General features: G+C 38.1%; 6 protein-coding genes across 16 annotated transcripts; 2 read left to right on the top strand and 4 right to left on the bottom strand.

Moving 5' to 3' along the window:
* Positions 1-1,779: 1,779 nt before the first annotated feature.
* On the bottom strand, positions 1,780-10,770 carry LOC143884736 (SNARE-associated protein-like protein). The gene is made up of 4 exons (XM_077388487.1): positions 10,349-10,770; positions 6,486-6,650; positions 3,127-3,181; positions 1,780-2,085 (listed from the first exon to the last, which is right to left on the bottom strand). Exons 1-3 carry the CDS (start codon positions 10,590-10,592, stop codon positions 3,141-3,143), a joined length of 450 nt encoding a protein of 149 aa, XP_077244602.1. The 5' UTR covers positions 10,593-10,770; the 3' UTR covers positions 1,780-2,085; positions 3,127-3,140.
* Positions 10,771-10,860: 90 nt separating this feature from the next.
* Positions 10,861-41,747, top strand: LOC143884734 (transcription factor IIIB). Of its 7 annotated transcripts, XM_077388484.1 has the most exons (6): positions 10,861-11,061; positions 24,319-24,375; positions 24,726-24,875; positions 28,272-28,382; positions 41,206-41,472; positions 41,627-41,747. In XM_077388484.1, exons 3-5 carry the CDS (start codon positions 24,759-24,761, stop codon positions 41,428-41,430), a joined length of 453 nt encoding a protein of 150 aa, XP_077244599.1. In that variant the 5' UTR covers positions 10,861-11,061; positions 24,319-24,375; positions 24,726-24,758; the 3' UTR covers positions 41,431-41,472; positions 41,627-41,747. The 7 variants fall into 7 exon arrangements, with proteins under 7 accessions (XP_077244599.1, XP_077244595.1, XP_077244597.1 ...); XM_077388480.1 differs by having other exon boundaries at positions 41,206-41,747; XM_077388482.1 differs by having other exon boundaries at positions 10,861-11,063; positions 24,315-24,375; positions 41,206-41,747.
* A 3,334-nt stretch (positions 41,748-45,081) lies between these two features.
* LOC143884732 (protein FAR1-RELATED SEQUENCE 5-like) lies at positions 45,082-53,277 on the top strand. Of its 2 annotated transcripts, XM_077388478.1 has the most exons (8): positions 45,082-45,552; positions 48,245-48,371; positions 49,230-52,308; positions 52,403-52,437; positions 52,512-52,575; positions 52,663-52,741; positions 52,861-52,902; positions 53,011-53,277. In XM_077388478.1, exons 3-8 carry the CDS (start codon positions 49,250-49,252, stop codon positions 53,050-53,052), a joined length of 3,321 nt encoding a protein of 1,106 aa, XP_077244593.1. In that variant the 5' UTR covers positions 45,082-45,552; positions 48,245-48,371; positions 49,230-49,249; the 3' UTR covers positions 53,053-53,277. The 2 variants fall into 2 exon arrangements, with proteins under 2 accessions (XP_077244593.1, XP_077244592.1); XM_077388477.1 differs by lacking the exon at positions 48,245-48,371 and having other exon boundaries at positions 45,083-45,552.
* Positions 53,278-55,266: 1,989 nt separating this feature from the next.
* On the bottom strand, positions 55,267-70,523 carry LOC143884731 (subtilisin-like protease SBT2.2). The gene is made up of 10 exons (XM_077388476.1): positions 69,957-70,523; positions 68,507-68,660; positions 67,429-67,826; positions 66,489-66,584; positions 66,321-66,393; positions 64,319-64,601; positions 62,429-62,760; positions 61,261-61,531; positions 59,843-60,124; positions 55,267-55,840 (listed from the first exon to the last, which is right to left on the bottom strand). The coding sequence occupies exons 1-10, from the start codon at positions 70,157-70,159 to the stop codon at positions 55,419-55,421; spliced, it is 2,514 nt and encodes an 837-aa protein (XP_077244591.1). The 5' UTR covers positions 70,160-70,523; the 3' UTR covers positions 55,267-55,418.
* Positions 70,524-72,320: 1,797 nt separating this feature from the next.
* Positions 72,321-81,622, bottom strand: LOC143884729 (Pentatricopeptide repeat (PPR) superfamily protein). 2 transcript variants are annotated; one of them, XM_077388474.1, is made up of 2 exons: positions 79,274-81,622; positions 72,321-72,468 (listed from the first exon to the last, which is right to left on the bottom strand). In XM_077388474.1, the coding sequence occupies exon 1, from the start codon at positions 81,220-81,222 to the stop codon at positions 79,528-79,530; it is 1,695 nt and encodes a 564-aa protein (XP_077244589.1). In that variant the 5' UTR covers positions 81,223-81,622; the 3' UTR covers positions 72,321-72,468; positions 79,274-79,527. The 2 variants fall into 2 exon arrangements, with proteins under 2 accessions (XP_077244589.1, XP_077244590.1); XM_077388475.1 differs by lacking the exon at positions 72,321-72,468 and adding an exon at positions 75,920-76,491.
* Positions 81,623-83,915: 2,293 nt separating this feature from the next.
* On the bottom strand, positions 83,916-106,541 carry LOC143884728 (Transducin/WD40 repeat-like superfamily protein). Of its 3 annotated transcripts, none has more exons than XM_077388471.1 (17): positions 106,400-106,541; positions 105,298-105,427; positions 105,018-105,203; positions 103,445-103,606; positions 102,480-102,888; positions 101,881-101,999; positions 96,839-96,916; positions 96,510-96,650; positions 96,278-96,322; positions 95,925-96,091; positions 88,830-88,908; positions 88,664-88,749; positions 86,676-86,805; positions 86,419-86,551; positions 85,637-85,785; positions 85,203-85,401; positions 83,916-84,523 (listed from the first exon to the last, which is right to left on the bottom strand). In XM_077388471.1, the coding sequence occupies exons 2-17, from the start codon at positions 105,415-105,417 to the stop codon at positions 84,321-84,323; spliced, it is 2,406 nt and encodes an 801-aa protein (XP_077244586.1). In that variant the 5' UTR covers positions 105,418-105,427; positions 106,400-106,541; the 3' UTR covers positions 83,916-84,320. The 3 variants fall into 3 exon arrangements, with proteins under 3 accessions (XP_077244586.1, XP_077244587.1, XP_077244588.1); XM_077388472.1 differs by having other exon boundaries at positions 105,298-105,421; positions 106,400-106,539; XM_077388473.1 differs by lacking the exon at positions 96,510-96,650.
* Between the last annotated feature and the right edge of the window lie 4,461 nt (positions 106,542-111,002).

Raw genomic sequence — 111,002 nt, 5'->3', positions numbered from 1 at the left:
TTAGCCAATTCGTCTGCCATCAAATTCGCCGTTCTCCTCCTATAAATGATGGTCCCATACTTCAGCGATATAGTTCTGTAGTCTCCATGGTCCCTTAGATTTGCCGGTGACCCACGCAATTACTAGTTCCTAATCTGGTTTCTTTCAGTTGGCCAGCATCAATAGCAGTGAAGAAAACAAGGTTGCCAAGCAAAAGTAAGGGTTAACAAGAAACAGGGTATGATAGAAAAATGAGAGCCATGGGTGAAATTCTCAAGAGGGAGAACTTGCATGCAGAAATTGTAAAACTCTGTTAATGAAGGCTTCCAAGCTTGGTTTGAATATGTCTTCTCCCAGTATTTTATGGTGCAGAAATTGTACAGAATTTGGAAGGTTGTGCCATGAACTAGGGAGCCTAAAACAATGAGGGATTTAACGAGCGTCAACTCAAAGCTCTTCTATTACTGGCTAATAAATGTGGGAGTGTGGTTAATCAAAACTAATGTCATTTCGAATAGAGAGGTCTTGGGCACAGCAGTTGGATCAGACCTTTTCCATTGTACCCATAAGTCCATAACCCAAGATACGAAATTATTTTTTGGAATGGGACCCAGATGTAGCCACAGAATATGATGGAGCGTCCTTCCTAGATCTGAATAGAAGGCGTCAATGTACAAAAATACCCAATTATATTCTCGTTCATTGATGCCGATATTACAAAACATTAAAAAATGTTACTTAAAACTTCTAACAACATCTCATTATTTAGCTTTTTTTCATTTCTCTGATGATCCAACTCCATATCTCGAATTTCTTTCCTCTTCCTTTCCCTAACCCAAAGCCCTAACTGTGTACAATGTAAATAGGAACTAGGAAACTCCGAAACCCAACTAAAAATATATTGTCAAAACTTAAAATTAGACGAACAAGTCAATTCAACATCCATATAATATGGAGGCCACAGGTATTGCTCCTAGTCAAATTGCATAACCGAACCTGGGAAGTCGGTATCTTCGCGCTCGAGTATCCGTTTCGGGCGACGGTTCGATTCAAAATGGACCGTGACTCAGACTTGGAAAATAAGAATAAAAAGCACTCTAAAAAGTATCCAACCAATAAGAGATCTAAATGGATCATGACCAATACATTTGAATCTGATTTGAAGTGAATCCATTGACACCCCTACAATCCAAAAGAACTCGAAGTGACTCAGACTTAGTAAGTCACAATGTGGAAAAGATCCGTGTCAATAATTATGATCTTACATTTCGACAAATCCTCAATATATTGTTCATTTGCAAGTGGATTCTTGATTGGATGCAAATACTGAAGAAGTGAAGTGATCATGGTATATGAATCCATGCCTGAATCTTCTGATCCATGGAAAATGCTCTGGAATTCAAAAGAGAAGGAGAAGAAAAGAGCAAAACTAAAGAAGTGATCACGGCATAATTAGGGTTTGGAATGTACTTCCTGCGAGTCCTTTCCTTTGGGCTCAGTCAATAAGATCCAATGTATGTCACCGACAGATAAACTGAATCATTTGTTTCCAGTGACAAGAAATCTCAATTCAAGAAATTGGAAACTATTCGCATCAGAAGTGGGAAATAATGGAGATATTTTTTCCCTCTTATTCTGCATTTCTTATCCCAATCAGCTCTCCGTCCTCATTGCTCTTTCTCCCCTTGTTTTCCTCTCGGTACTCTGCTAAGGGGAGGTGTCCATGGTAAATTGAAGGGCACCAATTCTTCAGTTTTCTTCTGGTTACTATTTAGTTTGTCTGATATCATGCGCTTGGTATGAAGAACATGGTTGTTATAAGTAAGATCACTATTTCTGAATCACACTATTTAGTTACAACCATAAATTCCCTCTAAAACCTCAACAAATACATCCCACCCAAATTTTCAAAATTCACAATCAATTAAGAAAAACAACCATATAATCTTCCTTAAATAAAAGCTTGGAAGAATAGAACATAAAAGCAGAGCCACGGCAGCCACTCTACTTTCCCTACTGTTGTAACTTGTAACAACACAATTAACACTTCTCAGTCAAGTTGGATCAATCTAACGGAAGCAAACATGAGTATCTTCTTCTCTGCACCTGGGAAGTTCACATATCCCCGAGATTAGTAGATTAATTGAGATCAGATAAGAATCGATCACTTGTTCTCATCAGGAGAAAAGAAAATTTAATAAAAAATGAACAGATGGGATACAAAGAATAGAGCAACTCTAATGCATGGTGCCAAAAACAACCAAAAACAAAATCAACTCCGCAATTAGAAAGATTTACTTCCTAAGATTTCAAAATAGTGACTCTATCAAAGCTGAGTAAGGGGCCCATTCCGAGTCCTCAGCTAAGTTTTCGAGTTGAAAAGGCTTCTTTACAGTATGGTTCTTATTAAGTTTTTTCAAGTATTCCAATGAGTTTCTCGAATACAAGTTTGCAATTAGTAAATCAAATTTATTGAGTACTTAATCAAAGATTTTTCGGCATTTAAGAAAGCAATGATGCCTTTTTAGTTTTGATTTATTCAAATCAACTCATGGAGTTTTTAATACTTTTTTAGTTTACATCCACTTTCATCTGCAACAAAATTTGCTTCACATAATCTGCAATGCATTGGCCCACTAGCACAGATGAGAGGAAATGAATATTGTTTGTTGTTGAATCAATCACGGTGAAACCATTACTAACAATCTTTTCTAGGTCTTGTAAACAATAAAAAACCCACAAGGTTCTTTTCATGTTTAATTAGAAATCTACTACACTTAAAACTATACACAAAGGCTCTGGACTCGGAAGATTTGTTGCAAGCATCGATATACTAAAGACAAAGTACACCTCGAGATCAATTCCCTTGAATGAAAAGAATCTTGCCCAACATAACCAAATTGAACATCTGCTTAGGCTGATAAGGGAAATACATGATTTGAATGGACTCAACACTGGACTCCAGAAGTAAGGGTACAACTGTCCCAAAAGAAATGAATCCACACTAACACTCTGTATAGTCTAGAACTCTAGATTAACATGGACACTTTGATTCACTGTCATGCAAGTTTTGTGCACGTTATCATTGATTATTCCAAGAGCACAGAAAATAAAACCAAGTACGACAATAGGAACCAAAGGAAGTACCCGAGCCACCATGGTCAATGTTGATTTTGTCCAGCAATATCTGGCTTCACTTTCTCTGAAAATAAGGGTTTAAATGAAAGCTATTAAGCAATCGAATATAAGACAGAGCAATCGACAACAGAAAAGAGGAAAATAACATAAGCCTTCATACAGTAAATCAAAGTAATTCTCGGAGAGCAGTTGCTATTTTATCTGGAAGCTGTCTATTTTTGTTTTTTTCTTCTTGGGAACAATGCTATTTTCAAAGCGATTAAGAGCAGAGGGTATGTAAAACAGGATTTTTTTTTTTTTTGCTAGCAATGACATTCACCGAGTCTCCTTTCACCCACAAAACACCAACAATCTTTACAATGAAAATTTGAAGACCAGGAAGAAGCGAACAAGCTTCCACTTTGTTTGAATCGGTAGTGACACGTCCAAAGAAGACCAATACAACCTCCCATTATCATAACCGAAAACACTTCCTAACACAACCAGCCCTGGGTCCCAATGGAAGAACCGTCAAATCCAAGTTCAGTAACATGAAGAAGTGTCGGAGACCATCCCCAAGCTCTATTTCAGTATTTCTACAAATCACATCCTCATTCCTAGATATGCTCTCGACATAGTATTCACCCAATTGGCCGACTCAACATGACAGTTTTAACTTCCCAAATTAATCTTTTTTCTTGAAGCTACTGCTCTATTTCAGTATTTCTACAAATCACATCCTCATTCCTAGATATGCTCTCGATATAGTATTCACCCAATTGCCTGACTCAATATGACAATTTTAACTTCCCAAATTAATCTTTTTCCTTGTAGCTACTTTCTCTTAAAAAATAAGCAGATTCCTTTTATTCTATATAGTTCATGCGACCGCAAACATGGCTAAACTCCAAAGAATCTGCCCTTCACAGCCACGGCGATGGAAAAACCATTCCATCAAATGTTTAGATGGAGAGAACCAAACCAAACCAATCAACTCTAACCAAAAACCTGCCCCTTCCCATTCCTTAATCTAATCCTAATCTCAGACACAAACTCAATCTAATGTGACACAGTGACTACCATGCTCTGGGCCCCTTACCTCTACCTAAAGATTTGCATTCCCACCACCACCACCACCACCCCTCTTCTTGCTTAGAAAGTGGGTATGCAGGTTTAGGAAGGAGAAAGAGGCTCTTCGAAGAAATATAATTTCAGGGAAATATACTCTTCCCTCTCTTGCTAAAGGACCTTTTCAAAGTTGGAGTCCAATCAAATTTGAAACAGTTGCCATCATGTGGAATGCGGCTCCATGTGCGATCTTATGGGCTGTAAGGAAAGAGAAAAATTGGTGAGTTCAAAAGATGGTCATGGAAGCAGCTTCTACGGGATATCAAGTTCACTCTTGCAAGCTGGGTTGTTGGCAAAGAGGTCTTTAAAGGCATTTTTGTGACTGATCTATTTAGAAGGTGGAAAGAAATATTAGAAGACAGGAAACATAAGAGGATGAGAATATCATTGTAGAAACCTCTCCCTATAGGGACGATGAAGCTGAATTTTGATGGCTGTTGAGCTGTTCTTTGGGCAATCCAGGCCTGGTTAGAATCGGAGGGGAGTTTAGAGATGGTAATGTGGGAATTCTCGGGGCCCAGTGGTCATGGAAGTATGAATGAGGAGGAAGAAATGCTCTCCTCACCGTAGTCACAAATATTTGCCTCGGGAATTTCTCATGAAGTGTATATCTAGGGAGATTTTAAATTTTTTTGTTACTTTGGGTTTATATCGAGAAAGAAACTTGAAAAATAGAATATTTGAAAATCTATGTAAATATATAATTCAAGGAAAATAAAAAATATCATAAAATTATTGCAATATTATCCCAATATTTTTCCCAATAAATAATAAAAATGAAAATATTATGAAATTTTCAAAAATCTAGGAGAAATTTCTGGATTTATTGTTTTGTCAAACTGTCGCAATAAGATCGCAATATTTTGAAAAATTCGGAGATATTTGTGACTATGCTCCTCACTAGATTGCATATCTTCAACGCTTCGATGGTCAGTTGATTGTGGAAGAAGATCCTCACAACATGATTGAGTGGGGAGATGGAAAGAGTAGTGGTTCATGGAGATTGGGCAGTTATAAACGAAAATTTCAATTTATCTAGGGATAGGGATTTTTCTTTTCTACATATGCTTAGGGAAGCCACCAGCCTTGCCAACTCTTTGGCCAAAGCCAGAGTAAGCAAATATGTGCTAACCGAGGGGTACGCTCTGTCCCTGTTATATGTCTTTCTCTGTTCTATAAAATAAATTATTCCCCATTTTCAAATACCAAAAAAAAAAAGCACCTGCTGTGTGTCACTGTCATGCAAAACATAAATAAATAATGATTGCCATTCTCAATCATAATTTTCGGACTACCAGTTTGTTTCTGTCATTTCGCTTGTCACAGTTCTAAAGAGTGCTTAAAAACTCGTTGACTTAACTCGGAACTCGCCTGAGTCGACTCCCTTCTACCTTAGCCGCGTTCCGCGTTGCACCACACCCGCATTCCGTGTTTTGCCCTATAGAGTCAATAAAAACTCCTTTGACTCTCCCGAGTTATGACCACGTCAACCGCAGCCACACCAAGTCGACGAGACGACAAGGATTGTTCTTAGCCGCGTTCCGCGTCAAATCCACATTTTTAAACAATGGTTCTAAATTGTTGTGTTAGCGGAGAAATTAAGAGGGACAATACCTCAATTTGTATTAAAGGTTGGCAGTTCTGCTCTGATCAGTTTACTGTCCGTAGTAGTTGGTGCAAATTTCATAAATATGGTCAGAGATGATTCTCTCAATAAAAAAGAAAGAGTTCACTGTCCAAAATACCCTTGAAGTGATAAGATGAACGCACTAGTAGCATGACTACACCAGCAACCTTCTACGTGTACACAATATGAAATTGTAACCTGTGATACTAACTACAAGGATTTCATACTTTAGGGCACTTGTAAGGCCAGAAAATCATTATGGCTATCATATTTATGTATATAAAGCAAGAAGATACTCAACTTTACGTTAGGCATATGAATGAAGAGGGATAAAAAAGATGCAGAAATAGAGAAAACAATGTAAACAGCGACCTTCTTAGACAATATAGTTCCTGTTATCTCCTGCAAAAAATATACAACATGAAAGAGATATTTTTCATGCCAGTAGACATTTCTCAATTATCTTTCTGAATGGGACAAGAAATAAAACTTCTTAATTATGATCTGTCACATGCAGTTTAGAAATTAAAGTCTTGCGGGAACTCCTGGAATAGTAAAAAAAAAAAAAAAAAAAACAAAGAAATAAACATACACTGAAAGAAATGATGACAGTATTTAAAGATCAGAATGCTACCATGTGACAAGCCTGCAGAAAGCATCCGATCTATGTTATCAACACGCCGTTGTATCGATTTTAAAAGTGAGTTCAATGATGAAACTCTCTTACGAACTCCTGATATCTTGGCTGCATGTTGCATAATGAATGGCAAAGGTGCGTCTTCCAATAGTTGATCCAGTTCTACAAAAATGCACCCAAAAAGAAGTAAATAACACAAAGCTCCAATTTTATAATTTTACAACTAAGGTCAATCCAAGAAAAATGCAATGCAAGTGAACTCCACCATAAATGTAAAGTAACAAACCATAGGATGCCAGACTAATCTATAACATTGGTATCCATGTGCGTAGATCATATGGTCTAAGTAAGCCATGATACCCAGATACGTATACAGATTTGGACAGGAACATGGAAGGGAGAAATGACACAACATTTTTAAAAATGTAGGACACGGATACAATTATGGGGCTCCCATGCTACAAGAAATGACACAAGAAATCTATAAATAAAATAGCATAAAACTTAACGAGATTCAACTTAGACGATGGAATTAATAATCGATTTAAAAAGCATTTATGGGTCTCATATTCAAAGTTAAAATTGCAAATATAAGACACTAAGAAGCAAAAAAAAGACAGTTAAGTTAAATAGAGAGATATATGTTTGAATCAAGACAATTATATGAAGTACTGTAGAGTATCCGGAAACCATGTCGTGTCGGACACAGTACATTAGACCTCAAGAAAATATTTTAATATCATAGCCGTTAAGAATTACTGGAATTATTTCCCATTCTGTATTAACGTGTGGGGGTCTATCCTGAATATGGGTCACCACAATTTATGGGGAATAGTTACCAGGAAACCTGTTTCCTCTTACAAATACCTAGGTTTGTTGCTTCCAGCATTCATTTCAAGCATCAGGGTAACTATTATAATAATTTAATATAATAATTCAGGTTTCGGTTGAGACCGAAACCGAAATTGGGCAAACTAGAAACATTACAAAATTTCGTCCGAAATTTCGAAATTTTGTTTTCCCTGAAATTTCGGGCCGAAATTAAAAAAATATCACCAAAAAATCTGGGTTTTATTAATTATTTAATATTATCACGAAATTTCAGCCGCAATTACCGAAATTTCAGGGATTTCGCTGAAATTTTGTAGGGGATAAAATATTATGGTATTTGATTTCAAGAGATTTCATCCGAAATTTCCGAAATTTTGGTTTCAGTGAGGACCGAAACGCACTCCGATACCGAAATTTAAAACCTTGATCACTAGTACCCTTTACATAGTATTCTGAAGCATTTAAGAGATTAAACATGATACTGACAGGGTCACCCCTTGCATCCTTCAAATTATGACTAACAACATCAGTCATTAGATTACGCCCAACATACCCAAAAAATGTATGATAATATTAACCAAAACAAATACATCAGAGGTACTATGATAATAAATGGATCTAATCTGAATTGCATAGTTGGCTGTCACCTCAATGATGAAAAGTAAGTGTACAAATTCGAGTGTAAAAACTAAAATGATCAAGGCATGATGCCTAATTTCTAGATTTGTAGTCTGCTCCAGTTTGTAGATCATGGTTCTAGATGCAGCCGGTCAACCCAATCTATTGCTTATCGACTCGTAACTCAACCAGATTGACCAGGGGTCTGACCAGGCTCCAAATACGAAGTCCAGAGTCCAATTTACTAAAGTTGGTGGATCTCGTTTTCTAAAATCAACAAATTTTCATTTGCCCAAATGAGTTCCAACTCAGAAATTGGAAGAGCTAACTCTAGTGTCAGAGCTGATAATTATGACTTATGCATTAAATGGAGAGCTTGAACCTGACCGAAGATAACATAGACTCCTCTAGAAATTTAAGTAACAATACATGTGTTTGCCCAAATCACTAGCAGAGATGATTGGAGTGTGGGCTTTTGCTCCTTGGACCGCTTTTGGTAAGCTTCCTTGGTTTCTATGTTCCCAGCAACAGTTGAAACTTGCGAGTCCTCAATTTGTGGTTCAGCTTTATCATTCAGTGGGTTGTGGAGAAGAAACTGCGGGTTGGTATTTCCAGTGATGGGTTTAGGAGGTTGTGGTACAACTTCGTCTCAGTATTCTTCAAGAGGATTCCTCATCACCAAATTGAGCACCCTCACCCAAAACCACCCCATCACCCAACATGGTTGACTCCATTGAGCTTAACTTTGAAGGTTCTAGTTTTAGGAACCTGGGCCTGGTTGGAATACGCAGCATTATCAAAGACCACCTTGGAGTGTCTAGCCTGGCCTATTCGGGTCCTATTGAATGCAAGGACTAAAATGAGGGTGGGGTCTTTGTGCTTAGATGGGGCATTAGGCTTTGGCCCAAGTCAAAGATTGATCCTTTGATCGTGGAGGCCGATTCGAGAAATGTCGTTAGATGGATGCAATCCTAAGAGGTCTTTCTTTGGATAGCAAACACGAGTGAGGAGTCCTTGGATCACCCAAGTAGTTATGAGGTCTTGTTTCAGTATGTTAGGCAGTCGACCAATAAGTTTATACATGGAGTTGGAGCGAGATGGGGTTTTCTAGAGATACTACGTCTAATTCTAATTCATATCCTCTAGATACTACCTCAATATCCAGATAATCCGCAATGGTCGCTATGTAATTAACAACTTTGGTGAAAAAGGTTTAAGAATGTTGAAGCCAATGATTCCCCACACCATATATCCAGCCAAAATAGATATTCTCCCCCTTTCTAACACAAAAAGAAATATTCGAACTATACATTAAGAATTCAATTTTCCATCAATTCCAAATGGGGGGCCATCATTGATCCATTCTCCAAAACAAAGGCATCTCTCCTCCCATTGATATTTGGCTAAGAAAACCCTTTGTCCACAACTCGTCCTTATTGCTAAAGAGTCTCCACCACCACTTGGCCAACAAAGCCAAGTTTTGTATCTGAATGTTTTGTATTCAAAGAACACCATACACTTTCAGCTTACAGACATATTTCCAATTAATTAGATGGACCCTCTTAAACACCAAATCGCCATTCCATAAATAATTCCGATTTATTATCTCATTTTCTCAGCCATGGGGGAAGAGATTGGGCACATAGATAGGAAGGAGTGAGGATATTTGAGGGAGGCTTCTAACATGTTAATCCTTCATGGGGAAGACAAATATTAATTTTTTCCAAGTCTCAAACTAAGACTCAATTATTTCAAAAACAGGGTCCCAAGTCATGGGGACGAAGCCCTCCATCTTTCAAGGGAATACCACAGACGGTGTCCACCTTAAAACCAATAATGGATGAAAACCATTCCACCTCTGTCTGATCCATAGTGAGTCCACACACATGAGACTTCTCCATTAACTTTCTCCTTTGAGACCATCTCGGCCTTCCTCTTGTAGTTTTTCTTTCTCACTAAGGTCCCATTTGGATTGCATGAATTTTTTGGAAAAGAAAAACTTTTTTCGAAATTTCATGCTTTTCTGTCGTTTGATTACATTTGAAAAATAAATTAAAAAGTGAGTTGAACCACCACAGTTCAAGTTTTACTTACAGGGACCTTTAATTTATAATGATATTCTTAAAATTTATTACTTCCCTCTAAATTGTGAAAATAAAAAATTTCCTCAAGAAATATTTTCCTTGCAATCCAAACACTCGACAAGAAACTATTTAGTCACTTATGTGGAAACAGCAGTGAAAAAAACTAAAAATTTCATAAAAAACCATCATAAAATCTCCTCTTTAAACATATAAAATAGCAACTAAATATCATTTCCTAGTAGCTGATAATTCACATCAGACAAGACAAGAACAAAAGCGTAAAAAAAAATCAAAAACCCTATTAATTCAACAGAGATCAAAGAATACCACGAGTAAGGCGATCGATCGAAGAGGAGAGCTGGTCTTGACTCTTAACTGTATTTTCAGCTCTGAAGTCGAAATCCCTAATCAGAGAGCCGAGCATTGAAGAAATTGCTTTAGCGAGAGCATCTGAGCTCTCGATGGGATCATTTGAAGAAGAAGTCGAAGGCTCCGAAATCTCGCTTCCACGAATTTCTAGGGTTTCTAAAGGCCGAGATTCTTCGAGAGATGGGGGATCTCCACCTAACATAGCCAAAAAATTTCATTGGAGGAGGTTTTGGGAAGAGAAATCCATAGGCCGAGAGAGATTGAGGATTGAGGGAATGCAATTCTAGGGTTAGCCGAGATCTTTCTTATTATGCTCAGTCCTCTTATTTTCTTTTTCCCCAGTTTTCCGCGCAAACATGGTTTTTTTCCGCGGAAACTCTGCTTTTGGATGTTCTTTTACTTTCCCTGTAAACTTTTTAATCCGACGTGTAAAATAAATAAATAAAACGTGTAAAATGACTTTCCTTCACTTCACTCGGGGCTCTTTTCCGAGCCCTAATATCGGAAACTCCTCTTTTCTCCCGAGTTTCCCCTACATCGCGTGGGTTTGAGAAAAAAAAAATTCCTCGCATCTTCAACCTCTCTCCACCAGCCATCTGCAAGTCTGGATGTAGCATTTGGTACCCTCTCAACCTTCAGCTTCATCATCTTCAAGCTTCAAAAGCAAACCAGCTAATCTCTCTCTCTCTCTCTCTCTCTCTCTCTCTCTCTCTCTCTCTCTCTCTCTCTCTTTGCTTTTTCATTTTTCTTCTCTATACAAACAGCTTATGATTGAAACCCTATTTCGTTTTCTGTGAAATAGGGTTGGTGTTTTGTGGTACTGGTTTTTCTGATTGAAACCCTATTTTGTTTCTGTGAAATAGGGTTCTAGTGGTACAGATTTTTTTTTATTGAAACCCTATTTCGTTTCTGTGAAATAGGGTTTTTCTGATTGAAACCCGAAATGGAGTTCGACTCAGATTTTTGTGATTGAAACTAGAAATGGAAATGGAATTTCCAACAAGAGTTTGTTTGATTTTTCCAACAATGGTCTGTTTGTTTTTTTTAATTTGATTCTTGTTTATGTGAAATAGGATTTTCCAAGAAAGATATGTTTGTTTGCATTTGATTATGGAGATCTCTAAATACAATGTGTTTTGTTTTGATCTTGGGTTGTTTCCGTTATTTTTCTGCTCTCAATTTATCAGTTTAATTGTTATATTGTTATTCCTTTTATGTGTTACAAGCCACTTTCCATGTCGTGTGTGGGGCTTATAACAATTGTTATTGTTATTGTTAGTTTGATTGACTTCTGTAAGAACCGGTAAAATATATATATATATAAATATAAAAATGGCCTCATAGGTGGGTAATCATCGGCCATTACTCATTTTCCCCAAGTTAATCGGGCATGAGGACATCTGGCATAATGGGGCGTACACGATTCGAACCCAAGTCTAAGCTAAGATTGAACGGCTTCCTACCACTAAGCCACCGCCCCAGATGTCAACAAAAACGGAATAGATATATATATATGTTAAAAATTTCCAATAGTCACTATTCACAATTACTATTCACAATAGTCACTATGCGAGATTACTATGCAGAAATACTATGCAAGTTCACTATTGAGATACACTATTTAAAAGTATTATTCACAGTAGGACCCACCGAGTACTATTCATAAGCGGGTCCCACATCAGCGGGCCCCATACAAGCAGGCCCCACATAAGCGGATCCAACACCAGTGGGTCCCACATCAGCGGGTCCCACACGAGCGGGCCCCACGACCAGCGGGTCCTACCACCAGCGGGACCCATCCCTAGTGGAAACGAAAATATCATCGCACCGACGAAAATAATAATAAAAAAATGCAAAAATACTATTGACCGACAAAATTAATAATAAAAAAATATTATTAACTATGCAAAATACTGTTAACCGACGAAAATAATAATTTAAAATAGTAAATAGTTTTTATTATGCAAAAGTACTATGCAAAAATACTATTGACCGACAGAAATAATAATTTAAAATAGTAAATAGTCTTTACTATGCAAAAAGTACTATGCAAAAAAAATGTCTATAAATAGAGGAGGAGGAGGAGAAGAAAAGGAGAAGAGAAGAGAAGAGAAGAGAAGAGAGAGAGAGAGAGAGAGGAAGAGAAGAGAAGAAAGAGAAAGAGGAAGAGAGAGAGAGAGAAGAAGGAAAAAGAAAATCCACTACCAAGTAAGTCTTTTATAATAGTCTCTCTTTCATGGTTGGTTCTACCACCTAAAATTATTTGAAAGCAATGATCTCTTTCAATGGTTGGTTCTACCACCTAAATTATTTAATGATCTCTTTCATGGTTGGTTCTACCACCTACCTATATTTTATTTGAAGTAATGGTTGGTTTTACCACCTATATGGATAAAGTAATGGTTGGTTCTACCACCTATATACTTAACGGTGAAATACTAGCATAGTAACCGTAAAGTAAACTTTATCAACTTATGGTGAAATGAATAGTAACATGCGGGGCCCACATGAATAGTAACATGCGAGGCCCACATGAATAGTAACATGCGGGGCCCACATGAATAGTAGCATGTGGGGTCCACATGAATGGTAACCTATGGGGTCCACATGCATATTAACATGTGGGGTCCATATGAATAGTGTCTGCTAGGCCCCATGATCTTGAAATATGAATTTGATAACAAATAATATGGGGTCCACAGGGAACATTATTTTGGACATAGATGGACATTACCTGGATAGAAAGGACACTACCTTAAAATATGAATTTGATGATAACTGTTAATTTTTGGGCCCACTTGGTAGGGAGGCATACACGTGCAAGGTGGAACCACCCTCAAATTGGGGTATATATATCTTTGGTGGAAGTTTGATATAAAAAAATGAGACAGCAGTATAGCGCCTCAAAATGAGTGTCTATGCCAAAACAGAACGTGAATATGATTTTATCTTCAGGATGATGCCCCTCACACCCTCACTTAGAGGCCGTCCCAATATATATACATCCGAAGTCTTTACAAGGCAGGTGATACCTAACTTTGCTCGTACGACTTTCAATGTATCCAACAAGAATGGTGAAGTATTTGATTTACATTGTTTCTAAGTTATTCTATATTATATGTTGAAATGGATTCAGTTTAAATTGTATTTATTTGAAATGATTCGGAAAATCTCGAGGAAAGGTAGGAAAGGTTGCTGGGCTGTATATGGAAAATTTCTCCTCACTATGTAGACGTGTTTTAAAACTGGGGAGGGCGTGGACCCAAAAGGGCAGTGACCCAAAAGGGCATGACCCAGAACCGGATAATAGCAGACAATATCTACATGGGTAGGATCGGGATTTCACATCATGGTATCAGGGCTGGACCTTCTATCATATTGGAAAAGTATTTGTTCAGTTTATTTGAATTGAATTCTGGTTTAGAAAATCTCTATGAATTATTGTGTTGGAAAAGTATTTGAATGTTATTTGAATAAATATGGATCTTGATCTGCTGTTTAGATTGAACTATCATACCTGCTAGGTTACTATCACTCTGCTTGACGTTGATTCCTCCACCACAGGGGTTGAGGCATTAGATGGCGGAGCATTTGCAAATGAAGGAACCATGGGATAAGGGACTGTGTGATCAGAGAGTTTGTTCCTGAGTTTTTACATTTTGACGCCTTGCGTCATTTACCATGTCTATCAATACTTTGTTATGATAAGACGACATCTTTCAGTTGTAATAAGATTCTATCGTGATCGTGGTTGTATAAAAAAAATAAAAAAAAATATTTCCATGATTTTTACTTTCTTTTGCTTGTAGCGACTTGACGGAAATCGGGTCGTTACAGTTATGGTATCAGAGCCATACCTCCTCTAGTACGATCTGCCAACAAGGACGTTGGGCCCTTTAAGGGGGGTGGATTGTAATAGTCCCACATCGGAAGCGGAGAGAGAAAGTTCCTGGATTATATGTTGTAGACCCCATTCCCGGGTTTACGGAAAATCTGGTGCTTGTGGGTTGTGTCGTTAAGTAGGGTTAGATAGCTAATAGGTGACATATGATGTGTCACATTTCAAGGGTAAACTGGAAAAAAAAAAAAAAAAAAAAAAAAAAAAAAATTGATAGTGGTCCACCATCAAAGAACTTGTGCCCCCACTGTGGAAGGATTCACGTTGGGCAATGCTGGAGAAGAAGGGCTTGCCCTAAGGCACCAGCCTTCATCCAAAACCGCCCACCTCCGCCACAATATCACCCGGTGCAAACAAATCAGCAGAACCAGGAAAGAAGAAATCAGTACCGCCCTCTGACCCAAGATAAGAACGCACAGCCAGGAACTGAAAAGCGTTTCTTCGCCCTAATCAACGAGGTACAGGATGGGGCCTAATCAACGATGACAACGAGGTACAGGATGGGGCAACAGAAGGTCAGAAAACTTATTTATAAATTATGGATTATGGGAAACAAGGGAATTCATAGGAGTAAAATGTCTGCCTAGAATAGAAGATTAGTAGTATTTAAGAGGCAGTGCAGATTATGATGGATTTCACAAGACGTTGATTTCTAATCAAAATTAAGATTTACAAAGTAAAGGAGATGATCTTAAATTATCATGTGTCGAGATTCTGATTATCAAGATATCTAGGTTATGGGCGTAGGAATTTCGGGGACGAAATTTTTTTTAAGGGGGGTAGAATGTAAGAACCGGTAAAATATATATATATATAAATATAAAAATGGCCTCATAGGTGGGTAATCATCGGCCATTACTCATTTTCCCCAAGTTAATCGGGCATGAGGACATCTGGCATAATGGGGCGTACACGATTCGAACCCAAGTCTAAGCTAAGATTGAACGGCTTCCTACCACTAAGCCACCGCCCCAGATGTCAACAAAAACGGAATATATATATATATATGTTAAAAATTTCCAATAGTCACTATTCACAATTACTATTCACAATAGTCACTATGCGAGATTACTATGCAGAAATACTATGCAAGTTCACTATTGAGATACACTATTTAAAAGTATTATTCACAGTAGGACCCACCGAGTACTATTCATAAGCGGGTCCCACATCAGCGGGCCCCATACAAGCAGGCCCCACATAAGCGGATCCAACACCAGTGGGTCCCACATCAGCGGGTCCCACACGAGCGGGCCCCACGACCAGCGGGTCCTACCACCAGCGGGACCCATCCCTAGTGGAAACGAAAATATCATCGCACCGACGAAAATAATAATAAAAAAATGCAAAAATACTATTGACCGACAAAATTAATAATAAAAAAATATTATTAACTATGCAAAATACTGTTAACCGACGAAAATAATAATTTAAAATAGTAAATAGTTTTTACTATGCAAAAGTACTATGCAAAAATACTATTGACCGACAGAAATAATAATTTAAAATAGTAAATAGTCTTTACTATGCAAAAAGTACTATGCAAAAAAATGTCTATAAATAGAGGAGGAGGAGGAGAAGAAAAGGAGAAGAGAAGAGAAGAGAAGAGAAGAGAGAGAGAGAGAGAGAGGAAGAGAAGAGAAGAAAGAGAAAGAGGAAGAGAGAGAGAGAAGAAGGAAAAAGAAAATCCACTACCAAGTAAGTCTTTTATAATAGTCTCTCTTTCATGGTTGGTTCTACCACCTAAAATTATTTGAAAGCAATGATCTCTTTCAATGGTTGGTTCTACCACCTAAATTATTTAATGATCTCTTTCATGGTTGGTTCTACCACCTACCTATATTTTATTTGAAGTAATGGTTGGTTTTACCACCTATATGGATAAAGTAATGGTTGGTTCTACCACCTATATACTTAACGGTGAAATACTAGCATAGTAACCGTAAAGTAAACTTTATCAACTTATGGTGAAATGAATAGTAACATGCGGGGCCCACATGAATAGTAACATGCGAGGCCCACATGAATAGTAACATGCGGGGCCCACATGAATAGTAGCATGTGGGGTCCACATGAATGGTAACCTATGGGGTCCACATGCATATTAACATGTGGGGTCCATATGAATAGTGTCTGCTAGGCCCCATGATCTTGAAATATGAATTTGATAACAAATAATATGGGGTCCACAGGGAACATTATTTTGGACATAGATGGACATTACCTGGATAGAAAGGACACTACCTTAAAATATGAATTTGATGATAACTGTTAATTTTTGGGCCCACTTGGTAGGGAGGCATACACGTGCAAGGTGGAACCACCCTCAAATTGGGGTATATATATCTTTGGTGGAAGTTTGATATAAAAAAATGAGACAGCAGTATAGCGCCTCAAAATGAGTGTCTATGCCAAAACAGAACGTGAATATGATTTTATCTTCAGGATGATGCCCCTCACACCCTCACTTAGAGGCCGTCCCAATATATATACATCCGAAGTCTTTACAAGGCAGGTGATACCTAACTTTGCTCGTACGACTTTCAATGTATCCAACAAGAATGGTGAAGTATTTGATTTACATTGTTTCTAAGTTATTCTATATTATATGTTGAAATGGATTCAGTTTAAATTGTATTTATTTGAAATGATTCGGAAAATCTCGAGGAAAGGTAGGAAAGGTTGCTGGGCTGTATATGGAAAATTTCTCCTCACTATGTAGACGTGTTTTAAAACTGGGGAGGGCGTGGACCCAAAAGGGCAGTGACCCAAAAGGGCATGACCCAGAACCGGATAATAGCAGACAATATCTACATGGGTAGGATCGGGATTTCACATCATGGTATCAGGGCTGGACCTTCTATCATATTGGAAAAGTATTTGTTCAGTTTATTTGAATTGAATTCTGGTTTAGAAAATCTCTATGAATTATTGTGTTGGAAAAGTATTTGAATGTTATTTGAATAAATATGGATCTTGATCTGCTGTTTAGATTGAACTATCATACCTGCTAGGTTACTATCACTCTGCTTGACGTTGATTCCTCCACCACAGGGGTTGAGGCATTAGATGGCGGAGCATTTGCAAATGAAGGAACCATGGGATAAGGGACTGTGTGATCAGAGAGTTTGTTCCTGAGTTTTTACATTTTGACGCCTTGCGTCATTTACCATGTCTATCAATACTTTGTTATGATAAGACGACATCTTTCAGTTGTAATAAGATTCTATCGTGATCGTGGTTGTATAAAAAAAATAAAAAAAAATATTTCCATGATTTTTACTTTCTTTTGCTTGTAGCGACTTGACGGAAATCGGGTCGTTACAGTTATGGTATCAGAGCCATACCTCCTCTAGTACGATCTGCCAACAAGGACGTTGGGCCCTTTAAGGGGGGTGGATTGTAATAGTCCCACATCGGAAGCGGAGAGAGAAAGTTCCTGGATTATATGTTGTAGACCCCATTCCCGGGTTTACGGAAAATCTGGTGCTTGTGGGTTGTGTCGTTAAGTAGGGTTAGATAGCTAATAGGTGACATATGATGTGTCACATTTCAAGGGTAAACTGGAAAAAAAAAAAAAAAAAAAAAAAAAAAAAAATTGATAGTGGTCCACCATCAAAGAACTTGTGCCCCCACTGTGGAAGGATTCACGTTGGGCAATGCTGGAGAAGAAGGGCTTGCCCTAAGGCACCAGCCTTCATCCAAAACCGCCCACCTCCGCCACAATATCACCCGGTGCAAACAAATCAGCAGAACCAGGAAAGAAGAAATCAGTACCGCCCTCTGACCCAAGATAAGAACGCACAGCCAGGAACTGAAAAGCGTTTCTTCGCCCTAATCAACGAGGTACAGGATGGGGCCTAATCAACGATGACAACGAGGTACAGGATGGGGCAACAGAAGGTCAGAAAACTTATTTATAAATTATGGATTATGGGAAACAAGGGAATTCATAGGAGTAAAATGTCTGCCTAGAATAGAAGATTAGTAGTATTTAAGAGGCAGTGCAGATTATGATGGATTTCACAAGACGTTGATTTCTAATCAAAATTAAGATTTACAAAGTAAAGGAGATGATCTTAAATTATCATGTGTCGAGATTCTGATTATCAAGATATCTAGGTTATGGGCGTAGGAATTTCGGGGACGAAATTTTTTTTAAGGGGGGTAGAATGTAAGAACCGGTAAAAAATATATATATATAAATATAAAAATGGCCTCATAGGTGGGTAATCATCGGCCATTACTCATTTTCCCCAAGTTAATCGGGCATGAGGACATCTGGCATAATGGGGCGTACACGATTCGAACCCAAGTCTAAGCTAAGATTGAACGGCTTCCTACCACTAAGCCACCGCCCCAGATGTCAACAAAAACGGAATAGATATATATATATGTTAAAAATTTCCAATAGTCACTATTCACAATTACTATTCACAATAGTCACTATGCGAGATTACTATGCAGAAATACTATGCAAGTTCACTATTGAGATACACTATTTAAAAGTATTATTCACAGTAGGACCCACCGAGTACTATTCATAAGCGGGTCCCACATCAGCGGGCCCCATACAAGCAGGCCCCACATAAGCGGATCCAACACCAGTGGGTCCCACATCAGCGGGTCCCACACGAGCGGGCCCCACGACCAGCGGGTCCTACCACCAGCGGGACCCATCCCTAGTGGAAACGAAAATATCATCGCACCGACGAAAATAATAATAAAAAAATGCAAAAATACTATTGACCGACAAAATTAATAATAAAAAAATATTATTAACTATGCAAAATACTGTTAACCGACGAAAATAATAATTTAAAATAGTAAATAGTTTTTACTATGCAAAAGTACTATGCAAAAATACTATTGACCGACAGAAATAATAATTTAAAATAGTAAATAGTCTTTACTATGCAAAAAGTACTATGCAAAAAAATGTCTATAAATAGAGGAGGAGGAGGAGAAGAAAAGGAGAAGAGAAGAGAAGAGAAGAGAAGAGAGAGAGAGAGAGAGAGGAAGAGAAGAGAAGAAAGAGAAAGAGGAAGAGAGAGAGAGAAGAAGGAAAAAGAAAATTCACTACCAAGTAAGTCTTTTATAATAGTCTCTCTTTCATGGTTGGTTCTACCACCTAAAATTATTTGAAAGCAATGATCTCTTTCAATGGTTGGTTCTACCACCTAAATTATTTAATGATCTCTTTCATGGTTGGTTCTACCACCTACCTATATTTTATTTGAAGTAATGGTTGGTTTTACCAACTATATGGATAAAGTAATGGTTGGTTCTACCACCTATATACTTAACGGTGAAATACTAGCATAGTAACCGTAAAGTAAACTTTATCAACTTATGGTGAAATGAATAGTAACATGCGGGGCCCACATGAATAGTAACATGCGAGGCCCACATGAATAGTAACATGCGGGGCCCACATGAATAGTAGCATGTGGGGTCCACATGAATGGTAACCTATGGGGTCCACATGCATATTAACATGTGGGGTCCATATGAATAGTGTCTGCTAGGCCCCATGATCTTGAAATATGAATTTGATAACAAATAATATGGGGTCCACAGGGAACATTATTTTGGACATAGATGGACATTACCTGGATAGAAAGGACACTACCTTAAAATATGAATTTGATGATAACTGTTAATTTTTGGGCCCACTTGGTAGGGAGGCATACACGTGCAAGGTGGAACCACCCTCAAATTGGGGTATATATATCTTTGGTGGAAGTTTGATATAAAAAAATGAGACAGCAGTATAGCGCCTCAAAATGAGTGTCTATGCCAAAACAGAACGTGAATATGATTTTATCTTCAGGATGATGCCCCTCACACCCTCACTTAGAGGCCGTCCCAATATATATACATCCGAAGTCTTTACAAGGCAGGTGATACCTAACTTTGCTCGTACGACTTTCAATGTATCCAACAAGAATGGTGAAGTATTTGATTTACATTGTTTCTAAGTTATTCTATATTATATGTTGAAATGGATTCAGTTTAAATTGTATTTATTTGAAATGATTCGGAAAATCTCGAGGAAAGGTAGGAAAGGTTGCTGGGCTGTATATGGAAAATTTCTCCTCACTATGTAGACGTGTTTTAAAACTGGGGAGGGCGTGGACCCAAAAGGGCAGTGACCCAAAAGGGCATGACCCAGAACCGGATAATAGCAGACAATATCTACATGGGTAGGATCGGGATTTCACATCATGGTATCAGGGCTGGACCTTCTATCATATTGGAAAAGTATTTGTTCAGTTTATTTGAATTGAATTCTGGTTTAGAAAATCTCTATGAATTATTGTGTTGGAAAAGTATTTGAATGTTATTTGAATAAATATGGATCTTGATCTGCTGTTTAGATTGAACTATCATACCTGCTAGGTTACTATCACTCTGCTTGACGTTGATTCCTCCACCACAGGGGTTGAGGCATTAGATGGCGGAGCATTTGCAAATGAAGGAACCATGGGATAAGGGACTGTGTGATCAGAGAGTTTGTTCCTGAGTTTTTACATTTTGACGCCTTGCGTCATTTACCATGTCTATCAATACTTTGTTATGATAAGACGACATCTTTCAGTTGTAATAAGATTCTATCGTGATCGTGGTTGTATAAAAAAAATAAAAAAAAATATTTCCATGATTTTTACTTTCTTTTGCTTGTAGCGACTTGACGGAAATCGGGTCGTTACAACTTCAGAGGGTTGGACCCACTTATTTTAGACTAGATTCTATGTTGGCATCATTCTGCATGTCAGTTTGTCACAGTTTTATGTTTAACATGTTTCTATTGAGTTTCCCTGCAACAAAACACATATTTCTGTAGTTTCTGTTAGTTTATGTCAGGTTTCTGTGCAACGAAATGCTCATCTGACGGGTTTTCTGTCAGGTTTATTTTCCTTCACTTTCCTTTCTGCCACATTAGTTTACTTCCCTTCACTTCCCTTTCCTTTCCTTTCCCGACGATAGAGAGGGCATAGTTCCACACTTCCTCTCTCCACTTGAGCCTTATTCTTCCACGCCCCCACGTATATGGCATAAGCCCGTATAGTCCAGCATTTTTTTAAAAAGTACTGTATGACCACAGCATGATGATCCAACCCATCCATTTGATGGGCCACAATGTAAATTAGGATTTATCTTTGCACAATTTATTTACATTGTGGCACATCAAATTGATGGTTTGGATCATCTCACGGTGCTTGTTACATCTTGCAAAAAGTAGACCTGGCAAAACCGACCCGTGCCCGTGGGTCGACCCGGCCCACCCGCAAATTTGCGGGCACAGGTTGGAATTTTCGTGACCCGTGGGTCACCCAACCCACCAAAACATGGGCCGTGTCAGGTTAACCCGCGGGTTTTGTGGATTTTGATTTTTGTTTTTTATTTTTATTTAAAAAGATGAAAAACCAAAGGTCAAGATCAAAAGATCAAAAGCCTAAACAAAGGGAGTTAGGGTTTTATCTTTTATACCTTTTTAGACTTGGGGAGTTAGGGTTTCTTATTTCTATAAAGAGAAGTGAAGGAGAAGAATTGAAGAAGACACCTTCGATCCTGCCACCATCCGAGAAATCTCATTTCTCTTATTCTTGGAGAGAGAGAGAGAGAGAGAGAGAGAGAGAGAGAGAGAGAGAGAGAGAGAGAGATCCCAAAACCCTTTTCCCCTTCTCCATTCATCTTCTCCGGTGAGGGTACCGGAGCTCTGGCAAACAATATTTTTGTATTTTCGTCTATTTTTTTTTACTTACACTACTATTTTCATTTCATTTAATTTCTTCATCTTTGTCACCTCTTTTCATTCAGATCTGATTTATCTCTAAACCCTAATCTATTTTTTTTCTTCTTCTCCGGCCAATCACCGGCGAGATTCCAACGAACACCTTTTCTTCTCCTCAACCATCTTCACTACTAGAAACCTCTACCTCCACCATTTTCACTACCATTTCCTAGATCTAAACCCTAAATCTGACCTTTCCTTGTTAGTTATGGCCATTTTCACTTCAGCTTCGGTTAATTTCCATCAGATCTAACCTTTTCTTATCTCATCTCCGATCGTCCTTTATACTTACCATCTCAAGCAAATTTCAGGGGTGAATTTATCACCGCCAAATAAAAAACACTATTTTGGAAAAAATTGCGGGTAACCCGCGGGTCGACCCAACCCACCCGCACTGGGTATGGGTCACCAGGTTGCTAACCCGTAGGAATGCGGGTCATTTTGGCCCGGAACCCGCATGACCCGCACCTGCATGACCCGCAGGTCGACCTGACCCGACCCACCCGTTTGCCAGGTCTAGCAAAAAGTGACCCGGGTCCACTTGGGCCACCTGTAATTTATGGGTTTGGTCACTAAATTAGTGACCCCTTGAAATTTAACCCAGCCCGTATGGGTCTCATAAAAAACTGGGCCTGGCCAGGTGGATCTGCGGGTGCATGTAGAAACCCAAATGATCCAGATTTTATATGGTGTAAGCCCTTGTAGTTATGTATTTTGCAAAAAGTACTATACGGACCACATCATAGGATGATCTAAACCGTCCATGTGATGGACCACAACGGAAATAGGTTGTGCCCAAAAATCATTTCCATATGATGATCCTAGCCCTCCGATCCATAGAGGTTTCCATAAATAATAATATGCAATTCCTCCGTAGATTAGAGGGCTAGGATCGTCCTATGGGAAATATTTGTTTGGGCACAACCTACTTACGTTGTGTTCCATCACATGGATCATCCTATTATAGCGTGGGAATAAAAACAGCCAGAAAAAGGGGGTCACCCGGCCCGTACGGATGGGGTCGTTTCACCGAATTGTGACCTGTAAAATTGCGATCATTTATGACCCGGACCTGTACGGATTGGGTGAAACTCGGCCTGCGAACCCCTTTGCCAAGTCTAGTGTATGTGCGCTAAAAATGCTAGACTTTACTGCTCTGTTTGGTTGCTGGGTTTTTTTTGTTCCCAGGATTTATGTGGGTAAAGGTTTAGTGGTCACATCAGCTTTTTCTTGCTGACATCAGCAAAATCTTGTCTTGAAAAGGGTGTTATCTCTTTCTCTCTCTACCCTCTCTCTCCACTCATCATAATATCTTTCTCTAATTAATGTTTGTCCCCTCTTTTGTCTCCTACCTTTACCCACATAAATCCCAGGAAAAAAAAAAACCCAGCATCCAAACAGAGCAGTACAAGTTTACTCTTGGATTTTATATGTTGTGTGGGCTGTGAGTCTGACATTTTTTCAAAAAGGTACAGTGAGGCCTACTTTATAGGATGATCCGAATCGTTCATTCGTTTGGCAACAACTATTAAATAAGTTGTGCCCGTGGGTCATTTCCATAGGATGATCTTAACCCTCCAATCTACAGAGGGATTGCACATTATAGAAAGCTCTATAGATCAGAAGGTTAGGATCATCCTATGGAGATGATCTACGGGGTACAACCTATCTAGGTTGTGGGACAACAAATGAACAGTTTGGATCGACTTATAAATTGGCCCCGGCTGTAGTCTTGGTAAAATACTGGTCAGCACATAAATGCTCATATTTTACCAGCCTGTGGATGTAGTGCACAGGAAGGATATTCTTTTTAGTTTTTAACTAGGGAGAAGATTTTTTTCACCCCCCTGTAAGATTATGCGCCCCCTTTTAACCGAATTGTGAGCAGACTTTAACGCTTTTTGACTTCAAATCACGTTAACAGTGGGCGCATAATCCTACTGGAGGATGAAAAAATCACCTCCCTTTTAACTATGGACTGTTCATCGTGCAAAAAGTAAAAACACACACGATGACAGATTAGGGTCTCTCTCTCTCTCTCTCTCTCTCTCTCTCTCTCTCTCATATCGATTTTACGGGAACCAAAATGGGTTTCTAGGGTTTCTTTTGCTGCAAGCGGGTTTGCTCGGGAACCAGGTTTTGTATTGAATTTTGAAAGCATTTCGTAGATTTCATGTCTTTGCTTCCTGAACAGTGTAGATTAATCACGTCTTTATTTCCTGAACAGCGCAGATTAATCGGCCTCTCTACTACTGATCGTACAACCCAAGTTTGCATCCTTCTTCAGAGGTTTGTGCTCACATTTTAAATCATGATTTTACTGATCCTTTTTCTCTTTTGCTCTTTGTTGTGGAACTCTCCGTAAATCTATGCGATCATGCACTTCTAGGAATGATTCTTCTTCTTTTTTTGTACCCTTTTTCTTGTTTGTTGCTACTTGTTTGCAATCTGTGCCAATAATTGATTTAATTACCATCACTTTTTCAATTTACATCAGAGAAACTAATGCTTATTCTGTTGCATTGTTCGCTTGTGTGCTCTTAGAAAAAGATAACTTTTGATATTTTTATTACCATCACTTGTTCAATTTACATCATAGAAACTAATGCTTATTCTTTTGTTCATTTGTGTGCTCTTAGAAAAAAAGATAACTTCTGATATTTTTCGGTGATATGGATAAACTACTGGAGTTTGGAAGAAAAGCTTTATTTGTAGTCAGAGTGCTCTCTGGATACGAAGAAAGGAGAATCCGATCATACAGATTGCAGCTCCAAAAGCGACTTGAACTGGTAAGCCATGCTTATCTTAATGTTAACTTCCGTCCATATTTATGTCTTAAGTCATCGAGAAGAGTTCTAAGTAAATTTGTTTATCCTGGACTACTCAGAAAGTAATATAGAATACACAATTCGATCCCTTCAAAGTGCTTGCCAATAAGTTTGATCTAATTTTTTTTTTTTTTTTGAAATGGTAATTTGATCTTAATATTTTCAAACAGATCTTTCTATGTAATGGTTCAGATAGAAATTACGATGGAAATTTTCATATTAAAACCATTTTCTGGTATTGGAAAGTTAGTAGTTCTTACTTCTTAGTCTTTCCAGTTTCGTATCTTTTTCTTTATTTACCCTTGTGAATGGGATTCCCTGTATTTCCGGCAACTATGCTCCTCAACTGCTCTGTTCAGAGCAGTACAATTACTGGTGCTGATCGCCAGTGTGGAAATCTGGGTACCAACTTTTGACTTGGATTACACAAGGCCAGTCCTTTAACTAACTTGACAGACTTCATTATAGCTTTCCAAATTATTCACGTAATAATTTATATTACCTGATATTTAGAGGCTATTGGACAATTTGTATAATCTCAACAATTATGAAAAACATTAGAAATGAATACAACATAAATGCACCTTCCAGCTGTCGTGATGAAAATAATTAAAAGAATAGTTTTTTTTTTTTGGATTTTAATCGAAAATCTTATATCATAATTCAGTAAATAAAGCTATATATATATGTGTGTGTGTGTGTGTGTGTGTGTGTGTGTGTGTGTCGGCACGAACATGTTTTGATAATGGGAGGAACTCATGTTGCCCAATATGTTTTTCGGAATTGTAATAGCCTTTTACAACTTATTAAAATATATGACAAGGTGAGTTCATCTCATTATCATAACATATATAGGGAGCTTTTGACCTTTTTACATGTTCAGCTTACATTAGTAAATGGACAATAATATATTAGACCTAATATACCCCTACTTACTGGCAATAACATAATTTTTAATTTGGGTTTTTTTTGTCATTTTGGAACAATTATGATTAAGGACATGTTTGGTTAACCCTAACATCGTGATTTTGGGGAAGTTTTCAAAATTGCGATAATAACACGTACAATGTTACAAATGAGGTGTTTGGATAACATACATTTGCCAGATTTCTTTTGAGAGAAGAAACTTAAAAATCACTATTTGCATGGAGGGGAAGCCGTGAGACATCAGAACCTGTCTCCCCTCTTTCCCGTGCACCCACCCCCTTTTTCCAATTCACACACTTCATATTGAATCTCTCTTTCACTCCATATGTTTATTCGATCAACCTCCTTCTGCCCTTCTTAGTTCTTGATCTTCGTCGAGGGCCATAACCTTGCTCACCAGCCATAGTTTTAAAACTCCCTCGCGTCATCGCGGACTCTCCCGATTCAACTTCCTTTTACCTTGGCCACGTTCCGCGTTTTGCCCTATAGAGTCAATAAAAACCCCTTTTGACTCCTGAACTATGACCGTGTCAACCGAGTGCTCAACCACGTCGTGCCGAGTCAACTAGGATTTTCTTCAGCCGCGTTCCGCGCCACTTCCGCTTTTTTAAACACCGTAACCAGCAGCAACATTTCTACATTTCCTTAGCTTCATGGTCCAGTCAGGTTTGAGCTGAGAACAAGCATGGTGAGAAGTTAATGGTTAGGATTGAAGGGTGCTTCTGGGTTTGGGTTTCCCGTAATCTATCTTGATAGGAGTAATTTCCTCTTTGGTTTTGACTGCTTCTACATGCGTTTGGTCGTTTGCTGCTTTGCTGCATCCTTTGATTGTCTTTTCCCTTCACTTCGCTCAGTCAAAGGTTGCTGAAAATGGATAGAGAGATGCTGGGGGTTTGGAGGTCGGAAGGGGGAGCTTCAGCATCTCGTTGCACACTGAGAGCATCTGCTTTTTTTTTTTAATGGCAAGAGCATCTCCTTCTATCTTACTCTCTTTAAAATGATAACTTGAGAAAACTAAGCCGAGCTCGCTAATATGACATTAGGGTCATTTCGCGGGCATTAACCAGAGAATGGCTCAAATCCTAGAGTTGTACTTTTTTTTGAATGGCATCCTAGAATCATACTTATTGGATTTTTTGCAGTTTTCCAATTTAGTTGCTTGCAGATGGATGATTGTGAGAAGAGCCAAACTAAAATCAATTGTGAGTATCAAGATTTGAGTTAACATCGTGAGATGTGTATGTAATTGGAATTGTTGATCTTGTAGATCATCATGAGGCCACCCACATGGTCTTGTTCTCATACAGAATGAACATCCTATCCATGAGACCAAGACCTAGACAGATCAACACTTATGTGTCTCTACACGGAACCCTAAGCAAAACCTAATAGATCGGGGGGCTAAGATCATCTGATGATCCAGGTGGATCGTTGTCTAAAAGTGGGCCCAATTGGAGGCGCCACACATAGCGGCAAAACCGTGAGGCTGGCAGGTGTCTTTTTGGCCATGGATGATGTGGCGTGTTTTGGCATCCTGTATGGTGACTAAGCAGCTGATTTGACAATGATATGGCGAGTGATAAGATTCACAACTAGTTTTGGATGATGGTTCTCTCGTTAGCTAGTAAGATTGAAAATGGCAACTAAGAGGAGTTTTTCCAAAACTTTGGAAACTACCTAGGCAGATGCCATGTAAAAAGGCCAGTTCTATCAGATTTCGGGTGAACTCACAATGAATGTACCTAGGTAACTCTTACCTATTAGATATTCTATCTAATTTGTTATTTGTGTTATGGAACTTTATCGTATGCTTTGGGGTGTTGGGGAGGGGGGGGGGATGTTATGGTTAAGCTCTACTTAGGCCTTAAGCGGGGATGTTATGGTTAAGCTCTACTTAGGCCTTAAGCGGCATTTTTTTTTTCATCTCTTTATTCAGTATAACAGGAAACTAGGTAGCTCTTGCTCATTTGAAACCCTACTCAATGTGTTATTTGAGTTTTATGAATTTTATCTTGTGCTAGAGTAGAGTTTTTATCTCTACTTGAGCCTTAAGCAACATTTGTTATATTTTTGTTCAATATAACAGGAAAATTATTTGTCTCTTCACACAAGGAGACTTTACTTATAGATTGTCTGTCATTATACTGCAAAAGTAAAGACTCTGCATCAAATGAATTGGATATGCCTTTACTGAATGTTTATGTAATGGGAGATTAAAATTTATAACGGTTGCATGCCATTTATGTATGAGTCACTTCAACTTCTGTTTTCATGCAATTTTATTTATTGTTCTGTTTGGTTATTCTCTTGAAACTTTCTCTCACCATTCATTTGGTAACTAAGATTAGTTCATTAACTGTGCTGCTGGTTTTCGGAGTGTAAATATTAATTCGTGGTGTAAATTTTTTTATTTATTTTTCGTTCGGTTAGGTACAACAAAGGAAGGCCGCTTTGAGAAAGTTACCGGAACAAGCTATTTTATCAGAGGTTCGCCGCATGGTTGAGGAGATGCAAATACTGAATAAGAAACTAGAAGAAACAGTAAGTCCTATTGCCCAAGCAAGCAATATTATTTGCTAAAACAAACAGAGCACCTAAATAATGTCACTTTGCAACTACTATGACGTTAATTTTGCAACCATATATACCAATCAGTAACCAGTGTGTTTCTTGGATTCGAATCCGCTTGTTGGGATCTGACATGGATTCAAGGTGTCAGATTTGGCAAATCCCAAAAAGTAAGACTTGAGGATTCTGGAATGTTTATTAAATAAAAAATAAAAATTTAATACACACACAGACACACACATAGGGCGAGCCTTGACGCAATGGTAAGGTTGCTCCATTGTGACCTAGTTGTCACGGGTTCGAGCCACGGAAACAGCCTATCTGCAAAGCAGGGGTAAGGTTGCGTACATCTAGCCCTCCCCAGACCTCGCCATGGCGGGACCCTCGTGCACCGGGCCGCCCTTATATATATATATATATATATATATATATATATATATATATATATATATATATATATATATTCTGTGTGTGTGTGTGTGTGTGTGAAAAATTTTGATCTAACATTTGTCCGTGAAATTTGAGCAACAATAATTGTCAACATACCTCACAAATCTCACAAATCGTAATTGTATACTTGCTTTGAGCAACATACTATTGAAATTAATACAAAAAATTCGACTTTAAGAAGTACCATCCATCAGTAAACCATGCAAACTAGAAAGAAAGTTGTAGAATCTATGTGAAATGCCAAAATGTGCACCGGATATGATATGGTTAATAATGATCTACAATACCGAGAGAGAGAGAGAGAGAGAGAGAGAGAGAGAGAGAGAGAGAGAGAGAGAGAATTACGTGGATCGTCTCCTCTTCTGTCACGGTAAAAAGGGCATGACTTCCCATCATGTCAACGATTTTCCGTCACAGCGATGAAGCTAGGGATTTCTCGATAGCGAGAGACAAGGTGTTCGGTGGTGATTGAAGTTCAAGGGTCGAGTGTTGAGCAACATGAGATTTCCCATCACAAGTGGCGGATTTCCAGTTACGAGGACGAAGCTAGGGATTTCTATTAGCGAGGTATATCAATAAAAGGTGCGTAGTTCTTGAGGATCAAGGGCCAGGCACGAAATTAACACGATTGAAATTCGACTTTAAGAAGTACGTGGGATTTTCTGTTAGCAAGGTATATCAAGAAAAGGTGCGTAGTTCTTGAGGATCAAGGGCCCGGCACGTAATTAATACGATTGAAATTCGACTTTTAGAAGTACGTGGATCGTCTCCTCCTCCTTTGTCACGGTAACAAGGGGCATGATTTCCCATCATGGCAACAAGGGCTGGGATTTTCCGTCACAACGATGAAGCTAGGGATTTCTCGATAGCAAGAGACAAGATGTTCGGTGGTGGTTGAAGGTCAAGGGTCGAGTGTCTAGCAACATGAGATTTCCCATCACAAGGGGCGGAGTTCCAGTTATGAGCAAGAAGCTAGGGATTTTCTGTTAGCGAGGTATATCAAGAAAAGGTGCGTAGTTCTTGAGGATCAAGGGCCAGGCATGAAATTGATTGAGGGGGGGGAGGGGGTTGGGTTGAGAGCCGAAGAAGAAGGGGGGAATGTGGGTGTCGATATTCTAGGGTTGAGGCGCTTAAGAGAGGACGAGCTGTGCCTTTATAAAATTTGTTAAGAAAAAGCACATTTAAAGGGTATCTAGGATTCACATTTTAAGAGGCAATGATGTGTCGGATTCACCCAAAAAATAAGATTCGTGATGGATACGGCTACAATACGAATCTGGTTGTGTCCCATGCGAATCTATGTCCAATTCATGTGTCGAAACTTGTTTGAATTGCGTTTCAATCAATGTGATCTAGTCTTAAGGGCTTCCTATATTAGGGTAGACCGACTATTTTCAAGTAGTTTCTATTTTGGATCACTTTCTATTTTGGGCCACTTTATATTTTGGGAACCTTCTATTTTGATGTTGCTTCCATTTTTGGTATCCTAGATGTGGGGGTCGATACTCTAGGAATGTGGGTGTCGATATTCTAGGGTTGAAGCGCTTAAGAGAGGACGAGCTGTGCCTTTATAAAAATTGTTAAGAAAAAGCACATTTAAAGGGTATCCAGGATTCACATTTTAAGAGACAATGATGTGTCGGATTCGCCCAAAAAATAGGATTCGTGAGGGATACGGCTACAATACGAATCTGGTTGTGTCCCATGAGAATCCATGTTCAATTCATGTGTCGAAACTTGTTTGAATTGCGTTTCAATCAATGTGATCTAGTCTTAAGGGCTTCCTATATTAGGGTAGACCGACTATTTTCAAGTAGTTTCTATTTTGAATCACTTTCTATTTTGGGCCACATTATATTTTGGGAACCTTCTATTTTGATGTTGCTTCCATTTTTGGTATCCTAGATGTGGGGGCTGTCCACATCAGTCACGGCCTACATCTCGCCATAATCTACACATGTGTCATACCATGACCCATTTAAATAGTAGTCACAAAGGGGACCCTCAACTTAATTAAATCTAACTTCCATATAAATAAGAGAGCTAACTCAATGATTTTAGAGGTGAGCTGCAAATCGAGTCCCACATACCTTTTCCAGTAGAGTGCTCGTGGCAAGTCGACCACTTCCCACTCTTCCACCTAAGAGTACAACCAAGAGACCACCTATTGGCAAGTCGAGTGCGGATCGTCGACTTTTAGGACCGAAACCACAAACTACCACGATCAAATGTTTTAGATATGACGAATCTAGTCACAGATAATCAGATTGTCCATGGCGGACGTTCAATCCTCATAATACCTTAGCAGAACAAGTAGAATGTGAGTGTGAGAGTGATCTGGCCCCCCTTGGTAGGAGTACTCAACCTGAGGATATAGATGACCTATATCACAAGGGGGAGCACGATGAAACCAACCTTGATGGGGACCATGACACTACTGCTTCCAAATTCATATTCCGATGATACTGAGAAAAATTTGAATCTATTATTATTGATCAAAATGATTATGTACTCCTTTTTTTGAATAATGGTACTTAACTTTATTAATCACTTCTGAGTGGCTGCTAATAGATTTCTGAGAGTTGTAATGGCCTCTTACACTTTTTTTTTAATTATCTAAAAGCTGTTAACACCACCCCCCCCCCGCCAAAAAAAAATAAAAATAAAATAGAAGTTATCAACAACCAATCAAAAAAGTGATTAATGAAGTGAAAGGTGCCATTATAAAAAAAATAGAGTGAAGATCTCATGGTAAATTAGAAGGAAAACTTTGCACCATTATCATAGGTAGTGCAAGTACGGAGATGGTTGGTCAGTTGAAATTGAAGACTGGGAAGTTAACTCGACCATACAACATCGCATAGTTTAAGGATGGAGTCGTCATGATACGGCTTGTGAACATTTCTTGAGTCGTCATGCTACGGATTGTGAACATGTCCATCGAAAATGCTTAAAAAGATGTAGTTTGGTGTGACGATTCTCCAGTAGAGATGTCATATATTGACAGGCCGCCCCTCACATTATGGTTGAAAGAACACTCATGACAGGGAGAAGATTACGTAAAAATTACGTACTCTTTCGTGAAGGATGGCAGACACATAAGGGTAAATCCCGTAAAGGATGCTCCTAGGCCGTCAGGGATAGTCAACACTCTGTGTGTTAACGAAAAATGTGCTACAATCAATGGAAAGGAATTGACAATATTCCTGAACCGATCTAAGTTCGAGGACGCGTGCAGAGAAATGAAGACCATTTTAATCCTCGTAAGCAAAGAAGAGACCGAACCTATCCCTTCCAAGATACAACAGCTTCTGAAGGAGTTTCACGACCTTATTCCTGACGATCTTCATGATGGACTCTCTCCTCTATGTGATATACAACATTGCATGGATCATATCCCATCCTTTAATCTAGCATACTTATCCTATTACCGTATGAGCGCTACCGAGCATGAGGAGTTGCAGAGTTGCATCGATTTGTCCTAGACTTATTGAAGAAGGTTTGCATCCACCATCATTAAAATTGATGTTAAAGTAAAGGTTTACCATACCTAGACACTTTTCTTTTTTTGAAATGGTTCCCATACCTGGACTTGTTGACATACTGAATATGTTGAATGACACATGCCTGTTCTCCAAGATAGTTCTGTAATGTGTGAATCATCAAATTAGAGTAAAATTGGGGGATGAATGGAAGATCGCCTTCAAGAGTCGCGAGAGCTTATACGAGTGGTTGTTCATGCTCTTTGTAAGCTAGTAGAACTCCTTAGTGTTTTCATTCAAACAAAGATCTCTTTGACATAAAATTGAAAGCTTGGAAAATAGTTTGATGATAATTAGGTGGTATAAATTTCTCTGGTACTTATGATTTCATGTTGAACTTCTTAGTGTTTTCATTCAAACAAAGATCTCTTTGACATAAAATTTAAAGCTTAGAAAATAGTTTGATGATAATTAGGTGGTATAAATTTTTCTGGTACTTATGATTTCATATTCTCCCAACTAATTATCCTTGGTTTTCTTCTTTGTTTTGGAATAATCTTAAGTTATTCCCACCAAGCTGAGGCATAACCTTTCAATTTGTTGGAAACTAACTTCACTTTATGGCCTTTGGGAATATCTTTATAATAAAAACCTGGTCTAAATTGTTCACCCAATCGATGAACTCTTGGAGATCTATTTTCCATAGAACTCTATACGACTTCGGTTCACACTAGAAAGTGCTTCGAAAGGTGTGAGCAGGTGCACGGAGCCAGAGCCCGGCATGTTCGCCAGCTGGACCGAGTGTTGTTCGCTCATTCCTTCGGTTGGGTAACCTCCCTCATCATGTGGCTCTTCGTGCTGAGCTTTTTTTTTACTGAAAGGAAAAGAAAGACTCTTCATTCTGAGTTTGATCATAAAAAGGGTTGAAGTCTCCTTTTGACTCATCACCATTGTGAAAGTTCTTGCCATGCATGCCATTGGGTGAGTTCTACCTGCCTACGCCGATTCTCAATTCCTCGCCGGGTTATCTAGTGGTGTGTTTTCCCTTGCAAAACCATGTCGACATCCTCTCTGATTGATCATGAGATTTCAGAATCACAATCTTCCCAAGAAGAAACGACTATGCCCTGATGCCAAATCATGCAAGCTATCCGAATATGAATAACTGAAACGTGGGTAAAAAAGGGAACGTACCAAAAAAAGGTGAAGGGGATAATGAGAATCGCAATGTTAATGACAGAATAGCATTTAATATAACCCAAAAATTGAAGGGAATATAATTGTCCACTCTATATTCCTTCATTGTACAAGCTTCAAAAATTTAAAAATACTATATAAACCAAAGGTGCCTTTCATGAACCAGTCCTTAGCTAATAAAGGCAAGCTTTCAAGACCTGAAACAACTTAGAAAACATAGGAAGAGATGAAAAATTAAAGGTATGCAACATAGGAACAACCTACATTGCATGGAGAATTGAAATACCAAATGCATTCAACCTGGGAACAGTCTGCAATGGCTGGAGAAAAGTAAAACATGATTCCAATGCAGTCAACCTTTGAAAAATTCAATTCTCTATCCATTGGGGTTCCCAACTTGTGGTCAAAGGCTATTCACCATCATCCTTTTCTTTATAAAAAATGCCTCCTTTCTTATCTTGATTGCCTTGTCATTTCCCATTATATCACTTTTTTGGCATGGTAAATGATGAAAAGTCCCATCCCTGTTAGGTTGTGCACCTTTCTTGTTGAGTTCATTTCTTTGTCTGCATCAACACTCTTGCAATGTATAAAACAATGGAAATGAAGGAAGTTTAGAGATCCACAAACCATCAAAGTATGGTAGAAGCCCCTTAGTATCTTATCTTCACCATACCCGACATAACTTATCATTGAATCAAGTTTGTCAACATTAACATGATCCAAGAGAGGAGAAACTACAAGCAGCCAAATGGATCAAGTTGCATACATTTTCACAAAGGCCTTATTGCATACCTTCATCATATCTTAGTAGACAAATTGAACAAGTTCCAAGGAACAGTTTGACTTGAGAGGGAGTGTTGACGTGGTCACAAGATCAGGGGTGTTTTGGTTATTATAACGCATGCATATAAATGACTTGTTTGGAGTTAGTTTGATGGATGAAAAACCTAACATTAGACTCCTCCACATGAATTTCCTCTCTTCTCACTTCTCCCTCATCGTCTTGTAATCTTATATATTGGTGGGAATTGATAAAGTTACCGTCTTCAGAAAAGGGAGCCCATTAAGGCCAAGTTAAACCTTCCATAATGTAAAACAACCTTGGTAGGATGGGATTTAGGATCCAAGGGAAGGATGGTGTGGGTTCACCTGAGAGAACTAGATGGAATCCAAGAAGGAACACCAAGAAAAGGCAAGCTGGAAATTTCGGCAGGGGTGTCAATGTCAATTCTACGGTACTACCCAGATAATCAGAGACGATCTGACCATTAGATAAGATCACAAATTAATGGCTGGTCCTATATGAAAGAAAATAAAGGAGTATAATCTGAAAACAAACTGATCATTGAATTGGTCAAATCTAAAATTTCTCAAATCTTCGAGATCGCTCAAGCAGTTCGGTATTGTGCTGAAATTTTGATGTGTACCGATATAGGAAAAGAAAAAACCCAGAGTTTAAGTAAGATCTAGTCATTGCATCAAGCTCTACTGGGAATGGATTCACAATGATAACAGTCCAAGATTGCAAGGTGCAGAAATCCAATTTTCAAGGCGGAAATGAGAGGGAAAGAAATGGGCAGTAAATATAGAAGGTTGATCTTATGATAAAATGAGATCGATTGAAGGGATTAGGAGAATCAGAAATTAGGAGAATCACCCACTGACGAAAATAGCACTTAGCCAATTCTTCATTTATTCAATTCATCATAATTCAATGGCTCTTGGGCTTACAATATATAGAGGAAAAAACCCCACTAATTCTTCATTTGGACTCGTAAACAATTCGAAACTATAGACCCTAAGCAACACAAGTTGCTAAAGACTTCCCTTTTTAATTTAGAACTTTCTAGAAACTAAGCCCATATATAGACTTTCCTAAACAACTAAAAGGACTCTTAAATCAAAACAAACACAAAATAACTAGACTTACTGAAAGTAACGTATTCAAATTAGGAAACTACCTAATCCTAACTTTGTTCCAAAAAACCAACCTAAAAGTTATGAAAATATAACCGAAAATCCATATTTAAAGCATGCAGCAATGACAAGTCCCCTTCTCTCTCTCTCTCTCTCTCTCTCTCTCTCTCTCTCTCTCTCTCTCTCTCTCTCTCTCTACGACAACCCAAAGAACATAACCGCTAGTTTGAAAGTTTGACCATGTTCAACTGTTCAAATTCATATTTGCCGTTCTTGTGTAATTTTCGAAAGTCATCAATTGTTGGAGGTGTTTTGTGGGCCCCATTTGATCTTGAATGCTCTTGGAAGAATCTCTTGGGTTGAAGGTGCTTGGTGATGGTCCCCATCATTCCATCTCAGTTGCTACCAAAAAGCTCTTCAAGTTCTTTCCATGCATTCAGCCTTTTTAGGCAGGTTGAACCTGGTCTTCATGTTAAATTTTGTGTCGATTATAAACACCTTCTTTGTCTGGTAAGATGCCTAGAGATTGGCCATTAATCATGATTAGAGTCTAGCTTTAGAGCCTAGAGATTGGGCATTATCCATGATTGAAATCTAGCTATATAACCATCTTTGATGGGCAAATCCAACTGATACCTGTGCCAGAATCCAAATCCTTTCAGGTCTTTTTCGAAAGAAATTTTCATTCTTGCCTATCATCTATGCATCAAACAAAATGCGCCTTGTATGAATCACTCCAGAGTCTAGATCACATCTATAGCTCTTATATACAACTGCTGCTGATGCTTCCCACTTAACAAACATCTCATCTATTACAATCTGCCTTGTGAGAATATGCTTTTTCTTTTTAAAAATATCTGAATTTATTGCTGACACGTGTGCTGTGTTGGAGAGAAGAAAACTAAGGATATACCCTAATAGCTGGCATTTTGAATTTGTTGCCGATATGGACACAACACGTGTTTCGTCACGTGTCGACACTCCGTACGACACTTTTAATTGTATTGCTAGAATTGTTGGACAAAATGTGAGTGTGTTGACACATTTTTCTACGGTGTCAAGTGTGACATTCCGTTTTATTATTGAATATTTTGTTTACGTCTTTACTATGAACTCTTCTCTTATTATAAGCTCTTCTTTAACGAATATTTGTTATTGTATCCCCTCCCCTAAACCTAGACCTTAAACAAACTCTTATTCCAATATTATATTCTTTCTATCCTATTTGTCTCCCTTTCTTGTTGCATATTGGAGGGGAATAGAACTAGATTAAATTGATGACTGCATTGTTATTTAGTTATCTTATGTTTGTTTTAGATTATAGTGGATTAATCCTAAAATTTATTAGTTTGTTAAATTAATACCGTATTTATATTGTTGCAAATTATGATAGTAATAAATAATTTTATTTGTATGTATGTGTTTGACGTGTGGTGGGGCGAGGATGTAGTAAATATGACTGGACAGGAGGTACCTAAGAGGGATATCTTTCACTATCTTGGTTCAATCCTACATAAGGAAGGAGACATTGGAGAGGATGTTAACCACAGAATAACAACAGGTTGGTTGAAGTGGAAGCATACTTCAGGAGTTCTGTGCGACCGTGAAATACCTACTAAGTTGAAGGGAAAGTTTTATAAGACAGCTGTGAGGCCAGCCATGCTGTACGGCGCAGAATGTTGGGCCACCAGGAAGCAACATGTGCATAAGATGAGTGTAGCGGAGATGCGAATGCTTAAATGGATGTACGGCCACACAAGGTTAGATAGAATTAAAAATGAAGACATGAAAACCGCACATCCACACAAGGTTAGATGGATGTGCGGTCTCATACAGAGGCTGTTCACCAGGGATAGAAATCCATAATTAAGTTGTTCTTTGGATTGACTAAACTTAAGTATAGTTTTGTTCTATTGAAGAGAACAAGGATAACAAATCTATCCAGACTGGCCATCCAGCTGGATAAGTTTATCTTGAAATATCTAGGGTTTTTTAGTACAATTTTGTTCTATTGATGCGAATGAGGATAACAAATATATCCAAAAAGAACATAAAAACCAGTTGAAGAGAAAGATTTATAAGACAACTGTGAGGCCAACCATGCTGTACGGCTCAGAATGTTGGGCCACCAAGAAGCAGCATGTGCATAAGATGAGTGTAGCGGAGATGCGAATGCTTAGATGGATGTGCGGCCACACAAGGTTAGATAAAATTAAAAATGAAGACATTTGTAAAAAGGAGGGCGTGACACCAATTGAGGAGAAGATGAGAGAGCACCGCTTAAGATGGTTTGGGCATATCCAACGTAGGCCTTTGGATGCTCCGGTGAGAAGAAGTGACTCGTGCCAAGTTGATGGAGTAAAAAGAGGAAGGGGGCAGACCAAAACCAACTTGGGTAGAAACAGTGAGGAAAGACTCTCTCTCTCTCTCTCTCTCTTGCCGACTTCATACCTCTTTCGCCGCACCTTTCAGAAACCTCCGATAAAAATCAGAAACTGAACCCTCCAAGGAGAACGATTCAGAGAGCCCACCCAGAAACTAATCCAGAAATCCCACAAATCCTGTCAGTGATTTTCGCCTCCTCTCTCTCTCTCTCGGATTTTGCTCCAACTCTTTGCAGATTTACCCGCCTGATTTTTGACCCTCCACATGCATCCAAAAATCCCGCATGATTTCCAAAAATATCACATGATGCAAATCCTTCGGGCTCTTTGCCCCTTTTTATTTTCATTTGTACCCCTGAATCTGCTTTCGTAGATCTTTCTTGTATCTTCAATTTCACCACGACAATTACACCAATTTCACCAGGGCATTTACGGCATTTGCTTCCCTTTGGTATCTCAGCGAGCATAACACGTGTTCCCTTCATCTCGCCCTAATCGTAGAACAAGAAAATACCAGATGGGTTCCTCTACCACTCCTCCTAGAACCCGAAATCCATCTGAATCAAATCTGATTTCTTTCCTAAGATACGCTATGTCCATGGACACTTGCTTGTTTCGACTCGATACTTGCTTTAATCGAGTCTCCCTTTTGAGGCAAAAAAGGCCGCGTGGTCTTCTCTGCATCTGGAGCTTCATGTAGCCATGCAGGACATTTCCCCTCTAAGGCAATTTCCCTTGAAGCAATAAACCCTGGTATGTGAGTTGGTATTTATTAAATCTTCTACAACCATTCCCTTCTACATGCATTTCTCATCTCCTTCATTTCTTCAGCAAGTTTTCGTCTCCTTCATTTCTCTAGCAAGCTTTCTTTGCCTTAAGATCTCATTTCTGATTGGTCTTTTCCTATAATGCATTTCCTTACCCTTTAGAATTAAAAAAATTAAGAAAGGAAAATAACACAAAATAGAGAAACAAACTTCCGCGCAACCAAGAGAAGAAGAATAACCCATTAAAAAATTGTAGGGTTGCAGGGTTGTCTCTGTTTTCTTGGTTTGTATCTGTGTATTTGTACTTGAGGGGGGACCTTCTCAGTCTTCTTTTTAATGAATTTTGTTACCATTCAAAAAGAAAAGAAAAGAATGAATAACCCATATCCAAACGGATCCAAAGCCATGAGGTTAGAAACAGTTCTTCAAAGGTCTTCTTTTTATGTTGCAACAAAAAATCAAAGTAAATAAAAGACAAGATAAGAGCACATGCAAACAAAGGACTTTAATATGAGAAGAATAATTTAACATTCTTTTTTATAAATGGAAAGGATAAGGAAAAATGCATCATAGGGAAAGACCAACCGGGAAATGAGATCTTAAGGCAAAGAAAACTTGCTGGAGAAATGAAGGAGATGAAAAATGCATGTAGAAGGGAATGATTGTAGAAGATTTAATAAATACCAACTCACTAGGATTTCTTGCTTCAAGGGAGATTGCCTCAGAGGGGAAATGTCCTGCATGAAGCTCCAGATGCAGAGAAGACCACGCGGCCTTTCTTGCCTCAAAATGGAGACTCGATTGAAGCAAGTGTCGAGTCGAAACAAGCAAGTGTCCATAGATATAGCCTATCTTAGGAAAGAAATCAGATTTGATTTAGATGGATTTCGTGTTCTAGGAAAGGTAGAGGAACGCGTCTGGTATTTTCTTATTTTGTGCGATTAGGGCGAGATGAACGGAACATGTGTTCTGCTCGCGGAGATACCAAAGGAAAGCAAATGCCGTAAATGCCCTGGTGAAATTGGCATAATTGTCGTGGTGAAATTGAAGATACAAGAAAGATCTACAAAACCAGATTCAGGGGTACAAATGGAAATAAAAAGGGGAAAAGAACCCGAATGATTTGCATCATGCGAGATTTTTGGAAATCATGCGGGATTTTTGGACGATGGCTAGGAACATAACAGAGAACATGACCTTGGATAGGAGAGAATGGAAGAAAATGATCCATGTAGACAAACTCAACTAGTATCAGGATTAGACTTATTCAATTTGAGCCGGGTAGATTCTTTCACCTTCTTCATGAAAATTTTCTAAAGGATCACCATTTGTAGATCTTTAGGGTTACCATGTTAGGCACCTCATATCTGTGTTGAAACTCGACACATGAATCAGTGTCCACAAATCATGATTATATATAGTTTCTATTTTGATTGTGTCCTTGTTTCTAATTTTTGGGGGCTTGCCGTGTCCGACACTCCTTGTCTATATCGACATGGGACACTCATGTCAGTGTCCACAAATCATAGGATATAACTCAAACTACGTGCACTTTCAATCTCTAAAATGGAACTATGAAATTTCAGGTCTCGCTAAATCCCTTTGTTGAAACTGGTAAATGCAATTATTTGGACTTAAGCCCAACTTGGGCCCAGTTAAGTATTAAGACCTCTGGAGTTTTTTTTTTAACCTATTCTATTTAGGTTGTTTCATCACTTGTATTTGCATAGAAAGGTCATAGGAATTGTTTGAATTGCCAAGGTATCTTTACTGTTCACATTACCAAAGCACCCGAGCTTTGGAACTTTTACTTCCATCCATGGTCTTAAGAACTTCAGTAAACTTTAGCTGTATCTCCCTCTGCAATAAACCCAAATCTTCACTGGTATTGTTGTACCTTTTTTCCACATCCATACATATCTTAACAAACCTAACTCTGCAATTACGCTAACTCCAAATCATGGAATTGCCAGAATGTCTCTTGGCTTGTCAACAGTTGATAAACTGCAATACACTGTCATGTCCAAATTATGTTATATGAATAGTTATGATTTGTGTATATGTAGCAAAACAATAAGTGACATAAATATTGTTGTGAACAACTAGACAGTTCAGCTTCAGACAACGCTATTAAAAATTAAAAATGTGAAGTGTGTCCTCATGGTTATTCATGGGAAAAAGAGATCACTTAGGGCACGTTTGGCTGCCATGAATTTTTTTTCATGATAAACTGGCGGCTCCAAGTGGTGAGAGAGGGGTTGGGCCGGTGAAGTGGCAAAAAATCAGGAAACAGTCGATCGGAAACTAGCTCCTCCAAGTGGTGAGAAGGGGCTAAAAATCAGGAAACAAAAAACTCTACTCAAAGTCAGATCGACTGTTTTCTGGTTTTTTGCTGCTTTTCATCACCGGAGACCCTAGTTTCCTGATTTTTAGCCACTTCACCCTTATCTCCACTTGGAGACCCCTGATTTATCGTGAAAAAAAAATTCATGGTAGCAAAACGTGCCCTTATGTGGAAAACTTGGGGTTGTTTGACAGTTGACTGACCGGTCACCATTCCATATTAACTGGTTAGAAAATGCATGTTTTCTTGCAGGAAGTAGCCATTGAAGAGTACTTCAAGCCGATCGACAAAGAGGCTGAGATGATAATGAATGCTCAACTTGAGGGAGAGGAAAAGATCATGAGGGAAATGGTAAAAACCATGCATGAGCGAGCTTTGCTGGAGAAAGCTGAAGCCGAGAAGATAGGTAAAGTGGGCAGTGTAGATGCGAAAGACCACAATCAAGAGACAGCGTCCACTGCCTCCAACCAAGCATAATGACGAATACAACATCTAATCAAGTACATATCGAGGATGGAAGTAAGCATCTTAGCCTCCTTTGCACATGCAAATCTGGTTGGAAAATCTTACCAAGTCCTTACAAATACAATGGAATTTTCTTTCAACTGTGTCAGAAAAGAGCAAGACATTTGTAACTTAAAGAGCAATTTTGTTGTTTTTTTACCTTTTTCAGGTTCCTTTTTGCTGTTGATTTTGCCGTTCCTTGTTTGAGTGGAGTTTGAAGAATCATTAACTCTATTTATGGATTCGATTTGGGTCAATAAAAAACATTATCAGGAATCATTTGAAAAAAACCGCCAGTATTATACATGAATAAGGGAATTGAGGCTGTGTTATTTCTGTTTTTTTTAATATATAATTAAAGTCGAGATATTTTGTTCTAACATTGAGTTTGTCCATCTGTTCATTTGATATGTTATGGGTTCAGGTCTTTACATTATAAAGAGTGTTAAACACCTTGTTGTCTTTTCCCCTCTCCTGGTCGTCTGATCTCAAGTTTCATCTGCCACCATGACCCTCTCGCACTGGTTGAGAAAATACAATTTGCTTTTCCCTGCTTTTTAGCCGCTTCTTACCCTCTCCTCAGTCTCTCACCACTTGATAAACTAATATTCCATGGAAAAAAAATTCATGGTTGCTAAGCGTGGCCAAAATGTTTCTTAGTTATAAGTCTATCGTCCAAACCCATCCCTTTATTCTGGATGAAGGCAATTTTACATCAAATATGTCATCTTCTTTCATGTGAAGTGCATTCAGTACATCATTAGATTATAGGTTCTATTAGTCAAACTATAATCGGAATACAATCATGTGGACGAGGCGCCCCCTCATGTACAATGAATACAGTCCAAACTACCCCAACATTCCCCCCTGAACCCATTTGATCATCCCTATGAAAAACACATCAGTAATTCTTAAACAACACCAGAACGTTTAGCAGGAGAGAAGATTTTTATTTTTTATTTTTTTTGAAAAGGAGGTCCTCTTTCCTATGTTACGTGACTACACCGCAGGCATCTGCGATTGATTTAGCAGACCTACGAATATGCCTAAACAGAAACGATGAGGATCCCATCCAATCAAGTATTTCATCGAATAGATGTTGAAATCTCCAAGGGTGAGAAGCCGACCCGTTGAGTCAATGAATAACATTGATGGAATCTCCCTCAATCACCACATTATTGAACCGAATGTTAGCAAGTAACTTGATGCCTTGATGAGGAGTTCACTTTAACCTCCGGAGAATTCGTTACCTCAATTGGCCCTGCAAAGGCCCAAATAACCTCACCACGGTCATTCCTCAAAACTCCTCCAATGCCAGGACCGAGGTTCCCCAAGCTACCCATCAAAATTAAGTTTAAAAAATGCCGGCTTGAGAGGAGCCCATACTTGGACAACTTTATTGCTTATTCTCCTCACTGAGGCACACTACTTTGCACCCTTCCCATAAATCATAGGCAGATACAAATTTGAAGCATTGGATAGCTTGGGTTCATCAAAATTAAGTTTAAAAAATGCCGGCCTGAGAGGAGTCCATACTTGGACAACTTTTTTGCTTATTCTTTTCACCGAGGCACACTACTTTGCACCCTTCCCATAAGTCATAGGCGGATACAAATCTGAAGCATCGGATAGCTTTAACCCAAGCTATCGTCAAAGCAATCACTTTTCTGATACAGAAGAAAATTTTTTCTATTTTGTGATTATTCTATAATGGATACAAAAGAAAAAGAGAAATGATAAATGTGCCCCTTTTTCATCACTTGGGACACCAAGCTACGTGGCAGTTAGCTCCACTGAAACCTTCTGACGTGAAGTACATCAGCCCCTCTGCTGTCAATGATACACTGCTGTTGGGTGTCCCAAGTGATGAGAAGGGGCACATTTATCATTGGGCAGTGATAAATCGACTCCCAAATATCTTAAATAGACCTTCCAAGTGTCTTTTTCTCTCCGCTTTCTCTCTCTAACCCAGAGGAGAGAGAAAGACACATGGGGAGTCGAATTAAGATATACGGGTCGATTTATCATTTCCCAAGTAAAAAACTCTCTCTTGTGATTATTGTACCAAAGGACAAAAAGAACTTTCCTAAGGGTCCATTTGGATGCACCAAAATGTGGGGGAAGTAAAAGCAAGAGTACACTTTTTTCATTTCCAAGCTTTTTAGTTGCCATTTACTAATCACATGTTAGACATTGTCAGCTGTAAATTTTCCAAATGCAAGCCGGTTTGCATTGTTTGACTTTCCTCTTGTTTCGATTGCAGGAATTTTCTGGAAAAGTATGGAATGGAAAAATATTTCTAAAATTTCGTACTTTTTTCATACACCAAAAAGCATAACTTGAACCTACCCCATTGAATGTATATTTAGAGGGGCCTTCAATTTATAATGATATCACTCTGAATTAATCATAATCATATTACTTTCCTCTAGATTTAGGAAAGAAAAAAATTTCCTTGAGAAAGGTTTTTCTTGCAAACCAAACAAGGCCTCAGTGAAAAGGAAATGTAAAGGAATAAGAAAGTCTTTTCCCAAAAACCGACCTTTCCTACAAACCAAATGGGAGAGTCTAGAGAGAACCTTCTCACTAGGGTTGCAACTCGGGTCAGGTTTTCCAGAACACTACCCTACGCAAGAAACTATCTCGGGTCGGGTTGGGTTGGTTCTTTTAAAAAAACAAAAACCAAGATTCCTAAACCTGACCCTACCTAAGATAGTTTCTCGGGTTGGGTCAGATCATGTTTTTCTACATTCTTGATACATGCAACATAATTTATGTTCAAATAGTAGAATTTATCGTGCATGATCCATTCCAACCCAATGGTTGAACTTATATATTCAGAACACATATTGGTAAACCTTTTTTTTTTTTTTTTTGAAAAGACCTCTCCCAATATTATAAAAAATTCAACTCTCATAAGAGGTGTGTATGTACGTTTACACCCACATTAAAATGATGTTTAATCTTCAATATTAAGGCCCTATTCGTTTGAGGTTATGACAACCGATGGTGAGCCAGCATACTGATTATTGGACTCAAATTACATTAATTTTGAGTCCAACAATCGGTTTGAGGACTCATCATCGTTTATCATAATCTCAAACGAACAAGGCATAAACCTATTTGCGTTAAGAATAACGAGGACCCAGGAAATTATTGTTGTTGCATGGAGAGATAATGGTTTGATAGAATATGTGAGATCTCACAGTCAGATTATAATGAAGTCACACCGTTGGATCACCATGGTGCTAGATTAGGCAAGTGGCTTGAATGGGGTAACCTGGCAAGATTAGGTAGCTAGCTTAAATTAGCAATTAGCTAAACTTAGTAGGTAGGATTTCTAGAATTATCTCTTGCCTTGATTATGTTTATGGGAATTGCTAGCGTCTATCGCAGAAGGCATTTCATGGCCGGTCTGTCGCATTTTAGACCACCCACCTCATGAATGGAGACAAAAGCTGTTGTCTCCATTCACGAGGTGGCTGGTCTGACGACAAACCAGCTGCGAAAAGCCTTTTGCGATGGACCCTAGCAAATCCCTATGTTTATTTCTTTTTATGTTTGTCTTGCATGTGCTCTATATAAGCACACCTTGAGATCCATCGTAAATCATGTAAGAATGATAGAAATTTCTCTAAAATTCTTCATGGTTAATTCACATGATCATCGTAAGACACAAAAATTGGAGTTGCAAGGAGGGTTGGGTTTTCCAAAAGCTACCTACGGTAGAAGAAGTCTCAGGTCGGGTCGGGTTATTTTTTTTTAAAAAAACCCGAGATTCTTAAACCCGGCCCACTGTTTTTTCGGATCGGTTTGCGGCTGGTCCGGTTTTGCTACGCTACCTCTCCTTCATCCCTCTCTCCTTCTTGGTCTCTCACGTGCAACTCACGTGCAGCAAATCGAACAAGTAAAACGGATAAAAGGACGCGGTAGTCCCGTGGACTACCAAACCCTAACAAATTTTGCCCCCTTTTCCATTCCCTGCTCTCTCTCTCTCCCCCTTCAAACTAAATCGCTCACAACGTGGGCGAGGACGAAGAATAAGAAGTAAAGAGAAGAAACGGAAACCCTAAATTATTGGAATCACCCATCCGGGTAACTTTCTTTTTCTATTTCTCCGTCAGAGTTTTGATAATTAGAAGAAAGAATCAAGAATTGTTCGTTCCTGGTTTTCTTTCCATTTTAAATCTTTCATGCAATTACGAATTCGTATATCAATTTCTGTAACTAATTAATAAAAATCGTTTATTGGATCCATTTCTATATAGGATGTTTTGATCCTCTTCCTATCTGTCTTGCTGAAATTGAAAATCAATAGCTTTGAAGGGTACGCATGTAATTCTTTTTTTTTGTTGTGAGTTGATGGATTGTTTCTTGTATAAAATGGTAGTCCCCTGAACTACCTTTCCTTTTATCCTCTTTCTCAAATCCATTACACTTTATCTGCTTCTATGTTTTCTTTTTTTTCTTTTTCTTTTTTTGGGGGTGGGGGGGAGTTGAATTCTCTTCTTTTTTCTCAAGAAAGGAAAAAAAAACAATTAGCTCTTTTCTGTCCAATTGCACGGTTGGAGCTCTGTTCCTTCCAAATAGTGGGCCCCACCATAGGTGACTTCAAATGGGTGTTTGGTTATTCCATATCAGATGAGTGGCTAGGATTGTCCGATCAATTTGAATTTTATACTGTAGCCCATTGACAGTACAGCTCCCTATAAATTGAAAGCTAAGATTTACATTCACATTCCATTTCAAAAGAAAAAAGAAAAAAAAGAAGATGTACAGTCACATATAACCCCACTTTTGTTTTTTTTCTTCCTGGAGCATTTTGTAAAATTTGTTTACTTTTACCAATGTTCAGGGTGTATGTAATTGGAATTGGTTTGTTATGTATTTTTTCTGTTCTCTAGCTATTTTGACAGATTATGTTTTCTTCCTCCTGAAATAATTGGCTGCAAGTTCTCTTATTTTCATCCCATTAGATAACAGGACTTTAAATACAAAAATGTTAGGTACCTAACCAAGACGCCAAAAGCTTCAGAGCATTAGGCTAGGCCCTTTAAACCTGTCCCATATTAGGCTGGCCCCGCCTAGTCGCATGCCTAGATAGTCCCCCACTCAGAATCGTAACATACCATCATGCTTCTGCATCTCCCGTCCTCGGCAGCCCACTCTGTGATGGCTTTCAAATGTTAGGCACCTAACCAATACGCCAAAAGTTCCAGAGCTTATGGAATGTGTTAGGTTAAGCCCTTTAAACATGTCTCATACCAGGTTTGGTCCCATCTAGTCCCATACCTAGGTAGGCCCCTACACAGGACCGTAACATACCACCATGCTCCACATCAGCTGTCTTCGGCGGCCTACTGTGTAACGGCGTTCACTCTAGCCTTTTTTCCAGGTAGCCCTTTCCACATGTCGACCCTTCCATGGCGGCCCACTATGTGGCAACTTGCGGCTTACACTCTAGCTCTTTTTACCAGGTAGCCCTTTCCATGTAGTCCTCTCCACAAGTCACCCCTTTCATGACTTGAACACGAGACGTGGTGGTTGTTGTGATACCAAATGTTAGGTACCTAACAAATCCGCCAAAAACTCTAGAGCTGATGGAACACGTTAGGCTAGGCCCTTAAACCTGTCCCATTCCTAGGTAGGCCCCCACTCAAGACCATAACATGTGTTTCTCTTTCAGTGGCTCCTTTTTTGCACCTGTTTGTCTTTTCACTTGGTTGGATGGGTGGAAGGGGGGTCGCTGAAAAATCTTAAAAAAATTATGAAGATTTTGTATTTCTAAATTACCCTTTGCCCCCTTAGATTTTTCAAATTTAGTGAAAGGTGGGCCAAGTTTTCTTTAGTTATTTTATCCTTTTACGTATAAAATAAAATCGTGGGTTTCCAAAATCTCCCAAGCAAATGTGCTATTTTTAAGTTTTTCTTTTCAACGATTTTGGGGATTTTCTTGTCTCTCTCAAATCTCAGTCTCCTTCCGTCTCTTAGTCTCCAGGAAGTTTTCCTCTTGATCTCCAGGAAGTTTTCCTCCAGCCAAAGGTATGCCCTCTTTCTCTCTTTCAATCTCTCTCCGTCTCTCAATCTCTGTTTGTTTTTTATTTTGAGAACCGATTGTGAGTTTAACTGTTTGTTTTGGATTTTGAAAACCAATTGGGACAAGGCTGAAGGCCCTGGATTTTGAGATCCGATTGGGACTCCCAAACTGATTTTGATTGTTAAGCAGTTGTTTCTAACTTCCAAGCATATGCTTTAAAGAAGAGCAGTAAACTATCCTTGTTTCTGAATTAAAGAAAAATGCTTAATTTAAAAAAGTGATACTGTGGTATTAATTCAGGACAATGTCACTAGATGCAGGAACCTATAAGAGTCTTATACTCACAATCGGTTCTCAAAATCTCACATGAACAGGGATGTCTCACATGGATTCCTTATGATGTGGAAACCCTAACCTTTGAAAAAACGAAGGAGATGAGGAACATAGGATTGAATGCACCTGCTCTCATGTAGCTCAGTTAGTTGGTTTGGTGATTTTAATCTATTTTACGCTGTTTGCAGTCAGAATCAGAACTTAAAGTTAATTTTCTGTGTTTTTTTATCTGTATTTAAAAATGTGGGTATGTCCATAACAAAATCTACAACTGCCATTTCCACAATTCTGGTTGTTATAGCATAAGTGCCATCGTAGCTACTAGGAAGCTTACTTTTTTATTCATTTTCCATAAAGATAAGCGGATGACATGACTTGGATGCATGATACATGATGACTGGTGTTTATGATGAGCAGCTAGGAATGGTGTGTATGTGAATGTGGTAGATGAAGTGAGAGAGGCTTCAAAACTGAAGAAGTGGTGAGACTTGACTACAACCATGTGGAAACTAGCGACTGCAAGAAGATCGGTGTGAAGCTAAGGGTACAATATGTATTTAAAAATCTTCCCGTTTTGATATTTTAAGTTTGGGATGATACACACCCCCCCACCCCCCCCCCCCCCCCCCTTCCTCTGTAGGATTATGCACCCCATCCCTTTAAGTTTTCATGATTGAATTTTTTTTGAATTGTAGATTTATGTCAAATTGTCCCCATATAAAGTATAGAACCAATGCTTTTATTGATTATCTCATTTCTAATTAAGATATAGATCTGTCTTTTTTGTACTCCCCCCCCAACACACACACAAAACCATGCTTGGTTGCTTTGAGCCTGGAGCCGGAGCCACACAGAGAGAGCCCGCCCCCGCCCCCGGAGCCAGAGAGAGAGAGAGAGAGAGAGAGAGAGAGAGAGAGAGAGAGAGAGAGAGAGAGAGAGAGAGGGAGGGAGGGAGGGAGGGAGGGAGGGAGGGAGTTCCTGGCTCCTCCCCATGCTTGGTTGCTTTGAGCCATGTGTGTCACATCTACTGTTTTGTTTTGGATTGATGATATCTACTTTTGCTGATTGATTTTAATTCATTGTAGTAGTTATGTGATATACTTGTGTTAATTTAGTCAAACTTCCGCTGTTCTATGGGCTGTCACGTACTCTGATTTTGGCTCATATTTTTGGTGTTTTTGAATCTGTTATAAGAATGTAAGGAGTGTCAGATTCTGGCATTTGTGACCTCTCTCTCTCTCTCTCTCCAACATGTATGGTTCTGGCTATGTTAGTTTTCATCCTTTTTAGTATGGTCATTGGATAATGTTTGTATTTTTTTTTAAAATTTCTGATTCATTATTACTGACCTTTCATTAATGCTCACCCTGTCTCTTTCTATGTTGTTGATGGCTATAACCAGATTTTATTGTCGAAGACATCATGGAAAGCACCACAAATCAAGAAAATGCATTGATAGAATGTCATACAAGTTCTCAAGTTAACGTTGCAGAATCTCTCCAATTACCATATATACAACATCCCATTGGTGAGGAGTCTAAAGTGGTAGAAAGTTCTGTTGGAACTGCAAACCAAGATGACCCGGCAAATTGTTCTATGCCACTGGCTGCTGAACCTCTTGGAGATGAGGGTCACATAATAATAGAAAGCTCTGAAGGTGCTCTAAATCAATGTGATAGGTTAGAATGTTCTGTGGAAATGGATGCTGAACCTCTCCTTGCCGAGGATTGTACAATGACGATAATTTCTGAAGTAGCAGCAGATCAAGATGATAGACTGGAATTTTCCGCAGAACCAGATGCCGAACCTCGTGCAGGTGATGATGGCCCATTGATGGAAATTTCTGAGGAAACTTCAAATATAGAACCATATGAGGGTATGGAGTTTGATTCTGAGGAGGCTGCTCGGATATTCTACAATGCCTATGCCATGCGTGCCGGCTTTGGAAGCCGTGTCAGTAGGAACCGTCGTTCAAGGAAAAGCGGAGAAAATATTGCTCGGAACTTCGTATGTAGTAAAGAAGGGTATCGTTTAAGCAAACATGGAAATAGTGGAGGCAGATATAGACGGCAACGAGCTGTTACTAGGGAGGGTTGTAGGGCAATGATTACTATTAAGAAAACAAATGTTGGGAAATGGCTTGTCACGAAATTTGTAAAGGAGCATAATCACGAGCTACTTACTCCAAGTGAAGTGCATAGCCTTCGATCACATAGGGTTGGATCCGATACTAAAAAATTGGTTGCAAAAACTCTTGAGGTGGAGAATACTGAAGTGTCTCATGAGGCTGATGATTATGAAATGATGGAAAGTTCCGAAGGAGCTACAATTCTAGAACCATACGAAGGTATGGAGCTTGAATCGGAAGAGGCTGCAAGAATATTCTATAGCGCGTATGCTAGGCGTGTCGGTTTCCGCAGCCGTATCAGCAAGAACCGTCGTTCAAGGAAAGATGGAGAAATAATTGCTCGGAAATTTGTATGTTGTAAAGAGGGCTTTCGTGCAAAGCAACATGAAAATAAGAAAGACAGAATTTATCGGCCACGAGCAATCACGAGGGAAGGTTGTGAAGCAATGATTATGGTGAAGAAAATAAATACTGGGAAATGGGTTGTTTCAAAATTTGTGAAGGGGCATAATCATCCACTACTTGATCCAAGTAAACCACGTTACCTTCGATCCAATAGTAATGTATCTTATACTTCAAAAAAACTGACTGAAATTTCTGATGGGGCAAGAATAGGGGAGAATGGAATTATGTCTGCATGTAGTACAAAAGATGGCAGAAATAGCAATGCTGGTTTCACCGAGCAAGACTGTGGCGGCGATGTTCTTCAACCGATTCGAAAGAGAAAGAAGAGCCCTGAAAGAGTTGGTCAGAATGTCCTGGACTATTTAAAGCGTATGCAGTCTGAGAATCCTACATTTTTTTATGCTACTCAAGTTGATGAGGATGAGTCTTTATGTTGTATTTTTTGGGCTGACGCAAGAGCAAGGATGGCTTACAATTACTTTGGTGATGTGGTTTGTTTTGACACGACTTATAAGACAAATCAATTTGAAGTGCCATTCGCTCCATTCATGGGAGTGAACCATCACCAACAGTCAACGTTCTTTGGATGTGTACTACTACTTAAAGAAACCGAATTGTCGTTTGATTGGATATTTAAGACATGGCTTGAAGCAATGTCTGGACGCCATCCGGTCACTATAATAACTGATCAAGATGAGGCTATTGGAGCAGCAGTTGCTCATGTGTTTCCAAAAACTAATCATTGCTTTTGCAAGTGGCAAATCTTAAACAAAGTCCCAAAGCAATTGTCTCATTTAGACCATGCACATTCTACATTTCAAGAGGAGTTCGAGCAATGCATCAACCAAACTAAGACAATTTATGAGTTCGAATCATGTTGGAAGTCACTTGTTGACAGATACAACCTTCGGCAGAATGAACGGCTTACATCATTATATAGCGCTCGCGAAAAATGGGTCCCAGTGTGCTTGCAAGACACTTTCTTTGCTCAAATGCGTACAACCCAACGAAGTGAAAGTATAAACTCATTTTTTGATGAGTTTGTAAAGCCAAGAACCACTTTGCAGGAGTTTATTACGCAGTACGAAAGAGCCCTAGCCAGTCAGTATGAAAAGGAACTTGAAGAAGATGTACAAACAGCGCAGTCCAAACCAAACTTAAAGACTAGATTGCCTATTGAAAAACAAGTTCTAGACATATATACAAGAACAATGTTCATGAAAATTCAAGAGGAGCTATTTGAAAGCCTTGGTTATGTTGCAAATAAGGTTAATGAGGAAGGGGCAATCAGCACGTATAGTGTGGCAAAATATGAGGAACATAGTATAACATGCACTGTTACGTTTAATGTTTCCGAGGGTAGAGCAAGTTGTAGTTGCCAGCTGTTTGAGTTTTCAGGCATTATTTGTAGGCATGCATTAATAGTCCTCACAGCATCAAATGTTATGACACTCCCATCTCATTACATTTTAGAGCGGTGGACAAGAAATGCCAAGAGTGGGGCCGGAATGGATAAACGGGGTATCGCAATGCAAGCTAATTGCCAAAAATCTCTGGCCTTGCGATACAGTCTTTTATGCAAGCAAGCAATTAGATGTGCAGAGGTGGGGGCTACCTCTGTGCAAGATTACGATGTGGCAGTTCGTGCTCTACAACAGGCGTGGGAAAAAATTGTTGCATCAAGAAAAAAGGTTGCGAGAGCTACACAACTTGACACTCCGATAAGTGGTAGTAGTCAGGGAAACAATATCAGTGCACAGAGTGAAGTAGATAGCACACCAAACTGTATAACTTTGTGTGATCCTCAACCATCAAAGATAAGAGGGCGTCCACGAAGCACTAGCTTGAAGCCTAATTTGGAGACGGCCTCAAAGACTGTAAGGAAATGTTCTATATGTAAGGAGCATGGTCACGACAACTCCAGTTGCCCAAGATTGAGGCCCATAGGGTACTACGCATAGCTTCTCTCACAGTCACTACTTATTCTTTTTCTCTAATTTTTGATAAGGTGCATGTATTTAACTTTCTTATTTGTCTTGTAGGGGCAATTTCGACAGTAATGGTGGCCTGATTTTAGGTCTGTAAATCAACCTATTTTAAGCTACTTAGCTTTTTAAGTCCAACCCTACTTACCATTTGTTCTTCCTGTAGATGAAGGGCCTAGTGGACATGATGGGATGGGTGGAGAACAAGCTGGATTCTCAGATGGGATTCTGTGAGTGCCATTGCTGTCATTTGTCTACTTTTTCTAAACTATTTTCTTGATAGAAGTTTCTTATGTTGGAATGGTTGGTTGAAGCAGGTGTCTTTCGTTGGGTGATCACTTTGATTCACATGGCACTCCTGGCATTTCTAGTTTCGGTCCTAACAGTTTTTTTCAAGTATGATTTACTCTACGTTTGGGTTATTTTCTCTAATTTGATTATAATTGCCCTTCCTTACCTCCCCAAATAAGCAAATGTCCCTTTTTTACATTAAAGTTTCATTTTCTGGTCCACAGATAACTTCCCTTTCAAATCCAAGGCTATTCAATGTAAATGAGGTATGTGTTTATGTTCTCTCATTGTCTATTATCATTGTGAAAAACTCCATCCCTTCTCTTGTTCATTTAATGTCTAAGTATGGTGTGTTTTCTTCCATCATTTTGCAGGAATTCTTGATGCCTGGAACACGGCCCCCATCTGGATCTTAAATACTTTTGACATTTTCTTTTCAGTCTTTTATCAAAATTTTTACTGGTTATTAGATAGCGCCCTTATGAAGAGTCTTGGATACAGTTTATTTATGAAGATGTATAGTTATGTATCTATTCATGTTGCGGGTCTTGTAATCTGAGATGACAAAATTTATTTTTCTCTTGGTTTGTGTGTGCAAGACAAGGGATTCAAATGCAATAAAGAGGTTTCTTTTCATTTCATTTTGCTTTGTATGTGCTTCTCTTGCATTTTGAAAGGTTAGATCTGAGATTAATGGAAAAAAGAAGCTTTGGATAAGGTGGGAACCACACCTCAGAATTGGCGACATAATCAATTTTTAGCAGGTATTTTATTTTGTATTTCTCTGGTATGGATCTTGATTGAATTTTTAATGCTGTCTGGATTTCAAATGAGGCACTTCACTACAACATGTTTGCTCTGGTAACCATACCCAGCTGCCAACAAATTGAGTTTAGCTGGAACCGAATGCTTGATACTTCTGTTATCTGTTGTTGAGTTGTGTCAAAGTCTTGGAACTTCAAGTCCAAACAGCTACTTGTTTGTCCTCATTTGGTAGACAGATTTGATTGGTATGCTTAAGAAGTCCAAGCTTTCGATGTCTTCTTGGTTGTGAAGAAGAGAACCCAACACCAGCAGTCTATAAGCTCCAGCAGAACAGAGGACGAAATACCAGCAGCTGATTGTGATTACTGAGGTTAACATATCTTGTACCTCTATCGTGGAAGTTAAAGAGATAAATGAGAGACTTATGGTAGAGATAAACTGTTACTGATGCTTAGTTGTTTACAGATGATTAGTTGTAAATGAGAGAATTAAGGTGGAGAAATGGGTTCTCGATCTTGATTAACTCGTCCATGGAAGTTTCTGTGTTATTTCTTTTGATTTATTTTCTTTTTAGTATTTGGGTATTTATGTTGACACTGATATCATAAAATCATATTCGTAATTGTCAGCATGCGCCTGGATGCTGTGAATTCTATAATCTGATTTTGCTTTCAACAAGGCTGGCGCATGTTGGATCGGTAAACGTAGAAAATTTATACATTAATTATTAATCGCAATTGTACGTGATTAAGTGTTAATACTAAGTCAATCTATGATGATGTAATCTATAACGATGTACTGGAAAATACAACATTTTTGTCGGGGTGCAACTCGGGTCGATTTTTGGGAATTTGGGTTATGCTTTTACCATAAAAACAGGTTGGGTTTGGGTTGATTCCAATTCATTTTTTAGCAAGAGCGCCACCGGATCCGACTCAAGTTATGTACCCCAATATTTTTTGTAAATTGGCCCCCCATCGGAAGAAACAAATACAACGGATTCGCTAACAAGTGAGATTGATGATCTAGAAAAATATTAAGGAATGTATAAACATCTTCAATTTTCTCAGAGAAGAACATTAGCAGAGGATGTAAAAGTGTTGCCCCTACAAAAATCTTCAATTATCTGAATCGTTCATCTCTTGGGCTAAACTAAAGTCTCTCCCATTGAATGATTCTAACTCTTTGATCTGTGGCATGTGCATGAGCTGCTAAAAACTAAACGAACAAAAGGCCCACATTCAGTTGAAAGCTCCACAAAATGGAGGGTTAGGATCATGATGTAAGTTTTTGAGGAACGGACACTATCTTATTATTTGCTTTGACAAAATAAGAACACCATCATTCAACTACTCAAAAGAACGGGTGCTTGGGCACTAGCGAGTGGTGCTCCTATATTCTCCATACAGAGAGGGTGCAACAACCTTACTATCCATGGAAGACGCCGCTAAGACATGACATTATAAGAGGATTACTTAACATAATGGGATATTCATTAATAGTTTTTGGTTTAGTTTCAGTAAAGCTGCCACTTAGTAAATGAATAATTCTCAACAAGATTTCTGCCGAGCTTCGCTAAATGTATTATAGTAAAGAAATAGACTGAAAAATAAAAAAGTCACGCCGAAGACTCAACAAGGTACCAGGTCTCTTCAGCTAAGGAATTTAAACAGACCATGTTCTTGGTTTGGCAAAGCAGTGTAAAAGATATGCCTTGTTTAACTGAAGTGGGGATCATTAGAGATTGATTGGCATTGAGGTCCTCCACACACATAAAAAAGACCCAACTCTATGGCACAAAATACAGCAGAGAAATTTTGAATCAACATGAGAACCAAAGTAGTTTTTTGATAATGAACACAAAATCAAGCTATGTATCATTTTATTCAAAGAATCACTGTATCTACATCTCAAGCAAATGTTTTGCTTCCACCTTTATATAAAAATGAATAAAAAATGGGTCAACAAACTGGCAACCAAAACCCAAACAGAAAAAAAAATTTCATAAGGACCTGGTTCAACTGTTAGTAATGTTGGGTGCAATCTTTAAGATCACAGATAATGGAATGGTGGACACGTGTCCGTTGCTTCCATAGAGACCGAGTCTTCCAAAGCTGGCAGAGGAACTATTCGTAGTGGCATTGAAAATGAGAGTCAAGTTCTGTTTCTGACCTTTCATGATGAAAAAACGAGTTGGCGTCACTGAGACTGAAACTCCAAAAGGATTGCTCCAACTAACGGCGTAAGTCTCATTATCAACAATGTTGGTAACTGTTCTTTGAATCATTCTTGACTGGTTTAGCTTTGCTATTGTAATGGAAGGCAAGTTCAGCTCAGTGGCTTCCATGGTAGAAATCCCACAGTTCTCACCAGTGTAATTCAGGACAACAGGGCTGGATCCATTGATGCCGCATAGGAATGATAAAAAGTCATCAAAAGCTGCAAAACCATAGATGTGAAATTAATGTAAAAAAATCATTAGGGATATAATTAGCAGTTGGCATTTTATTTTTCTTGAAACTCTGGTCAAGTTTTTGGAATTTACATTGTGCATCTGATGTTGAATTCAGTCGTGTTTTTTTGTTATGAGTAGAGGGTTGTATGATTGTACTTTAAACAAAATAAACTAATAAAGAAGAAACCTTAAACTGATAATGCCATGTTTTTCAGTACTAAAAAGAACAATTAAACTTCATCATCAAAACAACCAGTACTGCTTTAATTATCAGGAAACAAGAAAACAGCACATGCTTTGTTATGTACTTTAATGACTAAGCTTTATGGAAGAAAAAAAAGAAATGGATTGAGAGCTTAAATTTTTGAATTCACAATCCAAACTATGAGTTCACTAACCAAACTTTCTTACAATATAGTCTTAATGATCGACCTTGGGCTAAATATAGCATACATGTGTAATCAAGATCATTGATTTAGTGAGATATCATGAGGCGACCTACATGATCATGGTTGCAGCCATATGCACGACCCATCTATAAGACCAACACTGACAAAAAATGGAGTTTTAGCTTCTTCTGACAAGATCCTAAAGGCGCTTATTTTGATTAAAATTGTAGGATCATTCAATCATGGTGGGACTATCTGCAACAGACTAGACTTTGGTTGCTTACCAGTTAAATGGATTCGATTATATACACAAGACTCAATCTCTGCCGGGGGCTAGAGCCGACTTTCATCCCCCCACCCCACAACCCCACTGGGTGCAAATAAGGTGGCTGATACTCTTGCCTAAGGAGGAGTGGGAAGGGACCCTTCATTTGACAGGCAATCTCTGCCCCATGTTTAATTCTGTGTTTTCTGCTTGTAATCTGTGTTTCCTCTTAATAAAACTTGTAAATCATTATCAAAATAAATAAAATAAAATTGGGCCCAAAATTTTGAGTTCTGTGTGAGATGTCCATGATCCTTAGGGACCATTAGATCTTTGGCGATCAAACTTGGACAACATCGACTTTAATTCTTTAGTTTCTTTTTGGTTTTTGAAACGTAATGGGCCAAAACACATAGCAGACGCCATTGTGGAAAGACTTGGGCTGACAGCGAGTATGTGTTCCAGGGACACGAGCTAGAGGACTGCCCTTCGGCCCTCTCTCCTCAACTTCGCGGTGATGGGGACAGGAGAGTCTCAGCGGTATTTCACCGTGTATTTTACAACTGAATGTGCCAGCCTTGTGCAATCCATGGCGAAATACCGACGAAACTCTCCGGTCTCCATCATAGCGAGTGCGAAGTGAGGAGAGAGAGAGCCGAAGGGCAGTCCTCTAGCTCGTGTCCCCGGAACACTTACTTGCAAGCCCAAGTTTTTCCACAATGGCATATGGTATGTTTTTTGACCCGTTATGTTTCAAAACCAAAAGAAACTAAAGAGAAGTCAATTTTCTCCGAGTTGATTGCCAAAGATCTAATGAAGATGTCGCTAAGGATCATGGACATCTCACAATTTGAACCCGTTGATTTGGTGGATCCTTGTGAAGTGACCTACCTACATAACGTCAATAGACTCTCATAAGCATCGATGATATTTTACAAGGTTTCTATAGATAGACTTCCATAGACTTCTACAAAGTACTTCCACTTCCATAGGGACTGAAGTCCATAAATAAACCAACATTTGAAACCTTGGGTCCCACAATGAACGTGTGTGATTTGATGGATCCCCGTGAAGCAACCTACCTACATGATCTTGGTCCCATGCCACATGGACATCCCCCATCCTTAAAATCAATGCAAAAAAAAAAAAAATGTTTAGCTCCTCCCAATGGGCTCCTAAAGAAGGCATAGTGATCCAGGATCAATAATCACCCAGTTATTGTGGGACGACACAGAATCAAAAGTATGCTGAAAAGATATGGGAGGACCCCCAATCGCATCCAAAATTTCCTCAATCTCATCTGTGAATCGCATGAGGACCAGCTGCAATGAGCTAGCTAGACTTGTGGTTGGCCACTGGCTCAACTTGAAATACATGGGATCTACAACCACATTACTTTGTTTCTTCGGTTTTTTTTCCTGTCGATGGCCAAAAGCCATTGGATGCAGACCATGAGATAGTAAGAAAGGACCAAAGCCATAGACCAAGATGGTCCAGGAAGAAAGGAAACAGATTTCCTAACACTGTTTCGAGCCAAAGTGTATGCATACCTCATTATTGGCAAAGTAAAGAGTATGCTGGCTGGACAGATATGGGGTGACCCTCCATCGCATCCAAAATTTCTTCAATATCATCTGCAAACCGCAAGGGGTAACCCTTCTTATCCTTAATCACCAATAACATTGAGGGAACCTCTTCCACGATCCAGGAATCAAGAATATAAGGGCTAAAAAGGTGATTTGCTTGCAGCAAAGTGAAGACTTCTGCCAACATCAACTCATGTAAGGAGAGACACCATCAAAGACAACACCTGAGAAGAACCCCAACGATATCCTCCACCAGCAGTAGAGAGAACAAAACTTCATGGCCCCCACAATAAGTATAGGCATTTCAGCAAACAATCTCACAGGATTTCTGAGCCCAAATTCTAGGGAACTACGGTTGAGGGTATAGAGAAAGACGGATTTCACAACACCGGAATACCCGCTTCTCAAATAGTGCAACCAAAGTTTACACTAGCCCAAGATCAACAACCAAAGTAGAAGAAGAACAATACCCAAAAGAGATGTGCTTCAATATATGAAAGAAGAACACAACATACAAGACAAGAACAAAAAAGAGAGAAGAAAGCTTCAATACATAGAGAAAATATGAGAAAGCTTCAAACACTAGCTTGCACACAAGAGCTTCAATGGAGGTCTAGGTAGATAAGTGGAGAATCTCTACCAAAAGGAGTTAATAAGAATAGGCTTAGTCAATGGAAAGTAAAGAAAAATGGCTTAGGTAAGTGGTAGTGAGGATGGGAAAGTGGAGTCTTTAATGCTTTAGGGAAGTAGTGGGTTTAGAGTTTCAAGTAGGGTTTGAATTTGAAGTAGGTGGGTAGTGGGAAAAGATGGACCATGTGTGGCTCACACATGTGCAAGCTAGGCCAACAAAAGACCAAAATGCCCATGGACACAAAATACATATTTGTCCTCACTACATTTCTAAAAATAAAAATAAAATAAAAGCTACCCAAAAATACACTTTAAAATTTAACGAAGGGGCCCCCGTGACAAGTATAGGAAATTTCCCTGACAAACCCACAAGATTTTAGAGCTAGGCAGTGAAAAAGAGCCGCACCTCATAGGCAGTGAAATGATAGGAACAGCGTTGCATATCCGAGCAGTACCACCAACCACTGAGGCTCCTCATCAAGCCTTGGTCCACCTCAGCCTCATGACCAATTGATCATACACATTGAACATTAAGGTTTTATTTATCTTGATTTGTTTAACATATATTATATTGGTAGATATTAATTAGTTTAGTATCAACTACCAGTTATAACAGTATGAAGATGCCAATGTGTAGCATTCCGTGATGTCATTGTACGTAATACCTAATTTCCATGCCTTATACTGACGCAAGTTCCCATATGAAGATGCCATTGTATGTAACACCTCAAAGGTTGTTACATTGAAATGCCTTTCAGTTGATCATACACATTGAACAAATTTGTAGATATTAATAGTTCAGTATCACCTACAGGTTATAACAGTATGTCAGTATGAAGGTGCCAATGTATACATTATTCAACGTCATATTGTGTAACACCTATTTACATGCCTCATACATACACAAGTGCACATGCCCATTTGGCCAATTGTTATTTTCATTTTTGAAATGCCTATATAAAACATAATGCTGAAAGTTTGCTGTTCTCTGAATTCTCAAGTAGTAGTTGCGGTAAAAATATCCGATCATGAGATTATAAACCATGTGATTCTATTCTAACAAAAAAAAGGCAATATTTCCGCTATTTTTTCTTGGAAAATAATGGAGTAACTTACTAGAATCAAAGATCAAACCAGGGTCTAATGCGGCAGTTGCATTAACAAATCCACTTCCCATGTCAAATGGAGTTGCAGGGGACTGGTTTATATCCGGGTTGATGTAGGCCTGCTGGGCCATTATTGGGCCTCCTTGCTTGTCATAAACTGAAGCAGTTGTTGAAAGTGCAGAACCAATGGCCGAAGGACTGAAAGTCGGGAACTTGTGCTTAATCAGTGCGGCAAGCCCAGCAACATGAGGCGCGGCCATACTTGTTCCAGATATCATTGCAAAACTCTCACCTGATTGACACAACCAGAAATTCAAAACAAAGCAGGAAACAAGTAACTTCAAAATAGAGTCAAGTTGGTTCGAATTATACATACATGCACGCAAAACAAATAGATGAAGAAAATGGCATACAGAGCTGATGGAATGTATTTTGTTAGGCCCTTTAAATCTATCTCATACGAGGTTGGGTCCCACCTATTCCCATACCGAGGCAGGTCCCCACTTTAGGATCATTACATTCCACCACGCTTCCTCATCCGACAGCCTACACTATGGCGGCTCTCACTTAGGCCCCCCCCTCCACCACCGCCACCACACACACACACACACACAAAATAGCAGCCCATTCTGTGGTAATTTCACTCTGACAGCTTTTAGTCTGGTTTTTTTTTTACCAAGTAGCCCTTTTCAGTTAGTCATCTCCACAAGTCGCCCCCCTTCCGTAACTCAAACATGTGTCGTGGCGGATGCTCTAATACCAAATGTTAGGTACCTGACCAACAAGCCAAAAGCTCTAGAGCAAATGGAACAGGTTAGGCTAGGCCCTTTGTCGGCCCTTCCGTGACTCAAACCTGTGTCGTGGTGGATGCTTTGATACCAAATGTTTGGTACCTAACCAACAAGCCAAAAGCTCTAGAGCTAATGGAACGGGTTAGGCTAGGCCCTTTGTCGTGGTGGATGCTCTGATACCAAATGTTAGGTACCTAACCAACAAGCGAAAAGCTCTAGAGCTAATGGAGCGGGTTAGGCTAGGCCCTTTAAACCTGTCCCATACCAGGCTGGTTCCCACCTAGTCACATACCTAGGCAGCCCCACCTAGGATCATAACATCCTGCCTGTTACACATCATTGTGTCTTGTACCATGAATTTCACAACATGAATAATATAATACATTTATCATTACATTAAAGAGTAAATGGATATTTTGGTCATGCTTCAATAATTGTGAAAATGACATGACAATAAGTCATTTTGAAATTTATGAGCAGATTATTCTACATTTCTATATACATCAGTTGTTTCTTTGAACAGTAACACTACCGTAACACCCACAATTATGTTTATTCTTGGAGACAGATGGAAATCCTTGAAAAATAATCAGTAGTGAAAATTCTATTATATTAATCATGTTTTTAGTCACCTTACCTTCGAATTCAGCAGAGTCAGTACCCCGAGAACTCCAAGCAGCCCAGATGAGATTACCCGGGGCTATCAAATTAGGTTTCATTATATCAGCATCATCAAGAAAATTGTCTTCCGGGTCTGGTCCTCTAGCAGAATAATAATCGACTTTTGGTGCCAAATTGCTGTAATTAGGTTTTAGTCCACCTAATATTCTTGCAACACCGCCGAATTTAGTGATTCTTTTCGAAGATGCATCTCTCAATAAGGAACTATTGTAGTATTTGAGTAAAATCTACCCAAAAGGTAAACAATCCAGATCAGTAAGGAATATATATAGTGGAAAGTTATGGCCACAAACCAAATCTTCATGAATCTTAAAGTGAGAAATATAACAATCAAATATTCAATTGTAATAGTAACAGCTGTTACATGGAAGTCGGTAGTCCAATGAAAAGAACTGTCAATATTTTGAAAACTGTTACTGTGATTGATAGGCTCTGGCTGTGCACTCTGCTGATGTATCATTCTTGAAAATCGGTACGGTTATGACTTACGAGAACAATCAAGAATATAATACACACACACAATTGTATATTTATATATGTGTGTGTGTGTGTGTGTGTGTGTGTGTGTGTGTGTGACTGTGTGTATATAAATGTATAGTTACACACACACACACACACTTATATCTGAAGACCGGAAAAGATTAAATCAGTCCGAAAATATAATGTTTAACCTGTTCACAAATGATGTTAGTAGGACAATTGATGCGTAGCTAAAAGTTAAGCAACAGACAAAGATTAAATGGTGAACATACTCATGAGAAAGCCATGTAAGTTCGGCAGGGACATTGGCATTTAAGTTGGATATGGATAAACAGGGACATGAGATAACTGTCTATCAATCCAAGGAAAGAAAATTGCATTGGCCCATCCATAAAGATATATTTATAAATTAGAAATGAAGTATAGTAAAAGTCTATAGTATGAATGCACAAAAATATGTAAGAAATAATCTCAACACCTTAATCTAGACATAGATTCATATATTTAAAATATGTACTATATAATCCACTACAAATGTTCAATAAGTAGAATTAAAGGAAAAAAGGTCCTCTAACACCAAAATGAATTTTGGTTAAAATTTAAGCATGTGCAATGCATTACAGAGACAATTAAACAGGCCACACCTTGGAATCATCAGGAGATGGAATTATTAGGCCAGGCAATCTCATTGGTGTTGGGTTGAGCTGAAAGCCAATAACAAACGGATCCATGTAGAAAATGATACCAACTGCACTAAGGTTCTTGGCTGTTTTCAAAGCCTGCTTGATAGTAGATAGCCCAAGCACAAAGCGGACTGAATATCTACATATTAAGAGGTTTCCCTGAACTGAGTCCCGATTCAAACTACTTGAATCTTGGCATTCACCCAAGTTCATATCATTCACATCTGTTGTGCCATTACTCAAAGCATCTGTCGCAGAAACCATACTGTACATTGTCTCATTGATTGTTCCCGCTGATGATAAATACAGAAAATTAATCTCATTTCTATTCTTCAATAATCAAACAGTGAAGTGCTAGAAACTAGGAAAGATTATTTTCTAGTTTATAAAAAAGCGTAGTGTATGAATAAAGAAGAAGAACCATTAAAAAATTCATTCAGTGGAGCAAGATTTTCCACAAAATTATATAGCCAGCAGGAACCTTCCAAAAGACAAACAGTGCTGACCAGGTATGAACATAGTTAGCAAAAATGGCGTTATTTAAAAAAAAGCCGTTTAAAACTCGTTTTAATGGTTTGCAGTTTAAAACTTTTAAGTTAAGAAACTCCTTTTTTTTTGAGGAAATGGTTTTAAACACATTGGAAACACATTTTAAACGTATTAAACACGTTTTTTTGGCCAACTTTCCAACTTTACCCCTACTATAATGGTTTGCCATTTCAACAAACCATTAAACACATTTTAATGGTTTGCCGTTTAAAACTTTTATAGAAAAAAAAAACTCCTTTTTTTGAGGAAAATGCATAGAAGCACGAAATGGGGCAGGGGCGGGAGAGGGGAAGTGTGGGTGTCTAGAAGAGTTTAAGGTTGGTAGTGCTGTGGGAGAGTTAATGTAATATTTTCATCATGTCTTTCAAAATTCAAATACATAAAAATAATAACTTTTAACTATCTTAATATAAATCTTTCAAAATTGAAGTACATCAAAAGTAGTAATTTCTACTCGTCTTCATTTTTATGCCCTATTTCCTCATGCTTTCTTAAAATTTGCCTCCAGGTGTACTCCCCAATGAAGTACTTTGAACAATTGGAGGAGTTTAATGCAAGTAAGTTGGTGAGGGGGTGGGAGGAGTTTCCATCTCTTAAGGATTGAGCACCCAGGACGCTCCTTCCTAAGGAGCGCCAAATCTAGGTTCCGAGTCGGGAGCAGCACCCCGAGGGAAGATTCCTGCTTCTAAGGGAAAATGTTTTAAACACATTTGAAACGCATTTTAAACGTATTAAACACATTTTTTGGCCATCTTTCCAACCTTACCCCTACTATATTTTGTAAATTACAAAATTTTAAATGCACTTTTTTATGTTTCCATTTTTTTTACTATGTTTTTTTTAATCAAAACCGTATTAAACTCCAATTTTTGCCGTCCTGTTTTACTGCCGAATCATGTTTTGCTAACTATGGGTATTGTGACACAACCAGTTACTCCAAAAGCTTAACCTTTTGGAGAAGGCATTATTTAATCTTTTATACTTTAACATTCTCCCTCACATGTGGCCCCTCTTTTTAGGGTTAGCCTACATATGGCACATGCGGCTCTCTTTTGGGTTTGGCCATTGCATGTGGATTTTTTCTATCAAGGAGGTTTGAACTCAGGACCTTTGGCTCTGATACCATGTGAAACAACCAGTTACTACAAAAGCATAAGCTGTTGGAGAAGGCGTTATTTAATCTTTTATACTTTAACAGGTATCAAAGTATAGAGAGAATAAGCCTAGTGTTAATATCTCAATCAGTTCATATTTGATAACATTTAAAAGTAATATGTAACAGATAATTAATTGCAGACTTACGTGCAAGTCCAACTCCTGAAATGGTGACATTGTTACCAAGGACAAGGAAATTGCGGTAGATCCTGTCATGCATGGCAGCACCGACTGTAAAGATCCATGGACTGAAGGAAGAAATGCTTTTGGGTGAAGGTCCTGTGTTGCCTGCCGCTTGGACAACAAAAATGCCAGCTTTAACAGCTGAAAGCAAAGCCATGTCTATAGGATTAAAGAAAGTTGCAAGCCCAGGAGGACGCCTGTTGGGAGCGATTGATAAGTTTACAATATCCACCCCATCCTGAGCTGCCTGTGAATACAATCATTAACTATCAACACCACCAACTTTAAGCTTCAGAGCACATACTTGAATTAAAATGAACAATATTTGTAACAAAAATATTGGGCACCCTGTTATTGGGCACCCTGTTCATTGTTGGAAGCCAAGTTGTTTAACTTTTCAAAGATTAAGAAAGAAAAAAATATTGCAACAGTTACAAGCTTACTATGAAAGTTAGGGAATTTTTGCAAGAGTTGGATGCAAACATATTATTTGTCCAGTATTTCATCCTGGTATATTGGTCATTGGATATGACATGTATATTTTGCATATGTGAAAATACCAGCAAATTATTTGTCCAGTATACCATTCTTGGGTATTGGTCTATGACCTACACTATTGGATATCAAATATGTATATTTTTTTCACATGTTAAGAAATATATTTATTCTTGTGTACATAGTTGTCAACCTGACTCGATTTCTTAATTTATGACGCGTGACTCGACTCGATTCGTGACTCATAAGAGTTTTTATCAAGAGCAGAAATTTAGTTGAAAAAAATATAATTATATATCAAAAGATGAAGCATATAAAAATATAACCCAATAGCACATAGATAAAGCACTAAGCAAAAAATATAAATAACTATATGCTTGTAACTTGCACGCACAAAAATAATTAAGTTCTAAGTTCCAACTTCCAAGTTTTCAACCATCAAAATAAGAAAGCCCAGCCTGCGAGTCAATTCAACTCGTAAGAGTCTTATTTTTTCGAGTCAACTCTCAACGACTTGTTCGAGTCACTAGACGAGAGGTGAGTCACCCATGTGACTCGCCTCGAAAACCAAGCGACTCAAATCGACTCGACTCGAGAGTTAACTTGTACGACTCGTAAAAGGTTGACAGTCTGCGAGTCACCATGCGAGTCGCCTCAAAAGTCTAGCGACTCGACTCGACTCGGGAGTTGACTCGTATGACCCGTAAGAGTTTGACAACTATGCTTGCGTATATAACTTCCTGTAAAAGTCTTATTTCTGCAATGCAATCTCCCCCATTCTATGGAGAGTTTTGATGAGAATGGAGCCCTCTCATGGGGGGTTTCTTTGTCAATCAGTTGATTGTATCTCCAGATTATTACCATCCACTATCTGTTCAAATTGAAGAATTTTACCAGCTACGAGTGCTCTGTGAAGGCTTTCCATCAGCAGCACTATTCCCATATGTACAGCTTAAGTCACCAACTCTGTCGTATGATATCAACACTTTGACCATACTTGAAACCATAGGGCATTGGTTCATCTCAATCTTGGGATTTGTGGTATTTTTACAGTCATTTTGAACCCGTTTCTAATGGCACATCAGCACAATCAAATTCATGGTTTTAAACTTTAGTTGAAACATTTTGTTTTGGTCGAAATACACGACATCCATTTGGTTATAATTGACAACAAAGAATATTCTAAATTAAATGCCTAAAATTAAAAAAAATTGAGCCACAAAAAATGTAAAGATTAAATTTCAAACAATTATAAATATGCTAAAAAGGTGTGCTCAAAAATGTAAGTAAAAGTTTAATAACATGACAATTTTGATCAGGACCCACAATGGCTTTTCTGTGAATCAAGGTTTTTCAATCAGTACTTCTGTAACTAAATGAATTAATTCCAGATTCAAATAACAGACAAAAAAAGGTAATGTTAGTTAAATAATGAATGCAAACTGATCAAGGGATGATGTTGATTCTAAACCTGGTCTATGGCAGCAACAACATCAGCGGCAAAGCCTCCGAAGCTCTTGTACAATGCCTTATAAACAGCGATACTGAAACAAATTGAGAACAAATGTATCAAAACGTGAGCCCATATATCAATCTGTTCTTCTACTATAAACAACTAAACTGGAGTTGTGTCAATTACTGCGCATGTGGGGCCATGCCACTTGCATTCCCAAAGTGATGCCCGGCTACAATGACAGGAATACCATGGTTCCCAGCTGCAATGGAAGCTGTGTGCCTGTATTTCAAGAACAAGTAATCAACAGACTATAAAAGTAAATCAAAAGAGGGAAAATAAAAATGAATAACTTGCGCAAAAATTGGTTTCAATAAACCTCCAACTATGATGGAAGAAATGGTGTCACTGGACCTTGCACCAGATTTACAAGTGTTCGTAAATTAAAGCAAGTGCAAAACATATTATTCTGAGTTTGGTTAAAAAAATTCTTTACATAGGAACTTCTCCTAGTCCGACAAAATAAGTAAGCATATTATTCTGAGTTTGGTTAAAAAGTCTTTTTTTAATTACAGAGGAGACTTCTCCTAGTCTGACAAAATAACTAAGCATATGTATCTCTTAAATCCCAATCTGATAATGCCTATAGAAATCCAGTCATTCTATGGAACTATTGATTTGTAAAGCTTTCAGACCCTTAAAATGAAAGACCTAGTAGTTACACATTTGGAAAACAAAACATGGCCAAGTATTTTCACAGCTGCATCAATAACTTCCACAATTTATTTTATTCTGAAAGCACGCTAGGTCACAAATATCTCCGATATTTTCAAAATATCGAGTTCTTATCCCGACATTTTGATAAAACGACAAAATCCTTAAATAATCCCGAGAATTTAAAAATGTAGAGATATTTTTATTTTTATCATAAAATATCACAATAATATCATGATATTATCCCGATATTTTTTCTTAAATTTTATATATTTATATATTTTTTAAATAATTTTATTTTATCTTTTTTCCCAATATAAACCCAAAAAAAATTAAAACAATAATATATCCCGAGATTTTCCCTTGCCAAGAAATTCCCGAGAACGATATTTGTGACATAGAAAGCACGCACGTTCCATGGCCATCACCATCAAAAGGTGAAGCATGTTCCTGAGAAGCATTGAAAATCCCTCTAGCTATAGCAGAAGCAGCAAAGTGACGAGCTCCTATAAGTTTCCTATTGCACGACCCCGATGGAAAATCCCTCGTGACTTCACAGATTCCGGAAAAGTGGGATGGAACTGGATATGTATTTTCGGACAAGTCATCAGAAAAGCTGGGGTGCGTTGGATCAATTCCAGTATCGATAAATCCAATCACAACTCCTTCTCCTGCCACGTCGGGCCCTCCTTCCTCAACCCACGCCCCTCGAGGCAGACCCAAGAATTCCGGGGTGTGAGTTGTTGCAGTTCTAACTGAGTAATCCAAAACCACGTGTGCTACTTCTTGCCTCTTTGAAAGCTTCTCTGCCTTAAAAATCCACCAACATCAAAATTAGAGAGTGGACTAATTGATATAAGTTTCAAAGAAAATGGTTAAAACAGGATGTTGAGAACCATGATGAGAATTAATCAGACATTAATAAAATGATGATATAACTTACTACATGAACATCACACCTACGCAAATTTGTTTTGAAGCTTGGAGAACACAATAAAGATCAGAAACTAATGATAGAACACCATTAGAAACATTATAGTAAAGAAGCCAAAACAACCATTAAAAATCAAAAGGTAGAGAATAAGGAAAGAAAATCCAAAGCGCAAAAATAAATGTTAAAATGGAGACTAAATATAGAATGATTTTAAAAACTTCCAGAAAATCACACCCAAAGCCTACTTATAGAACACCATTAGAAACATTACTTAAACAAGCCAAAACAACCATTTGAACCGAGTGAAAAAGAAATAAAAATAAAAAATAAACTCAAAAGCTAAAGAATAAAGACAGAACATCCCAAGCGCAAAAAATTAGTGCTAAAAAATGGAGACTCAACTAGTGAAATAAATGTAGAACACTTTTAAAAGCTTCCATCCAATCAATCCCAAGCGCAAAACCATCATTGGAACTGATCAAAATAATAATTTTAACATGCATGATCAACTAATTCTGATTAAAAGGAATTACTGAAAAACTAAACAACCAGATACCTGCTGAGGGGTGATGAGAATAGCAAGCCCATTAATCAAGTAATGATAATTATAGAGCTTCAGATAGTTTTCTCCTTTCAATACTCTCCTCAATAGTGAATTTTGAAGCCGAACCAGATAGGAACTGTAACGTCGATCAGATCTTGAAATATTCCTGCTTATCAGTAACAGTATCTTAAACCACATTAGTCATAGATAAGGAACTGATTGACTTAATAAAATGTGCAGACATGCACTAATAGTGAACAAAATGTGCAGACATGCACTAATAGTGAACAAAATATTCTAACTTTTTTCCACAATTCTAATTGTCTACAACATAGGTAGGGACTTTAGAGTGGATGAGCCTCGAGCTCAATGGTCAAGGCTTCGTTCTTCAACCTGGAGGTCGGAGGTTCAATCCCACCTCACCAGCCAAAAAAACGTAGAACCAAGAATTGTTTTTTTTTTTTTAGAATGGTCAAAATTTTCATTCAACGGACTGAGATGGTAAAAAATATACATAATGTACAAAACTAAAAGGTGATACAATAAGATGAAGAAAAACAATCAAGGAGGAACGAAATGAAATTGCTCTAAGGCTTCCAAATGAACACCCCTTTTAGCAAGATGGGTCGGCCACCCCATTGGGTAGAACCAAGAATTCTAATTGTATACAATGTAGGTAGGTCCTAGGACACTCCGATGACAGTCCGATTTGAAATGGATCTTGACCCAGACACAAAAAGTAGAATCCGAAGAACACTCCTCGTACGATCCGACCGATAAAGGATCTGAACAGATCATGACCCAGACATAGGTGGATCAGATCTGAATTGGATCTGTTGGCACCCCTAGCCATGATCTATATGTCACAAAGATATTTTCAAAATATAGCGCATTTATCGTGACATTTTGATATAATGACAAAATCCAAAAATAATCCCTAGAATTTAAAAATATACCCATATTTTCATTCACTACGATAATATCAAATGTCATGATATTTTTATGATATTTTTTATTTTTTCTTAATTTATAATGTTTATATATTTTTAAATAATTTTATTTTTATCGTTTTATCCTGATCAAACTCAAAAATAAATAAATTAATATACCCCGAGATTTCCCCTTACCGAGAAATTCCCGAGAACGATATTTGTGATCAGTAAAAAAAAATATCAAAGAAGTAAAAGCCATTTATTTTCACTCCCCAATGCAAAACAAATAAATAAAAATAATAAATAATAAATAGGAAAAGGCAACATAAACCCAAAACCAAAAAAACAAGGGGAGTGATAAATCGACTCCCCATGTGTCTTTCTCTCTCCTCTAGGTTAGAGAGAGAAAGAGGAGAGAGATAGACACATGGGGAGTCGATTTATCCATTGGGGGAGTCGATTTATCACTGCCCAAAAACAATTATGCCATTACCTAAGACAAAAAATAAACTAGTAAGGAAATAGATTACCTTGGCTGGTGCAAGCCATTTAATTTCCCATGAGTTCCATAACTAAATCGAGTAGTCTCCAATCTCATATCATCATAGTAATGAGCAACAGGAGCTTGTTTCAGTGTAACAATATAAACTGCCCCTTCATCTTCCCGACACAAAACAATCATACAAAGCCCCATACAAAGCACCATTAAATGCACCAAATAAATGCACTCCATTTAAAGAAAAACCCAACAAACAAACCACAAATATCAGCTCCTTCAACCAACACCTTCAGTACTCCATAAATGAATTCAATTTATACCCTATCCACTTAAAGACCACCCAAAATCATTTAAATGGCAGAGAGAAGTTGAGCTTTTTGGTGACAAACCCACAAATGTAGATATAGCCGTTGTGTAGTAACTTAAAAATCTAAAAAGATGGAAACTGCAACTTTCTTGGGTGATGTGAATGTGACGTTTTATAAAAGAGGAAGATGAACGTTTTTTTATTTTTTTCCCTCTAGAGTTTTTGTTTTGTTCCCTCTTTTTTTGTTTGTTTGGAGTTTTGGACTATTGGTTGTACTGTAGTGTTTGTTGATCTACTGAGTGTTTGTTGATCTAAGTCTGAAAAACAGCTTGGCAGAAAAAAGGTAAAGGAGAAAGGGAAAGGAAATTGAACAGAGAGAGAGAGAGAGCCGAAAAAAATAAAATAGGGAGAAGAATGGGACCATGATAAATTCGCACCAACGTAGGATAATTCGCACCCCTCTAATGTGAATTGACGTTGAAAAGCGTTAAAGTCTGCCACGTTAAAAAGCCGTTCAAGGGTGCGAATTATCTTACAGGGGGTGCGAGTGAAAGTATTGCGGTCAATTTGAGAGCAGGCTTTTTGTGGTGTCAGTTGATAATTTCCAACGTTCGAAAAGAGAGAGAGAGAGAGGGGTTTTAGATTTCTCACGCTGACACTTGACGTGTTATTGGGCTGGGCCTCTCATGAAGTATGAGAAAGGCCCATGCCAGTAATACCGGTGTTGGTGGATCAAAATGTTCAACTGCTGGGCCCTAATGCTCATACCCCACATAATTAAGGGAGGTGATATATTCGCCCCCTTTTCTTCCCCGGACCACCTGCCTTTAATGTAATTGTGATTTATGACTACTCTTTTTACACTGGAAAGGGGGGCAGGGAAGGAGGAGGGGGGGGAGTGAATATATCATTTCCAATATTCAATTCACATTTCTTTATGAAATTATCATTGCTTTTGGGTTTTGGTCCATTCACATGGTGACCCACAAGATTAAGCTTGTTCCTTTTGGATTTTGAGAATTGATTTAGAGACCAAAATGGATTATTAGACTCAAAATTGATTTTAATTTTGAGTCCAATATCCAATTTTGGAATTAAAATAAATTCTCCAAAATTCAAACGAAAACAGAGCCTGCCTATAGATAGACATTTCGACACAATAGCTCAAAAGTATCCCACCTTAAAATGAGGAAAAACAATTCATCATACATATGTTTCATGGTCTTGCTCAAAATTTTAATGCCATAATTGTGACTAACAGATTTAGTAATGGCAGCCAAATGGTTGCAAAAAAAGCCGGGATGGCTTAGGGGCTTTGCTTGGATTATTGGTGTCACATCAGCAAAATCCTTTATTTGGTTTCCAATATAGTTTCTAGATCAAGTAAGTTTCCACAACATTTTACCTACAGACAATCAAGACACGAAACCCGGCACGTCACTTTTAGGTAGGGGTGCAACTTGGGTTGGGTCAGGTTGAGGCCAACCCGAGGAGCCCATTTTTCCAACCCGACCCGACCCAACCCAATTTCCAACCCAGCTGGGTTCGACCCGATCCAACCTTATTTGCAATTTCCTCAACCCGACCCAACCCGATTTCCAATTCAGGTTGGGTTGTGTAGGGTTGACCCGATTTGATATGGTACCAACAGTTGACCACCTCAATTGAGGCTTAGGCCCGGTTCGTACTGGATCTTGAGTCAAACTGATTATTTTACTCAATTATTCAAAATCAATTCTCAAAATCCAGCACAAACCAGGCTTTAGAATCATCCAATTAAAATGGATTTTGGTGAAAGATCCATCCATTGCAAGGCCTGATAGATAAATGGTTTAGATCAGTGAACAAGTGAGCCCTGCTGATACTCTTGAGCTCTTATATTTTTCCTAAGCGAGCATCCCATAACAACTACGGGTGCAATTTTTGTCGGGTCAGGTTGAGCTTTAGCTAAAAAATGAATTGGAATCAACCCGAACCCGACCCAATTTTATGGTAAAAAGCTCAACCCGAATCCCCAAAATTTGACCCGAGTTGCACCGCTAAGCGAGTACCGAATTGGAGAACCAAAGAGCCTCGAATTTTTTTTAAAAGTGACGTATTATATTATAAATCATACGAATATTACATCAGGTCGGGACCAGGAGTTTACATCGTATGATACCCGGGCAAAGAACCAAAAAAAACCAAAATTTCTTGAAGCGTTCCACTGTCATCCTATCCATCGAGGTAAATCCTCCTGAAATTGCCGCCAAACAAAAAAGTCAATCCGCCTCCAATTCAAAAACCATAAAAATCTTTGCAGAACCAGACCAAAGAGCCTCGAATTGGTTCCATATGAAAGTTTCAACTTGACCTGAAGAACTAAATGAACTAGTGAACCAGGTAACAGAGGACCCTTCCTGAATATCTTAGTTCATGTTTTAAGGTTTGCAAATGGGTCATTCAGACCCATTTGAGACCCAAAGAAAGCTCTCTTAAAAAGGTTGCTGCCGTTGGATCAAATATCAATGGTGACCACCTTGATACCATACCAAAATTCTTCATAAAAGAAAAGGTAAAAGCTACTATTGTTTGAAACTGTTAATGAAAGATGCTTTGGTAGGCAGTGAAGGGTTAAAAAAGATGACCTGTCTTCAAGGGGACGACCGAGAGGGACGGTTTGAATTATCATTTTGGTTATGTCAGAGTGTTTGAGTAGGCTTGGAATCAGGCAGATTCCAAGCAGGTTATCAGCTCTAGAGCTTACTGGCCTATTACAAGCAGTTGGCCTGTTCTTTCATAACTCTTTTGGAATATTGTATAGAATTGGGGAGACCTGCGTTTCTCAACTAATACTAATAAGGCCTCCGAAGAGTTCCTAAAGTAGTTCCATGAACAATCCTTTTCGGGATTGGATTTGTTTGACAGTGGAAATGCCATAAAGTGCGAACCAAGATCCAATCTTTCAGAGTTGCAAGAGAGCCAGTTCCTCACTTGTGTTGAAGTGGGTTCTAATTTGGATCCCATAGCAGCAGATATGAAGAGGGTGTGAGTGTGACAGTGCTTGCATGTGGGGTTTGTAATTCGCTAGTTTTGGTGAATTATCACAAATAGGATTGAGAACCAGCTTGAGGCAATAACGTTTCACAACACAGGATGTAATTGAGCAAACCAGGTAACTCAGGAATGAACTGAGAATTTCAGAATGTCAAGCAGCCATAATTTCGGAGATTATTGGAAGAGGGAGATGATGTTTCACATTTGGAAGAAGAATGGTGCAACAGGTATTCTCAATGGGTGTTTGCTCATAAGTACATGGAGGTTGCTATCAGCAAACTTGTAGTGAAGGTTGGTGCTCACTTGGGAAAATGCATGTGCAATCTGTGGCCTCCCTTTGGTATATATGAACCCATTTCAGAGCTGTGTTTTGGGGTGGGCTCGTTTATCAGAACTGTGCCCGAAAAGTCAAAAGTCGGAGAAGGTAGATTGATATCAACTGTTAGGGTCCTGAGTGGGGACTAGCCTAGGTATGGGACTAGGTGGGACCCAGCCTGGTATGGGACAGGTTTAAAGGGCCTTGCCTAACGCGTTCCGTCAGCTCTAGAACTTTTGGCATATTGGTAAGGTACCTAACATCAGCCCAAAGAGAATGAAGAGAAATGATAAATCCTAGCTAAGCGTGATCGTTGCCATCAACAAAGTGCCACCGCTACTGGAATATAGAAATCTGCTTCTGATTTTGAATGAATAGCTATTACTCTTCTAAAGTGGACAGGAAATATCAGTTGTGGGGATAGTAATGGCAGCTCTTCTTTGGATCATAGAGTAGATGCACAGACAAGGAGCCAACCAATATTTAACAATGCAATGGGGTAACCCCCATGAACAAACCGAAATCTCAGCTCAAGAAGCTGCTGGAATCACCCGTGATCATCATGGATTCATGCATAGGCTAATATTGACACATATCGTGGTTTTCACTTGGAAGAAGAAACAGAATGAGGTGTGCAAGCCCAAAAGAAGAGGTGAAATTGACATCGGCAATCTAAAGGAAAGGAACAAAGCTCTATTTGGGAAATATATTTGGAAATTTGGTGAAGAAAAAGAAGCTCTACGGCACAAAATCACCGGGGAAAAATATGGGGTAGGATGAGGGGATTGGGAGAGTAGGGAGTCACTACTAGGTAAAGGGGGACTCACTACTAGGTAAAGGTTCAGAAGCATGACGGCCCATTTTGTAAATGAACTTATTTGAGCTCAATATTTTGGGATGGGTTGGTAGCGAAATTGATTTTGGGAAGATGTTTGACTAGGTGAGTCCCTTTTGTGGCATGCTTTTCCGAACCTATTTCTCTTAGCCACAATTAGAAAGTCGAGCACTAAAAACATGTATCAGAGAAGTGGGGATGGAAAAATTGTTTTTTTTTTTTTGAATGACGTGGATGGGAAAATTGTTTGGAATATTAGATTTAGGAGATTCTAATATTAGATTTAGGAGATGACCTGAAAGATTGTGAAACTAATAATCTTATAATGATGCTTGATCTTTTGGACAGGGTATACGGTATGCCTACCTTGTCATGAAGCCGATAGAAGAATTTGGATTCCTAACCGAAGGAATATTTTCAGCCAAATCCCTATTCTCCTACTTATTAGATACTCCCTCTAACTCAACGGTTTAGTCTAAACTTTGGCCGGACTATGGTAAAAAAGAGAGTCAATACTTGTGATCGTCTCAAGCGAAGGAACCTCCACATTGTGAGCAAATGCATTCTTTTGCTTAAAGGTGGCGGAGTCTAATGAGCATCTCTTCATCCGTTGCCCTATTTTTTCCAAAATTTTGGAGACAATCTTATCACTGTTTGGCATGGCTTGGAAGTTCTAGTTTTCTCTAAAATCCATTGTACTCGGATGGAATCACAGACCTTTTGGAAGCAACGATAAGATCGTGTGAAAACTAGTATCGTATGCGGTGTTGTGGCATATTTGGTTAGAACAGAACAATCGGATCTTCCATTACAAAAGCAAATCCCTAGGGTAAATCATTACGAAGTTTAAATTTAATCTCCTCACTTGGTCTACAGAGACGACGGTCATTGGGGTAATCCCCTAAAGTGTTTTCCTTCTCCATTGGAAGTCGATCATTTGGGAGAAGAAAGCAAAAGATAGAGCCTCCCATAAATGATACCCACCTCTAAGTAATACAATAAAGCTGAATTTCATTGGTGGCTCTAAAGGAAACTCCGCCCTGTCGGAGTTCGGGTATCTTTAGGGGCCACGAAGGTAGAACTCTCAAGTGCTATTTGCGTAGTGTGGAGTAACGAACTCAAACGAGGAGGCGTTTGGAGGAGGCCAGAGCACTTCTAATAGGCCTTTGCAATTTTAACGACTGTTTTTGCAGAGATTGTACTATTGAAGATGACTCAAAAGTGGTGGTTTCTTGACTCAAAAGCTTGCACCGATCATCTCTGAAATCTCAGATCTATGTACTCTTATCAATCCCCATCTTGTTCACCAATAGAGGTCAGCCAATTCAGAAGTGGATACTTTGGCTCACAAAGGATCAGGTCAAATTTGACTGGTCATTAGCGAAGCTTTCCCTACAGCGTAGTTTTTAGTCTCACCTTGTATTACGACACTTTTTTTTTTATATATATATAAGATAGCTCGTCCTTTGTATTCATTATCTTTTGCAATGCAATTATCAGTTTCAAAAGGAAAAATACAATGTCTATTATCACCTGTCACATACACTACCCATCCAACATAAAACATAAATAAATAAATCATAACATCCAATACAATGTTTATCTCGAGCAACAAAAGATGACACAGAGGAAATGTGCAATACACAATACACATAGCAAATCTGATAACTTAAACCTTGGCGAGCAATTATGTGCCTGGTCTCTCCTCATCCATCTGTCAATCCCCCATTGAAGGCAGTTCTGGGCCTTCCTTGCCATGTCCTCACCAAGCCTTAATCCTAAAGCAAACCCTCCCAAACGGTAGGCCATGAACTCTTCTATGCTAGTGTTCTCCTTTTCATCTAGTAAACTCAAAAGAAACCAAGAAGCCTGGGACGCTTGTGGTGACCCAATTGATCGTATATTGTTTGGACCCTCGATTTAAACCTCAAAATCCATACTGACGCAACTGGACCTAGAGTGATTTGTTGCGAAATCTATGCAGGCGACTTGCTGTGAACATAGCATCCATGACATCTCGAGTTTCCGGAAGCAGGGTCCCATGTCCAATTGCCTAGGCTTCTCACTAGGTCCTATCTAGGGAGCAAGATAAGACATCAAACAGGACGCAAAACAAGAGGCCTCTTGTAAGCGGATTAGTTGCAGGGAATTAGAAATTGTGTGAAACATGAGCCCCATCTGATGAAGGTGAGGGACTGATGGAAATTTCAGAGGCAGATGTGACAAACTTGGATAAATCAATAAGGGGAATTCAGTGTGACTAATAAAGAACCCATCTCATTCTTTATTCAAACCTTGAGGGTATATTCACAGCAATATGTTGATGAGAAGGTTTTAAATTTCGGTTTCGGTCACCACCGACCGAAACGTTTCGGTTTCGGGCCGAAATCATGTAAAAATATGATTATGATTTCGTTTTTTATTTTTAATTTCGACCCAAATTTCGGCGATTTAAGTGAAAATTTTGGCTATTTCGATAAATATTTCATAAATTTCAGTGGGAATTATAACATTTCGGTAGACTTTTTTTAAATTTCGGTGGAAATTTTGTAATAAAGGCTAAAAACGAAAATTTGGAATTTCGGTGAAATTTCGCCAAAATCTTGTAAAGAAACGACTTAATGTAAATTTCGTTTCGGTCGCAGCCGAAACGTTTCGGCCGAAATTTAAAACCATGGTTGATGAAAACTAGGGTAGTTCTCCCAAACAGCTCATTTTGATAGAAATTAGGATGGGTGGTCCCGATAAAGATCAACATGTTCGTGGGTAAAACATTTGATTTCTGCATGTCTATGCCAACTAAAAGGATTCAGTCTGTGTTGTTTGGAAGCTATAGAGAGAGGAAAGATGGTCATTTAAGGTGAACTATTTGAACAGAAATCCATGCACATGGAATATTGTTGATTGCTTGTGGTGGACTCTTTTCAACAGAAATCCATGCATAGGAAATATGGTTGCTTGTGGTGGACTCTTTCAACAGAAATCCTGCACATGGAATGTGCTTACTTGTGGTTGGCTGTTTCAACACAACTCTATGCACAGGCCACTCATGTTGAGATCAAGTTGGATGGAAAGCAAAGCATGCTACTGATTGATGATTTATTGTGAATTGGAGATGATTTAAATCCCGTATTAGTTTAGATGAGATAGAGAAGCATGGTGGTGGCTGAAGACAATTATCTTGCTACCTGTGGATTTTTAGAGTTTGTTGTTAATGACTTAGGGAGAATGGATTGGGGGTTATGAATGAAGGCTGCTTTCCCAATCAGTGAAAGAATTGATAGATGGAGCCTCGGTGAACCCGATGGAGAAGGAAGTTCCTTCCTAAATCAGGTAACTCTCAACTTGTCCATGATTGGATTGAACCATTGAATCTTGGTAACTCTCAAGTCTCAACTACCATCATCCGATAGTTTTGATAATTGACACTCTCTATGCCATTTTATTATTCCAGCTTCAAGGATTGGTTGGATTTCTGTGTTTCCACATACTATCACCCATGTCAGAATCGTCCCGGTAAACATTCTGCACCAAAGTGGTAATCAGAACATCCTTGTGCCACTTACCCTGCACAAGGATTCCAAAAATGTAATTGGGTGGGCAACTAGGAGAAATGAGGATCCATGTAGATTGGAAAATATTAATTATGAAAGAGGGGAGGGGGGGGGGGGGGGGGGGGGGGGTTGGTTGCTAGTAGGGATTATTTGTATATGGGCAATCTCTTCCCTATGTAAATTTACATTTTTACTTCTCGTTTTAATAGGCATCTTCTTCTTCGTTTTCTTCTTAAAAATAACTAGACTTGAATTTGACACTAGATCCATGCATCTATAATGTCGAATAGATTAGTGCTTTTTTTTTCGGTGGGGGATGTGGGGCATATAATATGTAAAACATCTTATATAACTAAAAATAAAACAACACTAAGGTCTAATGGATATTGTATACAACAAATCGAGGATAACCTAAGAGTCACTAGAAAATCAATTTAAGAATGCCAAATATAAACTTTTCAAGTTTAACTAATGTGTTCTACATATTTTTTCTATTTTATAATATTTTAATGATTTTTTTGGAATATTTCTCAAATATTTCACCCAAAATCTAGCCTTATCTCAGATATTTCTCAAAACCAACTTGTCGGACTCAATACTATTACTAGCTAATCCATCGGAAAAAGAGCTACAATGGGTAAGACTTTAATGTTTCGAATATGAATACTATTACTGGCTGATTTTCTGAAACTGTACGAATATGAATAGCTATCTACAAACTCCATGATCAATCATTATTCCAGTACCCTGTTATCTGGGCACTTCAAAAACAGGCTTTGGTATCAGGAACTTTTAGTGAACAAATCAAACTGAATAATTTTCAGAATTCTCTATCACTGAGAAGTGTGATCACTACATTAACCAAAACGGTCTAAAACACAAGAAAATGATTGAACCACTTTGCCACAAATCTTGACCTTGATTGCTTTTCAGTAATAACCTTGCTAGTAAAACCGAAAATGATCAAATAAAAAACTGAATGATGAACAAATTGAAGCTAGCAGATGCAGTAATAAGATACTGTTACATAAAGAAACATAAAACAGGGAATTCATACTATTATTACATGCCAATCTTGATATTCTACCTTTTTTTTTTGCACCAAGTGATTTGGAGTCTGAACATGACCAACCAAATCAAATTATATCAAATTACTTGATTGGGCAAGGCCAAAGTAAAATTGAAAAATAAAACTACATAGATTAACACTAATATGAGAAATAGTATAGATGAAGTCAGTCAACTCAAAATTGATCAACAATTGAATGAGAAATCATTGTACCATTGGAAGTAAGCTTACATGATATTCAAGTTCGAGTCTCTTCCTTAACCAAAATTCGATAGGTTGAGGTTGACAATAACCATCAAATGTTGCTGCACTTCCAAATATCCATTCACTATTCTCAAAACCTCAACTAGATTCAACCGTTGATCTAAACAGTCAAAATTTGTCTTGAACCAAATGGCTATTTACGAGCAATCCAGGGACCTGTCAGTAAAGATGCCTTGGTACCAATAGTCTCCTTCTCAATGTTCCCAAAATCAGCTAAAGTGCTACGCCAAGGTCAAGTCATATTGCATCATGAGCCTTTCCATGGTACTCTGACTCACGACATTTCTCTGATACAACTCCCTCAGAACCTCCCCTGCCAGTTCTATTTCTTCCTCATGAGCGATTCCTTCCACTAGAATAGTGTACGTTGTTTCGTTAGGCATATAACCCTTCTCAAGCATCATTTCAAAAACATTCAATGATATATCAGTCCTCTGGGCCTTGCATAAGCCAAGCATAAGAGCGTTATAATTGTCCATATCCGGCCTGTGCCCATTCTCTTCCATCACTGTCAAAATCTCCATTGCTTCATCTAACATTCCCTCCATACAAAGACCTCTGATCAACGATGAATTAGTGTATGAATCAGGAGTGAAACCATTCTTTGTCATCTCATTCAAAAGCTGAAATGCCGCTAAAGTACTCCCCTTCCTACACAAGCTAGAAACAACATTCTTGTAGAACTCATGCATTGAGAAACTTTGCTTATTCCCCAAGCTTTGGAGAATCGAAAAGGCCTCTTGCACCATCCCCTTTCCACAAAGAACAGCAATTGCATTATAGGTTCCTTCATTGGGAGTACAATGCCGAAAAATCATTTGGTCAAGGCATCTAATCACAAGGTCCACTTTTCCTTCTTTGCAATACCGTGTGATTATCGGGTTGTAACTCGCCGCATTGGGTTTAAATCGGTTCCTCGCCATCTCTTCCAAAACTTCAAGCGCGTGGTCAGTTCGACCGTGAACGGCAAGCGAAGCAATCAAGATATTATAAGTAATCAGAGTAGGCTCACAATCATTATCCCCCATCTCAGCCAAAAGTTCCTCTGCTTCATCCCATCTCCCATCAAAGCACAAGCTCCTCAATAAAATGTTGTAACTCACAACATTCGGATTAAACCCCCTTGATGGTAAACTCCTGAAAAACCTGATAGCATCTCCCACTCTACCCTCCTTGCACAACCCAGTTAGCAAAACATTATAACTAACCAAATTAGGCCTCCCACCCTTGACAATTATCTCATCCAAAAGCCTCATCGCTTCGTCGGCCCCTCTCTCTTTATACGCTGCTTCGAGCAGAAAAGAGTATGTGAAAACATTAGGAATCAATCCTTTGTGCATCAACTTATCCAAAAGTTGCAAACTAAGTTGCAAATTCCCATGAACACATAGACCTCTAACAAGAGAATTATAAGTAACAGTGGTTGGTCTGCACCCAAATTCATCCATTTTCTCTACCAATTGCATTGCATAACCAACATTCCCTCTTTTGCACAACTGATTAACCAAATAAGTGTAAGAAGCTCCATCTGGGGTATACCCTGAACTGACTAACATCTCCATAACCCTAACTGCTTTTCTAATCTTATTAAACTTGCATAGATCATATAAGAGTTGAGCACATTGAGCTACATCAGGTTTGTGGCCTTTGCCTATCATGTACTCCAAGTACAAAAAAGCATCATGTAACCTAAGTTCCTTTGTTCTTTGATCACTTTTACCATTCCTCCAGTTGGGTAAAGAGAAAAGAGTTTCCTTTGGGGCCATGGTGGTGTGTGTAGCTGCTAAAACCCTAGAAAACCCCTTGGTGAGAGAAAGGGTATGGAGGTTTGGAATTTGTGAGGAAAAGTAGTTTTTTCTAGTGGGGTCTGAAGTTTTGTTAGTGATAAGAGACATAGAGTGAAGTAGGCCTGCCATTATTAGAGATTCTATGCTGTTTTAGCTGAATTAATCAACTACAAACAGCTCAAAAATAAACTGCAAATTATGGGTTTTGGATTATTTTGGCATGAAACAAAGTTGAAATTAAAGGGAAGATGCTTAGGAATGGAAAAGAAAAACCCAAAAAGGTTATGGGTTTTTGCTGAAAAGTAATGAAAAAGAAATCCAGAAGAGGAAAGTGGGTTGTGATTCTGTATATGGGTTTTAGAGTAATAGAGGAATTCAAGAACACAGAAAGAAAAAATTGGGAGAGAAAGAGAGAGGATAAGGTGACATACAGTGCTCCATTTAGTCCTTCACTATTTGCTTGTTTGCAAGAGGTAGATGAGTAAAAGCTCTCCACACCAACCTCATCCACAAAAACTTGTAAGCCAAGCAATGAAACCTATCTTTTTCTTAGCTACCCTCATTTATTTAATTCATTTTTTTTTCTGACCGTTAAATCAAATCTTCTTATTTTTGTTCAAGAGTCTCATCTGAAGGTTTTAAGTTTTAAGTTTTAACCACTCAGATTTTCGTTAATTTGTTCTCAGAAATACCCTTAAGTATTTTTGGTTTTGGACTACCATGTTTGGTATTGACACTGAAAGCTAAAAATACCCTTTTATTATTGGGTTTTATTGAGTAAGGCTACTGATATTTGGACTACCAAAGTTTGATATTGGCACGAACTCACTTTGTCTTTTCGTTTTTAGTAATTGGCTACTCGTAGTTTTTTCGGACAACTGCTTAAACAATAAAAGATAAGGTGAGTTTGTGAAATTATCAAGAGCAAATATCAGTAGCATAAATTAATGTTAAAAATACCCTTTATTCAAATAATTTCATTTGAATGATTTGAGTATAGATTTTGTTGAAAATTTCAGTCTGTACGGTGAATTTTTTTACTTAGGCTATGTTTCTTTTGAAGGAAAATGGTAATATGAGAGTTAAAAACACACACACCCATTGTTAAGTGTAAAAATGGGCATAAAATTTGTTTTACAGTCCCATTTTACCTCTTGGAAACAAATTTCGGATTGAGGAATGATATCTGCATACATAAGTAGGCAGATGCAGCCTAAATGCGAGATTTTATGTGATAGGTGAGCCTGTATTTCAGTGCAAACACATGCCTCCAGAGATAGTAAACTGGGCCAACAAATTTAGATTATCTAAATGGAGCTGATAAATTCCCACCCCCTGTAGGATGATTAGCACCACCTGTCACATGAATTGACGTCACATGTCAATTCAGGTGACAGGGGTGCGAATCATCCTACAAGCGGTGCGTTGGTCATCCATCGCCCTAGATAGGCCGTGCCCCCAAAGATCTTCTCGCCGTTATACAACCAACACTAATCAAAGGGTTAGGATCATCCTATGGAGAAGATTTTGGGGTACGATTTATCAGAATAGGAGGGGCTCATCTTCCTTTTTTGTGGGCAGTGTATTTACCGGCCACCCCATCATATAAAATTTCCCATTTTATGTACCGTTTTAAATTAAAAAAGAATGAGGAATGATAGATACAAGGGAGCCCCTGCATAAAGAGCCTCAAAAGGGCTCATGATTGGATCCGCGTCATCAAATACAACTTATTTTTCTTTTTCAACCGATTTTAAAATGTAATTAAAAATGACGTTGATCCAATGAAGAACTCTTTTGCCTCTCTTTATGTAGTACTTTTCTTATGCTATTTTGTGGACACGTTCAAATATTCATGGCAACCATGCAAAGCTTTGTCTCTAGCTACCATTGTTGATCAATCCTAACCATCAGATCATTGGTTCCCTTACATGGGGTATGTGTGTGTAATTGAGATTGTTGATCTTGCAAACTATCTCATTGAGACCCAGATGGTCCTACTCCCCCTATTTAACGTTTTCCGTGAGAATGGTTCACCACTTGAGGATAAATACACCCCCTCTAACGTTTTTCCTTACCGTTGAAAGTTAACTGATAACGTTAAAGTGGGGGATTTTATCCTCTATTTGGTTGCCGGGTTTTTTTCTTTCCTGGGATTTATGTGGGGTAAAGGTAGGAGACAAAAGAGGGGACAAGCATTAATTAGAGAAAGATATTATGATGAGTAGAGAGAGAGGGTAGAGAGAGACTGAGAGACCACCATTTTCAAGACAAGATTTTGCCGATGTCATCAAGAAAAAGCTGATGTGACCACTAAATATTCTCCCACATAAATCCCAGGAAAAAAAAAAACCCAGCAACCAAACGGTATATCATGTCCCTCGTTTAAACCATAAAATTTCACGACTTTAAAATAAAGGAAAAATAATGATAGAGATCAAATTAGGCCTGCCCTGATTGGATTGCAACAAAAACATTTCTAGTGGAAATTTTCATGGGAAAATTTCTCAAATTATTAGCAGATTAAAAAACATCCTCAAAACATACGATAGGTACAAAAAAACTACCCAAATTCAACTGAAAAAATTAATCCCATTGGATTGTTAGGAGGGTCATATACTGTGAGGACTAATTTTGATACCAGGCTCACTGCATCTTTCAGAATTCTTGGTTGATAAGGAACAACAACTACAAATCAACATTCCTACCAACTCAACTCAAATAGGCCTTTGTCCCAAACTAGTTGGGATCGGCTAATGAATCCTTCAGAAAATTTTCACGAAACTACAAAATTTTCAACATTCCTATCAGAAACTACAAAATTTTCAGAACCCAACATGCCTGTTTACCTCTTGATTGATTTATTCTCACCCTATAGCAAGGAGCCCAGCATTTCAATATATATCATGTTGCTCCATGTACACAATATGATTGCACAATATTTCCATATATCCTGTTCTTCCATGCCATTTCCAAAACCAACACGTAAATTTCAACCCCCCATTGGGATTCTACTCATCTAACATACAACCTTTCTGATGCTACAACGTACCTCGCATGACACCATTTTTGCCATTCCTTCCATGCCCAGAATACAGAATTTCTGCTATGGGCATATCCCCTCTCAGATGCCATGCGGCGTAAACGGGTTGAGAGGAAAATGGCAGCATTTACTAGGTCATTTCTCTAGCTCTGCTTATCTTTGAAGGTCAAGAACTGACGAAAAATTACTGTTCCACACTAGTTCTCTTTTCTAGCAAGGATGCTAAAAATGCTGAACACAGGTTGGTGAGGGGTGGAAGAACATGTGAAGATCCACTGAAAACAGTCTCCCAAGGTTTATCAGATGGCACAAATGGGAATGCTATCGGCTCTTTCTTCAAATTAAATGCAGGGAGCTCCCCATAGATAGACGCATAGCCAAATCGTTCTGTAAATAAGAATCAAAGAGATAAGGTTCAATCCGTGTTTTCATTACTTTATTTCCTGGTGGTATTTTAGCATGCAAGTATACATACTCCAAAGAACGGGCAAACAGAACTTGAGAAATGAAAAGCTATAGAAATGTGGGTAGGAATATCATCGTGGAAACCATGAATTTGAGGAGGGTTCCGTAAAGTTAGATCATATTGTAACGGAACGACAAATAAATAGTTTTGTATCATACTGTATTTCAGTATATGGATTAACAAAGCCATAGAGAAAGGGAATGAAAAAACCATACTAACAGGACATCAAGGTGGATTGGATTAATCACGTTAGTTAAGGCAAGAATTATCGAGGTGGAATGGACTTCTTTTTTCTGAAAATGACAATGAAAAAAAAAACCTGCCAAAACATGCAATATGTTTCCCCAGATGTCATCTTTCATTTCCGTACAGCAACAAGAAAAGGCAGCTGGGGGAAACAGTCCCACTGTTTTGGCATAGCCTCCGTCAAACGTCATAACTGACAATCCAACCAAGGATATACAAAATGACCCATATGTAATGTCATTTCAATTATTGAACAATGTTTCCTATTAACCATTTTTTGTGGGTTTGTTTAACTTCCACAAGATGATGTAATTAACAAAACCCAATGAATAAACTAAGTAAAATAAAAATCACCTGATTCTTCAAGAGGAAGTTGAGGCTCCCGAAGATTAGTGATAGCATCATGCTCTTCTCTGCTGTATGGATTGAAGATGACATATTCATGATCACCATTTATATATACAAGCATCAGTGAAGGTGCTCTTCCCTCAGTAGACTTCTCATCATGCAAAGAAGGATTTGATTGCACAAACCCAAGCCCGCCTCCCTTTGCCTGAAGAAAAATAAAGAAGGAAAACATGTAAAGGATAGCCCATTGATCGATTTTACGTATTTACAGTAAACAGGGTTTTTAAGAAAGACATTTCTGTAACACATTCAAACAAGGCATTGGAAAACGGGGCTGCACCCAGTTCCTCTGAAATTCTTGCAGAATATTTGTCAAAAAAGGAGAACATTATAATCAGAGATAGTCAACTAGTGCAAATTGAACCGCAAACCAACCCTACCTTCTTCACAGACCAAGTGGCCACTGGAATGGGATCTTCCGCATCGAACAATAAAATTACCCCATCTCTGTCTTGCAGGGTAATTTCATCAGATTTGGGGATAATGCCTAGAACAGCGAAATGCAAACTGTCTGTCGTACAAGTTACAGCTGCATAAAGATGCAAGAGCCAGAGTAATAAACCATAGAAACCATTCAATGATTTTGAAAAAAAAGGAAAGAATATTCAGTGTACAATAGCCAAACCACCAAATGCCAAATTGTAATTATGACATCTGAGCCATTGATTAATTATTGTGATATCCAAATATGTTTCAAGATCATGATAATTCATGCTTAAAGACCAAACCCAACATGTGCAAATTCACAATAAAATCTCTGCAATCACATGAACATTTCGAGTAAAGGCGATGAAAGCAAGCATGCATTTTTGCTGGTGCTAGTCATCAATAGTGACACAATTCATGACATTAAAAGAAATGAATGTCCCAGAAAGTTTCTAAATCATTTCAAAACCATGGATTTTAAGGCTGTTGGTGGATGAAAGCATAATGAGAGCATGTACATGATCAAGTGTCCTTTTTTGAAAAAAAGTACATGATGTCTGACAATTAAATATCAAATCAGAAGTACACTAAATATTTAAGCTTATTGCAATTAGTTGACAGAAGAGAGAACTGCAGACCTTCTGCAAGCGAAAGAACCAATAAAAAGATCATGGTATCTATAAATCATTTATGATAATTTGAATATCAATGTACCTACGGACGAGAATCTGCATACCTTCTGAGAGAAGTTTATATGACCAGGACATGGAAAGTTTTGACATACTCCAGACGGAGAGCTGCGGTTTTGAACCCCGGGATACAGATACAAGATATTCTGACTTCCCAATGAAAGAAAGTGTTACAATTGGCTGAAAAGAAGAAATTCCAATTATTATTACCTGGTCAGGTCAGTAATAAATTTGGCAAAGGCTAGCCATATTTATGCATATACACATGAACACATATTAGTTGAAAAGATACACAAAAGATCACCATTAGAGTCTCTCCGATTACAGCTACAAGAACATTTGTGTCAGGGTTCCACAATGTAATTACAGCTTCTGCAGCAACAGCTAGAACAGAGCCATCAGTGGAAAATGCAGCGGCGGTCAGAGGCCTTTTCCTGGATGACAATCAGTTCTTGTCAAAATAATGCCAGGAGGTTAAAAAGTTCGATTTGGGGATTTATTACTGTGATAAGAAAATGTCATTCCAAAAAAAATATCGTGATAAGAAAAAAGAAAAAGTAGGTTGCAATCAGAATAGATAAATGAGTAAGGACATACATAGATTGCTATCATCCAAGTTCCAATTTGGGGATTTATTACTGGGATGAAAAAGAAAAAGAAAAAGAAAAAGTAGGTTGCAATCATAATAGAAAAATGAGCAAGGACAAGTATAGATTGCTATCATCCGAGGTAACCGATGTATAGTCAAAGAAAATAAAGGCACTGCAAATAAAACTTAGGACCTATCAGGACCTCTTGATTAAATGAAAACTTGAGGATCAAAGTAGTGCATGAGGTTAAATTTGGAGGGTCATTCATTGAATCTTTGCTATCATCCAAGGATACATGCATCCAAGGTGACTTATGTATAGACGAAGAAAAGAAAGGCACCACAAATAAAACTTAGGGCCTATCATGAACTCTTGAATGAATGAAAACTTGAGGAACAAACTAGTGCATGCGGTTAAATTTGGATGGCCATTCATTAAAAGACTCATAGCTCGTCTAGTGACTAAAGCTTCTACACAAGATATGCATTGACTGGACCAGTGTCTTCAAGCTGACTGTAAAACACGATGAAATCACATTGGCAGTTTAGGATGCTGAAACCAGGAGATGGTCAATACAGCAATCTGGATTTCAATATACATTTTTACATAGTAACCTGTAACATCAATAGCAAGAACTATACACGCATAGTCAGTAATTAACATGTCTAAACAGATATAGAATCTGATGAAACCCATCTTGACTTGAACAACATAAAGAATTCTCAAATGCGTCTAGTGTGAATTAGACGATGCAAATAATCTTTGGATCGAGTATAAAGCTGTTTACAAAACATGCTACCAATTCACTGCAATTGTTTGCGTAAAGAATTGTTTAGTAAGAAAACTAGGACTATGTTGAGTTGTTCAAAAAAAAAAAAGGACTATGTTGAGAACTTCAACAAGCTTTAACAACACGAAATGGAGAAAATGAAAGAATCAAGAACTATGTTACTTTATAAGAATGAGAGGGTATAATAAGAAATTCCTATTGCATTATATACACCAACAAGTGTCCAGAGAAATTCCTATTGCATTATATACACCAACAAGTATCTAGAGATACAAGAATCTTTACATGTGACTTTATACACCATATTATAATGTTTATAAGTCACCAATGTTCCATATAGCCCACCCCCTCACCCCACACCCACACGCCCGCCGGCCGGCTGCGCGCACAAAATCGATGCATTTGGCCACAAAAGCATCAATTTGCGAGTCAGAAATCATGCTTAGGGTGGGACATTGCTTTTGTGAAGATATTCGCAAGCCGATTTGTGACGTTTGATACATCATAAAGGCGTTGATGTCATTATCACCATGATCACTAACTCCTTTTTAGGCATGTATGAGATCAGAATACAGAACAAAATTGTGTTAGTCTGGTGTCTTTTCACAAAATCCTGTTTTATTCTATTTTGTTTCCACCATCACCAATAAGTCTGACAATGAGAAGTTAATGCGTCCAGCTAGCTAATATGGGTCCAAATGTCCAAAGTCATTGTCAGTTAAATTTCTTGGAAAATTGATTAGAAAGCATAACCATTTTATGCTAATCTTGGGCCAGCAATCCACGTAAAAAAGACTATGACAAGATATGCAGAATAAGTAGCAAAGATTTTTTTTATTGTTATTAATCTATGCCCTGAATGGATTGCAATAAAATTTTTGAAGTAAACCTTATAGAAGGACAGTACTATACTTGTATGAACCAACAGATTGGCATCTCCAACCAGATTTCTGAAGTTCTTGATCTTTCAGCTGAGTCTCATAATTACGAAACCAAATCTGAGAAAAAAGAAGCAAAGGCCAAATTACAGACAGAACAACCAAAATATATCCATAAGGAATCCAGTGAGCTAGAGTACCTTGAAGTCACCCCTATAAGAAGAGCTAACTGCCATACTGCGGGTAGGGTGAAATGCAAGAGCAGAAATTCCAGCATCACTAAAAATTGACAAAAAAAAATAGATGGGCATTTTAGAACAACATACAGAATATTCAACTGAATATTATAAATTCAAAAGCGATAGGAAAACATGCAACTCAAAATCACTAAATAATGTCAAGTTGTCAACTAGAAAGAACAATAAGGAAACAGGAAATGGACCTGTGTGGATGAAAAGGATTCTAATTCATTTGCCCCATTAAGGATATGAACTAAGGACACATGTGAACTCTGATACAAATATTGAATCTCATCAATCAGGTCTACCAATGGCCAAGGCCCCACACCCAGTTTAGAAGCAGAAGAAATAGGCATTACTGCCGTCCCCTTCCACTACTAAATTACCACTTAGATTTTTTATTTTATTTTTGGAATGGTAAATTACCACTTCGATTCTTATGAGTCAAAGACATTTTAGAGTGGCGTGATGATGCAAACATGACAACATAAGTCCCAAATTCAATTAAAAACTATATATATGAAGGCAGTGTTGGGCCTTGCTGGAGCAGAACTGCTGATGTCAGCAAGACATCATCCTTTTGAAAATAAGGGGAACCTGTCATTCTTTTAGACTTTTGGAATCCATTAAAAAGGAGTTTGAGATGCCTCTATTAAGGACAACTGTCTTCCGAAATTGATACAACTACAGTAAGATTGATTTCTGAACAAGAATGGAAGCTTAACAGAACTAGATTAGGGTCACAATGAATGGTTTTTAAGTTTAATTAGGAGTTTGGGTAGAAATAAATGGGATTTTAGATGTTTTATTGTATTAGGAATTGATTTCCAGTAGATTACAATTTCTGTGTTTCAGTTGCCTGGGACTTTAAATTCAAGTTTCAGATGTGTCACAGATAGATTGTAAGTAGGAAACAGCGTCAGAATTGTCGATAAACACATGCCATGCTCACAATTTTCAGACTACTCTTTTTTTTCTTTTTTCTGCAGATTAAATTCTTTGAGCTTATTAATGTAGTTTTCTGCTGCTTAGTTTTTCCAAATCTTATTTTCTGCTGCTTTAGTTCTTTATACTATCCTATTTATGCGCTGGTGGTGAGGATATCGAGCTGTTGACCTGGTGTTGCTTTGTCTTAAAGCTGGATTTCGTTATTTTCCAGAGATAATAGGTTACCAAGATTTTGTATGTCTGAGGTTTCAGAAACCTCTATTTTTGGTTAATTTCAGCTGGGTGTTTAATCCCCTATTTGGAGCATACAGTTTTCAGCAATCTTCCTGAGCTCGGCTAGTTCGCATTCATAGTACTTCAGCCTACAGAAAATTTCCACTAGGAATTGTGTGGTGACTGTAATCTTTTCACAGCCCTACTTGCATCACATGAACCTACACCTAATTTCTAAAATACAAAGGACTCAAGTAAGCCCACTTCATCACACCCGCATGGGCCCACATCACTCCCAAACAGGCCTAAATTGTACAAAGAATTCCAATCAAAGTTAAAGTAGAGTACGTCAAGACTGGTCCTTCACTCCTTCACACCTAGCTCGAATCCTCACTCATACACTTTTCTGACTGACTTCTATCTTCGATCAAATCTTGGTCATTTGTTCCCTTTCATTCATTATTAGCAAATACCTAATGAATCAGAATGGTCCAAATGAAAAGAACATTTTATGAAATATAAGACTTCAATATCCAGTCCATCATAGTAAATTTCTAAAGCTGAGGCAAAAATTAATACCATAATTCTATGTTCCAATGAAACTGATTTTTTTTTTTTTGGAATGGTTATGTTCAATGAAACTTCATTATAGAAAATAGGATTATGTGAATATCATAGGATATGACTGAATTATACACACACACACACACATATATATATGGAGAGAGAGCGAGAGAGAGAGCAAACTGTTTGTGCGCTCTTGCGCGCATGTGCTCGAGCTTCAAAAACACATGCGGCCCACATTTTTGGGATGATCCAAAGCATTCATTTGAAAGGCCCTTACATAGATAGGGTGTCCACAAAAAGTCAGCTCCAATGGGTCATCCTTACCCTTCCATTTGTGGAGGGAAAAAATGGGCACATTCGTGGAGAAAGAGTGTCCGTCCATTTTAACCTCCACAAATGGAAGGGCTAGGATGATCCAATGGAGCTGATTTTTGGTAGTACACACCCTATCTACGTAAAGGCCTTTCAAATGAATGCTTTGGATCATCCCTAAAAATGTAGGCCACATTGTTTTTGGCGCTCGAGCGCGCACGCGCACACATAAGCTATCTGTGCATGGCTGCACAAAGTCACAAACCATAGTGGGGGCCACATTTTTTGGGGGATCCAAAGCATTCATTTGGAAGGCCCTTCCATGGATAGGGTGTGTACCAAATCAGCCCTTTAGGATCATCCTAACCCTGCCATTTGTGGAGGGTAAAAATGGGCAGAAACAGTGTCTATCCATTTTCCCCTCCAACTTTGATTGGGTTAGGATGATCCTATGGGGCTGATTTTCGGTACACACCCTATCCATGGAAGGGCCTTCCAAATGAATGCTTTGGATCCCCCAAAAAATGTGGCCCCCCCATGGTTTGTGCAGCCATGCACAGATAGCTTATCTGTACAGCTGCACACAAACCATTTCCTCCAAATATATATATATATATATATATATATATATATATATATATATATATATATATATATATATAGAGAGAGAGAGAGAGAGAGAGAAGAGTTGTTGCGCTCGAGCACAGAAACAGGGGGTGGGGACATTAGGGGGGTGATCCTAACCATTCATTTGGAAGGCCCCATCATGGATGGGGGGCCTACCAAAAATCAGCTCCATTGGATCACCAAAGGGTGTCCATTTGTGTGGCCAAAAATGGACAGATACTGTTTGTCCACATAACTGTCCATTTTTTGCGCCACAAATGGACACCCTAAGGTGATCCAATGGAGCTGATTTTTGGTGGACACCCTACACATGAAAGGGCCCATCAAATGAATGCTTTGGATCCCACCCAAAATGTGGCCCACCCTGTTTCTGTGCTCGAGCGCAGCTAAGCTTAGCTGTGCTCGAGCGCAGCAACTCTATCCTCACATATATATATATATTATGTTTTCTGTGGTACTCGTGCCTGTCATTATAAAATTGATCTGATAGTTTACCTGCTAGTTTTGATATTGGCACCCCTATCGTTATTTTAAACTTCTCCTATTGGCAGTTGGCAGCTTTTGGGCAATTTTAAGACCAACAAGAGAAGTTTATTTTTTGTTATTGTTATAAAAATTAAACAAAACATAGCAGCTCCAATTCATCAGCATTCAAAAACATAAATCTTGAAGATTAAATCCAAAGGTGAACTTAACTCCAAGGTTAGCTCTATCAGCAGCACTCTAATTGATATGTGGACATGGATTCATGTGGAGTGTTGATGCAGATATGAGGTGTCGACATGGAAAACCCTAAAATATAGAAATGGAGACACGCCCATATATGTACATACATACAAAATTACTGATTACTTTTTCTTTTTTTTTGAATGGTAACAGATTTCATTTCAAAAGTGATGACCAAGAAAGTCTTCCAGAAGAATACAACAGAGAAGCTAGATAAAAAAACAGGAAAAAATACAACAAGGGACATGGATCAAGGAGGCAACTATAAGTCTGAAACAAAATTACTGATTACTAATCATAATTTGCAACAAGATACATAAGATATTCATTTAACAAACTAATAACCCTTAGGATTAAGCAACTATAAGTCTGAAACAGACATGAGGTAATCAAATAACATTGCATTCGTCAATCTAATCTAGTTCTCTTTAGTCTCCAATATGCAGTAAGGAAGAGCTACCAACATTATACGGTGAATATAATATTGGAAGAAGATTTTTTTAGGGTTTTAAGTTTATGGGAGAGGAATAAGAACAAATATTAGTAAAAGAATATTTAAAATAAGAGTTAAGAATAGAATAAGAGTTTCATTAAAAAAATAATAAAAGAAGAGTTAATGATAAAAGAAGTAAACACTGCATTCCATAATAAACAGCATTTCACTTGATACAAAAATGTGCCGGCACTAACATTAAGCCTGATCCATTTTTAAAAAAACTAACATTAAGCCTGACACTTCAACCCGTACTTTTTACACACGTCAAAAGGAGTGTCGATACGCGTCAACACACGTGTCTGTTAACAGTAAATTCAAAGGGTCAGCTAAATCAAAGCTAATTAGCTTCCCAGATGAGGAATGTATAAGAATATATGATGACATTCCATCCATAACATAGACGATTTCTACAATCCATAATAGGCCCACAAGGCGAAACAAAGGGAATCAATTTCCATGATGATCGTTCTAAAGGCCAATATGGAGGAAGACAACAAACACTGTAGAGAAGAGTCTCCATAAGCAGACTAGTACATGCCAATAGCCTTCTCCTCCTAAATTGGTACAAAAAATGCGACCAAAACCAATCAGTCAGAATTTCTATGGATGATGTACTGAAGTCGAGCATGGTTGGTGTGAAACAAAACTAGGACAAATAGATGATAATTTGAAAGGCCAGTATTCCTCAAAATTATCTGAGGAGACCCGCCATTTCCACTGCTTCGTTAACAAACCAAGCCTAAAAGAATATCACGACACGTATAGAGACTCAATGATGATGCAAAGAGAGCAAGCATAATAAAAAAAATGCCTAAAGCATAGTGTTCAGAATTTTTATGCAATAGATAGCAATATGGAGGTAGTAGTTACATGTAACTGGGGCATTCAACAATGTTCGCCACATATGTTTAAAAGTTGAAATAGCATTTGTCACGGGCCACGGCAAACAAAAAAGGTTGTTTTAATTCCACTCGTATTTGGCCCGGCATCAAATCTCTTTGATGGTAGATTTATTGATATTAATAACATATTAACAAGTATTGTGATGGAATTTAACGAGTATAACAGCTATGAAACTTCCGGAAATAGTTTGGAAAAGCTTACGAATCTATGAGACAATGTCTGGTGTTGGGCCAAAATTGAATAAAGAGGGGCAAAGTGACATAGATATTTATAAATCCGTGGATTTCAGCTAATGAGATCCTCATGGATGCTAGAGTATTAGGGCAAAGAAAAAGCAAAGAATGCACGATAGTGTATAAAAGAGAAAAATAAAGCTGACATGCATGAATAAAACATTTGTGTATGTTCCATTTTTTGATAGGTGATGATGAAGTTTGAAACCCTGATCTCAATGTTGCACACCTGGGAGCATCACCATTAGGGCCACCATAGATGGACAATAGGCAACTATTAATGATGGTAATTGGTATCTGGTTACTGTTTATGGCCTGTTTGTTTTAGATTATGACAACCTGTTGTGGAGTCCCCAACCGATTATTGGACTCAAATTTAATGCAATATTCGGTCCAATAATCGGTTGGGGACTCCATAATCAGTTGTCATAATCTAAAACAAACAGGGCCTTACAGTTTTGCAATAACTGGTTACTGTTTATAGTTTAGCAGGGGTTCTCCTTCCTTTGCTAAAGAGGACACCATTTCATTCGTTACTTTCAAAATATAGAGAAAGGAAAATGTCGAAATCCACAAAGAATGTTTTCAAACCTCGACAGGCCACAACTTGTGTTACAAGGCTAAGCAAAATAGCACTATTTTTTTTTTTTTGAATGGTCTAAGCAATAGCACTACTAGAATAGCCTTCCACAACCAACCTTCCATATAGGCTCATGCAAAATATCTTTAGCACCTGAATGAGCCAGCAACCATCATTAAAGTCTTCAATGTCAAATGGACCAGATAAGGCCCAAGCCATACCGCCCAAATGATTTGGGAACATGCTGCCTATTACACAATGACTTGGATTACTTAACTTAAAGATACCAACTCGATGTTCTTCCATCCAGCTTGGATCTTATACTCTACAATCTTCCATTACTTATTTCCTCTTTTGAATGTTCTTTCATCTAGCTTGGATCCTATACAATTTTCTATTACTACTTTCCTCTTTTGATGAAAATCTTGGTCCTTCACAGCACAAAAAGCCTCAATAGACAATGGCCAATGCCCAATGCCCAAGAAATGATCATACCTTTAACTTTTTCCCACAAACTTCCATTTAAGTCATCTTGTCATTGGCCTTAAAAAAAAGCCGTGTTGTCAATGAAGATGTGTAATAATTACTCTCCTTCCAAATGCCCCAAGGATGGGATAGGGGATAATTGAACAAACTACTCTTATTAATCAAACGGCTTCATAAAAAATAGGAATCACTTAACTAAGGATAGATTTCATTATATTTGACTCTACAATCTTTTTTTCTGAAGGGATACTCTACATTCTTTTATTACTTCTACCCCTTTTTGATGAAAATCTTTGTCTTTCACACCACAAGATAGGGGATAAATGAACAAATGACTTATTAATCAAAATGTTACATAAAAAATAGGAAACACTTAACTAAGGATAGATTTCATTGTATTTGACTCTACAATCGTTTTTTTAAAGGGACTCTACAATCTTTTACTACTTCTTTCCCCTTTTGATTAAAAACTTGGTCTTTCACAACACAAAAAGCCTCTGTAGACAATGCCCAATGACATCATAGCTCTAACTTTTCCCACAATCTCCCATTTACGCCATCTTGTCATTGAAGATGTGTAATAATTTCTCTCCTTCTAAATGCCCCACGGATGGGGTAGGGGATGATTGAACAAACTGCTCTTACCAATCAAACGGTTTTATAAAAAAATAGGAAACACTCAAGCATAGATTTCTTTCTTCTTCTTCTTTTTTAATAGTATGTATAGATTTCATTATATTTGATTGATGTCACACTTAAAGTAATCTCACAATCAATGGAAGAAAGAACACAAGCAAGATGGCCTCAACATATTTATAAGATGGACAAACAGATTTTACTTATATTAGACCATCAAAATATGCTGAGGTTGGAACTTCTAAGTAAAGACGCATCATAAGAGGAAAGACAAAATCCAATTAATTACTTGCAAATAATCATTCACTCGCTAAAGGTATTTAATTAACCTGTGAGGCTCATAAATAACGGTTGACAAGGTGTACTCTCCACTTCGGGACTCAGATGTCCAGAACTTGAGGCTAACAAGGCCCCCTATTCCCTCTTCAGGTAATTTAACTTCAACGGTACCCATCTTGGAGCCATCTATGGAGAGAGCTACCAAACTCACAACCATCTGCAGAACAAAAAAGTAAGAAATGTACATTTAGCTCACTGTAAACCCTCAATAAAGTTCATGGGGAAAACATAACCATGGTATACCAAGGCTTTGGCACTCTAATAACGAGTACACTAAAGAAAGGACATTTAGAAGGTAAAGGTAAAATGCAGAAGCTACAAAGTATTAAGTCTCAATGTATACCGTGACATCATCATCAGGATGATAATTTCTTTCATAGACTTGAACCTGTAAAAAAAGAACACATCAAATATGACGGTAATTGTTTATAGCATATCAGAAAAGCCAGTCAAAACATGAATGGCGAAGCCAGCAAACATTTCAAATTTCAAGAAAAGAGATACATGTGGACAAAATAAAGGTTAGAAAATTTATGCTAATAAATGGAACAGCTTTCAAAATTAAACATGCACACCTGTGAAACCTCACGGTTATCAAACAAGCTGTAGAATTGGATGCAATAGGTTTCTGTCTGTAGAGCAACTAATCCAGCAGTATGATAAAAAACATACCGGCTACATAAGCCTTCATATACCTCTGGAAATGAACAAGGAGGCTGAATATACAGTGTGTAAGAATTTATTTTACCAAGTTACTGTAGTCATATTTCCAAAGAAAGAAATGGAGCCCTTTTGGCAAGACATACAGTTAAAGTGTTCCAGTAGAACCAGGCATCACAGCACTAACACGAGATGCAAATAAACAAAACAGAATTCACACTTCTCGACAAATAGGTGAACGAACCTTGATTCCGGCTATGGACATCAAGATTTCCATTGAAGGCATTTTGAGTAGATGGATTTGATTATCTGCACAAGATATCTGAAGTTGCGCATTTCAGAACCACTATAATCAACTTATTCCATGAAAGTTATGAAATCAATATTTGCAAATTTACCAATTACGCAATGGAGAACACGAAAGGAAACATAATACTAGATTTCAAAAATAACAAAAGATAACTGATGCAAGCAAAGTTCATGAACAAACCCATAATTCAACAAAGAAAATTCCAGAGAAAAAAATCGACCAAGATCTATAAGTAGCCCAACATCAATAATGGACCCAATACGACTATTTTCGAAGAAAAAATAGAAGGATGTGCTATAGTGATGTATGATGGTTTTTACTGATATTATACATAATGTTTGGGTGAAGCTAAAGAAGGTTTTAGCAAGTGCAGCGAAAGAAAATTGTGAATAGTCTCTTTAGCTCAGGATTTCCAATTTGAGAAACATCTTTGGGCCAGGCCAGGAATAGTAACTTGTAAATTGTAATATGGGAAGGACTAAGGAGTCCATTGAATTTTACAAGTTGAGGGTCTAGCTTTAGAATTTTAATGGTTTCAAGCGTTACAGCGAATTGAGTGAAGCCTTCAATTTAGTAGCTTCCCCCCTTTTCCCTCACCCTAAAATGGAATTTCCGCTTAAGCTTCCCCAGCTTCAAAACGCTTACTAATAGCGGCCGGCTGGGGGAGCAAGAAGTACGGGATTCCCGTGAAGCTACATATACACTTCATTTTTGTTTTCTTTTGAATGGGGGTTCAATTATCTAGCAAAGTTCTACTTTTTAGTGGATTCCTACTGGTTGTCTGGCATCATCTGAGAAGTTCAACAAGAAAAATGCAAAGAAAGAAGATGCAAATTAGAGGTTGTTTGGTTTGCAAGAAAGGGGTGGAAAGGAAACTCTTTTTTCAAATTTCCACCCCTTTCAGTTGTTTAGTAGTAGAAGGAAATGTATTCTATGGTATATATGTGTTTCCATCTTCAAAGTGCGCTTATCCCAAATCACCGAAAATCTTTCCATCTCGAAAAGTGGGATGCGGCTTTTCCTTTCCACATAGAAAGAAATATCGGGCAACTCACGTCATCAAATATAAGTCCTCTCTCCCTCTCTCTGGCAGCTAGGGTGACTAACTGCTCTTTGGTCCAGATATACATGCAAGCCTTATATGGTTTTAAACATTTGCTATTCCATCTGAGCCCCACTAATATATCGAAATGATCGAAATGTTTGCATTTCCATCCCCACCGGAATGAAATCTACATGAATTCCTTCCACATCATTATTTCGCCGAAATTTCGACCAAAATTCCCGAAATTCAACCGAAACGATTGGAACGACAAATAAAGGGAAGATATGATTTGCATTTCATCAATGTAGAGGATGATATTTCGTAGGCAACATCATAAAACTGTACATCAAAGTAAACATATCTTATGCATGGGATGTTAGATCGGAATGGGACCAATAATAGCTCGTAACACTATGTGGTATTGACACTGAGTTAGGGTCCTTAGAGGGGAACTGGTCATTGTACTTTCTTATACTTCATTACATTGTACTTCTTAATTGACTTCACTATTCCAAACATGTGTGACAACGCATGTCACTAGGTGTTTAGGTGTTTCTTGCTTATGTGATGGTTTCTAGGTATATATTTGTGCTTATTCTAATATTTCCTAAAGTTTCATCTTAAAATTTCATCATTTGCATAAGTTTCCAAACGTTTCCGTGATTTTACAAGATTTCCACCGAAACCGAAATGTTTCCATTTTTGTGCCAACCGCAATCGAAATTGGAACCGAAACAGAAATTTTAAACCTTGGTCAAAAGTCCCATGTATGTGTTTTAGTAGGTACCTCTTGGCTAATACATGGCATCTAGCAAAAGATGGAAGTATACCAATGAATGAGTGATTCTAAGAATAGGAGAAAAAATTAAGCTGTGATAAGACTTGTAATTAACTCCAATATTCTTTCAATAAGAATGCGTTGAAGAGATGGCCTTTTTTAATGTCATGTGAAAAAAGAACAGGAATCACAAATCAGGACACAATGATCTGAGTAATCCAAAATTAAGCCGCTGTCCACAAATCTACTAACCTGTGTTTTTTTTAAAATGGCACCACTAATCTGTGTACCAACAGTTTTTTTCTTTTTTTTAATGGTATCTGTGTACCATCAGTTTATAACAAACAAATGTAACACAGCTACAATAAGCAATACTATTCTACTCATATTAGAACCAGATTACATTTTTTAAACTCCAACATTGACAGCAGAAATCACTCATTGACAAAACATTTCCTTAGAGCAAAGTCCAACCCATTCAAAAGCATAACATGCTGCTTCCACTGACCAAATTAAAGGTTCCAATAAAACATAAAAATTACACTTCCGTTCTCTATACCTTCAAAAAGGTTCCCAAGTGTTATATCATTTGGATCTTCCAGCCTTGTGTCTCTTCAACATATTCTATGGAGTATGGACATGCCCAGTCTATGAAGCACGGGTACGGGTACGACACGACAGGGGTACGTGGGTACGTGATTTGCCAAAAAAACCGGGTGCGGGTACGTTCGGGTACACCGAATATAATAATATATTTTAATATTTTATTATATATTTATAAAAATTAAAAATAATAATTGGAGAGCAATCAAATAACAATAACATCACCAAAATGAAAAATTCTAATATTACTCTTCATTTCATAAGTGATTAAGTTCCATATTTCATAACATGAGGCATCCATACATCATTCATTTGAAAAAAAGTCTGTCGCCAGTGTGTTGACCAGTGCCTGACAAGATGAATAATTTTTAGAGACCAAATTAAGAGATTTTTTTTACCGGACTTTTGGGATTTAATAATGTTTGGACAAAATAGATTTTATGAATTTTTAAAATTTGAAAAATACCCCACCATTTGGAAGTTAAGAAAGTTAAAATTTTGACCCGACCCTTTTTCTTTGAATTTTGTACTAGAACTGGAGAGTTGACTTTTTTTCCTTTTAGATTTGGGTGTTGAAACTATTTTTAATAAATCCAAAAGGGGGTATTCCGTTATTTACATGTAAATGTCTTTACTATTTTATTGTCCATTTACTTAAGATACATTTACATGTAAATATCGAGTGCAGGAAAGTAGAGAGAAGTACAGGAGAGGAAAGAGAAGCAGCAGGAGAGGAAAGAGAAGCAGCAGGACGTGTCGGGTACGTGAGGTGCGCACCAGACACGCATTTTTTTTTTAGAACAATGGGGTACGTACCCCGGACGTACCCGCACCCCATACGTGTCGGGTGCGGGTGCGGGAGCCTCGGGAGAGTACCCGTGCTTCCTAGTGCCCAGTTATAGGTGATCACATAATCATTGTGCCCCTGAAATAGGGATCTACTCATAAATCGTACTACTTGTCGCCTTCATGTAACTTTTCTTTTCCATATTATAGGCAAACGGCGAGAAAGCTATGCCATAAAATAAAAATATAGCATAATTACAGTAAGAGCAGAGATTGCCTAACACACAACGGTTGAGATGTATACATGCACCTTCCCGAGCAGGGACTTCGGCGAAGTCATTGCTTCTCAAAGGACATGAGACAAATAGAAACGGATACCCTCACTAACTCTCATGACACCTCTATGATGTTCGCCATATCATAGAATATATGACCCGTCGACAGGGATTCGCATGTCGATTGTCGAAACGGATAATATGTGCCCGATACGGCAACTCCTAAAAATCCAGAAACGGGGCGACGCCCGAAAACTTACATACAAATAAATTACTGATTACAAATCATAATTTGCAACAGATAAATGTAGTATTCATTTAACAAACTAAATAAATCTTAGTATGTTTCAAAAAAAAAATCTAATAAATCTTAGTATTAGGCAAGTATAAGTTTAAAAGAAACATGAGATAATTAAATAACAACACATTCATCAATCTAATCTAGTTCTCTTTCATTTCCAATATGCAGCGAGAAAGAGACACCAATATGATACGATGAATATAATATGGAAAGAAGAGTTTGTTTAGGGTGTTTTTTTTTTTGGGTGGGGGGATAATGGGATATTAGTTAAAAATGAGTTAATAATAAAAGAGGAGTTAAACACAATACTCAATAATAAAACAATAGTTCACACTTGACACGGTACATAAACTTGTAGACATGCCTACATTAAGTTTGGCACTTCTAGTAGTACATTTACAAGTGTCGGTAGTGTCGATGCGTGTGTCAGCATTAAACTCAAAGTGTTGGCTATATCATGGCATATAAATAAATTTAGTGTCCATGATATGATGCTTTAGAAGTCTCCTTCGGAGGTGGAATAACTTTCCAAACCATCATGACCCTTGGACAACATTAGCACATGAAGATATATCGATTTTCTTGAAGTTTTCTCCAACAGCCAAACACCTTGGGATAAAGCCACGGGCAAAAGTTGGTATAGATTAGGAGACGACTTCATTCTCATAGTGAAATCACATGTTAATAAATATCCATATGTAAAAGTTAGCAATTGCATGTCCATCAAAGCAAAAAAATGTCAATCATCCAGTGTGAGCAACAATTACATTCTACCATAAGAAATATCAGACATATCACAAAACTATGCATAAAATTCAGCAAGGCAGCATCCCGGGATACAACGCACGTGGTATTCCAAGCCTATCCAAACAAAAAAGAAGAAGAATAGAAAAGAAAGGAACGGTGGGAAACCAAATCCACTGCTTGTGTTCAAGGATGATTATTGAATCCTATCAGAGTAGCACTTGACATTAAACCAGAATACCATAAAAAAAATCAACAGAGTAAGTCAGAGCAATTGATATAATCCCTAATCAAATAATAAATGTGTGCAGATCAGACAAGAACAATACCATGGTAAAAAATAGGTGTGGAACAAAAACCTACTGAGAAAACTGAAAAGAATAGGAAATATGACACATGATTATCATATGATGCTACAATCAAGTAGAAACAATTTTATCTTACAGAGGAAAAAGAAGGATCTGGAGAATCTTTAAAATATAGGAGTGCAGACCCTATACGTGGTAGAAATTTTTTCTTTCCAGTATCTAGTTGCCAAACCACAAGAACTCCTTCCCTTCCACCTAAACAATGTTAAGAGGTGAAAATCAGATCAATCTAAATAAATAAATAATCCATTACCGAGCCAATGACGAGATGACTGGAGAAATACTCTTAACATCTTCATTATAAATCAACTAACAGCAGACAAATTCATGAGAAAATAGATTTTGCCATAGCGTCAAAGCAAAAGCAAAAGCAGAAAGCAAGGGCACTTAAAGAGAAAATGTGAGAAGTCGGAAGTACTAAGCAAACGACAAAAAAAAAAAGCAAAAGAGGAAACGTGTGGGAAGCATCATGAAAGTAAATATGAAGCGTGTAGGAAGTGTGAATATAGGTAGGTTAGGTTACAAGTAGGTTCGGGAGGACAAATCAGTTAATTATGCTACTGATTTTAGGGAAATATAGTTTTGCAATTTTTATAAATGAGACGATTGACATAATCATGCTTAAATTACCTGAGTATAAATTACCCGAGTATAAACATCATTCAAAAACATTACCTGAGTATAAATAAGCTCCATCAGAGGAGAAAGACAGAAACTTCACTTCAGTTGGGTGCCAATGCCATGTTGAGCAAGAGTCAGCATCATCATCGTCCCTTACCCCGGGCCTTTCTTCCTCATTTCTTACCTTTCCTCGACTAAATAATCGTTCGTTTTGTGTGAAATTTCTCTTTCCAAAGCCTCTCCATATCAAAATGCGTCCTGTCGCATCACCTCCGGCCACAAGTCTCTCAGTTGGATGAAATGCAAGAGCAGTCAAGTTCTTTGTGTGATGCAATTTTATCTTTTTGACTTCATCGTACTTAAAATCTTTTGTAGGGACCTTCCATACATGGAGTTTCCGCCCGTTTCGAATGCCAAAAAATTCCCCAGAGCTACTAACAACCATACGCTCTGGATTTTGAGTCTAGAACACAATAAAAACCAGTCAAACTATCTTAATATACATTGTTTAACATTTTCAAAAGAAGTAGGCTCAAATAAATAAATAACGAGTAGCATATTCTATTGGAGATCAACTAGTAAGATAGGCCTGTCTTAAAAACAAAACTGCCATAAATTAATGTACATGAAGCATGCTTGTTTGTGATCGAGACTATTGATTTGAGGGCCATTACTAAAGCAATCTTATGGCTTGTCCCATCCACAAAACTAAAATGTGCAAAGAATCAATGGATTTACGTCAGCCTATATCGGGGGAATTATTTGATGAGGGTGGGATCAGAGGCATTGGACAGAAGTGTCATGGCCGGATCAACACTCGATGATTGTACATCCTAGTGGTGGGCCTAGGCTGTACAACAACAATTTTATTTGATAGAAACAGTAAATTTTTAGAGATTTTTCTAATTTTATTACGCTGACTAGATACAAAATTGTGATGAATTTTCATAAGAAATATGTTCTAGCAAAATTCAGAACCAAAAAATTAAAGAGCATAGAGAATAGCTATTTGATTGCACCTCTGCCAACGGTCCTCCAACCACAGAAGACTTGGTTAAGTTAACCATCCGAATTTGTCCGTGGAGAACTTTATGCTGCTTATCTTCAATAGAAACAAATGCATAACTATTGGATGGCTTCTCATTGCTCTCGACTGAAGGAGTTGATAAATATGGAATCACCTAAGAGAAAAAGATACAAGGCTATGAGTCAAGTTCATTTCAACTCTAACTATTACAATCTTAAACAATGAATGAAGACAGCAAGAAAAATCCAACCCAACAGATTTTAGCAATTTTTTCAATGCTATCTTACCATTTCTTATATAGCATTCAAGAAACATGATGATACTGTTTACCTAAGAAAAGGGAACGGCATAGATTTTCAAACCTTCCTAGAGTAAAGGCTCAATTAGGGATCATAGGCAACTCCTCCCATACTTTGCAAACAAAGTGATCACTGATCATGGAAATGTGACCCAAACCGATTTCAAGGACGAGCCCGAATATGTGTCTGTAACAGCTCCCAAAAAAAAAAGGCGGCCCAGTGCACAAGGCTCCCGCCATTGCGGGGTCTGGGAGGGCTAGATGTACACAGCCTTACCCCTTGCTTTGCAGAGAGGCTGTTTCCGTGACTCGAACCCGTGACCACCAGGTCACAATGGAGCAACCTTACTGTCGCGCCAAGGCTCGCCCTCTAATAACTATAAAAATTATGCAAGGTCAAGCCCCTTAGCAATCTCATTGCCATAGAATTGACACACCCTTTCAATAGTCATAGTTTGAGGGGTCGTCACTGCCGTTGTTTCCAGCGACTCGTCGAATATCAAGTTGGATTCTCCCATCCAATGTGATCTCCCAAACCACAGGTCCAAAAATAGCCTCTCTCCTTACACATGTTAATCTAGTCAAACCTTTGAATTTGAAAAAATATATTTTTCCTGTTTACACAGAGGATATCCCCAAACACCCTGATCAACAAGTATAAATTGGTGTTTCTCTTGTTGTAACACATCACTTGGACTGATATGTTCTAGTTTCCTTTCCTAGCTACATTTTCATATTCATGCTGCAATGCAATGGTAGGATTCTTCTTGGACAAAGGCACTTAGTAAATACGGGCAAATATGTTGTGCATCCATATTCTATAATGGCCTCTAACATGAAATCTTTAAGAAACATGTGGAATACGATTTTACTACACCCCAAGTCCAAAAATACCAGAGAAACAGAAGACAAGAAAGAGACAGCAAGCACGATTTAAATGGTCCTCAAATAGTTGGAAAGCATGGTCAGATTTTTATTTTATTTTTTTGAATGGTTTGCTCAGATTGTTGAAGTGACTACGGTTTTGTTCGCGCACGGAAGTGATAATGTTTTCACCTGTATGGATAGGTTGGGGGCAGGCAGAAATCTTGAAAACACATCAATCAAATGTTTTGATGCCCTCTAACTGCACTCTCATAAAAAGAAAAGAGGCATGGATACACGGTTTCTCTTCCGCAATACCGCCATTCAAATAAAGGCCGTTAAATCAAATCCAAAAAGTAGATATGTAATGGACCCGAAACTATAAATATAAATGAGCCTTTACCATGGACTGGACTGGAAGTTGAACATCCACCTTCTTTATCAATTCTGGCAGGGAGAAGTCCCAATAACGAATGGTTCCGTCAAGTGATGAGGTCCAACAGTAGCACAAAATTTTACTTGCAGGTGCAGCAACTGGTACAACAATAACAGAAGTGACACGTGCTGAATGACCCTCCAGCTCTGTTATCTGCAACATAAGAAGAGATCCAATTTCATGATGTTCAACCCAAGAGGATATGCTTCGAGCTCTCTTACTCATAATACCGACAAACTAAAACTACCTGCATGCCCGTAGAGGTACTAAATACCGAGACAGTGCTCCCCGTGCAAACAAGCAATTTTTTGCCATCATTAGAGAATGCTGGAGAAGAAGAAACCAAGCTTTTCCCACCTGTAATCATGGCTCTGTTGCTTTGGAAAGAGGAACAACATAGTGGAGTTAAAAATGAAGTTCATAAAAGTTAAATAGATTGGTCTTATCAGTTACCAAGTTTGAGAGACATAGCTTGTACTTTTCTACGAAGTTATATCAAGAGAAAGAATCAAATTCATAAAAGAATATATAAAATGTAGGTATAACAATCAAATGTAGCTCAAATTCAATACCATGGAACAAACTTTAATTCAAAACACAACGGATGAGTTTTATCAAACATATTGACATACAGTTAAATAGATTAGTCTCATCAGGTACCAAGTTTGACAGACATAGTTTGGATTTCTCTAAGAAGTCATATCAAGAAAGAGAATTAAATCAATGAAAGAATATATAAAATGTCAGTATAACAGTCAAATGTAGCTCAAATTCAATACCATGGAATAAACATTAATTCAAAACACAAAACCCATGAGTTTTATCAAATACATTAACCTCTTTTCCTTTAAATGAGATAATCAATTCCCAATAAGACCCAGAACATTGGAAGAAAATGGTTGATGAACCATTCATGAAACTGCATCACATTAAGATTCCTAAATAAAAGTATGTTCTACTCTTCTATATTTTGCCAATAAATTTATGCCTTTTAAAACAGAACAAACCAGCAGAAGGAAATATCCTTCCAATGGTAAAACTAAGAATTTCTTTTCTATAACGTCACGTTATGAGATTTTATTTTTTTTTTTTTTCATTTCAGCAATGAAACTCGATATTACTAAAATAGCCATTAAAAAGCATCTTTCATTTCCTTCAAAGCTTGAAATGGAAAAAAAAACAGTAAAGAATAATAGTTTTCCATATAAGTATGCTTATATTGTTAGGGTAAAAGAGAACAAACCCTAGAAAACATGCCCTAAACGAGCTTTCTGAAAACCCTAGAAATAGACGGAGTGTGACAGAGTGTGAGAGAGAGAGAGAGAGATTAAGAAGAAATTTGTGCTTACCCTTCTTGTCGAGGGAGAGGGAGAGAGGCGTTGCAGTGTTCAATGGCGGAAATATACGAAAGCAAAACGCAAAAACCCTCTTCCGCTTAGAGGCTACCCTAAAACCCTCGCTTTTAAACGCTATTAATATCTGCACGAAGAAGTTTTGATAATGAACCGAACTTGAACTCACCTTCTCATTTCTGTTTTAATTGGCCACTGACAATTTTTGGAAGGGAAATGTTATCGGCACTACTGTATTTTGATGATCACACTCCTCGCTTTATTAAAAGTACGGTATGGCCCGCACCATAGAATGATCTAAACCGTCGATTAGATGGGCCACAGCCTAAATAGGTTGTGCCCCAAAAATCATTTCCATAAGTTGATCCTAACCCTCCAATCTATAAAAGGTTAGAATCAACTCTCAAACATTTAGATCGGAGGGTTAGGATCAACTTATGGTAATGATTTTTGGGGCACAACCTATTTAGGCTGTGGCCCATCTAATGGACAGTTTGGATCATCCTATTGTACGGGCCATGCCGTACTTTTAATGAAGTGAGGAGTGCCATCATCAAAATACAGTAGTGCTGATAACATTTTCCTTTCGGAAATTTTAATAACTTTTATTTTGGTTGGTAAGCTGGGATCTAACCTGCGACCACAAGGTTGAGATTTTAATAGCTATTGGGAGCTAATTGAATAGTAAAAGACAAGGTAAGTTAGGCTCTCATCATCAAAACATGGTAGTGTAATACATTATCAAAACATGGTTAGGGGTGGACATGGTTCGGTTCGGTTTTGGGCTAAACCCAGAACCGAACCATATATAATCGGTTCCCTGAAATTGGAACCAGAACCGAACCATATGTGTGTGGAACCGAACCAGAACCATATATAATCAGTTCGGTTCGGTTCGGTTATGGGTTTGCCCACCCTTCACCAGTGGCCCTGTTTATATATGAGTTACAAGCACTAACAGTAACAGGCACAAATTTGGGCAATGCAAAACTTATATGAAGTATGAAGAAGTACAAACAGGTGTGATAATCATGCACAAATTTTTGCAATGCATGAAGCTATGAACTACAAATTTGGGAAATAATCAGGCCCTAATATCCAAAGTAAACAGGCCCTAATATCCAAAGCAAAAATCACATTAAACCAATTCGGTTCTCGGTTCGGTTCGGTTCTCGGTTCCGGGATCCCAAACCCAGAACCGAACCAAATTTGCACCGGTTCTCGGATTTCTGAACCGGAACCGACTCATATAGAAATGGAACCGAACCGAACCAAATGTGCCGGTTCAGTTCAGTTCCTCGGTTCGAACCGGAACCATGTCCACCCCTAATGGTAGTGCAATATAAGCTGCCGTCGAATCTGCGACCTCAAGGTTGAGATTGTGTGTTAGGGTCATTATCAAAACATTGTAGTGCCAATATCAGTAGCCTTACCAAATTTCTCTTTTTTCTTTTTCCTTTCATACTATTTTTCATTTCTAGAAGATATTTTGATATTTTTTTTATGAGAATTATTCTGGTAATCATGAGAGCAAATCAAACCCATTTTTCATAAAAGATATTTAGCCAACTGATATCAACTATGTTTTGATAATGGGACAACCTCACCATGTTTTACATTGTTTAACTAGCTTTCAAATGCTATTATGATTCCCAAAAGCTCTGGGTAACTAAACGGAGGAGAAGTTTAAAAGAAAGCGAGTTGCCCCATCAAAATATGGTCATGCAGATATCAGTAGTCTATATATAAGATTATCAATAAGATTAAGCCCCTCCCATAAAGCATACCTATGTTATTTGCTTCTAAGAAGCTTTCTCTCGCAATCACGGATAGCCCCCGACGAGATTCCATTCTGTAATGTTGCTCTTAGGGTTTAGTTGATGTGTGGCTGTACATACCCATTTTTTGGGAACTGATATTTATGCCCCTTTTGATCACCAGGGACACCAGCGCCAGTCTATAAATGACTAAAAAGGGGCTACTGTACTTGAGGTCAGAAGAATTCAGTGGATTTGATTGCCTCGTACACTAGCACTGGGTGTCCCTGGTGATCAAAAGGGGCGTAAATATCACTCCCCCCATTTTTTTTCAAAAAGTACAAATTATTGGGCCACACTGTAGGTAGGTTGTGCCCCAAAATTCATTTCCATAGAATGATCCTAATCCTCCTAGTAGTCCAGGTTAGGATCATCCTATGGAAATGCCTTTTGGGGCACAACATATTTATTGTGCGGCCCAACAGATGGACGGTTTGGATCATCCTATGGAGTGAGCCATACCGTACTTTTGGAAAAATACTGATTTATGTGGCCACACATCGTATAAAATCTCCAGAAATAGGGATTTACTAGGGACCATTGCATAACAGATTTTGCAGGCCGGCTATTGCATGAGAGAGCAAACACATAGGCTCACTTTTCAACACGTGTGGTTGCTCTCGAGGTTTAATATTAAGTTCATTTAATTCATCGACCCTGCGTGAGTCTCATCTTCATTATTCATTACAATGCAATTTAACTACCTTACGACATAGTGAGTCTCATCTTTGATTGACGCAAACCATCTGCTTGATAGGCCTTGCTTTGGATGTCATGTACCCCAAAAATCAGAACAATAATCCAATCCTAACACCTATTATTATTTTATTTTTGTTGTTAGACATGAGCTTTGTGCAAAACTATCATAGCTGGAAATCAACTATGGGTGCAACTTGAGTCGGGTAGGGTTGAGCTTTTTGTAACCAATGAATTGGAATCAACCCGAACCTAACCCGATTTTAAGGTAAAAGCTCAACCCGAATTCCTATAAAATAACTAAATAAATAAATAAAACCGGGTTGCACCTTTAAAATTAACAAGCAATAAACATTTTTATTTTTTTTTGGATTGGGCATTACAATGCAATGACTAGCAACCAAAGGTGTGATGTATCAGGTTGTGGTTGTGGTTGTGTTAGATCGTGTTCACCACATTATTTCAAGGAGTGTCTCTTACTGGGTGCCATTGTAGAAATCAAGAGGTGTGGGAATATCATAATATCTGGCATGTTAAGAAGTAATGTTCCCAAGTGCAAAAAGAAAATAGTATCTCCAGAAAGTTAATCAGTCCAAGAAATGGATTCATGTGCAAATTAGCTTATTTAAATACTAGAGTTTTTATATGGTATAAGCCTGTATACTCAAAATGTACTATACAGCCCACACCGTAGGGTGTCCAAACTGTTCAGTTGATGGGCCACAACGTAAATGGGTTGTGTCCTAAAAATCATTTCCTGATGATAATCCTAGCCTTCCCAATCTATAGAGAAACATGCAGTTCCTCTATAGGTCAGAGGGCTAGGATTATCCCTATGGAAATGATTTTTCTGGGCACAGCCTATGTGGTCCATCAAATGATTCAAATGGGCGGTTTGGATCATCCTATAGTGTCGGCCGTACAATAACTTTTTTTTAATGGTTAGGCCGTACAATAATTTTGGAAAAATATTGAACTATGCGAGCTTAAACCATATAAAAACTCTAGAAACCAAGGGGGTTGTGGGAAGATCAAAATGCCACCCCTGACATTCTTTATATAAAGGATAATTTTGTCATTTTCAAATTTAAAACCATCTTCAGTTTGAATTCGGTGTAGAAACCGTGAATGCAAAAAAACAAAGGCCAAATGCCATTACTCTTTTTGCAGATTAGCAAAGTAAGTTACTCTAGCCGCAAATATGGCCTAGTGGGTTACTCTTTTTGCAAAAACCCTAAAAGAAATTACTTCTCACTTTTTTTTTTTGTCATGTGTAGCTTTCCACATTCAAAAGTGAGATATAAAGAGACACATGGTTTAGAATTGTCTCAAACAGCCATCCTAATATTGTCACATGTATCAATGTAGGGATATATTTGATTGATAGGGATATATTTGATTGATATGATTAACACCCCCCTCCCAAACAGCCACAAAAAAAAAAAAGGAAGAAGAAGAACAAAAAAGAACCCTATAAATTTGCAAATGGTGTGATAGCATCGCGGACTATAGCGGATTTGGGTTTGATTCACAAGCTCGCTTCCTCTGTAGTTTGTAGTTTAGTTGATCATCAATAACAAGCCCTGCAGCTGCATCTCCCTTGACGATCCAAACAAGAACATTAGGAGCATGTCATGGATGAGCTCCACTCTGTCGCCCTGGACAATAGGAAGAACTTTGAAAGCATGACAAATAATTAGTTTGGTATTTTGTGTTAGGGGACTGGTATTGGTACTCCCATATTTTGATAATGGCACTACTCACTTGTTTTACATTTGTTGAGTGGAGTTGATAGCAACTTGAATATTCCTAAAGAGTAATGATATGGGGACCGGGAGTACCACCGACTACGGGACCGGTAATAGAAGCTCGCCACTTGGAAGGAGAAAAACCGGCTAACCGGTTGCTTTTTCATGATAAAAAATAATAATAAAAGAAATAAATCGTCGAGGAAATCTCTCACTTTCCCTTTTTTACTGCTATTCTTTATTCTTTTCTGCTGTTTTTTCTTTGCACCATTTTCTGTGGTAGTCTCTGCTTCCAATCACCGCAACTCTTGATCTCCACTCAGCATCGGTGCCTTGGAA

This window comes from Tasmannia lanceolata, unplaced genomic scaffold (genome assembly GCF_043159265.1).
Source record: "Tasmannia lanceolata isolate RefF3 unplaced genomic scaffold, GAP_Taslan_0.1 ptg000008l, whole genome shotgun sequence".
In the NCBI taxonomy this organism is placed as follows: domain Eukaryota; kingdom Viridiplantae; phylum Streptophyta; class Magnoliopsida; order Canellales; family Winteraceae; genus Tasmannia; species Tasmannia lanceolata.
This window is presented reverse-complemented; position numbering and strand designations above follow the sequence as displayed.

What these genes read in the sequence shown, in the direction of transcription:
- LOC143884736 (XM_077388487.1), bottom strand. Translation starts at nt 10,592, where the DNA reads ATGTTAGGTGGAGATCCCCCATCTCTCGAAGAATCTCGGCCTTTAGAA. An exon ending in GATCGATCGCCTTACTCGTG is followed by an intron (nt 6,651 to 10,348) that starts GTATTCTTTGAT and finishes GCATTTTTGTAG; the next exon opens with AACTGGATCAACTATTGGAA. An exon ending in TTCTGCAGGCTTGTCACATG is followed by an intron (nt 3,182 to 6,485) that starts GTAGCATTCTGA and finishes CCTTATTTTCAG; the next exon opens with AGAAAGTGAAGCCAGATATT.
- LOC143884734 (XM_077388484.1), top strand. Translation starts at nt 24,759, where the DNA reads ATGGATAAACTACTGGAGTTTGGAAGAAAAGCTTTATTTGTAGTCAGA. An exon ending in TCCAAAAGCGACTTGAACTG is followed by an intron (nt 24,876 to 28,271) that starts GTAAGCCATGCT and finishes TCGTTCGGTTAG; the next exon opens with GTACAACAAAGGAAGGCCGC. An exon ending in ATAAGAAACTAGAAGAAACA is followed by an intron (nt 28,383 to 41,205) that starts GTAAGTCCTATT and finishes GTTTTCTTGCAG; the next exon opens with GAAGTAGCCATTGAAGAGTA.
- LOC143884732 (XM_077388478.1), top strand. Translation starts at nt 49,250, where the DNA reads ATGGAAAGCACCACAAATCAAGAAAATGCATTGATAGAATGTCATACA. An exon ending in TAATGGTGGCCTGATTTTAG is followed by an intron (nt 52,438 to 52,511) that starts GTCTGTAAATCA and finishes TTCTTCCTGTAG; the next exon opens with ATGAAGGGCCTAGTGGACAT. An exon ending in GGATTCTCAGATGGGATTCT is followed by an intron (nt 52,576 to 52,662) that starts GTGAGTGCCATT and finishes TGGTTGAAGCAG; the next exon opens with GTGTCTTTCGTTGGGTGATC.
- LOC143884731 (XM_077388476.1), bottom strand. Translation starts at nt 70,159, where the DNA reads ATGGAGTGCATTTATTTGGTGCATTTAATGGTGCTTTGTATGGGGCTT. An exon ending in TTCTCATCACCCCTCAGCAG is followed by an intron (nt 67,827 to 68,506) that starts GTATCTGGTTGT and finishes TGGATTTTTAAG; the next exon opens with GCAGAGAAGCTTTCAAAGAG. An exon ending in GGCATGGCCCCACATGCGCA is followed by an intron (nt 66,394 to 66,488) that starts GTAATTGACACA and finishes AATTTGTTTCAG; the next exon opens with TATCGCTGTTTATAAGGCAT.
- LOC143884729 (XM_077388474.1), bottom strand. Translation starts at nt 81,222, where the DNA reads ATGGCAGGCCTACTTCACTCTATGTCTCTTATCACTAACAAAACTTCA.
- LOC143884728 (XM_077388471.1), bottom strand. Translation starts at nt 105,417, where the DNA reads ATGATTACAGGTGGGAAAAGCTTGGTTTCTTCTTCTCCAGCATTCTCT. An exon ending in AACTTCCAGTCCAGTCCATG is followed by an intron (nt 103,607 to 105,017) that starts GTAAAGGCTCAT and finishes TTTTTCTCTTAG; the next exon opens with GTGATTCCATATTTATCAAC. An exon ending in CTTATAGGGGTGACTTCAAG is followed by an intron (nt 88,750 to 88,829) that starts GTACTCTAGCTC and finishes CTTTTTTCTCAG; the next exon opens with ATTTGGTTTCGTAATTATGA.